Genomic DNA, 126465 nt, shown 5'->3' with positions numbered 1-126465 from the left:
CATGACATTTCCAAATCAATTTGTAACTTCCTTCATAACATTTCAAGGCTTCAAGTTCAGGCCTAAAAAAGTGCTGTATTTTCACTCTTTTCGGAAAATGTTGAAAAAGTCTTATATCTTTTGGAAAATGTTCAATGTTCAATGTGCATTTTTGCCTATAATGACATGCCCTGGGCTAGAGAGCAAAGTATGCATTGTAGATTTTTTTTCAGGAGTGATGACTGGTAATGTAACATATGGAGCAAGGGTGTATTTAACTAAGGCTAAAGGCTCTGTCATTATGCAAACATACTGTAGCAGCAAAGAAGACTGTGCAGGAAGTGAGACCCACTGTACTGCAGTGAACAAAACAGTGTTTTCAGTTTCACGACCCACCACTATTCTTTATAGTGATGCCAATGGCACAATTTAGCAATGCAGGAGCAGTCCTTTGAAGACATTGAAAGGAAGATACACAGTGCATTATCATAAATGTTTTTGTCTGTTCCTCAAACATAGTTCGTCTTCTGTCTAAGGAAGCTGACTTATTTCAGATCGACAAGACTGATGGATTTTGTTTTATAGAGCTTGTCTGTAAACAAATCTTCCATTATCTGTTGGTACGGTAATCTTGGTATTATAGAGAGAAAAATGTCCAGCCACACAGTTTTGTTTTTGGCTATAACCTTGGGGATTGGGGTGGGGGGATCGCACAGCTAAAGTTCTGTTTTTATTTTTCAATTCATACTTACTCTGTTTTTGTTTCTGCTTTTATTACCATTAGATTTTTTGACTGTGACGTTCAATCCCTTCTGCCTGAAGAAACTCCCCCTGGGGAATATTCAAAAAATCTAATGAAAACATTTTGAAAAGAAAGAGAGAAAAATGTCCTTGACAGGAAGGGGAAGCAAGATTGTGGTTGTACAATTTAGTAGTTTGAACCACATATTTAACAAGCAGGTGCTTAAAAAAGCTGCAAAACGTGAAGCGCTCTGTTATAGCCTTGGTTTTTGAGACATTCAGGGAGAGATGGTTGTCCAGGGTGGTCACCTCCTCCCTGTATAGGCCGACTCATCCCCACCAGAGATCAGTCCCATGTTACATGTTTTATGTTTTTGTGTTTTAAAACTTGCTGTACACAATAAGCCCATCTTGGGACAAATAAACTTGACATTGACCTTGTGATAAACAAACAACAATAACCAAATAGATGGAAGGGGTGGCATTCTCCTGTTTGTTTGTTGGCTGACTGAAAGGTCTAAAACGGACCAAACATGCTTCTGTGCACAAGAAATGTGTTCATGATAGGTGTGTAGGAATAAAGCCTTTGTGTCAATGTAAAAGAAAACGAAATTAACTTGTACAGTAGGCTATATTTCGTCAAGCAAGAAATCTTGCTACACGACGGTACAAGTGAAGACAGGTTGTACAGGTTGAATAAGAACACACGCACTCACTCACGCACGCACGCACGCACGCACGCACGCACGCACGCACGCACGCACGCACGCACGCACGCACACACACACACACACACACACACACACACACACACACACATTAAGTTGTAATCTATTTCCTGCCTAATTAAGTCCTCCTGCTCTGAGGAATCTCATTACATTTCATACCAAATATGCTGCATTGCCATAAACATTGGCCATATCAGTTGTTTGATAACAAATACCTGTTGTTTACCTTCCAAGATAATTGTGTGGAGATAATGACATGAAATGAAGTTGTGTAGTTGTAATGACCCTAGTGCACTGCAAATACATGCTGAAATGTACAGTATGTAACAAGAGCAGCTTCAATGAGCTCCATTCATTACACCAAACAAGCCTGACATAAGAAGGTAATATTTCAACAAGATGTAATAAAGCGTGAATCTGTATATGGGGTGGCTGTAGTGTGGTTGTTGTATAGGTTATTATCAAACTTTCTAAGTGTACCCCAATACCTTTTCAGCTGAGTTCCCCCTTCTCCAGCACAAGTGTATTTCTAGATTTAACAGATGTTCTGAAAGCGTGATAAATTGTTCATAACCAATGAAACAATAATAAAATACTTTGAAACTTTCTGAGTACTTCTTGGAGTACTCCAAAAATACCCCTAGGGGTACGAAATTTGCGAAACACTGTTGTGGGAAGGTTACATGTTCAGTTCCCCAGAGTTGGGAACTGTCATCAAAGTGCCCTTGAGCAAGGCACGCAACCTAATTGAGCAGTGGTTACTGGCTCTGAATAATGTTAAATTAATTTAATATAAATGCAAATGTTATGTTAGCTTATAGCAGTGATTCTCAAAGTGGGGTATATGGGGACCACCAGGGGTCCTTGGGATGGTTACAGGGGGTTACCAGCAAAATGAACAGTTACATTTTGCTATTATTTTACCAGCTAGATCTTATCCCAATGAGAGAATGGAGAATGACTATGCAGATGATAGGTTTCACTCTCTCCACTGTTGTCTCCCTACCTACGGTTGTAGAATTCTGTACTAGTATCTATATAGCTTTCTCTTATGGAGGTCTCGGGCACAACATATTCTAAAATGGGGGTCCACGGCCTATTATGTATCAATTTTGGGGGCCTTTAACATGAAAATGTTTGAGAACCACTGGTTATATAGACCTTGGGGTATGGTATGGGAGAGAGAGAGGAGAGGAGCTATCACATGATGAAACCTCATGACTCTGTGTGTGCCCAGCATGGCATGTTGTTAACATGGATTATAAAAAAGATAAAATAAAATATGTTAAATGAAATTTGCTCTTTAGGGCTTCTCATGAATTAGTAAGATATGATACTTAACACCTTTTTGACCAAACAAATTAAATGTGAGTCTGTGGAATAAGTTTGGAAGATGTCGTTTTGGGGCAATTTTTTTATTTCTGTCCTTCTTCATCCTTACTCATCATCAATTGTAAACGTGGTTTCACAACAAGGAGAAGTAAAATTTCCATCAGGCGACAGAGGCAGAAATGTGCAAAGTCATGCTCTATCATTGTGGTGGACAAACTAGTCTGGGATTGTCTGAGGAGGGGGGGTCGACGACTCAAGCCAAGCTTGTAGTTGATATTCCTTAGTACAACGGTGTCGCTGGCTAAAAAAGAACTGATCTACAAGCCAACAACGCGTCGCCGCGTGACGCGTTGTTGGCTTGTAGATCAGTTCTTTTTGGCGAGGGCTGTGGCTAACGTCACGGTCATCTGTCATTCATGACCGTCATTGCTGAACTTCAACATAATGTTTGCAGTTTATCCCTTTTTTAGCACGAAGTCACGAACGTCTATATAAACATTCAAATTTCAAATAAAATGTGCTTGGCCACGGATGTTGCAATTATGTACGGGTTCTCAGAAGTACCTGTATGTTCTGTATTATTCAGTAAGAAGCCTTTTAATCTAATTTGTGGTCATTTTCTCATAGAGTTATAATGTATCAGAGTGCAATACACCTCCCAACCGATAGAATAACGTAGTTGAAAAGATAGAGAAAATACGAAGGAAATGGCCACCAATCGCATTAAAATACTTTATATTGAATAATACGGAATATACAGGTACTCTTGAGGACCCGTACATCATTTTAACATCCGTGGCAATAGGTTATGCACTTTATATTTGAAAATTGAACGTTTAAGTAGATGTACGGGCTAAAAAAAGAGTAAGTGCAAACACTATGTTGAAGTTCATCCATGACTGTCATATAACATATGACAGTCATGTATCAGGGCTAACGTCACTACTACCTTATCGCGAGAATTGAACTGGTGTATATAAAGTCTCAAGCGATCTTGGCACAGTTGCATTCCTCATTCAGACTGCCGAGGTGATCAGAGCTGAGGTATGTATTATGTATTCCACAAAATACATATTTATTATGTAATGTAATGCAGCCTAATGTTAGGTTTACACTAATTGGCGTTACCTGGCAACTTTATGTCTTTGTTCAGTGCTCATGTCATGTAATTCAAACGTCTTCATTGGATAGGCTATAGCCTAATTTATAGCCTACAACTTATTTATATTTAGATCCTATCTACAATAGGCTATGTGGTGTATATGTATGTAGCCATGTTTTTATGTGTATGTATGTAATAATGAATGAATGAAAGATTGTAAATCTAGATACACGGACACTTATGGATTTTCACATTGTGAAACTGAAACATTTCATTTCGAGGGTGTTTAGATTTTAACCAACACGAAAGCTTGTCTATTCACGGAACAACAAACTACCATTGTTTTTAATAGACTTTCAAACAGATTTATATTGGTATTTGATAGTTAATTTGGGTCAAATTCCAAAGTGCACTCAAGCAAGCGTAACAATTTCACCTTGACCAGTGAACTCAGGAAGATCGATCATCGAAGTAGGCTGATAAACTGGGGCTTTGAAGCCCCTACAGGGCTTTTTGTTTAGCGGGTTCATTTGTGGCTTGTAGGCAGTGGTGGAAAAAGTACTCACATGTTTTACTTAAGTAAAAGTATCAATACTGCAATGTAGAAATACTCTGTAAGTAAAATTCCAGTATTCCAAATAGCATCAAAATATACTTACAGTACCAAAAGTAAAAGAACTAATTGTGCAGAATGTCCCATTTCGTGTGTGTGTGTGTGTGTGTGTGTGTGTGTGTGTGTGTGTGTGTGTGTGTGTGTGTGTGTGTGTGTGTGTGTGTGTGTGTGTGTGTGTGTGTGTGTGTGTGTGTGTGTGTGTGTGTGTGTGTGTGTGTGTGTGTGTGTGTGTGTGTGTGTGTGTGTGTGTGTGTGTGTGTGTGTGTGTGTGTGTGTGTGTCACCACATCCAAACAAAAACTTGCATCCTTTCATCCTTTCACATAGTCCTACTGAAGATGGCTGCAGGCAAGGCACAAATTGGGAAACTGGCCCCGGACTTCACAGCCACGGCGGTGATGCCAGATGGACAGTTCAAGGACATCAAGCTGTCAGACTACAGAGGTAACGCAACATCACTGAACCGAGGAAATGCTTTGATCCTGCTTCTGAATCCATGCTTTGGGATCCTCTTGTGGAGTGCATTGGATTGAATAGGTCACATTTACACTACTTAGGATAAAATGCAACAAACAACAAACACATAATAACAAACACTAGGGCATCATCACTGACTCCCTATCTGTTGTATTGGCATCCCTATTCATCCAAGTGTTTAAAACTAGAGGTTCGGATCGCGGCCCTCACATCTAGAGCTCACACTTACGTCGCACCGCCGATCTGACCAATATGCCTATATATCTCTGTATCTGTCAGTCCCTTTTATGCCCATATATGGAGATTGCTGATGTCATCAGTACTGTATATGCCCATATATGGGCATGCCCCTTTTGTGCCCATATATGAAGCTGATGCCTGATGCCATGAAGACACATTGAGGTTAGACAACAACACACACTCACATAGTGACATGAGTGTGACAACGTGGTCTGCTGGTCGGCTGGTCAAGCCAATTCTAACATAGGATGTTAAATATCTTTAAAAAATGTGAAAACCCCCCCCAAAAAACACAAATAACAGATCCATAAGCTCACAATGCAGCACATTTTGAGCTTGTAGATCGGCTATTTTGTTGTACGAGGAAGTATATAGGGCTCAAGTGCTTAATAGTGTCTCCTTCCCTTATAGGGAAATATGTTGTCTTTTTCTTCTATCCTCTGGACTTCACCTTTGTGTGTCCGACTGAGATCATCGCTTTCAGTGATGCAGCGGAGGAGTTCAAGAAGATCGACTGTGAGGTCATCGGCGCCTCAGTTGACTCCCACTTCTCCCATTTTGCATGGTACGAATTGCTCACAGCAATAGCAAACACCCAATTTTCTAGTGTTTTACTGTACTCCTACAAAGTATTATTTCATTTCATTTGTGTATCCATGTTCTTACAGGATCAACACACCTCGCAAGCAGGGTGGTCTGGGTGCAATGAAGATTCCGCTGGTGGCTGACACACGGCGCTCCATCTCCACCGACTATGGAGTGCTGAAAGAGGACGAGGGCATCGCCTACAGGTGGGAATGACAATATCACATGGCCATCTCTTAAGCTTCACTTATACTTCATCGTACGCTGCAAATAAATGATTTTCAAGCAAAAGAAAATAGTTTTCCCCCTCGAAAATCAGTTATTTGTACATAGACAGACAGACAGACCTTTATTGATCCTAAGGGAAATTCTGTTGTCGTGGCAGCATTGCAGTAAGGATGAAACAAAGATACATGTAAGGGTAGAGAATAAGTGGTAGGGTAACTTCGCTACCTATTAAAATAGGTAGCGAAGTATGAAAGACCACTTCATATAACAAACTTCATATAAATATGAGCGCTCGGGTGGCGCAGTGGTAAAGTCCCTGCCCACCACCACGGAGGTTGTGGGTTCAAATCCACCGTGGTACTTCCGGCTTTGTCGGGCGACAATGTGAACACAATTGGCCCGTGTTCGGGGGAGGGAAGCCAGGCGAAGAGGGTGATATTGAGGTCCAGTATGTGGAGGTGATCCGTCGATAATTGGCTACTCTAAATTAAAAATAATAAAATATAAATAAACTTGAAGATCTACAATAAAGACTGACCTAGCTGTCTGCACTTGGATACACCGGGTTAGCATAGGGTATGAATCATTTGCAGCTATAAATGTAGGCATTGTGACAAATGACACCATTGTGTTGACAAAGTATGAATTAGGCTTTTGATTCCTGCAGTCCACTTCCCTAAACATTAGAAACAAGAGGGTCACTGAGCTGTCTAATCATTCCCTGTGTCTATTGTGTCAACCTGGTTATGAGGAAACAGAGGGCATGGCCACAAATTATTCAATGCACCTCCCTAGGGCGGCCAGGCGGCTCAACCAGTTATGTTGACGGATCACCTCCACATACTGAATTTATTTCAGACCTCAGGACCTGGGATGTGCATCATCCCTTCTTATCTGCCCTCACTTTGTTTTCCCATTTAACTGAATAAAGTAGAAAATGTTACTCTGAAAGTGTAAAAATGTACCCATAAAGATTTTGCTGTGTACCTGGGTTTATTTATCCCCATCGCAACACCCACCAATCACCAATCTCTAGGGGGAAAAAGTCGATTTACCATTGTGTGCTATATTTTATGTATCCATTTAATTATCTTTTGTGAATCTATGCACAGCCATGTTTAAACAAACAAAACAAAAAACTATAAAATTGTGATCCATGTGATTTCAGAGGGCTGTTTGTCATTGATGACAAGGGCATCTTGAGACAGATCACCATTAATGACCTTCCGGTAGGACGGTCTGTCGAGGAGACCCTGCGTTTGGTCCAGGCCTTTCAGTTCACTGACAAACATGGAGAAGGTATTGTGCTACTGACATTGACTGATCTCTCCACACACTGGCAATACTAAAAGAAAACATAATCATAGCCATCTTATGTTTTCTGTGGCATAAAGACAAGAATGTGTTTAAAGTGGACTCCAAGCTAAAAAAGAGACATTGTAATAATACTATAATGCCAGACTATTGTAAGCCACACAAGCAACCTGTTGCATCATCCACATGACCTCAGTGTGAGTCTACTGGTATTTTCATTCTTGTGATATGTGGCTTATTTTCATTCATACGATGCCAAAGTATCTCAAACTACAGGCTGCTCACAGAGAGTTAATGCTATCTTGATTAGATGGGTCAAAGACCATATGTGCTCGGCCAGGTTCAAAGGCTGTTGCACTTATCAGGGCTAAAATTCACCTTGCGTTTTCCCTCTAAATGAGAGAGGATTAGAGGGAGAGGAAATGTTTAGTGGTTTTGAACTATGGCTTTAAATCCAAAATTATACTGTACCTTGAAAAGGTTTCATATCTTCAAAGTTAGATATTCACGAAGGCACATGCTGTAATAGCTTGTGAGTATTTTTATTTGGCAAATCACATGAGCTTACAAATATATTAATTTATTGTTTTACCGTTATACAATGTGCTGCTGCCATTCATCAAATGTGTCCACAAAATTAATTGAAAGTTGTTAGAACATTATTTTTTTTTCAGTAGGAGCCCTTAAATCCAGACCAAGAGATTGTTTGTGTGATTTGTGTACTATACAGTACAAGCAACATCCTTTCAGAACAGGCTGATTGCTTGGCCCTTGGAAGTGCTGCTTGAAAACAAAACAAAAAAAATCATTAAATAATCAAAGATAGAAGATAATCAATAGTTACAGCCCTACTCTTGTGTTCAGCAATACACCCACCAAGTGTTAAGTTGATCGATGAATGTTTTCAATATTTCTGACAGACAGACAGACAGAAAGTACATGCAGTGATAGATATATTGCATGTGTGAGTTGTTGTTGTGAAACTCAAGTTTTGCTCATCAATAAATAATAATAATGAAATAACATAATATTTAATTATCTTTTCAGTGTGCCCAGCTGGCTGGAAACCAGGAAGTGATACCATCAAGCCTGATGTCAAGAAGAGCAAAGAATTCTTCTCCAAGCAGTAATAATGCCACGACCACAGTGTGCAGCCTACTGTAGGAGATCTATAGAGATTACAAATCCAATATTGCACAATATTGAAGTCAGTCAATCAACCACTGTGCCTGAGGAAAAAGACTATTTCAAGCCAACACACCCCATCTGTTATGAGTTTATAGTGGTATTTGTTTTTAAAGAAACTGTTAAATGTATAATTGTGTTTACACTATCATTTGTGTTTTTCTGTACTAAATATAGATCTGTTATCTTACTTCATTCCTTGCTAATGTAAGACCCAAGGTCAGTAGATGAAAGCTTTTCATAGTGAGGAGGTGACAAATATTTTCATTTTTTATACAGTGGATGACTGAAATGTCAATGGATCATTTAAATAAAGAATATAAAATATAATACACAGCATTGTGTCCCCTGCTATTACACATAAAACATGTGTCACATATTTACATGTGAATGGTGATGTAGCCTAATTTGTCATATCATAGTGGCAACTTGTTTGAGATCAGATACATTTGAAATAAATTGATATAGTTAAAATATAAGTTTCAAATGTATAAGAAAACATTGCACAACAGTATGAAGTATGATTTTCTTTACACATAAAAAATGTTAGGTCATCTTGGGAGGATGGACATCTGGTGCCTTTTTGTGTGACACAGGCTGTGTGAGTCTCCCATTTCTTAGATTGTAGCAATTTGTGTTTAGACAGGCTGTCTGGATCATTGGGATTGTTTTGTTCTCTCAGTAGTTGATTGAATTCTGCTCATAAATAATTTGGAATGCCACAAATATAAATATTAGGCTATTCAATCAATATTATTGATAAGAGGTAGCTTCAGAATGTCCCAAATCTGTGTAGCCTATGTTATGAAATCAGACTTTCTATTAAGAAAATGTATGCTTAAAGGTAGGGTAAGTGATATTTTTTGGTTAAAGCAATTCTTTTTTTGTTAAAAGGTCAAAGCACTATATTCTGATAGTAATCATTGTTATAGAGCGTTTGTTCAGTAGCAGGGATCTTCCCGTCTCTCCAGCTCTTTAATAAACAGAAAATACATTTTCAGTAAGGTGACAAAATGTCAGCCAATGAAGAGAGAATGCCCATTTATCCAGTGTTCCAGTTCCAATTTTGTCTGCTCATTTCTTTGTCATCACTTCCCATTTCACTTCACTTTAATCTGTAACCTGTCTGAGTTCTCTATCCTGATTGGATAAAATTGGTGTCCTTTTGGGGACTCCTGTTACTGAACAGACACTCTATAGCAATGAGTACTATCAGAATATAGAACTATTTAACACTTATTTTAACCAAAGAAGATCACTTAGGCCTATCTTTAAACTGGGTGCTGAAATATTATACTGCCTTTAACCACTATGCTTTGTCATTGCCTACTAGGCTATTTTCGAGAAAAAAAATACTTTTGCATCTTTTGAGAATTTGTAAAGATTCTTGCCTATAATGACTTGCCCAAAATATGGAGTTCAATGTGGTTCAATTTAATTTAATTTAATTTGAGTTCATAAGCACAACATGCATCAGCTGGGACAGTGATCGGTTTGGCCATTGCCAAATAGATTTTTGTCACACTTGACCTTCATGATTTGTTGATTTGGCAAGACTGGTGAGAAACACATGTATAGTATATCCTAAATGATATCAGATAATAACGTAATAACATATTTATGTAACATAATAATAATGATATAACAACAAAATAAAATTGTCTTCATTTGTATAACAGTTTTAACATAATATGGGGTGGGGGGCACATAACATCCACGACGTCACGTAATTTACTTAGTTATTTTTTTTACTTGAGTAAAAGTATCAATGCTGCAATGTAGAAATACTCTGTAAAAGTCCAGAATTCAAAATGTACTTTAGTAAAAGTACAAAATTATTGGTATCAAAATGTACTTAAAGTACCAAAAGTAGAAAGTCATCACTCATTATGCAGAATGTCTGTCCCATTTCACAAGTTTTCAATGTATAAAAGAATCTTTTGAAAATAGCAGATCTACAAGCTCACAATGCCTCACTTGTATAGGCCATTTTCAAATGGGCTGAAGTGGGTAATGTAGGCCTATGTTTTGTAATAATTATCAAAATCTCCAAAGTAAATAACTATTTTTTTCAGATAATTGTACTGTAGTGGAGTAAAAGTAGGCCCTATAATATTTGCCAAGATGTAGTGGAGTAGAAGTAAAAGTACAGAACATTGGAATAAAGTACTTAAGCACAGTAGCTGAGTAAATGTACTTAGTTACTTTACACCACTGAATTTAGTTTGGGCGGGAATTCCGAAAATAGCCGTTCTACAAGCTCACACCCTGTAGCTTCCTTGATGCACGGTGAGCTTGCAGATCTGCTGCTTTAGGCGCGACAACGTCGTATGGCGTAGTACGTATTAGGGCCTTTACGTCACTCACCCACACCGTCTCAGAAACTCTAGCTGGGCAAAGTAAGTTATGCTGATTCTGAACAATAAGTTCGTTAATGTCACACTTTAAACAGACCTTTTACATAAAACATATTACCTCATATTTCACACAATGTATGAGTGAGAATGTATGATGTATTTATTATGTTGTTATTATGACTAACGATAGTTGTGTTTATTCACATTTTCATGCTAGCTGGTGAATGAGAGAAGATGGCAGGTTCAAAGATGTGCAGACCAAAACAGCAAGCTGAGGTATGGAAGAAATTAATAACCCTTTGTGACTTGTGTGCAGTGGTGTAAACTAAAGTACATTTACTCCAGTACTCTACTTAAGTACAATTTTGAGGTATTTATTTTATACTTTACTAGAGTATTTTCAGTTGTCAGTACTTTTACTTCTACCCCACTACATTTCAGAGGCAAATATTGTGAGCTAATGGGACATTCTGCATAATGAGTACTTTCTACTTTTGCTTTAAGTATATTTTCATGCCAATACTTTTGTACTTTTACTCAAGTATATTTTGAATTCTGGACTTTTACTTGTAACAGCTAGAGTATATTTCTACATTGCAGTATTGATACTTTTACTTAAGTAAAAAAGTTGAATACTTTTTCCACCACTGCTTGAGTGTTTCGGTTAATTAAAACAATGGCTTTTGTCCTTCCTTCCTTGTTGCATTCATTAAAATATTGTAATACTTATAAGCATAGGCCTACGTTTTTGTTGACACTGCTTGTATGAAGGTTTTGTTTTATTGTTGTTTTTATCTCTGAACACGTCGAAGCAACTTCCAAATCAACTATAAAGTTGACTATTATAACGCTGAATGTTGAACTTGAACAGAACTGTTTAACATGTTGAGTTAGTTTTCTCTGTTTTCAGAGACCGTCAGTTGACGGGCGCCATCTTGTGGTCTTGTACAATAATCAGTGGTGGAAAAAGCACTCAAATATTCTACTTAAGTAAAAGTATCAATACTGCAATGTAGTAGAAACACTCTGTTACAAATAAAAGTACAGAATTCTAAATGTACTTGAGTAAAAGTACCAAAAGTAGAAAGTACTCATGATGCAGAATGTTATAGTGGAGTAAAAGTATAATATTTTCCTCTGAGATAGAGTAGAAGTAAAAGTACTGAAAACACAATATTAAGCTGGTGAAGGTGCATTCTTTTGTCACAATGGTCCGACTCACTGCAAATAGCAGATATACAAGCTCACAGTGCCATGCTATGAGCTTGTATATCTGCTATTTATATATGTTTTAAAGCGAACATTTTTAACTCTGATCTGTGCTTCTGGGGGTCCCTGGAACAACATATTTTGAGATGGGGGTCCGCAGCCAAATGCATATCATTTTGGGGGTCCTTTACAAGGAAAAGTTGGAGCACCACTGATATAGCAACATTCGTTTAAAAAAAAAAGCACCAAAGATTTGCAAAAAAAAATCACGATTTTTTTTTTTTTGCAGATCTACAAGCTCATAGCGCGGCACTCGGTGCCGCGCTATGAGCTTGTATATCTGCTATTTTTGAATAGCCAAAGAAATCTTACTGTGTATGAAATGTGCTATACAAATAAACTGCACTTTAATGTTTTTTTTCTTCTTTTTCTGTCATAATATAGTGGGCCAACTTATTCCAAAGTGACCTGAAAACGGAGCAAGAGTCCCTTGTCTTCGTTAAGAGGATGGTGGCCGTGGCTGTGTCCTCCCTCACCTACCTGAGAGGGATATTCCCAGAGGACGCCTACAGGTCTAGATATCTGGAAGGTAAACGGAAATGAACACTTCTTTGATAGTCATGGAATAAATGCCTTTTTATCATTTTCTGTAAATGTCCTTCCCTCTCACTTTACTTGGTCAGATCAGTGTGTCAAAATCTTGCGAGAGGGCTGCAGCACACCCGGAGCTGACAAATTTGTAAAATGGTAAAAACAAAAGAAAACTATACAATACTGTAGCACTGTATAAAAAATATTTGCAATTTTACTTTAGTTCTGTCTACTGAAAGAAATGACTATTCTCTTCCAGGATGATGGGAAGCTTTCATGCACTGGAGAGGGGATATGTAAGTAGTACCATGTTTCTGCTCCTTTAGTTGACATTTCTGTTGTTTCCTTAGGTCTGTGTGAGATAATATTGATTATCGCTTTTTAACATTGACGCTGTTTGCCTTTTTAACAGCTTGAAATGATGTCCATTGGGGTAAGTGAGGTCATTGCAAACATAAAAATACATGAATTAACTTTGTAAAGTCAGCACACTTCTGATGAGCACTTTTCTCGTTTATAGTCGTATGTACTGTAGTTAACTGACTCCTGACTGCAAAACAAATAGCCTTTGGAGGATATAGAATATTTACTGTGGTATAACAAGTGTGATTTTACATTGTAGGTTTACCGCAACGCAGGTGACCCCAATGTAAGTTCTCCTCCGAACACTGAATAAAAACAAATTACGTTTGATGATTCCAAACTAAAAGACACAATTATGGTGACAGCATTATCCCTTGCCTCTACTTAAAGCTAACAGATACATGTTCTCCTCTCTTTGCAGTGCATGATCGAAACCTACCAGTTCAAATTCAAATACACGGACAAAGGACCACAGATGGATATACTGAGGTGAGTACTGTACACAGTACACTGTATATCCAACAAGCTTTATAACACAGTATACTGCAAAAGGTAGACAGCACGGAAGGGGTAGAGCTTTCTCACTGGAAATAGAACAAGATTATGTATATTATATTTGGCTCTGGATTTTTCACATGTGAATGTAGACTGATAAAGGTTATTCTGTGGTGTTGTGCTTCCCATTTAAGTAATGAAACCTCAGGGGAATTTATGGTGGTGTTCTCTAGGCAGCACTTTGATCTCCTTGAAGCTTTATTGCCTTGACATTTCTGTGCAGAATAACACCAGTGTCAATGAATGCGATCCCATCCTAAAGCAAACCTGTACTGTTCTAAGTTCCAAACTAAACTCCTTAACTACAGGAACAAGAACGTAGAGATGCAGGTGACAATGGAGAACACCAAAAAGGCATCTGTGCTGCTGATTAGGAAGCTTTTCCTCCTTATGCAGAACCTGGGTGCTCTCCCCAACGATGTCGCCCTCACCATGAAACTGTTATATTACGATGACAGTGAGATACGTTTTTGTTCATTACAATCATCAAAGTAGTTTGGATTCCATTCATTACATACTGTATGGATTACTATATTGGATAACCTAACCATCTCCTCCCTGTTCTTTGATTAAAATACAGTCACGCCTGCCGATTATGAGCCGCCAGGCTTCAAGGAGGGCGTATGTGACAGCCTTTGGTTCGAGGGCATCGCAGTGCATTTCAGAGTGGGTGAGGTGCAGACACCCTTCCACACCATGAAGGTACGCGTGGCGGCAGAGGAGAGCCGTTCAGAGAAGCTCCGGGAAGGCACACAGGTCTCTGTGGAAGGTCTGAGCCATCTCTCCGAGCTGAGAGAAACCCCGGTGAGTGTTCCACAGGGAGGAGAGAGTAGATTCTAAAAAGACTAATAGTGTTACAGTTTGCACTCCTAAAACCCAGAAGTTTGCAATTGGTTCCCTCAGCACATTTCCAATGCATTTACCCCCCGTTTGATTTTCGAGTTATGCAGAAGATGAGAGCTGGTTTATTCTCTGAGATAAATTACACATTAATATGATTGTGACATTTTAAGCTGTTATGTGCATTTCTCATACCATATACTAGTATTGATTGTGTTTGGTTTATTTTCTTAAACCCAAGGCACAAATTCCATTCTTGGTTAGCCTACAAAAAGATGTCATCACCTCTACACACGCTTGTAATTCTAATTGTAGGACTTTTCTGAACTTCCTCTACACAGGACAGAAGTTATCAGTCTTTTTTAATATGGTTGTCTGTGTCCGTACATTTACAGGATCCTCATGCCAGTATGGTGAACAATGAAGTTCTACCTTCTGAAGAAGATGGTAAGGGGGACAGGGTACTTCTCTTATACACTAGTAATTAAAAAAACTATATATTTTTGTTTTGTAATAAAACAATATGGCCCCTGCTATTTCGGCAGGGGGAAACTGTGACTATGCCCCACGAATTTTCAACCAATTTTCAAGCGTTTTCATTTTCTACAAATGTCATACACGTGGTTATGTTATGATATAGTATATTTGGTCAAGTTAAGTTGTGGGTTTTCATACCAAAACACCTTATTTTGCATAGAAGTAATGTATAAAAGAGAAGAAAGGTGTTTTAAGGCCACTTCACACCAATGCAACTCCTTGCAACATGCAACTACTTGCAACCATTATCCCCAATGGCATTTGCAAGGAGTTGCATTAGTGTGGACTGGCTTTAAAACTGTTTTGTTGCAAGGAGTTGCGACTAGTTGCATTGGTGCGGTCTGGCCTCGGGAATATAGGACCTAACCTAAACCTAACCCTAACCATAACCTTAGTGGGGGAACATAGGTCCGGGGAACATAGGTATGACCACCTTGTATATAATACAGCTCAGGCATATTTCTTTCAGTGGAATTATGTCAAGTTCCTCCTGCCAATATGGCGGCAAGGTTGACAGTGGCTTATGCGGTGCCTACCTGTATTATGTCTATGGGTTTGCTAATATGCAAGCATAGGCAGTATTGTCAATGCACATTGGTACACCTAAAACAAACACACCCATTATTAATTTGATTAGCTGCTGCTGTGTTGTTTACATCACAGGATACTATGGTCAGCCTCATGCAGCCTGCCATGTTCTTATCCTGCTGTAATTTGTTTTACCTGAACCAGAAAACAAGCCAAGAATTCTAGGGTTTCATACCCCTTTAACGCTTGCTTTTACATTATACAGAGTCTGCAGAATTCAAGGAACCCCGGGTGCCTGCAAGAAAGGTATAATTTTGTTTACATTTATTTAATGACAACAAGCATATTTACAAACAATAAAATGCACATTTTAGTCAAAAGGATGGCTCAAGAAAGCCCAGAGGCTTATTTCCATTGCGGCCCCATAAATACAGTTAAAAACAATAAAATACATAAAATTGAGTTTAGTAAGATCAGGACCAGGTGGTATTTAGAAAACTCTTTTGGGAGGACTTAAGACTAGCAGTAGACCCAATCAATTTTGTGACTGTAGGCAACCCATTCCATGTGATAGCTGCAGAATACAAAAAAGAGGCCTTTCCAATTCTGTTAAGCACCCCGTCAGAACAACTTCCGGGTCCAAGTGTGTGTTTTGTCATTCTACCGCTTTCCTGGCAACGACAAAAAGAAGAGGAAATCGTTATTTAAAATAACGATTATTCTATGCATATGATACAGAGACTAGGGGGGAGAAAAAAAGAGGGATACTACAGTTAAAGAACACACGCACCTGTACATCTGTCCCATTGTATTTGTTATTTCCTAATGAAAATATATATATTTTAAAAGAATATTACAAGAACAACAGAAACTTTGCATAGGCTATTACACATTTCTCGAGGTTATAGGCTAATATGGACATAAAAAGTTTTTGTCAACATACTGGTTTGCTCTTTTTTTTTATTGATTAAAAAAAATCATAATTCTTTTTTATAAATGAGTCGGGAGGAGATGAGTTCTGGGGTGGAGCTAGTTTATTTTGGAAGGTCTGCAATTTCTTTTTTTTAGAATCATAGGGATACCATTATACCATGATGTGCACACTGTTAACTTATACCAGGATTTCACAATAAATTACAGTATTATTTCACAATAAAATACTGTATTCAGAAAGTTACTGTGAAATCACACCATCCTCTGTGATATAACAACAAATTACTGTACTTTTAATTGGTACAAGGATTTCACAACTCTTTCAGTATTATTTCACAATAAAATACAGTATTCAGAATGTTACTGTGAAATCACAACATCCTCTGTGATATCACAACTAATTACTTGAACCGCTATGCATTGTGGGATTTGGCGCAAAAAATTGTACAAGGATTTCACAATAAAATACTGTATTCAGAAAGTTACTGTGAAATCACACCATCCTCTGTGATATAACAACAAATTACTGTACTTTTAATTGGTACAAGGATTTCACAATAAATTACAGTATTATTTCACAATAAAATACAGTATTCAGAATGTTACTGTGAAATCACACCATCCTCTGTGATATAACAACAAATTACTGTACTTTAAATTGGTACAAGGATTTCACAACTCTTTCAGTATTATTTCACAATAAAATACAGTATTCAGACATACGGTTCTCTTAATATCTCGAATACGATAAGGACTTAGAGTCCAATGTTTGGATATGTTGTTCAACTTGCCGAGACGCACGCGTGGATATCTTGTTTGTCCCGGTACGACACTTTTTTTTTTCTGACTTTGTCGCTCTGTATGGGTCAAGGTTTTACGCCTCTATGTACCTTGGGACAGTGTAAGAAGCAAATGTTAGAAGTGTCGTAGCGGGACAAACAAGACATCCACGCGTGCGTCTTGGCGAGCTGTACAACATATCCGAAAGGCAGATTCTAAAAACGTATCGTTATGGAGATATATTGTGTTATTGCGCGAAATAAATTGAGATTAGACCCCAGCCAATTAAGGAGAACGGTAAGGCTGTGTGTGAAGAGAGTTATACGAGCACGTTCAGGGCGGCGCGCTGATTTGTAATATGGTATCCGATTTTGTTTTTACTCTTTTTGAACAGGTTTTCACTATTATCTCAACCACTAGGGGGCGAAAACACAATCGGACAATGGATTCTGTATCTGCTCCTCAGCCCGAACGTGCCAATATAACTTTCCTCACACACGGACATGTGGTTCTGAAAATTAGGGTTACGGGCCTTCTTGAATAACTTGGCCAGTAGGGGGCGCCGACACGATCGGACAATGGATTCTGTATCTGCTCCTCAGCCCGAACGCGCCAATATAACTTACCTCACACACGGACATGTGGTTCTGAAAATTAGGGTTACGGGCCTTCTTGAATAACCTGGCCAGTAGGGGGCGCCGACACGATCGGACAATGGAATCTTGATCTGCTCCTCAGCCCGAACGCGCCAATATAACTTTCCTCACACACGGACATGTGGTTCTGAAAATTAGGGTTACGGGCCTTCTTGAATAATTTGGCCACTAGGGGGCGCCGACTAGGGGGCGCCGACACAATTATTATTATTATTATTATTGTTATTATTATTATTATTATTATTATTATTACCCTTATTATTATTATTATTCCAGTGTGTTACTGCTCTATACATTATTATTATTATTATTATTATTATTATTATTATTATTATTATTATTATTATTATTATTATTATTTCAGTGTGTTACTGCTCTATACATTACATTACATTATTATTATTATTATTATTATTATTATTATTATTACAATTATTATTATTAGTATTATTATTATTATTATTATTATTATTACAGTGTGTTACTGCTCTATACATTACATTATTATTAGTATTACTATTAGTATTAGTATTATTATTAGTATTATTACAGTGTGTTACTGCTCTATACATTACATTATTATTATTATTATTAATATTATTATCATTATTATTAGTATTAATATTATTATTAGTATTATTACAGTGTGTTACTGCTCTATACATTACATTATTAGTATTATTATTATTATTATTATTATTATTATTAGAATACAATACACACGGGGTGCCTTAAATATTATAAAATGCATTACAAAAGCGATATCAGAGTTGCATCATTTCGTTTAAAGTACTGAGAATTGGAAATACTCTAGTAAAGTAAAAATACCTCAAAATTGTACTTAAGTACAGTAGGCTACTTGAGTAAATGTACTTATTTACTTTACACCAACGCCCATATAGAACCACAAACAGCAATTATTTGATCTGTTTTAACACTGAAACTATGTGTCAGATTCATCTTCACCGTTAGCCTTAGATTAAGACTATTGTAGATGTATTTTATCGATTTTAATTGATTTAATTTATTATTTATATTTATATCTACAAGAGTAGATATAACCCTCTCAGTTTGCCCTGAGATGTCACCAGTAAAGCCCGTATTTCTCCAAACATCTACAAATGCAAAATATAAGGTGCTTACCCGCTTGCCCCAAATGTTAGCTATGTGTCCGGAGTATTTGTGCAATATATAAGTCCATATTTTTCAATTAATAAGTGTTTTAATCCCGTCTGTGTCCGATTCTGTCGGAAGTTCCCATTGGGTGTTAGTGACGGGGCGCATCCGGTGAAAGCCAGAATTACACTCAATGTAAATAGAAGGTAAACGAGGGGGGAAAATGGCGTTTGGCCACAGACGGGATTAAAACACTTCTTTAATGAAAAACATAGACTAATACATTGCACAAATACTTCGGGCACCTAGTTAACATTTGGGGCAAGTTCACAAAGGCTAGGATCACCTTTTATCCCCAAATCACCAGAAAAAGTAACTAGATTTGTCGCTAAATAAGTCACTGGGGGGGGGTCTGGAAAATAAGCTAAATCTAACGACAAAGTGTTACTGTGAAATCACACCATCCTCTGTGATATCACAACTAATTACTTTAAGTACTTGAACCGCTCTGCATTGTGGGTTTTGGCGCAAAACTGCATCCATTTCGAGAGGGAAATGCTATGGGGAGAAGCGGGGAGAAGCAGCCAGAAACGTGTCTCTGAGGTAAGTCAGTCATCCTCTATTTCCCCCCTCCACTTTAATGATAACTAGTCTAGTTGTGAACTTAAGTGCATGCTGTCGTTCAGTCTTGCTCCAACAAATGATGTGCTGTTCATGTCTGTAGACTCTGTATATAAGTTTAAATGCGTTTCCCTCACACACCTTAACTTTAACGTTACGACGCACGCCAAGCCGGTGTGTGTGTGAGATTGCTGCCGTGCACAGGCACTCGTCGGTGGGGCTTTTAATGTCATGTTCGTCGGCTAGCTTGTTTGCACGTTCTCCATTGAAATCTTAACGTTTATGTAGATGTACGGGCCGTACATCTACATAAACGTTAAGATTTCAAATATAAAGTGCTGACCCCATGGCCATGGATGTTACAATTATGTATGGGTCCTCAAAAGTACCCGAATGTTCCGTATTGTTCAATAAAAATCATTTTAATCCGATCGGTGGCCATTTGCTCATAGAGTTATAATGTATCAGAGGAGTGCAATACACCTCCCGACCGATAGGGTCGCCTAGTTGAAAGCATGGCGAAAATACGGAGAAAATGTCCACCGATCGGATTAAAAAGCCTTTTATTGAACAATACGGAAGATACGGGTACTTCTGAGGGCCCGAACATAATTGTAACATCCGTGGCCATAGGTTAAGCACTTTACATTTGAAATCTGAACGTTTGAATCTGAATCTGAATGCAAACACCAGGTTGAAGTTTATCCATGACTGTCATGATATGACGGTCATGTTTCATAGCTTTAGTCCAGGGGGCTGCATGCATTGGTCCTGTTTATTTTATTAAAGTTTGGACGTTCGTTTACGCTGGTATTTTATGTAGTTAATGAGCTCACTTTGATGTTGATCTAAATTTACAATTGTGCAATGTTATTTCAGCTCATTTCACCCTGCAATGCAGCTTTTCCCTCTTTGTTTTTAATGCAATATTAGTGTAAGATGTTGACACTGTTTTCTAAATGACCACAAACCAAGTATTACTGCAGTGGTTCTCAACCTGTGGGTCGGGACCCCTAGGGGGTCGCCACATGATTTCCGGGGGGTCCGCAGATGACATTGAAAAATGGGGGGGGCGGGGGGGGGAATGTGTTGCCAAAACAAAAGGAAAAAAAGACTAGAAAGAGGCAAACATTGTGAAAATAGCAGATCTACAAGCTTTCATTATGAGCTTGTAGATCAGCTATTTTCACAATATTTATCTGGAACCATGTCAGACTAAATGTAATGCCTCAACTCCTACAATTCCAAGTGCTTGTCTGGGTGAGGGGTCCCCAGTTCAAATATCATTATATTGGGGGGGTCCCCACTTCAAATATGATTCTTTTTGGGGGTCGAGGCCTGAAATGGTTGAGAACCACTGTATTACAGTACCAGCTGATGTATTTGCAATAGGCCATCTGATACTAAAAATGAATATGTTTGTGTTGTAGGGCTAAACTAAACTAGTGGTTTTCAAAGATTTTGTGTCAAGGCACACATGTATTCATCATGTTAAATAGTCTCTATAATGTGTGCACTCTTTATATTGTTTGCATATACTAATGCCAAAAAAATTAAGAAGCCCTATTTCATACTTTCACAACATTTGAATAGTGAAAATTGTAGATTTAAAAGCTTTTGATCTTGTAAGATGACTTTTTTTAAGCTTGTAAATCAGCTAGTCTTTGTTTTGTTTGTTTTTTAGGATATAGAATGTGTCTCTAGTGGGAAATTAGTGCTGATGTAGATAATAATTATTCATAAATAGTTTTATATATTGCATAATGTGTGCTGCCTTGTCAAAATACATGATACAAGCACGCCTGGATTGTTTGTGTCACGGTTAATTTACAGTACAATTACATTTGTAACCAACAACTAAACCAAGTATTACATATGTTTTGATTCAACACTGACTGCAGTCATGTTAAATGTCATTTTCCCTGTGCTCTTTCCAGAGACCTTTGATGAAGCTAAGCGACGAGAGACCAAGTACACCTCAACAATGTGTCCAACCTCCCACATAGAATCTGAGGACGAAGGAGAGCTACGGCAGAAAAGAAGATCCAGGTATAGTCATTACTCTTTTCTTTTTCTTTTTCTTGTCTCTCTCCCCTCAGCGTGGCCCTGATAGGCCCTGCTGTCTAGGGTTAATCTGTACCTCTCTCCTTATTTCTATCACCATGCGATCACACCAATCACAGCTCAGCTTATGCTACCACATGGATTCAGCTAACCACACAGGTCAGCTGACATTGCCTCATAATAATGGCTTGCCTCATGCTAGACCAATCATAGATCAGCTCACGCTAGGGTGTTGGAGCAGCATTGGTGATGTGTAGGTATTGTTCAAGGTATGATTTATTGAATACTATAATTACAATTTGCAACTAATACAGCGGTACAATTAGGTACCGTATAACACAAAGGCCTGATGGCTTGTTTCCATTGTGGTCCTATGTATTCAGACTGTAGACTTGGCTAATAAACATAGTATGACTACATTCTGTATATTGTGTTTTCTTTAGGGCAAATCCCCAGTATGAGCACTCAGACTCTGATGACCAATCGGGTGGCGATGTTAAAAGAAGACGGTTTGCCAAACCACCTGAAGTGGGTTTCCCAGGTATTGACACAATGCAATGCATTTATTTTATTTGGCGGTCTTGGAACTCTTGGACAATATAGCCCTGTGATCACTGCAACACAGTTAATAACAAATTACACCTGTCTGACATTGTACCAACACAAAACTGACCATTTTGATTACAACACTGGGCTTGTGCATTGGTTGCAGTTAGCCTATATAGTTTTAGCCCAAAATAAATACATTGTGAATAACATTATGCCAACTATATTATGTTGTAGGAGAGACACCAAAATCCAGCAAGCCTCGAGCTGTGCGGTCCCCAGACCAGGAAATGAATGGTATGTTCTGTTGCTATCAATGCTAAAACATCAATTGGATAACTGTTTAAACACAATTTGCTTAAACTCACAATGGCTGGTTTACCTTTTTAGATTCATTGAATGGCAGCTTTGGCTATTTAAACCATTTGCTGTCTCCTAATCCAAATAACAGTAAGTGAACCCATATCATGTGTGTTATTTCTTGAGCTGGCATCATGCATGCAACAGAAGACATGTTATCTAAATTAAAATGTGTATGCATTTCAGATATAACACCAAGATCAACTCCAGCTCACTACAAAACTCTACCCTCACAACTTGCAAGGAATGGTATGTCACGATAATAGATATGTGTAGTAGAACACCATGCTTTTAGATGGAGCACTCTGTGTAAATTTTGTCACAACTTGTTTTCCATTGCCCCTTGTAGATCTGGTTACTGGCACCGATGGCAACTACCTGCAATCTCCACCTGAGCAAGCTCATAATTGTGAGCAGGGTCCCCACGGTCATGAAATTCCTGGAAATATTTTGAAATTGAAAAAAAAATAATCCAGTACTGGAAAAGTTTGGGAATTGATCAAAGGTCCTGGAATTTATCAAGGGTCCTGGAAAAATATTTGGCTATGCATTGTTTTTGGCTATTGATTTTGTTAATACAAAACATTTTCATAAACATGTATAACATTACACGAAATATGTAACATAAGTAGTTTTTCGCCGAACGGGCTGTGTGATGGCATATATTATTTAAATAAAATAAGTCATACGGATGCCATAATGAGTCTTCCAGTGAGCTATGCCCTGATTTTGCACGAAATTTTGAATGAAATTGTACTATTCTATATTCTATGCTTTATTTTTGCTACACTGCCTATCTTTGGGCATTCTACATAGGAGTAAGAGACACATTATTGCGCTGAATGATTGTTATATAGGCCTGGAAATTGGGCTAAATATTCTGGAAAAGTTTTGGAAAAGTTTTGGAAATTCATTGCTAAAAATGTGTGGGGACCCTGATTGTGAGTTATCAAACAGTCAGCAGTCACATAACATAATATTCTGGCATGTTTGAACATTCTGGCATGTTTAAACATCTGTGTTGTGTCATGTGTGTTTTATGACGTTTTTCATGAAAGTGAAAATCGGGACAGTGTATTTAGCTTTCATCCCTTTATTTTATCCCTGGGTCAGAGCAAGGGATCAGCTGAAAGGAAATCATACATTTCCTTACATGGGAGGTTACAATAGTGTCATACGCTAATAACTTAACTGCCTTGTGCATTTCCTACTGTGTGTTTCAGCTGGGATGTCAGGATTTGGTGCAGCCCATTATCACCAGCTGCAGGCCTCACAGCGGACAAGTACTGGTATGATACCGTACTCTTTCACTACACTAACGTTTTGAGAGACCGGGACACAGAACTCAAGGAATACTATTTGACATTAGTATGACTTACAATTCAGATTTTGTGTTCAGACATCCTGTGGTAGTTGACAACAATATGCTGCAACATCACGTTGTGTTGCTACTCCCAAACTGTAATGAAATATAACTAATGATTTTGGGTTAGGGTTATTACAAAATTGTATGCCATTGTATTCCTCACTAATTAACCCAATTTACTACTAAAATGTAAAGTAATATCTTTGTAGACAAATCAAATCACACTAGTCATGTTTTTTGTGTAAATGTTAAAGCATTTGTTTTCCCCTCCTCTTCTTTAGAGGAAACTGCAACCAGTTTGATCCCATGCAGTCAGTGCCTGATCATGGTTGCAATGGTAAGTGAACAAGACGGTCATCTAACATTTGTAGACATTTTATGATCTCTGTGTGTGTGAAAAGGTTAAATCTCTATATTCTGATGATGATCATTGCTCTCTTCTTTGTTCATCTGCCCTCTTTGATTGAATACTTTATCAACAGATTGAAAAAAAAGCCCTGAGGGCTGTTTTGTGGTCTTGTGTATTCAATTACGGTAATCTGTATGAGTTCTCTCTCCTGATAGGATACTGAAACTGCATTTTCTGTTTACTAAAGAGCTGTAGGGAAGGGGAGACCCCTGTTACTGAATAAACACTTGATCACAATGATTGTTATTAGAATATATTCTCACACACACACACACACACACACACACACACACACACACACACACACACACACACACACACACACACACACACACACACACACACACACAAGAGTTGCTGTTGTGCTGTTTCTAACATATGTCCCACCGAACATAGCTCAATGGCCTATTTGTTTCTCTCGTCTGATTTAGATTGCTCGCCTGGCTCTGGTAGGAGGCACCAATTCAGAGAACCTGATCAGACGAATGCTGGCAACTGCTCTGACTAACGCCTTGGCCTGTCAGTACAACTGGGCTGGAAAGAGCCCAGTTGCAGCAGCAAGAAGCCATTCAAGGAAACGGCAATACAAGACTGCATGTTTGGTGAGTTTCCTCCCCTGCAAACTACTTAATAGCTTAAGTTTATCGAGTGAGGTGTGACTGATGGTGATTCAGAACATAATTATGCTCTTTGTGAGCCATATAGAACCGAGTTTGAATCCAACTCCTATAATGTATTGCATGTTTCCTCTCTGTCCTTGTTTCATTTCTCTCTGTAATCCCCTGTTGAAGAATAAAGCATGAAATGACAAAACCTAATCTAACAGAAAAGGTTAGGTTGGAATCAGGTGATGGTGAAAGTGCAAGCTATAAGAAATAAACCAAAAAAAGACAACCTAATTGGTGAGCTTTAGAGGTGCTCGGATGCAAATGTTATTACCTGGATAGAGCCAGGCTAGCCGTTTGCTCCTCTTTCCAGTCCAGATTGTAGCTTGTGTTACTGTACAGAGTGAGACTGATTTTCTTATTATAACAAGAAGTTGTATGGGATATACACACACTCTCTCTCTCTCTTCCTCACTCTTATTTTTGTAATTTTGTCTTTCAGCTGCTGCTCGGCAGTTCGACCGCAAGCTGACCCACAAGGACTCCAGTGAAACTGTGAAGAAGTGGCTTTGTTATGCTCCAGAGCACGAGAGCATCCCAAGGAACACAAGTGAAACGAACGCAAGACAAACAAACGCAAGTCCAACTTAGGGTACCCCACCACACTCTAATGTGTTTTCCTTGTGCATACAGTACAATGGTTACCTTCTCATGGACAATACTGTTCTTTCATGGACAATAGACTGTTGTTCTTACAGTCAAAAAGGAGTCAAATGTTTACAGCTTCATGGAAGACTTGGAGCTTCAGGCTCTTCTTGTTACAGTGTTTGGAGTTGCACTAATGGTTCTTACACACCCTCTTTTTTTCTGGGGGTATCTTGTGTCACTGTATTTTGCACATACGATGTGTCCTCTGCATTTATTCCACGGCGTTTGGAGAGCAATAACGGGTTAAGAGTCTTGCTCAGGGACGCATTGCTGCCTGTTTTCTGAAATAAATTTGAATATTAAAATGTTTTCTCTCATTTTTAAGTTTGTTTTCATAGATTTTGGGAAATATGGTAATGTAAGGTAATTTTGAACAAGCTAATAACCATTGTCTGCCAACAATACATGGTGTAGTGAGTGTTTACAAGTTTGGACCACTTCATTCAGTACAGTATTGATGTTGCATTTGTTAATGGTCTGTTAAGATGTAGACCTATAAGCAGAACTCATTGGTGAAAAACATTAACCTTTTTAATGTGTTACAGTATTAAACTTTCACTTTACGCTCAAGAGTTAAAGAACTATAATGGTGTATTTGGTTTCCAACTCCATTTAGCTGGGGACCACCTGGAATCCTCAAGAGCCACTGGTGGTCCCCGGACCACTGGTTGAAAACCACTGCTTTAAAGGAACAGTTCATTTAAAATTTTAAATGTTGAAAAGTTGCACTTTAACTAATTGTTAAATAAAAAGTTTACATTAATAGTCCTTGTTTTCTTTTTTTCATTGAGCAGATCCACAAAGCATGTTTGTGTATGTATGGTAAAATCACAGTTAAAGTCAATTTTACAATACTTTACTATATGTAAATTTACAGTAAATGAAATTACTTTCACAGTAATGGTAATAATATATACAGTAAATAACTGTACTACATACTGGTAAATTACATTACTTTCACAGTAATGGTAATAATATATACAGTAAATAACTGTACTACATACTGGTAAATCACAGTAAATGACATTACTTTCACAGTAATGGTAATAATATATACAGTAAATAACCGTACTACATACTGGTAAATCACAGTAAATTACATTACTTTCACAGTAATGGTAATAATATATATACAGTAAATAACTGTACTACATACTGGTAAATCACAGTAAATTAGAGTAATTTCACAGCTGTGAAATTACAGTCATTTACTGTGAGATAATTACTGTGAAACTTACTGTGAAAGTGCGGCAACCAGTATCCAGTAATTTACTGTGAATTCGCTGTGAATTATTTAACAGTGCATGCATAGTCGAAATGACACTGAATGAGTGCCCCTGCCAAAACTTTCATTGCACCTTTGTCTATGTACAGTATGTTGATATTCTGGCAAAAGAAAATTACCCTTTGGTTAACCTTAGAGATAACTCTTAGAGCCATACCTTCTCCAGATCATTTTTTATCTAAATATTTTGTATCTAAGATATAATTATTGTTTGGTTGGCAGTTCAAATAAAGATAGTTCCTTTCAATAAACATCCAGTGTTTTGGTCTAATGAAAACTGATATCTCATTTGTCTTTCCTTCTCAGAGACAGGTTGCCAGACCTGCCACCAAGAAGAAGAGAATGTAGTCACTATGATCAACTATTGTAGGTGAATGCTTTGTCAAAGCAAATATGGAGCATCTTTAATTTTGATTTACAAAGAATGTTTATGCATGTTTAAATGTGATGTTTTGACAGATGCTTATGCCAGATATCATCTTCTAAGCTAAAATAAAGCAATTTTGATTGATTGATTGATTGATTGATTGACAACAAGCATATGTACAACCAAAATATGCACATTTTAGTCAAAAAGATGGCACAAGAAAGCCCAGAGGCTTATTTCCATTGCGGTCCCACAAATACAGTTACAATACATGATTTAGTCAAATGAAAAATTCTAAATGATATTTAGAAAACTCTTTAGGGAGGACTTAAAACTAGAAGTAGACCGAATCAATTTTGTGACTGTAGGCATACCTTCTCCAGATCATTTTTTATCTAAAATACAACCCAAGTATGTAATTTAATCTTTAGCTATAATTTCAGTGTCTCCTACCACTATTTTGAGGCCAAGGTACCTCTTTAATTTATTAAATACATTTGTGGGTGCTGCAGTGGGACAAAAGCCAGGAATGTAAACTAAGGATGCGGGAGAATCGACCCATTCCGCGGTCCAGCGTGGGAATCAGGCCGGAGATAAAGATCGATTTCCGCTGCTCTTCAAGTGATCTTCGATCAATCAAGTGGATATAATCCAACTATTATCAGCTTTCATGATTTCCGAAAGTCCTCGGGAAATATCATTAAATCCTATTTGATGAACGGATGCTGGGAGTGAAGACAACAGGCCTAAAATAGCCTAACTGAAAACGCATTTAAGTTTTAAACTAGTGAGGAGGATTATAATGTAGGCCCAGGTCTACATGAAAAAAAAGGTTATTGCATGTGGTTGCCTCAAGAGGGCATTCTTGTTTAAATGGAAATGTATACTCGAGAGCCTCAGACCCCGTTAGGAACCGCAAGTCTGCACACAATTAATGTGAAAACGTGTTGAGCTGTGTTCAATCTAGACTGGTAAACCACCCCCCTCCCCCCAGGGTTTTACCAGGCTTGTTCAATCAAACCAGTAGTTCAAAAACCTCCCTCTGTTGTGTTTAAACTTGAGATACACTTCCCACAACTTCTGTTTAGACACAACATGGACCTTTGTCTTTGTGTCTAACCTTACCTCATATACTATCTAGTTACCAGCTGGATTACGTAGATATCTTTGATATTTGCCTAACAGCCTGCTGGAATTGCACTCAAATATAGGGGATGTGAAAATATTTAAGAGTAAAAATAAATAGGGGGGCAAAGTATAAACCCCTGGGGGACTCCAGTCAATGAAGTATAGTTAGTCAGTGGTTGAAATGTATTCTGACCTTCACTGGTAGGGAGGCAAGATTAGGTGTAAAATGGATCTGCATCTACCATACACCTCCACACCACTGTACATGTACTGTATGTTGGTGGATCCTAGTAGAAATCTGGGTTGGCTTCCCTGACCTCTGGGCGTTTTCTGGAAGATCATAGTCCTGGTCTTTTCCAGATTTATCGTCAGGGCCCAGGTCTGATGTTCAACATTGTGTAGGTGATCCAGTTAAAGTTGTAGTGCTTCCTTCCAGGGAGCTTATTCGTGATGCCGGAGATTTGGGCTCCTGAAAAGCAGCGTGTGCTAGCATTTGGAAACGTTATGTTTCTCACACTTTTGGTGGGTGACCAACCAAAAGCCGTTCTTCATCATAGTAGGACCAGTCCTGCTGTGATGAAGAACGGCCGGGCCCTCCAGGAATCAACGGTTCGGGGTGTGGGGGAAATCCTGCGTGTCCAGAACTGAATATTTATAGCTGGTATTGACCTGGGGGACATGAGGTAAGAGGGGACGGGGAACTCGTTTCCCACTACGTTTGCCCCGATAGGCTTTTTCCCATGGGACAGGAATATGTGCCAATATTGTTTTCATACTTGTATTGCAGACAAAATGTAAATCTACATTAGTTGAATATTTCTTTGTTACCAAAAATGTGTTTCATATGCAACAAGCTCTCGCTGTAATGTGTTCAAGAAATAAACCTTTGTGTGTTGTACATATATTTTTTAATTTTTGCCTAAACCTTACAAAAAACTTTGTACCATAGTATAAAATACATTTGAAATGTATATCTTTGTATGAGTAATAAGTAAAATAAGTATGGCAAAGCAGGAGTAGTGCAATATTTATACATCACTATGGCTCTGACAGACACCTGGCCTCGTCTACTGTATAAAACACATACTATGGCAAAAAGTAAGACTTGTACCTGGTTTGAACCATTTGGCATATACAATATGACAATGTTTTTTTAATACTGTAGAGCTCCATGTAGAAATCCAAACAGATTCTCTGTTCCAGACGTACAGTATATGTTTAGATGTCTAAAAAACACTTCCTTCAGTTTCCATGGGTATTTAAGCAGCAGAAAAGATTGGGCCCAAATTCACAGTGTGTTAAGATGACCTGAACGGTGATCCTAGTTTGGAACTCTGAGATGTCTGGTACATGCTCCGTCGTACAACGGTGTCGTATACCGGAAATAGCAGATCTGGCTATTTTTGGCACGTGACACTGATGGAGCACAAATCCGGCTTTAAAATTAACTTCAGTCTTACTCAAGAGTTATCAGTCTTTGTGCCATTATTACAAATTGCAGCGACTCCAACGATGTGCATTTCTAAAAGAGGCTGTCCACATCTCCCATCTCTACGTAGACTGTCTTCAGTTGGGAGTAGTACTCAATTGTCACCTGGCCATTCTCTCGTCCTATACCTGGTAAGCATAAGACAAGTTAACAACTCCACATGGCATTTTAACACAAAGCTATGTTTCTGAGTTATAGGTGTTTGTGTTTCAATACGTAAGTGTTAAAATTTACAAAGAATAATTGATGGTGCAGGTGGTAGTGTAAGTGATTTGCAGCATGGTACAGAGAGCAGAGATATGACAGCTAAGGAACTTTTATTTTATGATAATGTCTTGGTGTGCAGCCTAAGTTGCTCTTCAGCACGGTTCCTGGAGTCAAGCGGGGGAGTCAAATAGTATTTGCAGGCAATCCTTTCCACTTGCTTTAACCTGCTTGGGGTTTCCCCAATTCTCACAAGGTGTGCTGGGAAGTTCAAACAATGAGCACAGTATATGGAAGTAAATTTAAGATGCTATTCTTGGATTTAAAACAAACCTGAGTCCTTTACCCCCCTCACCAATCTGGTACTTAAAGTATGTTAAACAAAGACTCCTGTAAACAGTACCTGGCAAAGTAAACAAGACTGTACCTGACATTTTAAAGCCCCCAAAAGGCACCTCCACAGGGGTGATGTTGTAGTTGTTGATAAAACAGGAGCCAGCTTTTAGGTGCTCGACCACACGATGGGCTCGCTTCACATCTCTACAGAAAGACATACAGATAATAAGAACGGGAAATAAGTCTGGCTTCTGCTGTTTTAGTAAATGCATGTCACAACAGTCATTATACATCATGTACTTTACTTTATCAGTTGAAAAAGCCCTATCTGGAACTTTTCTTAGAATGTTACCTACTGTACACTAGACTCCATTGCATTGCTCTCCAAAGCCAACATTTTAGTAAACGCATCCAGTGTAGCCTATCTCCTATCTCCTATCACATTGCCACCCACATTGGGTGGCAATGTGACTAACCTTGTGAAGACACCTGCAGCCAGACCCATGGTGGTGTCATTGGCCCTCAGTAACACTTCCTCTTCTGTATCGAAAGACAACACAGACATGACAGGGCCAAAGATCTCCTCCTTTACACAGGTCATCTCATCTCTGCAGTTTCCTAGAGGAGAGAGAGTTGCATAGAAAGACAGAGGGAGAAGGGGGGGGGGGGGTAGGATAATACCAAAAGCTATATCAAGCGATGCTTTTGAAGTCCTCCACAAATGTGTTGAAGTATGGAAGTACAAGGCTTACCCAGCACACATGGAGTCATGTAGTATCCGCCTCTGAGTTTTGGATCCGCTGGGACAAAAGGCACCCCTCCGCACATCACAGTGGCTCCCTGGAATCAAATCAACCTTTATTTAGGTGGAAAATGCCAGTTATCGTTACCTTATTTACAACATGGTCTGAGCATTCATAATTTCTGTTCAGTACTACAGTACCTCTGTCTTTGCTTGATCCACACACCCTAGGACCCTGTCTAGGTGTGACCGGTTGAACAGTGCTCCCATGCGAGTTGTCTCCAAGAGTGGGTCTCCTATCTCAATGGCCTGGGTCCTCCTCACAACCTCCTCCAGGAACTCAGGTAGAATTTGTCTCTGAACAAATACCCTCGTACCATTGCTGCAAACCTGGGAGGGATTTTAAAGTCCGCAGCATATAATAGCATTATGTGTACCATCTGATTCTGTGATTGTGCATGATATATTTTTTTTTAACTCTGTAATAGTGTGAAGTAAAGCATATAATGAAAACAATACAGTATACATGTTATGGCTCATTTATGTTCCCTTTAGATACAAAAATAAATGTGTCTGTTTTAAACGATGTAACCATCACTGCTCACATACCTGTAAGTTTGTAAAATGTGTCTTAAGCAATACATCCACTAGAGGGCAGAACATAGTCAAAAGATTTCTGACAACAATGCACATTCAATTCCAGACCAATCTCCTCCCAGTTGTTCTGTAATGAGTGTTTGTCATTGTCACTGTGCCCAGGCAAAGTGACATCATATACTGTATACGTAATGTTTAAAAGGGGCAGGAGTGGCTTAGGTAGAGCATACTTCTTGGATTCGGAGGGTTCCTGGTTCGATCCAAGGCTATCTTTAACAAGGAAAGGAAGCGTTCTATGCTTGGTGTGCGTCATTGACGCAACTGGCTGGACAAATGTAGGAACAAAGTCAAACTATATTTTTTAATGATTGTGGCCTTTGTCAGATAATTGGTTAAGGAAAATAAAAGAGGACATATCATACATTGTTTTCTGATCTCTTGTTTCTCTTGTGATAGATATATTGCATGTGTGAGTTGTTGTTGTGAAACTCAAGTTTTGCTCATCAATAAATAATAATAATGAAATAACATAATATTTATTTATCTTTTCAGTGTGCCCAGCTGGCTGGAAACCAGGAAGTGATACCATCAAGCCTGATGTCAAGAAGAGCAAAGAATTATTCTCCAAGCAGTAATAATGCCACGACCACAGTGTGCAGCCTACTGTAGGAGATCTATAGAGATTACAAATCCAATATTGCACAATATTGAAGTCAGTCAATCAACCACTGTGCCTGAGGAAAAAGACTATTTCAAGCCAACACACCCCATCTGTTATGAGTTTATAGTGGTATTTTTTTTTTAAGAAACTGTGTTAAATGTATAATTGTGTTTACACTATCATTTGTGTTTTTCTGTACTAAATATAGATCTGTTATCTTACTTCATTCCTTGCTAATGTAAGACCCAAGGTCAGTAGATGAAAGCTTTTCATAGTGAGGAGGTGACAAATATTTTCTTTTTTTATACAGTGGATGACTGAAATGTCAATGGATCATTTAAATAAAGAATATAAAATATAATACACAGCATTGTGTCCCCTGCTATTACACATAAAACATGTGTCACATATTTACATGTGAATGGTGATGTAGCCTAATTTGTCATATCATAGTGGCAACTTGTTTGAGATCAGATACATTTAAAATAAATTGATATAGTTAAAATATAAGTTTCAAATGTATAAGAAAACATCATTGCACAACAGTATGAAGTATGATTTTCTTTACACATAAAATGTTTTAGGTCATCTTGGGAGGATGGACATCTGGTGCCTTTTTGTGTGACACAGGCTGTGTGAGTCTCCCATTTCTTAGATTGTAGCAATTTGTGTTTGTAGACAGGCTGTCTGGATCATTGGGATTGTTTTGTTCTCTCAGTAGTCGATTGAATTCTGCACATAAATAAGTTGGAATGCCACAAATATAAATATTAGGCTATTCAATCAATATTATTGATAAGAGGTAGCTTCAGAATGTCCCAAATCTGTGTTGCCTATGTTATGAAATCAGACTTTCTATTAAGAAAATGAATGCTTAAAGGTAAGTGATATTTTTTGGTTAAAGCAAAAATGTTTTTGTTAAAAGGTCAAAGCACTATATTCTGATAGTAATCATTGTTATAGAGCGTTTGTTCAGTAGCAGGGATCTTTCCGTCTCTCCAGCTCTTTAATAAACAGAAAATACATTTTCAGTAAGGTGACAAAATGTCAGCCAATGAAGAGAGAATGCCCATTTATCCAGTGTTCCAGTTCCAATTTTGTCTGCTCATTTCTTTGTCATCACTTCCCATTTCACTTCACTTTAATCTGTATCCTGTCTGAGTTCTCTATCCTGATTGGATAAAATTGGTGTCCTGACCTGTTTAATAAAGAGCTGGAGAGACGTGGGGACTCCTGTTACTGAACAGACACTCTATAGCAATGAGTACTATCAGAATATAGAACTATTTAACACTTATTTTAACCAAAGAAGATCACTTAGGCCTATCTTTAAACTGGGTGCTGAAATATTATACTGCCTTTAACCACTATGCTTTGTCATAGCCTACTAGGCTATTTTCGAGGAAAAAAAATACTTTTGCATCTTTTGAGAATTTGTAAAGATTCTTGCCTATAATGACTTGCCCAAAATATGGAGTTCAATGTGGTTCAATTTAATTTAATTTAATTTGAGTTCATAAGCACAACATGCATCAGCTGGGACAGTGATCGGTTTGGCCATTGCCAAATAGATTTTTGTCACACTTGACCTTCATGATTTGTTGATTTGGCAAGACTGGTGAGAAACACATGTATAGTATCCTAAATGATATCAGATAATAACGTAATAACATATTTATGTAACATAATAATAATGATAATAACAACAACAACAAAATAAAATTGTTTAAAAACTGTTTTTTTTTTTGTCTTCATTTGTGTAACAATTTTAACATAATATGGGGTGGGGGGCACATAACATCCACGACGTCACGTAATTTACTTAGTTATTTTTTTTACTTGAGTAAAAGTATCAATGCTGCAATGTAGAAATACTCTTTAAAAGTCCAGAATTCAAAATGTACTTTAGTAAAAGTACAAAATTATTGGTATCAAAATTTACTTAAAGTACCAAAAGTAGAAAGTCATCACTCATTATGCAGAATGTCGTGTCCCATTTCACAAGTTTTCAATGTGTAAAATAATCTTTTGAAAATAGCAGATCTACAAGCTCACAATGGGTGCATACAGCACTGAGCACTGGCCAATACAAACTAATAGGCGAGTGTGCTCCGGTGCGTCATTTTCGAACGCGCCCAATGCCTCACTTGTATATAGGCTATTTTCAAATGGGCTGAAGTGGGTAATGTAGGCCTATGTTTTGTAGTAATTATCAAAATCTCCAAAGTAAATAACTATTTTTTTCCAGATAATTTTAGTGGAGTAAAAGTAGGCCCTATAATATTTGCCAATATGTAGTGGAGTAGAAGTTAAAGTACAGAAAATTGGAATAAAGTACTTAAGTACAGTAGCTGAGTAAATGTACTTAGTTACTTTACACCACTGAATTTAGTTTGTGCGGGAATTCCGAAAATAGCCGTTCTACAAGCTCACACCCTGTAGCTTCCTTGATGCACGGTGAGCTTGCAGATCTGCTGCTTTAGGCGCGACAACGTCGTATGGCGTAGTACGTATTAGGGCCTTTACGTCACTCACCCACACCGTCTCAGAAACTCTAGCTGGGCAAAGTAAGTTATGCTGATTCTGAACAATAAGTTCGTTAATGTCACACTTTAAACAGACCTTTTACATAAAACATATTAACTCATATTTCACACAATGTATGAGTGAGATATGTATGATGTATTTATTATGTTGTTATTATGACTAACGATAGTTGTGTTTATTCACATTTTCATGCTAGCTGGTGAATGAGAGAAGATGGCAGGTTCAAAGATGTGCAGACCAAAACAGCAAGCTGAGGTATGGAAGACAATGAATAACCCTTTGTGACTTGTGTGCAGTGGTGTAAACTAAAGTACATTTACTCAAGTACTCTACTTAAGTACAATTTTGAGGTATTTTTTTTAATACTTTACTAGAGTATTTTCAGTTGTCAGTACTTTTACTTCTACCCCACTACATTTCAGAGGCAAATATTGTGAGCTAATGGGACATTCTGCATAATGAGTACTTTCTACTTTTGGTTTAAGTATACTTTCATGCCAATACTTTTGTACTTTTACTCAAGTATAATTCTGGCCTTTTACTTGTAACAGCTAGAGTATATTTCTACATTGCAGTATTGATACTTTTACTTAAGTAAAAAAGTTGAATACTTTTTCCACCACTGCTTGTGTGTTTCGGTTAATTAAAACAATGGCTTTTGTCCTTCCTTCCTTGTTGCATTCATTAAAATATTGTAATGCTTATAAGCATAGGCCTACGTTTTTGTTGACACTGCTTGTATGGAAGTTTTGTTTTATTGTTGTTTTAATCTCTGAACACGTCGAAGCAACTTCCAAATCAACTATAAAATTGACTATTGTAACGCTGAATGTTGAACTTGAACAGAACTGTTTAACATGATGAGTTAGTTTTCTCTATGTTTTCAGAGACCGTCAGTTGACGGGCGCCATCTTGTGGTCTTGTACAACAATCAGTGGTGGAAAAAGCACTCAAATATTCTACTTAAGTAAAAGTATCAATACTGCAATGTAGAAACACTCTGTTACAAGTAAAAGTACAGAATTCTAAATGTACTTGAGTAAAAGTACAAAAGTATTGGCATCAAAATGTACTTAAAGTACCAAAAGTAGAAAGTACTCATGATGCAGAATGTTATAGTGGAGTAAAAGTATAATATTTGCCTCTGAGATAGAAGTAAAAGTACTGAAAACACAATATTAAGCTGGTGAAGGTGCATTCTTTTGTCACAATGGTCCGACTCACTGCAAATAGCAGATATACAAGCTCACAGTGCCATGCTATGAGCTTGTATATCTGCTATTTATATATGTTTTAAAGCGAACATTTTAACTCTGATCTGTGCTTCTGGGGGTCCCTGGAACAACATATTTTGAGATGGGGGTCCGCAGCCAAATGCATATCATTTTGGGGGTCCTTTACAAGGAACAGTTGGAGCACCAATGATATAGCAACATTCGTTTAAAAAAAAAAGCACCAAAGATTTTGCAGATCTACAAGCTCGAGTGCCGCGCTATGAGCTTGTATATCTGCTATTTTTGAATAGCCAAAGAAATCTAAAGTGACACAGATGCGTTCCCGGATTGAATGGGTTAAGAAGACCTTCCTATTTTCTCAAGACATAGTATTTTATAATTGAGAATACTGAGTTTACTGTGTATGAAATGTGCTATACAAATAAACTGCACTTTAATGTTTTTTTTTTCTTTTTCTGTCATAATGTAGTGGGCCAACTTATTCCAAAGTGACCTGAAAACGGAGCAAGAGTCCCTTGTCTTCGTTAAGAGGATGGTGGCCGTGGCTGTGTCCTCCCTCACCTACCTGAGAGGGATATTCCCAGAGGACGCCTACAGGTCTAGATATCTGGAAGGTAAACGGAAATGAACACTTCTTTGATAGTCATGGAATAAATGCCTTTCATCATTTTCTGTAAATGTCCTTCCCTCTCACTTTACTTGGTCAGATCAGTGTGTCAAAATCTTGCGAGAGGACTGCAGCACACCCGGAGCTGACAAATTTGTAAAATGGTAAAAACAAAAGAAAACTATACAATACTGTATGTAGCACTGTATAATAAAATATTTGCAATTTTACTTTAGTTCTGTCTACTGAAAGAAATGACTATTCTCTTCCAGGTTGATCGGAAGCTTTCATGCACTGGAGAGGGGATATGTAAGTAGTACCATGTTTCTGCTCCTTTAGTTGACATTTCTGTTGTTTCCTTAGGTCTGTGTGAGATAATATTGATTATCGCTTTTTAACATTGACGCTGTTTGCCTTTTTAACAGCTTGAAATGATGTCCATTGGGGTAAGTGAGGTCATTGCAAACAACTATTACATACATGTAACACGACAAGAAAAACAAAAAATACATGAATTAACTTTGTAAAGTCAGCACACTTCTGATGAGCACTTTTCTCGTTTATAATCGTATGTACTGTAGTTAACTGACTCCTGACTGCAAAACAAATAGCCTTTGGAGGATATAGAATATTTACTTTGGTATAACAAGTGTGATTTTACATTGTAGGTTTACAACAACGCAGGTGACCCCAATGTAAGTTTTCCTCCGAACACTGAATAAAATCAAATTACGTTTGATGATTCCAAACTAAAAGACACAATTATGATGACAGCATTATCCCTTGCCTCTACTTAAAGATAACAGATACATGTTCTCCTCTCTTTGCAGTGCTTGATCGAATCCTACCAGTTCAAGTTCAAATACACGGACAAAGGACCACAGATGGATATACTGAGGTGAGTACTGTACACAGTACACTGTATATCCAACAAGCTTTATAACACAGTATACTGCAAAAGGTAGACAGCACGGAAGGGGTAGAGCTTTCTCACTGGAAATAGAACAAGATTATGTTATTTGGCTCTGGATTTTTCACATGTGAATGTAGACTGATAAAGGTTATTCTGTGGTGTTGTGCTTCCCATTTAAGTAATGAAACCTCAGGGGAATTTATGGTGGTTTTCTCTAGGCAGCACTTTGATCTCCTTGAAGCTTTATTGCCTTGACATTTCTGTGCAGAATAACACCAGTGTCAATGAATGCGATCCCATCCTAAAGCAAACCTGTACTGTTCTAAGTTCCAAACTAAACTCCTTAACTACAGGAACAAGAACGTAGAGATGCAGGTGACAATGGAGAACACCAAAAAGGCATCTGTGCTGCTGATTAGGAAGCTTTTCCTCCTTATGCAGAACCTGGGTGCTCTCCCCAACGATGTCGCCCTCACCATGAAACTGTTATATTACGATGACAGTGAGATACGTTTTTGTTCATTACAATCATCAAAGTAGTTTGGATTCCATTCATTACATACTGTATGGATTATTAGTATATTGGATAACCTAACCATCTCCTCCCTGTTCTTTGATTAAAATACAGTCACGCCTGCCGATTATGAGCCGCCAGGCTTCAAGGAGGGCGTATGTGACAGCCTTTGGTTCGAGGGCATCGCAGTGCATTTCAGAGTGGGTGAGGTGCAGACACCCTTCCACACCATGAAGGTACGCGTGGCGGCAGAGGAGAGCCGTTCAGAGAAGCTCCGGGAAGGCACACAGGTCTCTGTGGAAGGTCTGAGCCATCTCTCCGAGCTGAGAGAAACCCCGGTGAGTGTTCCACAGGGAGGAGAGAGTAGATTCTAAAAAGACTAATAGTGTTACAGTTTGCACTCCTAAAACCCAGAAGTTTGAAATTGGTTCCCTCAGCACATTTCCAATGCATTTACCCCCGTTTGGTTTTCGAGTTATGCAGAAGATGAGAGCTGGTTTATTCTCTGAGATAAATTACACATTAATATGATTGTGACATTTTAAGCTGTTATGTGCATTTCTCATACCATATACTAGTATTAATTGTGTTTGGTTTATTTTCTTAAACCCAAGGCACAAATTCCATTCTTGGTTAGCCTACAAAAAGATGTCATCACCTCTACACACACTTTTCTGAACTTCCTCTACACAGGACAGAAGTTATCAGTCTTTTTAAATATGGTTGTCTGTGTCCGTACATTTACAGGATCCTCATGCCAGTATGGTGAACAATGAAGTTCTACCTTCTGAAGAAGATGGTAAGGGGGACAGGGTACTTCTCTTATACACTAGTATTATTGATTAATTAATTAAAAAATAAAAAAAAACTATATATTTTTGTTTTGTAATAAAACAATATGGCCCCTGCTATTTCGGCAGGGGCAAACTGTGACTATGCCCCACGAATTTTCAACCAATTTTCCAGCGTTTTCATTTACTACAAATGTCATACACGTGGTTATGTTATGATATAGTATATTTGGTCAAGTTAAGTTGTGGGTTTTCATACCAAAACACCTTATTTTGCATAGAAGTAATGTATAAAAGAGAAGAAAGGTGTTTTAAGGCCACTCCGCACCAATGCAACTCCTTGCAACATGCAACTACTTGCAACCAATATCCCCAATGGCATTTGCAAGGAGTTGCATTAATGTGGACTGGCTTTAAAACTGTTTTGTTGCAAGGAGTTGCGACTAGTTGCATTGGTGCGGTCTGGCCTCTAGTCTCAGGTACTTGTATATAATACAGCTCAGGCATATTTCTTTCAGTGGAATTATGTCAAGTTCCTCCTGCCAATATGGCGGCAAGGTTGACAGTGGCTTATGCGGTGCCTACCTGTATTATGTCTATGGGTTTGCTAATATGCAAGCATAGGCAGTATTGTCAATGCACATTGGTACACCTAAAACAAACACACCCATTATTAATTTGAGTAGCTGCTGCTGTGTTGTTTACATCACAGGATACTATGGTCAGCCTCATGCAGCCTGCCATGTTCTTATCCTGCTGTAATTTTTTTTTACCTGAACCAGAAAACAAGCCAAAAATTCTAGGGTTTCATACCCTTTTAACGCTTGCTTCTACATTATACAGAGTCTGCAGAATTCAAGGAACCCCGGGTGCCTGCAAGAAAGGTATAATTTTGTTTACATTTATTTAATGACAACAAGCATATTTACAAACAATAAAATGCACATTTTAGTCAAAAGGATGGCTCAAGAAAGCCCAGAGGCTTATTTCCATTGCGGCCCCATAAATACAGTTAAAAACAATAAAATACATAAAATTGAGTTTAGTAAGATCAGGACCAGGTGGTATTTAGAAAACTCTTTTGGGAGGACTTAAGACTAACAGTAGACCCTATCAATTTTGTGACTGTTGGCAACCCATTCCATGTGATAGCTGCAGAATACAAAAAAGAGGCCTTTCCAATTCTGTTAAGGTCCAAGTGTGTGTTTTGTCATTCTACCGCTTTCCTGGCAACGACAAAAAGAAGAGGAAATCGTTATTTAAAATAACGATTATTCTATGCATATGATACAGAGACTAGGGGGGGAGAAAAAAAGAGGGATACTACAGTTGAAGAACACACGCACCTGTACATCTGTCCCATTGTATTTGTTATTCCCTAATAAAAAAATATATATTTTAAAAGAATATTACAAGAACAACAGAAACTTTGCATAGGCTATTACACATTTCTCGAGGTTATAGGCTAATATGGACATATAAAGTTTTTGTCAACATACTGGTTTGCTTTTTTTTTTATTGATTTAAAAAAATCATAATTCTTTTTTATAAATGAGTCGGGAGGAGATGAGTTCTGGGGTGGAGCTAGTTTATTTTGGAAGGTCTGCAATTTCTTTTTTTAGAATCATAGGGATACCATTATACCATGATGTGCAATGTGCATGCATAGTCGAAATGACACTGAATGAGTGCCCCTGCCAAAACTTTCATTGCACCTTTGTCTATGTACAGTATGTTGATATTCTGGCAAAAGAAAATTACCCTTTGGTTAACCTTAGAGATAACTCTTAGAGCCATACCTTCTCCAGATAATTTTGTATCTAAATATTTTGTATCTAAGATATAATTATTGTTTGGTTGGCAGTTCAAATAAAGATAGTTCCTTTCAATAAACATCCAGTGTTTTGGTCTAATGAAAACTGATATCTCATTTGTCTTTCCTTCTCAGAGACAGGTTGCCAGACCTGCCACCAAGAAGAAGAGAATGTAGTCACTATGATCAACTATTGCACTGTAGGTGAATGCTTTGTCAAAGCAAATATGGAGCATCTTTAATTTTGATTTACAAAGAATGTTTATGCATGTTTAAATGTGATGTTTTGACAGATGCTTATGCCAGATATCATCTTCTAAGTTAAAATAAAGCGATTTTGATTGATTGATTCATTGATTTATTGACAACAAGCATATGTACAACCAAAAAATGCACATTTTAGTCAAAAAGATGGCACAAGAAAGCCCAGAGGCTTATTTCCATTGCGGTCCCACAAATACAGTTACAATACATGATTTAGTCAAATAAAAAATTCTAAATGGTATTTAGAAAACTCTTTAGGGAGGACTTAAAACTAGAAGTAGACCGAATCAATTTTGTGACTGTAGGCATACCTTCTCCAGATCATTTTTTATCTAAAATACAACCCAAGTATGTAATTTCATCTTTAGCTATAATTTCAGTGTCTCCTACCACTATTTTGAGGCCAAGGTACCTCTTTAATTTATTAAATACATTTGTGGGTGCTGCAGTGGGACAAAAGCCAGGAATGTAAACTAAGGATGCGGGAGAATCGACCCATTCCGCGGTCCAGCGTGGGAATCAGGCCGGAGATAAAGATCGATTTCCGCTGCTCTTCAAGTGATCTTCGATCAATCAAGTGGATATAATCCAACTATTATCAGCTTTCATGATTTCCGAAAGTCCTCGGGAAATATCATTAAATCCTATTTGATGAACGGATGCTGGGAGTGAAGACAACAGGCCTAAAGTAGTTTAACTGAAAACGCATTTAAGTTTTAAACTAGTGAGGAGGATTATAATGTAGGCCCAGGTCTACATGAAAAAAAGGTTATTGCATATGGTTGCCTCAAGAGGGCATTCTTGTTTAAATGGAAATGTATACTCGAGAGCCTCAGACCCCGTTAGGAACCGCAAGTCTGCGTTCAATCTAGCCTGGTAAACCACCCCCCTCCCCCCCAGGGTTTTACCAGGCTTGTTCAATCAAACCAGTAGTTCAAAAACCTTTCCTTCTGTTGTGTTTAAACTTGAGATACACTTCTGTTTAGACACAACATGGACCTTTGTCTTTGTGTCTAACCTTACCATATACTATCTAGTTACCAGCTGGATTACGTAGATATCTTTGATTTTTGCCTAACATCCTGCTGGAATTGCACTCAAATATAGGGGATGTGAAAATATTTAAGAGTAAAAAAAAATAGGGGGGCAAAGTATAAACCCCTGGGGGACTCCAGTCAATGAAGTATAGAGTTAGTCAGTGGTTGAAATGTATTCTGACCTTCACTGGTAGGGAGGCAAGATTAGGTGTAAAATGGATCTGCATCTACCATACACCTCCACACCATACATGTACTGTATGTTGGTCGATCTTAATAGAAATCTGGGTTGGTTTCCCTGACCTCTGGGCGTTTTCTGGAAGATCATAGTCCTGGTCTTTTCCAGATTTATCGTCAGGGCCCAGGTCTGATGTTCAACATTGTGTAGGTGAACCAGTTAAAGTTGTAGTGCTTCCTTCCAGGGAGCTTATTTGTGATGCCGGAGATTTGGGCTCCTGAAAAGCAGCGTGTGATAGCATTTGGAAACGTTATGTTTCTCACACTTTTGGTGGGTGACCCACCAAAAGCCGTTCTTCATCATAGTAGGACCAGTCCTGCTGTGATGAAGAACGGCCGGGCCCTCCAGGAATCAACGGTTCGGGGAGTGGGGGAAATCCTGCGTGTCCAGAACTGAATATTTATAGCTGGTATTGACCTGGGGGACATGAGGTAAGAGGGGACGGGGAACTTGTTTCCCACTACGTTTGCCCCGATAGGCTTTTTCCCATGGGACAGGAATATGTGCCAATATTGTTTTCATACTTGTATTGCAGACTAAATGTAAATCTACATTAGCTGAATATTTCTTTGTTACCAAAAATGTGTTTCATATGCAACAAGCTCTCACAATGTGTTCAAGAAATAAACCTTTGTGTGTTGTATATATATTTTTTTATTTTTGCCTAAACCTTACAAAAAACTTTGTACCATAGTATAAAATACATTTGAAATTTATATCTTTGTATGAGTAATAAGTAAAATAAGTATGGCAAAGCAGGAGTAGTGCAATATTTATACATCACTATGGCTCTGACAGACACCTGGCCTCGTCTACTGTATAAAACACATACTATGGCAAAAAGTAAGACTTGTACCTGGTTTGAACCATTTGGCATATACAATATGACAGTTTTTTTAATACTGTAGAGCTCCATGTAGAAATCCAAACAGATTCTCTGTTCCAGACGTACAGTATATGTTTAGATGTCAAAAAACACTTCCTTCAGTTTCCATGGGTATTTAAGCAGCGGAAAAGATTGGGCCCAAATTCACAGTGTGTTAAGATGACCTGAACGGTGATCCTAGTTTGGAACTCTGAGATGTCTGGTACATGCTCCGTCGTACAACGGTGTCGTGTACCGGAAATAGCAGATCTGGCTATTTTTGGCACGTGACACTGATGGAGCACAAATCCGGCTTTAGAATTAACTTCAGTCTTACTCAAGAGTTATCAGTCTTTGTGCCATTATTACAAATTGCAGCGACTCCAACGATGTGCATTTCTAAAAGAGGCTGTCCACATCTCCCATCTCTACGTAGACTGTCTTCAGTTGGGAGTAGTACTCAATTGTCACCTGGCCATTCTCTCGTCCTATACCTGGTAAGCATAAGACAAGGTTAACAACTCCACATGGCATTTTAACACAAAGCTATGTTTCTGAGTCATAGGTGTTTGTGTTTCAATACGTAAGTGTTAAAATTTACAAAGAATAATTGATGGTGCAGGTGGTAGTGTTAAGCTTAAGTGATTTGCAACATGGTACAGAGAGCAGAGATATGACAGCTAAGGAACTTTTATTTTATGATAATGTCTTGGTGTGCAGCCTAAGTTGCTCTTCAGCACGGTTCCTGGAGTCAAACGGGGGAGTCAAATAGTATTTGCAGGCAATCCTTCACACTTGCTTTAACCTGCTTGGGGTTTCCCCAATTCTCACAAGGTGTGCTGGGAAGTTCAAACAATGAGCACAGTATATGGAAGTAAATTTAAGATGCTATTCTTGGATTTAAAACAAACCCGAGTCCTTTACCCCCCTAACCAATCTGGTACTTAAAGTATGTTAAACAAAGACTCCTGTAAACAGTACCTGGCAAAGTAAACAAGACTGTACCTGACATTTTAAAGCCCCCAAAAGGCACCTCCACAGGGGTGATGTTATAGTTGTTGATAAAACAGGAGCCAGCTTTTAGGTGCTCGACCACACGATGGGCTCGCTTCACATCTCTACAGAAAGACATACAGATAATAAGAACGGGAAATAAGTCTGGCTTCTGCTGTTTTAGTAAATGTATGTCACAACAGTCATTATACATCATGTACTTTACTTTATCAGTTGAAAAAGCCCTATCTGGAACTTTTCTTAGAATGTTACCTGCACTAGACTCCATTGCATTGCTCTCCAAAGCCAACATTTTAGTAAACGCATCCAGTGTAGCCTATCTCCTGAAATAACTAATATCTAGCAATAATTGATCAGAAAATGAAATCTATAATTAACAGCATTTGGGCCCCTCATAAACTGACTTCCTGTTCACCCCTGTTGGGTGGCAATGTGACTAACCTTGTGAAGACACCTGCAGCCAGACCCATGGTGGTGTCATTGGCCCTCAGTAACACTTCCTCTTCTGTATCGAAAGACAACACAGACATGACAGGGCCAAAGATCTCCTCCTTTACACAGGTCATCTCATCTCTGCAGTTTCCTAGAGGAGAGAGAGTTGCATAGAAAGACAGAGGGAGAAGGGGGGGGGGTAGGATAATACCAAAAGCTATATCAAGTGATGCTTTTGAAGTCCTCCACAAATGTGTTGAAGTATGGAAGTACAAGGCATACCCAGCACACATGGAGTCATGTAGTATCCGCCTCTGAGTTTTGGATCCGCTGGGACAAAAGGCACCCCTCCGCACATCACAGTGGCTCCCTGGAATCAAATCAACCTTTATTTAGGTGGAAAATGCCAGTTATCGTTACCTTATTTACAACATGGTCTGAGCATTCATAATTTCTGTTCAGTACTACCTCTGTCTTTGCCTGATCCACACACCCTAGGACCCTGTCTAGGTGTGACCGGTTGACCAGTGCTCCCATGCGAGTTGTCTCCAAGAGTGGGTCTCCTATTTCAATGGCCTGGGTCCTCCTCACAACCTCCTCCAGGAACTCAGGTAGAATTTGTCTCTGAACAAATACCCTCGTACCATTGCTGCAAACCTGGGAGGGATTTTAAAGTCCGCAGCATATAATAGCATGTGTACCATCTGATTCTGTGATTGTGCATGATCTATTTTTAACTCTGTAATAGTATGAAGTAACGCATATAATGAAACAATACAGTATACATGTTATGGCTCATTTATGTTCCCTTTAGATACAAAAATAAATGTGTCTGTTTTAAACGATGTAACCGTCACTGCTCACATACCTGTAAGTTTCCTTTACATTTGCATGTGTCTTAAGCAATACATCCACTAGAGGGCAGAACATAGTCAAAAGATTTATGACAACAATGCACATTCAATTCTAGACCAATCTCCTCCCAGTTGTTCTGTAATGAGTGTTTGTCATTGTCACTGTGCCCAGGCAAAGTGACATCATATACTGTATACGTAATGTTTAAAAGGGGCAGGAGTGGCTTAGGTAGAGCATACTTCTTGGATTCGGAGGGTTCCTGGTTCGATCCAAGGCTATCTTTAACAAGGAAAGGAAGCGTTCTACGCTTGGTGTGCGTCATTGACGCAACTGGCTGGACAAATGTAGGAACAAACTATATTTTTTAATGATTGTGGCCTTTGTCAGATAATTGGTTAAGGAAAATAAAAGAGGACATATCATACATTGTTTTCTGATCTCTTGTTTTTCAATGTGCACTCTATATAATTTTATTCAGGTATCTAAAGAGCACAAGCGAAGGTTTCTGGCTGGGCAGTATGGGCTTTAATAGTGGGAATTAGTTAACATGTTGTCAATAATTGACAGTCTCGCAATAACAGCACATACTTTCTGTACAATGTGTACAGTCATAAACGTACTCTGTGCTCTTTAGATACCTCCATAAAATGTAATAATCAAAAAACAAGGCAGCAGAAAACTTTTATTTTCCTGAACTGGTCATTTTACAAAGGTAGCAACCATTCAGAAATGGTGTTTCTTCTACGCTTGTCCATCCAGATCTCATTGACTTATATTATATATTTCATCGAACGTTCAGCTCCAGATTGCTTCTCAGTGTGACAAATCTGCGAGCTGGAATTGCCGAAACCAGAAAGGCCTGGTTCGATCCCTGGCTCATTATGGCTGCATGTTGAAGTATTCTTGACGCACTAACACACTTAACCCATACCTGATCCAGATGAGCAGGCTAACATTGATCATAAATAGCGTAGTGATAACCATGTGATTATCAGATGCAAAAAAACATACATACCTGATGCTATCATGCTACATACTGTACCAGATGTTACAAACCAGATGCTACAAAAATATATATCCATAGCTTACCTGGCCTTGAGACAGGAAGTTGGCCATGAGAGCTCCCTTCACAGCGTTCTCTAGGTCACTGTCCTCAAAGATGAGTAGAGGAGATTTCCCCCCAAGTTCCAAAGTCACAGGCTTCACCCCCTTGGATGCCATTTCCATAATCTGTGGACCAGGAAAAACAGAGTAACAGTGACATGGATATCTCTATCAATAACTCTGATACAACAGAATGTACAGTGGTTCTCAAAGTGGGGTCCAGGGACACTGATGAGATTTTTTTTTTGCCAGAGACAAAATGACATGGGAAGAGAGAGAGAGAGGGACGGACGGACGGACGGACGGACGACAGACAGACAGACAGACAGACAGACAGACAGAGACAGAGAGAACCATTCGCATTTTCCAACAGAAAACCAGTACAGCCTATGATTTGCATGTGAATTGTCACACCCAACGAGGGCCCCTAGGCCAGCCCTAAGTGGCCAGGGCAGGGCAGGTACAGGGCCAGAGTAGGCTTGCTTGCAGGGATGTGTACCTCTGACACAGGTTGCCATGCAAAATGGCAGAAATCCCCCAATAAAAGAGTCCTCAAGGATATTATGAGGTAAAAATCAAGGAAACTCCTGCGGAATCAAGGAGAGTTGGCAGCCCTATGGGCGCTATCACTGTATATTTCATTATTACATTCCACCTGATTTCACCTATGGGCGCTATCACTGTATATTTCATTATTACATTCCACCTGATTTATCTTCTTTTGTTTGAGCCCGAGGCTGGGGCAGCATTCACTCTTTTTGTTAGGACAAAGGTGTTGGTTCTTTTGTTAAGGAGATAAAAGATTTTGACACTTTTGTGTGAATTCCAGGCTTTATGGCAACACCTCCTTCCTGTATAAATGGGTGAACTTTGACCCCGTTTTCACATAACATTGAGGGGATCTTTTGAAGAATGGGCTGATGGGAGACAAGCTCGGCTGTGGTCTTGCTAGGAGAAGATGCGGTCTGCTTGTTTGATGCTCTTCTAAAAAACGTCTAAGATAATGCATTCACATTTTCATGGACAGTATGATTATTTCCACTACAGGCGCTCTCACCTTCTTGCCTGTGGGCACACTCCCTGTGAAAGAGACCTTAGCCACGTCAGGGTGGTGACAAAGCAAGCTACCTGTCTCCTGCCCACCCTGCACCACGTTAAAAAGGCCCTCTGGAACACCGGCCTTGGCATAGATTTCAGCTAGCAGCACGGCGGTTACAGGAGTCACTGGTGACGGCTTAAACACCATGGAGTTTCCTGATTTTAGAAGAGAGATTGTGAATTCAACTGCAGACGAGGACATATCATGCTCTTTTGAACGAATCATCTAATAAATGATTCAAACATCAAGTTTAACTTTTAATTGAATGATTCCATGGTTTAGTTTATATTTGCTTTTAATCATGTGCATTCGCAACAGCAAATAGCTTTGAATAGCTATGAAATTTCTTCTGGGTAAAAACTAAATAAACAAAACAAAATGCAACCTTGCTGATATCATTTTATTTAAAAGCCCCTATATACTTTGCCGTGTCGCGAATAGCAAAAATAACCAATCTTCAAGCTCACCATGTCGGATGCGTTGTGAGATATTCTTTTTTACGTTTTGAAGATCCCAAAATAGGGATACCAGGGTTAAAGTGGTGGAATGATATTTATGGTTAAATACTGGTAAGTGTTAAATAGCTCTATATTCCTATAGTAATCATTGCTATAGTGTTTGTTCAGCAACAGGAGGCTCCCAGATTTTTGGTAACAAGAAAATAAATGTTCCGGTCAAGACACCAATTTTATCCAACCAGGAGAGATCATAAAGGATTTTTTTTTTAAATGGAATGAAACAAAAATGACGAAACACAAATGTTTCCCTTCTGATTGGATTAAATTGGTATCCCAACCTGAAAATGTGTTTTCTATTTACTCAAGAGCTGGAAAGAGAAGACCCCTGTTACTGAACAAACACTTCATGCAGTGATTACTGAATGTAGAGCTGAAACAAAAAAAAAGTAAAACAACTATTTTATTTAACCAAAACATATCACTTTCACATATCGTGTATTAATGTGTTTAAATAAATTGTTAGAGAGTTGGAAGAGTTGTATACCACAGGCCAGGGCAGGTGCTGACTTCCAGGCAGCTATCTGGAATGGGTAATTCCATGCACCAATCCCCGCACACACTCCCAGAGGCTCTCTCCGTGTGTAGGCAAACGAACCCCCAGGTAGCTGGACATGCTGGCCTTGACAGGGTGAGAAATTGAAATTAATTTAGTGCAGTAAGTAAGTTTTAAAAGCTCAACTTGTGCTTTGGTTTTATTTTTGTTATTTCATTTTATGTTGTTAGTAAAATGTTGTAAGATGAAAAATGCTGGGTACATAATTTTCTTAATCTTTGGCATTGTTACAGTTGTGCATAACAGAGACCTCATATAATAGGCCAATATGGGCTAGTCTACTGGCAATGTGTGATTCATTCAAACACAATTAGCTTTCCCTCCCCCTAAAATCATATGATTTATTATTTTTTGTAGGAGTTTTCATAATTTTCTTTATACAGGGAAGTGTAGAGAGACAGGAAGCTGAGGTCAGAGAGGGGGGATGAAGTGAGTGTAACATATGAACCTAGAATTCACAGAAAGAAATCCTGAGTGTTAAATTAACACTCAACAATGAACATTTTCCTGAGTGTACCAACCTGCCAAAGTGCAGGCCACGCCTGCATAGTACTCTATGCATAGTCTAGCAGAGTCCACATCAAAACGAGCCTCTGTGATGGATTTTCCATTGTTGACCACTTCCAACTCTGCTATCTCCTCTCTCTTGTTCTTATCATAACCAAGGAACAGATGAACAGAGAATGTCAAGGAGATACTCAAATCAGACAGTGAAAACTGACAGAGCTCATTATAGTTTACGTATAATGACATTACATACATTGTATGTATAATGGAGATAACTCATCATTGCTATTACCTCAAGGAACCATGGTACAAGTCTGTACACTACTGCATGTACAAATTATCATTAGACATTTTCAAAAATAGCTAAAACAGACAATCTGCAAGCTCGCAACGAGTCGACCCGTTGTGAGCATTTTTGCTATTTTTGCTTATTTAAAAAAAAAGGGCATGAGTGGTAAAAAAAAAAAAAAGGTACTTTGTTACAAAGTAAGCTAAAGGTGATAACCTTTGTGCATGTGCTTTCTGGGTGACTATTGATGCTTAAATTGATCCGCCAGATCAATCAGATATAGGGTACAGACAATACCTCGATGATGTGAGCGGCCTCTATCATGACCCTTGCCCGCTCCATCCCAGACATCTTGCTCCAGTAGCTGAAGGCTGACTGGGCACTCTTTACGGCCTCATCCACCTCCACTGTACCACATGGTTCCAAATGACACAGGATGCGCCCTGTACAGTAAAAAAACGCAAATGAAATGCATTACATAAGAGTATGTAGAATAATAAACAAAAAGTGTAGGTTACACAATGCATTTGACAAAGCCTTCTCTTATTACAGCATGTAATAGCTGAGTGTGCATGTTGTAGTTGTGATTTTTTTAACTGGTGGGACACAATTTTAATGACGTCACGCGCACGTCGCACGTCTACACCTACAGCACTTAGCAGGTCACACACAATGGACCATTGACATACATCCAGCCAGGGTCATTCCTATGTTAATTCACACTGTTGACACTCAGCAGCTTTTGTAAGCTTTGGTAGAGGTGTGTGTACCCACGTGCACATCTGTGCATGTGCGTGCTCCTACTCAAAAGACTGGCAGCCACACTGTGGTACTGCGTGCAATGAGCACTGCACCACTGGCTGTGTGTGTGTGTGTTCACCTGACCCTACTGCCTATTAGTCACTTCAGTAGCCTACTCTCTAGCTGTGTCCCAATTCAGTGTCCCAATTCAGGCCCTGTCATACAGCCTACGAAGGCTACGCACAGTACGCAGGCCCCTTCAAACGATGTGAGCCCCTGAATGGCGACACAGCTTATGCCTCTTATGGTGCTGTGTACCATAACAGAGCTTATAAATTGCTGGGTTATTTTAGTTCACACCCTTCAACAACACACATTACTCCCTCACTCATACATTGTGTACACAGTGGTTCTCAAACCAAGGGCCCCCACATGTATATGTATTTGGTCACAGTCCCCCATTTGAAAGAGATGTGTGCCAGGGACCCCCAGGAAAATATTTGTCAAGATTTGATAAACATTTTCCGAAAATAGTCGATCTACAAGCTCAAAACGTGCCGCTGTGTGCCAAGTTGTGAGCTTGTAGATCAGTTTTTTTTATAGCCAAGAAATGAAATAGGGCTGTAGTGTTTAAACTATTACATTTTTATTTGGCTGGGGATCCCCTGGAACCCCCGAAGGACCCCTGGGGGTCCCCGGACCCCAACTTTTAGAACCACTGACTCTACTAACTCCTTTGACAATTTACATGACTTTGAACTGATTATATTCAGTTTTTGTCTGACTAGGCGCTTGTGAACTTGTGACAGTGCAGGTCAAAGTCAAAGTCCACTATTGGTCAAAGTCCAACATTGTTGTCAGATAAATAGTAAAATGTGCAGCATAAGACTCAATGATTAAGTACCTGTAGCAGGTTCATACACCGGTTCACTGCTAGATGTCTCGTTGATCCTTCTCCTCTCTGCCCCCCAGAAGTTCAGCGGGACTTTGACATCCAGGGTCCCCGAAGAGGCGCATCGTATAACGGCCAGAGACAGAGAGGTGGGTCGCAGCAGCACCAGGCGCCGCGACAGAGCAAGCCTCTGGATCATAACAACTCTACAGATACCTGGGGGAGAAAATGCACTATTGAGACTGCTGCGATTAACTTCATATAAACACACCAACAAACATGTCAACAACTTCGCAAAGAAAACGCCATTCTTTGTGGCGAGACACCCCAGTTTCGAATGTGTCACACTCACAGTGTGTGTGTGTCGGTGAGTCTCGTAGTACTTACAAAAACAGCAGCCTTAATAACACCCTAAACGTCTCTTATAATAATGATGATAAATACAAATATAAATCTACGGGTGCATTGGGTGTTAGATCTGTTGCATTGCAGCTGCGTATTGGACTGTGAGTGGGTAGTGTTGCCAGATTTTGCGAGAGAAATGAGCAACCAAGTCTATGAAAACAAGCCCAAAAGAAGCCACATAGGCACTAAAAACCTATTTGAAAATAGCCACACTGCCAATCTGCTACATTAAAATATATTCTTGGGGGAAAAGTGACAAATGTGGAATATTTTAACAACACAAATCTGGTATGGGTATAAGCAACTCTGGTATAAGCAACTACACTTTAGAAACAACCAATATTTTCAAGCAATTTACAGAAAAACAAGACCAGGAGTCGCTTGTAATAAGCGGACATGGCAACCCTGTGGGTGGGACAAAGGTAACCAAAAGTCTCGCCCCAAAACACACTCACCCCCAGCGGTTCTTGTATTCTTGTGTTTAAAGTTAGGCATAGTTTTTACCTAGGTTAAGTTTAGGAATAAAGTTAGGTTTGGGCACCGTTTTACTGAGGTTACGTTACGTTTAGGAATAAGGTTATAGGTTTAGGCATAGTTTACAGAGGTCACGTTTAGGACCCCACGTTTTGGGGACCCCATTTGAAACAAGCCATTATAGGCTTTCATGGGCTTTTCAATCCTATTTAGTTGACCTTGTATTTAAACTGTACTTTCTTGTGCTTTTTCCCCCCTGCAAATCTCTAAATAAAGTATTCAATCAATCAAAGGCATAACAGGTGGTGACCGTTCCGAGGTCGACGAATTTGCCCCGGGGCGACTGTGTTTTGGTATTCAGGGCAAACACACACGACAACTACAATACCTCATTGGTTCTCAAAGTGGGGTCCGGGGACCCCTAGGGGTCCTTGAGGGAGTTCCCAGGGGTCCCCAGCTAAATGATAGATTAGGCACCAAATGGACCCTTATGGGTCTGTAACTCTGAGAGTGTACTTTGTACACAATTTGTACACTCTCAGAGTAAATTAACATAGATTTTACAATATAAATTGGGGTCCAAGAGATAAAAATGCCATTAAATGGGGGTCCGTAGCCTAATGCATGTCAAACTGAGGGTCCTTGAAATTTAAATGGTTGAGAATCACTGCTAGAGCCGTAAAAAAAATCTTCTCTTATGGGGGTCCCTGGCATATCTTTTCAAATGGGGGTCCGCGGGCTAATAAGTCTCAATTTGGGGGTCCTTGACATGAAAAGGTTTGAGAACCACTGCAATACCTCATATATTTCCCACTCCGGTACAGTAGGTGGCGGAATGCACGTCAAAAACAACGGTTGCACCCCCCCACCATATAACCAGAGAAGAAGCTGCATGAGGCGCTGGCTGACTGTAAGCTACGCTCAGAGCTCGGAACGGCACACTGCAAGCATGGCCGGCGACACTGAAACACATCTGAGGGACCGCGGCGACAACGACAACGTTATTCGACAACCGTTCCTCATCGGTGTGTCCGGAGGCACCGCCAGCGGCAAGGTCAGTGTCGTATGTAGTTGTTTTGACGTTTCGTACGCGGTGTCATTTGTACGTTTTTGTGTAAAAATTGATGCGGAGAGAGAGTGTCTCGTTTAGTTGGCCGCGTGGCTGACTGTGTGAACCATAATGGAGGCTCAACAGCGACCCCTCTGTTTGTTTATTCACCTTAATTAAACCCATCATTTGTAACACCGCTTACTTGAGATAAAACATGTTTTCGTGTTGTTGGGTGGCATTTCTGTACGTTTTGTTTATTTGCTGTCCTTATATTTTTTTTTAAAGAAGGAAAAAAATAACGTAAGTTTGCCAGTTCTGTAATCCTAACCGTCGGTTCAGATTCCATCAGACAAAGCCCGTTAACCCTGACTGGTAGGTTAGCTTAACCATGCTAGTAGGGTAGGACACAATGTTTGGTAAACAAGCACATTAACCCTCGTTTTCTATCCCCGTGATAAGACGTCCCAACGGGCCACTGTTTGTGTGAGATTCCATGTTTTATTTTCGTGGTAGAGATGTTGTGTCTAATAAACTGTAACCGGGGCGCTAGCGGGAAAGCACCGCTGGAATCAAAAGGGATGTGATTTGTCTTGTTCTATTGTTCTAATAATAATCATGGTGGTGGTGGTGGTAACTACAACTCAGAATATTAATGTGTGTGTATGTTCTGGTCACTGGGTCGTTTTCCTTTAATACACGTGGCGTATTTTTTTTGCCTTGGGTTTTTATTAAAAACAAACGGGTTAGATAAGATTTGATTGTAACGTTAACCTACATCCATGTTGCCAGATTTTGCGAGAGCAATAAGCAACCAGGTCTAGGAAAACAAGCCCAAAAGAAGCAACTAGGCCACGGCACCTACACACTGTGTGTGACACACACACACACACACAAACAAACAAACAAACAAACAAACACAAACCACACAAACAACACACACAGGCTATTTGAAAATAGCCGATCTACAAGCTCACAACGCGTCTCTCATTTGGAAGATTTTTTTGGAAACATTTCAACACAAATCTGGTACGGGGCCACACAACATTTTCAGATGGGGGTTATAGGGACAAATACATAATTAATTTAGGGGCCGATGACATGAAAATATGTGAGAACCACTGGTTTAATTTTTAAAGCAAGCCAAAATAAGCAACTACGCTTTAGAAACGAGTCCAAAAACCCGCAACCCGCAAATACCCACATTTACACGTCCCAAGTAGCTTATGATAAGCGGACATGGCAACCCTGTCCCCGGTTACGTGTGAGAGGCTAACGGGAAGTAGGGTTGCCAGGTCTTGACCTACTTTCCACTTGGAGTTGTTTAAAACTCACACAATGTAAACATGTAAAGGCAATCCCTACTTTATACGTCAGCTATTCTTAAAATGGCAGATCTACAAGTTTGTATCAGCTATTTTTGGAAAATTGTGACGATGTGTATTCTTTCACATTACCGCCTACAATGACTAATAATGAGTCATTAGTAATGACATGCCCACATGTTGACGTGTTAGCGCCGGTCGCGTGTTTTATTTATAGACCCTATGACTCTGATTTCAAAATGTAGTGCAGCCCACCAGCCTGGCAACCTGCAGGAAGCCAGGCTCACTTAAACCTTCATTTACCAGCTCTAGCATCAATAAAGTGACTTGAATACAGTGACGTAGATAAACGAATGGGGACTTTCTGAGGCCACGTGGATGTTGTACTCCACCCAGGCCAGCACCCACCACCACCATCAAGGAGTTAATTCAACTTAACAAGTTTACAGGTTGAGAAGAGTTGGTGAAATTATTTTCCTTAATAGCTTCCAGCGACTTGAAGTTGCATAAATATTACATAAGTGTGATAGAGTATTACTTAAACACTACAAATCGACTCGAAAATCGAAATTATAACTCTAAAAAGCCTGGACCCAGCTGAACTTCGCTATTCTCCTTGCCCCTTCTCTTCTTTGCTTGGCCAATATATTGCCATTTGGGTAATTTGTCAATAAGCTAATGTGTTTGCTCCTTCATAGTCCCTTACCATACAAGGGGACTTAAAGGGATGACTACTCTTGTGTTTTTCTTACGTCAAGCGATAGTGGAGGAGTTGCCAGGAAGTTTGCTTCCTCATCGTTTAGGGGTTGGGTCTCCCAGTGTTCATAGAAGGACGGATACACTATATTTAGCCTCCATGACGAAGTTGTAGCTCCACGCCTGTGCAGCAGGGATTATTACATACATGACATTTGTGTTCTTTTCACGTGCCTTAACAGCTTTGAACCTGGCGGCCCTATTCCAGGAATGTCAATGGCAAATTTAAGTGTCCAAAATAGCAGAGTTCTGCAATTGCAGCCTGTTGTGGGCTTGCAGATCGGCCAATTTTCCACCATTCGCCGTGCAACAAAGTATATAGGTTTAGTGGTTAGTACTACTAAGGTATTTATTGCAGGAGAGAGTAGATGTGAGCTTTGTTCAGCGATTGTGAATAGTACTGGCAACCACGGGGGTGGGTGGCTGTATGATGTGATCCCAAGTACATATCCTCTTGGCTCTGAGCTTAGCATTTGGGTGTGTGCTGCTGACATCCTCCTAGCTCCTGAGTGTGGGCGCTCCGATTTCATTGTGACACATTGCATGGACACAAAAGAGCCTTAGTCTGGAACTGCTGGAGAATGTCCAGTCAGCACTGGCAGGAGATCCATTTAGTGTGGTGGGGGTCAATGAGGACAAAGATGGTGGGCCCGGCTGCAGGGGTTGTCACCTGAGTAGGGCTCAATCTAGTACATCTGGGTGGTGAATTGCCATCAGGCAATGCTGATAAATATTGGCTGTGGCAGTAACATTTTCCCACCCATGTAGACAGGAAGCCATCATCATTGTTAATGAATACATGTATGCTGCTGACAGTAGTTTAAACGTTTTATATACCACATGAACAGATATTTAGCCTACCTATTTTTTCAGTTACTCAGTGAGTTAATGCCATTTTTGACTTGACTGCGCAGTGGGTATTCATAACCGGTTTATCTAGCTTTTCAACATCTCTTTTTTTCCTGTGAATTATGTGCTATTTCAGCTCCCTGACACAGTCATGGACAAAAAATGTATTCGGTTTTCCTTGTCTGTGCCTTCGTATAATAACCGTTTGATTTTCTGGCCTGCCTCCTCTTGTGTTTTTCTATGTACAGTCTTCTGTGTGCGGGAAGATCATGGAGCTGCTGGGACAGAACAAGATCGACCACCACCAGCGACAGGTGGCCATCCTCAGCCAGGACAGCTTCTATAGGGAGCTCACCCCGGAGCAGAAAGCCAAGGCACTCAAGGGGCAGTTCAACTTTGATCACCCAGGTGAGCACTCAAAACATTTGAAAAGTCAGTGGTACGGCCTACATGCCTCATGCACCAGGAGTTTGGTTTATCATCTGCAGTTAGACACATGGCCTTTGGTGCCCTCGGCTGACACATCAAGCTATGCTCAGGCTACCTCAGCAAACCTTGGTACCAACTTGCTTATTTTCTTTTATCTACTGAATGATGTGTGCACTTGTGTAAGCCTTCAACCACTTAAACCCTATATACTTAGTTGACCTATATAGCCACAGGGCTCTGTACATGGCTCCCTCCTGTTTTCGATGTGCACTAAATATCTTTGCCGAAAATAGCCAATCTCAAGTTTGTGAGCTTGTAGATCGGCTATTTTTGCTGAACGGGGTCCTAGGGTTCAAGTGGTTAAGAAATGTTCTCGGCGATGAGAAACTGGGAGGCTGTGTTTGTAGAGTTTTGAAAAGTTGCTCATGATTGTGCAGAAGTAGTATATCAGACTAGATTCAGGCTGATATTTCATGATTTAGTCTGCCCCCTCAAAAGCTGACCTATTGTCATAAAATGATTTGCAAAATATTGATTCATAGGACCGTCAGTCATTCTTGAGGCCTGCTGGTCTTTGAATCTTGGATTATTAATGTCTTCTAGATTACACCTTCTACCAAATGCATTAAGCTTAATTTATACTTCCATCATACACTACTACATGGTATGAATTATGTTTTAGATGCTCTGGAGCACCATGTGTCGTCGCTGCCATCTTGCATTTTCCTGAGCACATTTTGGCAGACATGTACCTGATCCATTTTTGGACGGACGTTAGCTCCCTCTCACTCCTGACTTCCTTGCTCAGTTGAGACGACGAATCGTCCCTAGTCAGCAGGCCTTTCTCAGAGGCAGCTGTTCGAGGGTTGGGAAACTGAACCCGGCAGCTGTTTAAAAGGCAGGAATTCCTATTACGAAGTGCGGTAGGTGGTGTGCTTCACATTATGTGAGCCAGCATCGTCTCCACATGTGCACTTGAGCATGGGGTACACAGGTCGGGGTATTTTTTCAAAGAAGACCAGTGGAGTTTGCTAACGCAGCATCACGTGGCAATCCAAGCAAAACATTTGTCTGTGTCTGGCCCACAGATGCGTTTGACAACGAGCTGATCACAAAGACGCTCAGACAGATAATGCAGGGGGAGACTGTCCAGATCCCTGTCTACGATTTTGTCAGCCATTCCAGGTGAGTACCAGCCTCTTGCCACAAGCCCTTGCTTTTATTAATTATTTGAGCACTTAACCACTTATACAGTGAAAATAGCAGATACATAAGCTCACAGATTTTGAGCTTGGAGATCTGCTATTTTTGAAAATGTTTGCCTATGACATGCTCAAAATAGGGATGGCAGGTTGAAAGTGCTTAAGACATGTGATTGTAATAACAGTTAATAAAAAAATGCTTGTGTTTTTGTGTTCCAGGAAGGAGGAATTTGTGACTGTGTACCCGGCTGACGTGGTGTTGTTCGAAGGAATCTTGATGTTTTACTGTCAGGAAATCCGGGACCTCTTCCAGATGAAGTTGTTTGTAGACACGGACGCAGACACGCGGCTCTCACGCAGAGGTGTGTATTTTTCTAACATGTGGGGAGTGGGGGTTAGATTTGGGGGGGTTGCTTTTTTGGATTCCCTGTATACTTACATGCAACATGCATTACATATAGTTTCTTTTCTTTGCACCAATCCAGTACTAAGGGACATCAGTGAGCGAGGCAGAGACCTGGAGCAGGTGCTGTCACAATACATAACCTTTGTTAAACCAGCCTTCGAGGAGTTCTGTTTACCCGTAAGTTTGTCTTAGGCTTTCCTCGCCATAATCTGTAATTGCATGGCTCTGCCTGTCTAGTCTTTGTGCAAATAGACTTTTTTATTGTCATTTTGCTTTTTATTTGAGTAATGATATGCTTCATTTATATAGCACCTTTCGCAATTACAGCATGCTGTGTGGTTAAGCAAAAAATAACCAAAAACAAACAATGTAATGTAACTGAGTTTCTTTGTCTCCTCCAGACAAAGAAGTATGCAGACGTGATCATTCCACGAGGAGCAGATAACCTGGGTAAGGCAGCTGAATTGATAGTCATGTCCCATTATTATACTCTGCTTTGGGTCCGCTTGTACATAAGTACTTTATATGAATACAGGCATGCAAACTGGTCACCTTCCAGCGAAGTCTCAGTTTTTTTTATTTGGTTTGAGAAATTGATCACCTACGTCAGGGATCGCCAAGTAAGTTTGGCCTCGGGCCAATTTTAGATGGTGGGCCGGAACACAACCAATGGCTTTGAATTGATTGATTGCAATTTCAGATGTGGAACATGCAGCAAACCTTGCAAAGTGCATTCTCTGCCCCAAAGAAAACCTATACATTAATAACTATATTGCTATGAAAGTTTATAACGATGTTATAACTATTGATATAAATGTGTGCGGAATCAAATGTGCAGGCCCCATCCTTAAATGTTGCACTAGAGGATATTTAGTTCATCAAAAAAGTTTTAAAAGAACATTATCTACTCCTTTTCAAACAATAGCTATTTTGTTGTTCAAGGTCTCTTCTTAGACAGATATTCTGGCCCACGGGCTGCCTGTTGCCTACAACTGACCTTCGTGTTTCGTGCAGATCTGATGAGGCAACTTGTGGGGGTGCTACTCAAAGCAAAAGAGTGATGTGTGCCTACTCAAAATGATGCATTATGCCTACCCAGTGCAGCTGTAGCTAGTCGTGGCTGAAATTGAGGTTAAAGGACAAGAGCATACATTTCCTCTGCATTAAGAATGCAGAGATTCTTTAAGTAATGCATTAAGAAAAAGGTCATGCAAAGTGCATTCTCTGCCACAAAGAAATAAACTATGCGAACAACGGCAGCCATGCTTAGTTGGCACATGCACAGCAAGAAAGTCTATATAATCTTCTACCTAGAGAAGACCAGACCCCCCCCCCCCCCCCCAGCGCATCCGTCTTTCCTCTGCTACTATCCTTCTCCTTTGTCACCCACAACCATTTTGCATGCCTGTACATGAGTATTATGAGGGGAGGGTCAACTGTTATCTGTTGTGATCGTACTGCATTTCTGTCTAGTAGAGCCATTTCCTTGGCCTAGTGTCCTCTCGATCTTTGCAACACTTTGTAACTTAATTTCTTCCCCCTCCCCACCCCTCTTGTCCTCCAGTGGCCATCAACTTGATAGTACAACACATCCAAGACATTCTAAACGGCGGCCTCAGCAAGCGCCACAACGGCTGCACGAATGGCCACAGTACTCCAGTCCGCCAGCGGCGGGTATCGGAATCCAGCAGCCGCCCACATTGACCACACCGCACTCTCTTCTCAGAAGAGAGAGGGAGTAGATGGGTTAGCGCTGTAAATAATGCCCTTTGGCATCACTGTATTTATGAAAAGAGAGAGAGACGGGGGGGCTGGGAAGGGGGAGCAGAACAAGAGATGCAGAAGGAATTGCAATGCCTTGATTCTATTTTGACTGCTCTTGTTACAGTTACTTTTTATTGTAATTAAGGGACTTGATTTAGATTTATGTCGGGTGGGTCAAAGATAGCCTCCTGCTTTTTTCTGCGATGAGACCATGGGGTTAACACTTTACCCCTTTTTACAGTTCTTTTCTCCCTTTTTTTTGTTTGAACATTTTGTTTGTGAATACCCCCGCTGCTTTCTGGAAATTCTTGCAGACACTGAATAAAAGAGGGGTAACTTTTCTTTTTCTTCCAAAATGTCTGATGAAACTTGAACCCCTGCTCACAGGGTAATGTGATCACGTATGGATGAGCCTGACATGATCTTGATTGCAAGTTGAGACGTAACATCCAGGATTGCACTCTTTTGGAGTTTGTCTGTGACAGCCTTGAACAAGAGTTTCCTCCCTATTCTGTTTGTTTTTGGCATCCTTTTAATGTGTTGTAATGTACAGTGCCAGAGGTCTGTGTGTATGCTTTGCTACACTCAAAACTCGCTTAACCACATGAACCCTGGCATCCCTATTTTGGGCATGTCATTATAGGCGAAATGTTTCGCGATTTCCCCAATATCGAAAATAGCAGATCTTGTAGATTTTCGAACATCTGAAGTATGAACTGGGGTTTAAGTGCTTAACCTGTATAATGGCCTCACCAGCACATCTCAACACTACACAACATTTCCGTTCTGATTGCCACATTAAAAATGTTATGTGTGCTGATGTGATTTACAATAGCCAAAGTACATGCTATGATGTATTCATTCACTTGACAGTGTTATGGTCGCTGTTACGTCGTGTTTTTTTTTTTTCCTGGTGGGATTATGATTTTACAGCTTGGTGATATATTCGGTTCCCAATTCTGCTTTGTGATGGACTTCACATTAAAGCTCCCTGTCCCAGTGTTGAAATTATTTAAATATTTGCATACAATGCATATACTTGTGTTCCTAACTTATACTAGATTTGAGTGACCATCTGCAACCATAAAGAATGAACAATGGTCCCCCAGCTAAATGGCATTAAGGGGTCTCCTTTATTCTCAGGTTCATGCACCGCCATTTTAAATACAGATGTACTGTAAGCTAGTGTGTGAAGGATGGATACAGCAATACCAACCATGCCAGGCATGTGGTCATGAACCACTAACAAACTGCCACTACTGCTAAATTGCCTCAGGTTCAAATGTAAGTATTCACATTATAAACTTTATTCCATTACCAAATTAATATGTCAATCTGTCAAATAGCTTTTTGTTTTTATATATGCAATGTACTGTATTTGTGTATAATGCAATTGAGTAAATGATTTGTACTGTAAAATTTGTAGAGAATGACTGGGATTGGCTAGAGGAAGTCGGTTTATGTATATATATATATATAAAAAAGAGCACAGTTCTTGGTTGCTTGATGGCCAATAAATTGTTGGAAATGAGTCATGGTGTGTCGTGTCATGTCTTTACAGCAAATTAAACTGCTATTTAGTAACTGTCCACTAGAGTGCGATACAGAGGCTACTGCAGGTTTGCCTTAACAGCCATTGGTTGCGCGTTGGCTACATCACTTAAGTCGGTGCATTTGATTTCATGGCTTGGAGCAGGAGTCTTCAACGTTTTTCAGGCCAAGGACCCCCTAGCTGAGAGAGAGCTGAAGCAAGGACCCCCTCAATATTGTATAAAATTGTGTTGCAGATTAAACTCACCATGTTTAAAACCACACTCAAAACCCACCTTTTCAGACTCACATTCCCTACATAAAACCCCAACCCCCATCCCTCCCTTTTGTTTTGTTTACCTTTCTTTTATAGTTATACCCTTTAACTAGTTCTTTCTAATAAAGTTGTTTTTATATTTGCTCTGTAAAGCGACTTTGTGTAGGCTATAGAAAATCGCTATATAAATCGCATGAATTATTATATTATTGTTAACAAATTGTTGGTCTGCTCTTCTTTCCCTCTACACCAAACCTTTGCCAAAAAATAGCCGATCTACAAGAGGCGTTTTGAGCTTTTAGATCTGCTATTTTTGGCTAAAGTTCTCCTCTGAAACGGGATGCTAGTCGTAAAAATATATATCACCCAAAAAATTGCGGCCCCCCTGTAGTAACTCTGAGGACCCATAGGGTCCCGGATCCCCTGTTGAAGACCCCTGCCTTAGAGTTTCAATTATCTTTTTTCATTATAGAGAAATTAAGATTCTGTTGGTAAAAGATGGGTTAGTCTAGAGACAATTTGGAAACCCAGAACCAAATGAGAAGGAAAAACAGCGCCCTCTGCTGTTTGTACTATCCAACGCAGAGCAGAATCTGTTCTTGAGAGATTAGTCTAGAGATGGACTTCATTATGACATCCTGCCCAAATGTAGTTCTAAATTCTGGGATACTCCCCCAAATCCGACTTCATGTATTTTTTACAGTCATATCTAAGGGCACTTATAAGTTATCCAATGTTTCTGGTGGTGACCCGATGTAAACCAAGTAGGCTAGCCTACATTTCAAAAGGTCATCATAGATAACCTATGCCATAGGCTATGTATGATGACCTTTTGAAATGTAGGCTAAATGTAGGCCCTATGTGGGGAGAGGAGATTGAACATGTTTAAATATCTCTAGAGAGTGCCATTTCAGTAGGCCTAGAGTAAAGTATTTGTTGACATTAAGTAGGCTTAATGTCAACAAATCCGATCTGCTAACCCCACTTCCTTCTTCTTTCGGGGCAGATGGAGATTCGAAATCCACTTCCGGTAGTAACAATAGTAACTGGATGCTTAAAGCCTACCCCTGTGTCCCTCTTGCCAGTCCTCGCGGGAATAGCACCGGCCGGCCTCCGACGGGAGGCTGCCACCCTCGCCCTGGCCAGGAAGGCGCAAAAGTATGATTGGCACATCCTGCACACAACACCACAATAACACCAGCACCTCCAAGCAGACTCAAGTCCCGCCTCCCCTACAACAAGGCAGCACAAGAGATGCTCAACTCCACTTCTGAGGACATCTCCAGAGATGCATGGTTGGCAGCAGCTTGGAAGGTGGAGTGGGAGTCAGCCGGGCCCTCCCGAATCCACCTTTACATCTGGGACCCAGGAGATGGCGCCATTGGAGGAGACGACCTACCACGCCGGCAATGGACCACACTGAACCGTCTACGAACTGGGGTCGGTCGCTTTAAAACATCAATGAAGACGTGGGGCTTGGCGGACAGTGCGGCATGCGAGTGCGGTGACCCTGAGCAGACCGCCGACCATATAATCTCCATCTGCCCCGAAAGAAGAAGAAGGAAGTGGGGTTAGCAGATCGGAAATGTATGGAGGAGCTAGAGTATGGCTTTTAAAACTAAAAGTAAAATACAATGCAAGCTATTTCTGCCTTTCTTATGGTGTATGGCCATCTATTTGACAATTTACTACTGACGGAGTCATGATTTAAAATGAGGTGCATGTATGCCCTCTCCTCCACAGCTCTGTACCACCAGCTTTACAATAGACATTGAAAGTTGAAAGAAAACCGACTCTCTCCCTCTTCGCCCTCCCTCCCTCCCTCTCTCTGTCTCTCTCGCTGATCGAGCTCGGTCTGGTCTGATGTCACACCCTTTCACTCCCCCCTCCCTTCCCCCTATCCCAATCTCCTAGCCTGGCATGGCCAGACTAATATCACTGTGTAGATATTAGTCTGGGATCTCTGTGTGGAACCTGCATTTCCGACTAGGGGCAAATTTAAAAAAATGCATACTGGGCTCTGATTGGTCCCTCACAACTTTGAAGGGAGAGAAATAAAATCTCTATTGAGAGGGGCCAGACCTAATCTGCCGAGGGCAATTTTTTTTTGCAAAGGCAGATTCGTCTGGAACCAGGCTACCAATCTCCCTTTCTCGCTCATCGAGCTCTGCAATTACATCACCAAGAACATGAAGAAATGTTCTACGTTTGTTAGTTCATGTGACACCACTGACAGACAGTATAGTTCCATTTGAATTCTTGTTGATAGACAGAGGTGGTTACGAGTATACTGTATGTGTCGTGTAGTTGTAAGCTGTGTGAATTTGTGTATGTCATACAGCTGAAACGTGAGTGTGTTATATAGCTTTTATGGGTGTCTGTGTGCGAGTACATGCGTATGGTCCCCAGTTCATCTAACCTCCATGTAGAGTAGAAATGAACACAATTTTATCTTGGTCCTGAAGCTGGTACTCCAACTCCCCCACAAGCTCCCAGTCTGCTTCATTGACGAGCACCAGAATGCCAGGCCTCACAGTGTCTCCTTGGACAAAGAGCTCTGAACGTTCTTTCAGCAGGTTCTGTCGAATCCAAACTAGCAGCTGCTTCATGTCCCAAGGCTCTGATTGGCTTGGAAGAGTCACATCATGTTCTTTCACACCATCAAAGAGTAGCTCAGCCCCTCCTCCAAACTCCAAGTGAAGTGCTACGGGCACCGCCATATTTCGCATCCAGAAAATGGTTCAAATGGAACAGGGATCAGTCACAAGTAACTGAAAATCTAAAGAGTCCCTCTTTCACGGTTCCATTACAGTGCCCCACTCAGCAATTGTCTGCTATCTTATAGATTACTGAGCAGTGCAGCTCAGCGATTCACTGCGATCTCAATAGGCCCAAGTATGCCCATGTATGGACTGGATATGCTAGACGTCAGTGCAAATCGGCAAATATGCCCATATATGGATTGGACATGCCCAACATCAATGACCAAATATGGACATGTCCAAGCCCGACATCAGCGCAAATCAGCATTGTTAAGCAATGGCTGATGTCAGCGCAAATAGCTGTGCCCATATATGGAGTTACCCATGGGTGTGTGTTAAATGGTTACTGGTTTGCTGTTAAACCAATGGTCTGCTGTCTCTCTTGAGCCATTCCAGATGACCCAGAGGACATCACCACGTTTGAGGAGTGGAAATGTGACAGAACGGACAGATAACCAACCATCCCTCAAGGAATTTGTTTGGTTTAAAAATGCATATTTGATTTGTCAAGTGGATTCAGAAAAGTACCCATTAAGAGTAAGACTGTCACGTTGAAGGATGTCACTTTGAGAGAGAGCAACAATGGCGTCCATAAGGGTGTGCACTAGGTTACATATGGGAGGAAAGAGTGGCTTGGCAAAGTTTTTTCAAAAGCTTGATGCAGGGATTCAAAGACAACTGGGAACAAACGTTGTTGCGGCACGAGAGGAACCTTTGAAGAAAGATCAAACAGAACAAAAGGATGAAGACAAGTCGTTCGATGCTGTCCAGACAGAGAGACAAGAACAAGCTGAGAGGTCTGTGCTCATGCAGGCGCACAAGGACGGCGTGCTGCAGCAGCTGCTGCTGAGTGGAGGAGACAGGAGTGCCTACGATTACGACCTCATCGTCATCGGCGGAGGCTCCGGCGGCATGGCCTGCTCGAAAGAAGCCGCCGCGCTGGGGAAGAAGGTGATGGTTTTGGACTACGTGGTCCCGACGCCGAAAGGGACCACCTGGGGTCTGGGCGGGACGTGCGTGAACGTGGGCTGCATCCCCAAGAAGCTCATGCACCAGGCGGCCGTGCTCGGCACGGCCGTGCGGGACGCCCGCACGTTTGGCTGGGAGATCGGCGAGACGGCGACGCACAACTGGGCGAGCATGAGGGAGGCCGTCAACGACCACATCAAACAGCTCAACTTCAACTACAGGGTGGCGCTGACGGACAAAAAAGTCGATTACGTCAACGCCTACGCAGAGTTCACCGAGCCGCACAAGATCAAGGCAGTGAAAATAAGCAAGCAAGGTAAGGTGAGCAAGGAAACCTTCCACACGGCAGCCACGTTTGTCCTGGCCACGGGCCAGAGGCCTCGCTACCTGGGCATCCCGGGAGACAAGGAACACTGCATCACCAGCGACGACCTGTTCTGGCTGCCCTACTGTCCCGGGAAGACGCTGGTGATCGGGGCCTCCTACGTGGCCCTGGAGTGCGCCGGCTTCCTGGCCGGCATCGGCCTGGACGTGACCGTCATGGTGAGGTCCGTCCTCCTCAGAGGCTTTGACCAAGACGTGGCCGAACGGGCCGGCCGGCACATGGAGGAGCACGGTGTCAGGTTCCTCCGCAGACACGTTCTGGTGAAGGTGGAGGAGTTGGAGGCGGGTGCGCCCGGCAGGCTGAGAGTAACGTCCCGCTCCGCAGAGAGCGATGCGCTCGTCGAGGGTGAATACAACACTGTGTTGATAGCGGTCGGCCGGGACGCCTGCACAGACAAGATGGGCCTGGAGGCGGCGGGAGTCGAGGTCAATCCCGAGAATGGGAAGATCCCGGTGAGCGACGAGGAGCAGACCAACGTGCCCCACATCTACGCCGTCGGGGATATCCTGGAGGGCAAGTGGGAGCTGACGCCGGTGGCCATCCAGGCCGGCAAGCTGCTGGCGCGGCGCCTGTACGCCGGCTCGGCGCTCAAGTGCGACTACGTCAACGTGCCCACCACGGTATTCACCCCACTGGAGTACGGCTCCTGCGGCCTCTCCGAGGAGAGGGCCGCAGAACTGTACGGCCAGGATAACATCGAGGTGTTCCACAAGCTGTTCTCGCCCCTGGAGTTTGCGGTGCCCAACAGGGACAAGAACAAGTGCTACTCCAAGGTCATCTGCAAGCTGGACGACGATCGCGTGATCGGGTTCCACTACTTGGGTCCGAATGCCGGCGAGGTGACGCAGGGCTTCGGTGCGGCCATGAAGTGTGGCCTGACCAAAGCTCAGCTGGACGGCACCATCGGTATCCACCCCACCTGCGCCGAGGAATTCACCACCCTGGAGACCACCAAGAGCTCTGGTGGAGACATCACCCAGTCGGGCTGCTGAGGGTAAACCCTGCTCGTTTGGCTGGGCTGTTCTCACCTTCACATTTCCACATCATTTACGGCCTCAGTTTTTTCCCCAGCTAGTTGCTCATTTACACCAATGTTTGTCAACATCAGGCCTGGGGACCAACAAGGGTTGAAATAGACACTTGGGACCAAATGTACTCTTACAGGCCTGTAATTCTTAAGAGTGTACGAATGGAACCGAATGTACCCTTACAGGTCTGTAACTCTAAATTAGCATTGTCCGGGGGTCCTTGCAACTAAACATGATTGAGAATCATTGAGCCAGGAGGAGACTGGAGACAGGAAGTGGTTTATATTTAGTGAGTGAGGACGGCCTGCTAAACGGCGGGGTTACTCTGCCAGACGGTCTGGACAGCTCCTGTGTGTGTGTGTTCTACTGGGAGCAGAGTGTTTGTACACACTGCTTCATGACGTCCCCGTCCCTAAACCCCAAATACTGAGGGGAGGGCGAGGACTGATGTACCCTTGTAGAAGCACGGGAGGTTGTCCTTTTTTTTAGAAAACAACTGTTTTTTTATTGGACACTTTAATACAGAAACAAAGCAGATACAATGAATGAATGAACAAATGAATGAATGACTGAACGAATAAACAAACAAACAAACAGAAAAAAATCCACAAATTAAAAACCATTTCAGACATATCTGTTTCAAAAGAATTTCACGAATATACAAAAAATCTGAGAAAAAAAAAAAAACTTTAAGAAGTAGTGAAATTAGCAGATATACAAGCTCTCCCGTGTCACACCACAATTTGTTGTGTGTGAGCTTGTAGATCATCTTTAATTCACTAGTTTGGGTCCTGGGAAGACATCAAATTTCTCTTTTGGGTCTCAAGCTAAAATGTTTGAACCACTGGGATAAACAGTGGCCATCACTACTGCCAGAGCCTAAAATATACAAATAAAAATACATGTTCCAATGTAAAAGGAAAACAAAACATCAAAACGCTATATAAGTAAATGCAATAGGGAGGAATAATGCATAACAAAAGCATATTGTTGCTGTTGGGCAGAAACCTTTTATCAGCTGTCCAAACAAAACAAATGAGAAAAAGGTCCTCAAATATTTATCAAGACACAGAGATATCAACAGTGTTTTTTTTCTGAAAGCTATGGCACATATGCGGTGGTGGAGTATGCAAATAAGGAAAGCATTGCCTCATCACATGAAGATACTGTAGTCCCCAGTGTCAATGGAGTCCATGGTGCCTTTTAAATCCAGGCTGCTGTCCCTGAGGAGTTTAGGCCCTGTAGACCCAGAAAACAGTGAGGCAGGCCTACAGTTTCAGCCACAGACCACCATCCCAATCAACCAGCTCGTACAGAAACTGTCTGGAGGGGAGAGTATAGGCCAACAGATTGGCGCTGTGCCAGGAGAGCTCCTGGGTGCTCCAGCAGGCAGAGACCAAGGCGCCTCAAGCGGCGGGTTCCGCTAAGGTCACCCCGTGGGTACTGGCCACCCTTCTTCTTCCCTCCCAGATAGGGATCAAAGGTCGCAAGACAAGGAAGAGGGGGCCGGGTAGCGAAATAATCAAGAGCCTTCTGGACTCCCTGACGAAACAAAAATGAACCAAAGAAGACTTAGGGTAGGCGGAGGTATTTTCAGTCCTTTCTGGAGATGCGGAAAAACCTCTGTGTCCTGCTGTTTTTCTTTTGTTCGTCGCAGTTCGTTAAATATGGAACAATATAATTATAACTAGAACCAGGAGACCTGGTACTGCCAGACCCCTAGTGGTTGAAATCTGAATGGCCGGGCTTCGCATGACGTGTGTCCCTTCTATGTCCCTTCTATGACGAAAGAGGGACAGACTTTTTTGGCTGGGGCCGGGGGACAAAGTGACATACCATGTATGGAGAAAAGAGATGCAAAGCCTCATGTAAGCCCCGACCCCTTGGGTCTGGCAAAAACTAGAAAATGTGCTCCTCAGAGCACAGGTCTCCGCCAGGCGAGTACTGTTCCTGATTAATCCTGTCTTACCTATTTATATTACATATTGTGATGTCACGTGAAGCTTGACCAATGTTAGCTTGGCTGAGACGGACACACACACAAGACGTAAAACATACTCGGCCTGGCGGAGACAATAATAATTTGTATTGTGAAAGTTACTTGTATTGTGAAGTAACTTTTCTAGTTTAATAATAGAAGACAATGGTTGTTGGATCGGGGTGAACCCTTGCCCAAATATGGAGTCATAAGTCATAGACAGGTCACAGGCTGTGCCGCTCAGCAATTGGCTGCAGTCTTAATACGTATACTTAAGTCCAATAAAGGGTCAAAGTCCTTCTAACTGTATTTTCAACCAATTAGACCTATATTCTATTCTATTTATATTTCACAGGATCATTGTGGCTCCCATTTGGAGCTTGTCTTATTTAGCCACACTGTTAAGGGACTATTGAGATTGCAGCCAATCACTGAGCAGCACTCTTCAGTATGTAAGATTGCAGCCAATCGCTAAACGCACTTTAAAGTATTAATTGTATAGTTTATTAAATAATTACATACAGTACATTCATGATGTTTGATTACTTGTGCAGGCCTATTTTTACATTTAAGGACTGAACATAAAAATAAATGTAAAAAGCCTATAAACATTCCCTGTTCTCTTAATACAATTTGAGGAAGTTTTGACTACTTTTAATTTCCTTATTTTTCTCTCGCAGGTTCATCGTTGAGCTATGTGAGTTTAAGAAAACAGTTGTTACATCACCCTTATAGCTATCGGAACAAACATCGAGCAGAGAGCTCTGACAGTAGAAGGTGCAGCCATGGAGGAAGTGAGAGTATTTCCACTGACCTGTGCTGTTCAGAACTATGCATGGGGGAAGGTTGGGCTCGACAGTCAAGTAGCCAAACTGGTTGTTGGTGGGGACCCTCTGGCTGTCATAGAAGATGGCAAACCCTATGCAGAGCTCTGGATGGGTGCTCACCCTAACGGTGATGCCCAGATCAAAGACAGCAGAATATCCCAGAGGACCCTTGGAGAGTGGATTACCCAGAACCCTGCCTGTCTGGGGTCAAAGGTCAAAGACATCTTTCAGGGCAAGCTTCCTTTCCTTTTCAAGGTTCTGTCCATCAACACAGCCCTGTCCATACAGGCACATCCCAATAGGGAGATGGCTGCTCGGCTCCATGCTCAATTTCCGGAACATTACCCAGACACCAACCACAAACCAGAAATGGTCATTGCTCTCACCCACTTCCAGGGGCTCTGTGGCTTCAGGCCTGTAGAGGAGATCATGGGTTTCCTGACATCTGTCCCAGAGTTTTGTGCGCTGGTTGGGAGTAAGACGGCGGAGGAGCTGCAGTGCAGCGTGGGCGATGCAGTCCGTACGGGCGGAGCCCTGAAGAAGTGCTTCACGAGGATGATGAACTGTGAGACGAAAGTGTTTGTCGACCAACTGAACATGCTGGTGAAGAGAGTCACCGAAGACTCCGCGGCGGGACGCGATACATCCAGTAGCAACGGAGAGCTTTTGCTCCGCCTCCACTCCCAGTTTCCCGGTGACATTGGATGTTTCTCCATCTACTTCCTGAATCACATAGTGCTAGAACCCGGCCAGGCCATGTTCCTCGGAGCCAATGAACCCCATGCCTACCTGTGTGGTGATTGTATAGAGTGCATGGCATGTTCAGACAACACAGTCCGAGCTGGCCTGACGCCCAAATATAGGGATGTCAACACGCTGTGTGAGATGTTGAACTACAGTCCTGCTCCAGTCAGTTCCAAGATCTTCCCCTCTGCCCAGGATCCCTCCGACCCCTGTGTGACCCTCTATGACCCCCCCATACCAGACTTCACTGTCATGAAGATACAGGTACCAGCATTGGTCAAGCAGTACACTGTGGCCCCACTGGACTGCGCCGGTATCCTCCTGGTCATCGAGGGCAACGCCACAGCAACCTTGGTCGCAGGCCACTCTGACGTCACTCTATGCCGTGGCACTGTCCTGTTTGTGTCGGCCAATGAGAGCGTCTCCCTGCACGTTACTTCCCAGTCAGGGATGACCATGTTCCGAGCCTGCTGCCTCTTGTAGAGAAACAAGTCAAGATGTTGAATCAAGTGAATTTCTCTCATATTTTACTCAAGCACTCACAGTCTGCTGATGAGGGTGACGAAGAAGGCCATGTGTCTACTAAAATGCATGTATTTATTTAATATACGTATATTAACAATCATCTCCATCATTGACAGGTTTGCATTGCTGCTACTGGTGTAATCGAATATAACAAACCTTATGCAGAGCTGTGGATGGATGCTCACCCTAAAGGTGCTGCTCAAGATCAAAGACAACAGAATATCCCAGATCTTGTTTCTGTCTGTCTACCTTGTCCCTTTTATGCCCATATATATACCTCCATATTTGTGCCAGCCGCTCGATGGCTGGCACAAACACATCATTTCCAAATGGAAATCTGGGGGCGACAATGTTGAAGACCATATTCAGGATACCCATAATATATGGAGCAGGCTGAGATACATATAAGGAGCAGGCTGAAATTCCCATATATGGATTTGGATGGGGCTAACACGTTCTGAGCTGGCATCATAGACGGTATACACCATATATGGACATAGGTACCACATGAACTCCATATATAGTTAAGTGAGGACGTGGTGACATCAGTGTTATGACGTGGCCGCAGAGAGAGATTATTTTTTGTTATTACAGTATAGTGCCTTTTTATGTATTTTAAACCACGTCTTTGCACAACTGCACAAATACTCAAGTAAAGCCACAGCCCACAGTCCCTACTGTGTGAACTGCGTCCTGCGTTTTTGCAGGTTACAAAATTATGGGAGAAAGGAGCGGCTTGGCAAAGTGTTTTCAAAAGCTTGATGTGGAAAATATGGCTGCAGTACATGTTATTAAGGCAATGATGATTTAGGTTTCAGTAACGCTCTGCATGTTCTACATGTAATACAATTCAAAGAGACCAAGGGCCGAGATGATTACAGAAACAGCACACTGTTTAAAATCAGCGGCTCCGCTTTTGTCACAAACAACAGCACTGAACGATTTAAGACTCCTCTCCCTTGGTGGGATAAGTCGGCGACTCTTCAATGTCACAGGCCAACTGTCTGCCAAGGTTCCTCCTCGACCAAAACCAAGGGAGAGAGTCGAGATTCCAGGACTAGAGAAGATAACATACGGGGAAAAGATGCATTATGTACCGGGACTCGCTAAGCCTGTTTACCCTAAATGGGAGAGAGACTATAAGGACCCACTGCGTTACAATTCACCCCCGCTTCATGATATGCCACTTTTTGAAGAAAAAACATGCTACGTCTTCAACCAGAGGTCTAGCATACTGGAAGGCGTGCGTCAGGCTTTGTGGTTGACCAAGGCCAAGCTCACCGCTGGCCTGCCCCCTCAACTCCTGTCGTTGGCCCAAACTCCAGCCAATCAGATCCCAGATCAGGATGAACGTGTGCAGGATGTCATCAGACGTGCTCGTTTCTGGGACACGACAGAGGCAAGGCCGAGGAAACACAAATATTGTTACACCCTGCTCAATAACCTGCTCCATCTGTGTGGTATACTACAATCCAGACACCCAGCCCTGGGCAAGAGGATGCCAGCAGAGAATTACACACTGAGTGCTACATGGGAAAGAGGTGAAGATTTGTTCCAGGTGAGGGGTAGGAATGGTGTGCTGCTGAACAGCATGGCCCCCATCCCAGCACTCGCTGGGAAACAGGAAGTGCAGAGCACAACCGAACATGTTCTGGAAATGTTATTCCCCATCTCTCCAGCTATTGATTTACAGAAAATATATGCGTATAAGAGAGAGAATTACACAGGTTTCAAAGATGATTACCCTTACCCCCATGCCCATACACTTTACTTTCTGGAGATGGGGGAGGTTATACCTAGGTTGCATCCACCACAGCTCAGAGCCAAGATGATCATGTTTGCCTATGGAAACGCTTTGGCACGTGCACACAAATTGTATGGGCCTCAGCCTCTGAGCATATTGGACCATCCTATAACTGTGCAAGCTGTCGGGACCAACGGTAGACAATTCGAATTTGTCGTCTTCCAACTGAACACTACTGATCTCCGTGACAACCAGGGCATTAAGAACCAGGTGTGGCTGGATGAGAACAATCTGCTCTATGACTATGCAAAGGTGCGCCCGCTCATCAGGAAGAAAGAGGTGCAGGTACCAGCTGGCCTATCAGGATACCAGCCTGAAACATTCAGCAAATTCTTAGCTCTCTACCTCCATGGAGCTGTTTGAGACTGCATCATACCTGACTGATTGTGTATGTGCGTGCTGCATGCATGGGTGTGTAGACTTACACAGCCGTATGACAGTGACTGCTTTCAACCTCCCAGGTCTTTTCCTTTGAGCTTAGAATGTGTCCATAACTATCTTCATTGCTTGCTAAACGTACAGTGATCTGTAAACTGTGGTGGGGGAGGCACCTCTGTCCCTGGGCAACATGGATTATCTGTGTTACGAAGGCTTTCACATCATCTAGTTTGTCTAACAGGTCACTATTCTTGAGTCAAAATTGTCATGGTTATTACATCCATGTCATAGACTCCATAATACAGTTATCTCCTAGACCTAGATCTCCATATATGCAGCTGACTGATGCATCTATGTCTGACATCGTAGACTCCATATTCGGACATGGCTGACTTATGGGATTTTACTACATCGACTTGAACACATAGTTGTTGGTCTATGTGGGAACATCCTAAATTGGCTGTATACGCACCTACACAGACTGATCTGTGTTTGACTAGGGAGAACGTATCCGGCAAACGTACTATCCCCTTCTGGTGTAGTAAAATCACCAGAGGGGATAGTGATGTTTCTCCCCTACATTACTCTCTCTACATGTTCTCTCCAGGAGACATCATTAACACAATGTGTTAACTTTCACTCATACGTAGATGATACAATTATACATAACCGTAGAACCACACAACACAAATGCAACAAGCTCCATCACCTCCTGCATCAAAATAACAGATTAGATGAATGCAAACCCACTAAGAGCGGCTTCACACTATGGTCCCGGGTGCGCACCCCGGACCACATGGCAGATGTTGTGGTAGTGTGAACGTAGAGAACCGTTCCCCGTAACGCATCATCGTACCGTACCCGAAACCACCTTGGGAGGTAGTCTCGGGTCCGATTGCTGCGGAGTCGGGAACGGAACGTTGCAGTGTGAATCCATCCGTACCAAGAGAAGGAAGTGGACTGCTAATCATATATCATTTATATATTTTTATACATATTATATAGACGCATTATTTTAGCTGGGTTATACCTTCTCATAGTTATACTTGAATGTTGACAAGAAATAATAATCCCGCTAGTGTTTGAGTAGCGCGAGCCGTGAAAAATAATAAACAAAAAACACATGTGTGGCGAACGTATTTATAAGGATAAATACACCAAGGATTAGTCCGTGACATCACTGCTAAAATACCAAGGATGCGTCCGTGACGCCAATATCATATTAACAGACGACGTTACATTTCGAGGTTTCAAAGACCAGTGCACACACTGCTTTGGTTGTGTATTGTTGATCTGTTGTTATTATAACTCAAGACAACGTCAGGAACACAGTCAAACTATATTATTCACTCTAGAGTGACTTTTCTTCTGTGAATGACATTCTCTCTCCCAAAGCCCCATAGTCCACAGCGCCCCCATGAGGCACATATTTACCATTACTGTTAAATGAAATGGTCTCGAGTCTTGGCCAGTGTGAATGCTGGCCAGCCAAGCGTACTCGGGAACGGTTTGATTCAAACGGACCCAGTCTGAAGCACGTGTAACTCATACTCAACTCAGATCTCCATTTTACATCTCAAATCAATAAAATAACAAAATCTAACTCAAAAACAGAAAAGGTACGAACGACCCTTCCTGTCACAACCAAATGCAAAAAAAATAATCCATGCCTTCATCACTATTCACTAGTCGCTTAGACAGCTGTAATGGCCAGACTACATACAACTCTGTTGCTAGACTATTAACCCCCCTTTGTCCATTTCAGCGACACACCAGTCCTGTCCACTCTCCCCTACTCCCGGTCTACCATAAAATATATGTCTGCTCATGGTTTGCAAAGCATTCATGGCTAGGCCCTGCATTACAGACTTTCAATTGCCATACACTCCATAGAGCGCTCGGATCCTCCACATCAGGCCACAAAAGAAAATAGGAGAGGCAGCATTTTCAAACTATGCATCAAAACTGTGGAATTTACTTCCTGGGGAAGTCAGAGAGGCTAACTTCACCGAAAGTTTTAAACACAAATTTTTTTTTTTGGGCTAGAACTTGGCTTTCTAACTGTTAACATTAAAGGCCTATGACATTAAAGAATCAATGTTTACGTTTTTTAATCTCTTAATTCACTGTAGATACATGCAGTATCTGCCCTCAATGACAAAAACGTTTTTTTTGTTAGCTGGCATTGAAATCAACAAAATCAGGCTAGATTAGCTAATATTTTGATGACGTAAACTTGGGGATTTGGGTGTAGGCCAATGAAATTATATATATTTGTATTTTTTATTATATATTTATTTACTCTAATATCAAGCAGAGCATCAGCCCCTCCCTTCTCGATGGTATGATATTCTTACTTGTTTGTCTGTGTATATAACACATACTGTACTGTATATCCCCTATCGAATCTCTTAGTTACTGTACACCAACATCATTCATGTGAAGCAGTTTGTTTACGCTTGTTTATTGCTATTGTAATTTTGCACTGTGGGTCTCTGAGGATGAAAGCAAGCCCCTCTGACCAGGCACATACTGTAGCTCGGTCCCTGCGAGGAGGAACACTCGGACACAGCGAGGCGGAATACTCGCCCCGCTTGTTTCCATCCCCTGAGAACAGTCGGCACTCGGCCATACATATTAGTGAGGCAGAGAATGGCACTGTTGGAAGGCATTTTGCCTTGTCCCTTTTATGCCAATATATGGAGATCCCTGGTCATCAGTATATGCCCATATGTGAGCATGCCCCCTTTGTGCCCAAGTCTACCTGTCTCACCCATATATGGAGATCTCTGTATCTGTCAGTCCTTGTCCCCTTTATGGAGATCGCTGATGTTATCAGTATAATGTTACAGGGAAATTGGAGAACCAGGGAAATTGGAGAAGGAGCACTCGTTTTCACCGCCCCCCAAGTAATTCTGTAGAAACAACACTAGAGGGAGCCACGAGCCAGGCTTCCCAACTAAAGTGCACACACATATTTGGCCGCGACCACACACACACACATGCGCGCACGCACACGCGCGCACGCTTTCAATTTGGTTTATTGAAAGCAGGACTGTTAAGATACTTTTATTGTGTTCTGACTTTTGTTTTAGTTTCTCCCTGACACACACACACACACACACACACACACACACACACACACACACACACACACACACACACACACACACACACACACACACACACACACACACAGTGATCCATGAAAAGAACTATTCTGTCCCTATCGGTTCACAACTCGGACGGCGCTGATTCGACTAGCATCGGCCGGTCAGCGCGGGCACTCGCGCCTGGAGGCACGCCTCCTCGGCCTCAAGCTCTGCTGAGTCGGCGCGCCTCCGTCATGGACAATAACTATTATCATGTGTGCGTGTGAACGCGTGTTCAGCGTTCCCCTAGCGTAGCTTCCTGGTTGCTACGTGGGGGGGAACAACAAAAGACAGGTCCGCGTCGCATCAAAGCCCCGCCTCGCCCCGAAGCCCTGTGCCTAAAAACGGGCGCTCTGTCTTCAATCTCCCTGGTTCTCCAATCTCCCTGTGAAATATACACACGTCGCGCCGACAATCCGACTGATATGACCATATATGGATATCTCTGTATCTTGATTGAAACCTTTATTTAAAAAAAAATTATTTAAAAAATCAACAATACAGGCACATACAGGTATAAAACACAGAAACAACAAAATATAACATAATTATAACATAACATAACAGAACATTTGTAAGTTAACAAGACCAGGAGACCTGGTTCTGCCAGACCCCTAGTGGCTGAAATCTGAATGGCTGGGTAGGAAAAGAGGGACAGACCGACCGACAAAGCCTCCTGTAGGCCGACCCCCTGGGTCTGGCAAAAAACAATTACATGTTGAGGTAGGGAGATTTAAGAGCAGGTGATTAAATTGTCCATAGGATATTGGGGCATTAATTTTTAGCGTGAGTGTTCTATGAAATAGGAGCATCAAAGCAGAAAGAAGATTTCCCCAGTTCAGACTGAACAGGTGGAACCTCATCTGTCTGTCCGTGTCCATTTTATGCCCATATATGGGGATACCCCCTTTTGTGCCCATATAGGAGCTAATTGATTAGTTTGTGCCTGATGCCATGACGACACATTGAAGTTAGATAACACACTTCATATTTGGGCGTTGCTTCATTGGGAACTCCTTATATGGTTATGGATGAGGCATTGTGAGGTGGTGGTGGTCTCAAGACAATTTTAATATAGGATACACAGATTTACAAATAAAAGACACAATTATGTTGAGGGTACTTCCTCATTTTCCTTATCTGTTTGATGCAAGAGGCTAACTCAGAGCGGAGCTCATACTGTCACTGATAACTTTGTCCCATTGGCTACTGCAAATGCCAATCAATCTGTGATATGGCCCACCCTGATAGGGACCATATGACAGTATCAAATAAGATTTTTTTCTGGTCATGTCATAGTTCTGTTCTGTTAAAGGAGAATTCCGGACAAATTAAGTGTTATCTTTCATGTCTCGTTACTCACCTTTTAAACCCCCTCCGTTGTCATAATGGGAGCGCGTGGGTTAGTGAAGTTCGTCTATTATAACCGATGCAATGTTATTTTTTTCTCTACTACGATTCATTGTAGAGTCTCATGATAGTCAAACATGCGCTGAAAATTCCTGCGAGCCTGCCGTTAATGGCGAACGATTTAACACTGGTTGCTTGTTTCCAGAATCTGGCAACACGAGTTGCCAGGTTCTGGAAAGAAACAAGCATCCAGTGTTAAATCGTTTAAAGGGGGTTTAAAAAATGACGACAGGGGAATATATGGAAAAAAATAACGCCACTTTTTACGTCGCTAGGTGAGTAACGAGACATGAAAGATAACACTTAATTTGTCCGGAATTCTCCTTTAAGTTAAAAGTGACTGAAAAGCATTGCTTGTGTATTCTTCTGTCTGATCTAACATATTTGATACTGCCATAAGTTCCGCTGTCTGCCAGGAATTAGTTTGTGGCCAATGTTGCATCACTTTAGTTTTTAGTAAACAGCCACTTACCCCTGAAAAATGTTCAGTAAATAAAACTCAAATAAAACAGTTTTCTTTATTTCAGATATTGGTGAATTGTCCCCCAGAGTAGACTTTCATGTCCTATATCAGGTAATATTGACACATCAACATTACAGCGTCCCAGAATTTCATGCCATGTTTTGACATCACATTTTAAATAAACTTTGTCTTTCCTGCCCCGTCTTTATCACCACGACCAAGGACATTATGTTTTTTGCCCCCAGTCCATATATTTTATCCGCAGCTTCCTCATGTCCTGACGGCTGCACCCGACTACTGACACAGACCTAGTTGGGTAGAAACCCTGGGCTTGGCTTGAACACTCCCCTCAACTATTCCCGCCACACTGCTGTCTGACCACTCGCCCATGCCTTGCAAATGTTTTTAATTGTGTTTTAAAAGTTTTTAATTACTTTAGTTTTAATCAATGTAGCGTCTACATGATCAGCACTATGCCCGTGGGACAGTTTGTCCGCTGACAGCCAGTCGGCTGCCTGCGTTTCAAAATGACAAGGAATCTTCTTCCTGTCAGAATGGCGTTATCTATTCAAGAAGGCATTGAGTGTTTTCAGAGCACAGGGAGTCATTGGTGCCTCAGCGCTGCCTTGCATCTCTGATCCTGCAGGACACGGCTGTGATGAGCGCTGCTCCCTTCCCACTGCCATCCTCTGAGTGCAGCAGGGTGACTTCGCACTGTGGTGCCAAATTTCCAACTGTCTCCTGCATGATGCTGGAGAAATGTGGATGTAGTTTGTAGAGGGTTCCGTCCACTCCCACAGTGATGTGGAGACGCTCCAGGTGACGGTTCTGTCGGATCTTGTCCACGACAGCAGCGAGGCCTGCGCCGCACAGCTGGGCTGCACGCCGTGACACCACACTGCACACCTCCTTCACCAGAATGCTGTCATCACAGGTGGAGTTGGTGAGGCCCAAGTGTTGCAGGATAGAGCGTACCTGCCGCAGTGCCAGTCGGTCACTTTCAATCTGTGACAGGAACTTGGTCTCAAAGATGCCTGGAGTATTGAGGCGCTCAGACAGCCTGCCTCTAAATAGCAGACCTTTGGCAGTGAACTCCAGCAGCACGTTCCTGACGATCTCCCCCAGGTACAACCCGCTGATCATCTTCTCATACCTCTGTATCCCCGGGTGGGTCGAGGTGTCGTCCACGGCGTGGTCGAACTTGGTACGGAATTCATCAAGTTCCCCATGGTCTCCAAATGCGCCCCACTCCATGTTGACACACATTTTCCCCTCCTCACCTTCCACCAACTCTACATTCTCCATCTCTTCCATGTAGCAGGTGTTGGTGCCTGTTCCTATAATGAGTCCCACTTCACACAGAGGATCCTCAAAGGCGCAAGTCATCATTGTCCCCACCGTGTCATTCACCAATGCCACCACATCTAATTTAAGCTCATCTGTGCGGTGGATGGCATCCTTTAACAGTGTCACTACATCCTTCCCCTCACAGCCACTAGCTTTGAAACCCTTTGTCCATCTCAGCAAAATGCCCTGATCCAGTTCCTTTTGTTGACAGGGGAAGGAGAATACAAAGCCAAGAGGTAAGGACGCGCCTTTCATTCCCATATATGCCAGAAAGTCAGCAATGCAATGTACAATGTGGTCGAAAAGCTCCTCCCCTGTGCCCTGCATGATGTCTTGGGGGATGTCGTAGATCTTTTTGTGCATCTGTACATTACGCCTCTTGCCACTTCGCACGCGCACCAGGAGCACACGGAAGTTGGTGCCACCAAGGTCCAGAGCCAAGAAGTCACCGCTTTCTGTTCCATCTGGTGTGGCCCGGACATAGGTGGGCAGCATCTTGACACTGGCTACCTGGTGGGTTTCCTTGGCCAGACCCTGCAACATCTCTTCACCCATCCTCCGCTTCACATCCAGCAGCTGCTCATGGCTAAGTCGCAACTCGTCCAGGATGCACTGACGCTCTGCATGCTGCTTGGCCAGGCGATAGGCCACTGCTGTCACCATGGCTGCTCCCTTTCCACTGCCATCCTCTGAACGTAGGAAGCGCACACCACAGTCTGGCATCAGCTGCCGCACCATCTTGTGGAGCCTTTTCGCAAACTGTGGATGTTTTTTGTAGACAGACCCGTCCACCCCGATGGTGCTGCCGAGCGTCTCTTCTGCCTTGTTGTCCCTGATCTGCTGTAGCACGGCTACCAGTGTGGCAGCGCAGAGGTGGGCGGCCCTTGTCGAGACAATCTGACACACCCTCTGGGTGGCTAGGCAATCCTCAGCTGATGGCTCCAGACCCAGGCCGCGGAGCACCGTCTCAGCACTCACCAGACCCTCCTTGTCCTTGTCGTTTTCAATGGCTGAGACATTGCTGGTGTGGAATTGTCCAGTGGTGAGAAGGTCTGGTGTTATCTGTCCCTGGAATAGCAGCTTTTCCTTAGCCATCTTCACCAGGATCAGTCGCACAAGCTCCCCCATGTATAGACCACTGATCATCTTCTCAAACAGCTGCTTGCCAGGGTTTAGGGAGCCGGCATCTATCTCCCGGTCAAAGTCAGTGCGCAGGTCCTCTAAGGTACCATCATCTCCAAAAGCTCCCCATTCCATGTTGACGCACATCCGGCCCTCATCACCCTCCACCATCTCCAGGTTGCGCATTTCCTCCATGTAGCAGGCATTGGTGCCTGTTCCTACAATCAGGCCAATCTCACACTGATGGTCCTCATAGCCACAAGTCATCATTGTGCCCACTGTGTCGTTAATCACAGCCACTATGTCAACGAAGAAGTCCCCTCGTTTCTTGATGGCTTTCCTCAGGAGACTGACCACATCCTTCCCTTCTACACCACTCGCCTTGAAGCCTTTGGTCCATGATACCAGAATACTCTCATCCAACTTGTTCTGCTGGCAAGGGAAAGAGAACGTGAAACCCAGTGGAAGAATTTTCTCTCTCATGCCCATCTTATCCAGGAACTCATACAGGCAATCAGCTATGTGGTCGAACAACTCTGAGCCGCATCCTCTCATAAGGTGTTCTGGAATATCGTAGATCTGATCTTTCATTTTCACCACCTGCTTGCCATTTGACCACACGTTGACCAGCAGCACACGGAAGTTAGACCCACCGAGGTCCAGGGCCAAGAAATCACCGTTCTCCGTTCCATCAGGAATTGAACGCACATACGTGGGCATCATCTTGACAGCTGCGATAGAGTTTGTGTCACTGCACAGGCCCTTCTCCATCTCTCGTCGGAACCTCGACGACATGTCCATCAGGGTCTCATCAGACAGCCGCAAGTGGTACAGATATTTGTCCACTTTTTGTACTTGGTCTTGATTAAGTTGCGTGAAGGCGTACGCCAACAGATGCGAGGCTATCATTTTCTTCTGTGATGAGTTACGTCCCTCTCCTTGAGTGACTGAGATATATAACTGAAAAACAGCTTTGGGATATAACCCTGCTTTACTAGTTGAGACAAGACCCGCTGCAGTGATGTTCGTTTAGAACGTAACCAAGATGTCGTTGCTGGTGAATCTAGAGACAGTCTCTCGTTGGTGCTAGCGTAAGCACGAAGCAGTCAACTGATAAAGCTGAAGAGATGTTACAGTTCCGTATGTCTTCTATATGAACAGTGACAGAGCAATCCAAAATGAAAACTGTGACTGTGCCTGTCCTTTTTATACGGTGCCTAGCGAGATGTCTGTGTCATCCTGATGATGTCATGATGACTCAGCCATAAACCACATATAGAGTTCTCACTACAGCTACGCCCAAATATGGTGTATGTCATCTAATCTAACTGTCAGTATGATGTCAGCCTCAAATGACTCAGCTGGCTCCATATATGGAGCTCCAAGTCAACCATGTCCATATATGGAGTTACGGGTCGACCACCAGTTCTAAGTCAAGTCGATGGCAGAGTTCACACCAACTATTTACTATAAGAACAGGTTCGGAACATCTCCTACGTTGCACCGCCAATCTGACTGATATGCCCATATATGGAGATCTCTGTATCTGTCAGTCCTTGTCCCTTTTATGCCCATTATATGGAGATCTCTGTATCTGTCAGTCCATGTCCCTTTTATGCCCATATATGGAGATCCCTGATGTCATCATATATGCCCATATATGGGCATACTGATATGCTCATATATGGAGATGCAAAGTTTTCTGTTTTTGATATGGGTGCATACTCACTCTGAACTTCATGAGTGCTGAAGGTAGCCTGTAAGACCATTCTCATTAACAGAGCAGATTAGCCTACTACAGTGGTCCCCAGATGACAGTGAAATGTCAATTTAAAGGAGAATTCCGGACATTTTAAGTGTTATCTTTGATGTGTCGTTACTCACCTACCGACGTAAACAGTGGCATTGTTTATTTCCAGATATTCCCCTGTCGTCATATTTTCAACCTCCTCCGTTGTCATAATGGGAGCGCGTGTCATAGGGAAATTCGTCTATTATAACCGATGCAAAGTTATTTTTTTCTCTACTACTACTCATTGTGGAGTCTGATGATAGTCAAACATGCAGTGAAAGTTCCTGAGAGGCTACCGCTAATGACGAACGAGCTAACGCTAGTTGCTTGTTTCTCAACATGGCAACACCAAGTTGCCAGGTTCTGGGAGAGAAACAAGCAACTAGCGTTAGCTCGTTCGTCATTAGCGGTAGCCTCTCAGGAACTTTCACTGCATGTTTGACTATCATCAGACTCCACAATGAGTAGTAGTAGAGAAAAAAATAACTTTGCATCGGTTATAATAGACGAATTTCCCTATGACACGCGCTCCCATTATGACAACGGAGGAGGTTGAAAATATGACGACAGGGGAATATCTGGAAATAAACAATGCCACTGTTTACGTCGGTAGGTGAGTAACGACACATCAAAGATAACACTTAAAATGTCCGGAATTCTCCTTTAAGGACTTTTAAGACTTTTTAATACCTCAAAAAAGAAAGAACAAAAAGAAAAAAGACCATTACAGCATCAAAAGTAATCAACAAACTATACTATAAAAACTGGTCAAACATTGGCCAAATGGTCAAATAAGAAAGAGGCAAAAATTGTGAAAATAGCTGATCTACAAGTTCACAACTTCCTACAACTCCTACAGTTCCAAGTGCTTGTCAGGGTGGGGGGGTCCCCAGTTCAAATATGGTTATTTTGGGGGGTCACAACCTGAAAAGGTTGAGAACCACTACCCTACTGTATCTCTTTACTCATGCTGCACTGCTTGGTCTATGGTCTTTGACCTGCGTTCCACGTTCTGGTTGTCTGCATGGCTGTGGGTGAGACAGCCTGTTCCCTCAAATGATCAGGTTGAACCCCCTCCCCTGTGTTGTTTCAACCTCCAGGCTGCACAGGGTGAACTCTGGTGTGGACTGGGACAATGCGACAGTTTTTTAATTGATTGATTGATTGATTGATTGATTGATTGATTGATTGAATACTTTATTAGTCAGAAATGTAAACAGCACGTGGTAGCCTACAGTCAGACATTCTAGGCTAAAAGGATAACACAAAAAAGTCCTGAGGACTTTCCATTGTGGTTATATCCTATTATGTGTTCAATTCATCAACATAGAATTAAAACCCCACAATAATACATGTCATCAACAAATACAAAACACATAATTATGTAAAGGAGGAAAAGGGAAAACGGCGGCAGTGAATGACACCTCCTTTCGATGGTAGGCCTATTTACATTTTCCTCTGTGGTCTCCGAGTCCCGAGACGGCCGAGAGATGTTTTTTCAGGCCAATTTAGAAAGAAACCAGTGATTCACAGCTTTTAATGGATGGTGACAGTAGGTCTGTTAGGGTGAAAAGATTGATTCATGATTTTATTTCTTGGTGTATTACTATAGAAAAGTGTCTAGAAATTTAGAGAATCTTCTGGTGGTTAGTTAGTTTGCAAAAACGGTAGCCTTATAAGCAATGATTATTGCACTTTTGTTGTTTAATTTTTAAGGAATCAATAATTGAATACATTTGTGCAATTATAATATATTATAGTGTTCCAGTCAGCTGTTTGCTGCCACCATGTGGTCATTTTGGGACATTGTATGGTCTGGGTTTCCTGTAACCTTGGTAACCATGTACACACTGAAGAACGCTCTGCAGTATGGATGGAGTCCGTGTGACAAAAGTTGAACAAATGACAGTTAATTACATCGGAGCTCCACAACGGTGAACAAGGTTTGTTTCTCATGCATCGGTAGGCATAGGCATAGGCAGTGGTTTTCGATGAATTGAGTGCAAAGGACCCCAATGGAAACAAGCCATAGTGCGTTCTTGGGTTTAAAATCCTCTTAACAGACCTTGTATTGAACTGTACTTCCCTGTGCTTGTCTTTTCAAACTGCTAATAAAGTATTCAATTAAATTCAAAGTGGTGTAAAGTAACTAAGTGCATGTACTCAAGTACTGTACTTAAGTACAATTTTGAGGTATTTGTTTTTACTTTAGGAGTATTTCCAATTTGCAATACTTTTACTTCTACTGCACTACATCTCTGAGGAAATATATTGAGTACTTTTACTTTTGGTACTTAAGTAAATTTTGATGCCAACACCTTTGTCCTTTTACTCAAGTACATTTTAAATACCAGACTTTACTTGTAACTGAGTATTTCTACATTGCGGTATTGATACTTTTACTTAAGTAAAAAAAAAAATGCAGTACTTTTTCCACCACTGCAGATAGTTGTGCCCAGTCTGCTGCTGCCTCTGTCAGATGAATGATGGCTACAGTGCTCGCCCAGTCCAACTACATCTTCGGCTTACGGGCAGGTGTGACCAATAACCTGTGTTTCCTCGACGAGCAAACGGTGGTCTTCCCCTGTGGGAACAACTGTGTGCGCTACAACATCGACCAGAGATGGCAGACATTTATTCCAGGTATAGACACTTGTTTTCTATAACATCTGTACCTCAACTCTATGCTATTGCTATAGCAACCATGACAAGCGTTTTTGAAAGATAATGATTACCGTGACATTTTAGAGCAAGTGCAATATTAAGTGCAATGTTTAGAGTGCCGTAGAGAAGTGCAATAGTTTTTGAAGTAAGTGGGGTTGTTAAGTTGATTGAATGCTTAACAGTACCTGTTGTGTGTTTCCAGCATAATTGGGCTGGACCATAGTTAGGATGGCAGGGGGGGGGGGGGGTGTGATGCGGTTTTGGTAATTGCTAATGATATTTAGGTTGTACTGAGAAGGAATTATTACATGTGTAGTTAATTAAGCTTTTAATATAACGTGTGGGTTTATGTATTTATTGTATGTTTATTTATGTATATGTTCTAATCTAGATAGAAAACACCCCTTGACATGGTGCAGTACAGAGCTGCCAGTTAACATAAGATAAGAGATGTGAGTGGAGAGCCAATCATCACCTTACCAAGGATGCTGTAGAGTAGGTCCATTTGTGTCATTATTGTCTTTGGTGATGAATAAATACACCTCTGGGTTAAACCCTACTCAAGGCCTCTGTACTGCTTCCAGCCGCAAGTCAGGCATTACAATGAAAAACAATTATTTTTAGTCCCCCCACCGGCACCTACTGTAGTTTAAAGCTGTATTCACTGTAAAACACTTCTGGGGTATCATCTAATCAGCCTTTTGGGTGCACAAGAGGCAGTTTTTAATTAGCTTGATTCAATATGTAGCTACTTAATATTCATTTAATCAGACATGCGCCCCTCCTATTCAACTTCAAACTCCACTTTAACCACGTTAGACTAATTGAAAATGCATATCCCATGGTTCTGGTGACTAATGATGTATTTTTAATGTATGGGGAGTCATTTTTTTTATTATGTTAATATCTTCTGTGTAATGTTGCATCAAGTCCATGAAATCCACAAAATTCATGCATAACTAATTGGAAAATGTGTGTGTGTGTGTGTGTGTGTGTGTGTGTGTGTGTGTGTGTGTGTGTGTGTGTGTGTGTGTGTGTGTGTGTGGGGGGGGGGGGCATGTAATGAAATGAATATGATATCTACATGTTGAGTCAACCATCACACATCCATAGCCTCAATTTGCAAACCTCAATCCCTCAAGATTTAAAAGATCTCTTATGTGTGCTGAATAATGTTTTCCTTTGCTATCCGTTTGAGGCTTTTGTTTTTCATGGTGTTCTTTCCAGGCACAGAGAAGAGCCAGGGCATGGAGGCCCTCGCCATCAGCGCCAACCGGCGTTACCTGGCTGTGTCCGAGCGTGGCGAGAGAGCCACCATCACTGTGTACGACCTGCAGCACGAACAGGGCAGAAAGAGGAAGGTGCTGAGCGGAGGAGACCTTCCCGTGGAAGAGTTTGTGTGCATGGCTTTCTCCCCCGACTCCAAGTACCTGATCGGGCAGGCGGGGGGCCCGGATTGGACGCTCATCCTCTGGCTGTGGGAGAAACAGAGAGTCGTGGCGACAGTCAAGACCACCAGCTCCATCTGTCCTGTGACACAGGTATGGATGGCAGGTGTAATTGTTCCAAACATACGGGAATACACTCTCACACTGTAGATCAGGGGTCTTCAACAGGGGGTCCGGGACCCCTAGGGGGTCCTCAGAGCTACTATAGGGGGTCCGCCAAATCTTTGAGTGATAGGATTTAGTTTTTTTTACATTAACCACTTGAACCCTAGAATTCCTTTTCTGAGGGGAACATTAGCCGAAAATAGCAGATCTACCTCGCAGCGCGAGGCGTTGAGAGCTTGTAGATCTGCTATTTTTGGCAAAGAGGCTATAGGTGTAGAGGGAAAAAAGAGCAGACTAAGTAAAAAAATCACACCCTGTGTGAAGTGGGCGGTGTCTTGCTAGCTAATCACAATACTGAATGGAGTCAACCAATCATGTACAAAAAATAAATACATTTATTGAAACACTCTTTATGATGGAAGAAACCATAACTTAAAAAAAACAAACTTATGTTTTTTTTAAAGTTATGGTTTCTTATATAGGGCTATGCACATGTGTCATGTGACACTGGCCAATCACAGTCCTGAATAGACTGTGATTGGCCAATCACGGTGCAGGGTTAGGCGGGGTACATTTTTGGCCAATCACAGCGCAGGATTTGTTGTACAAATATCCAAACCTCACTTATAGGGGCGGTTTCACCGCCCAAAAAAACTTTAATCTGAGACACAATTTTATACAATATAGAGTAGGGGGTCCCTGCTTCATCTCTCTCTCAGCTAGGGGGTCCTTGGCCTGAAAACGTTGAAGACCCCTGCTGTAGATGCATATGGACACGCACACGCATGCACTCGCACTCGCACACACTCACACGCACACTGGCATTTCTATGCTTGTGAGGACAGTGATGGTTGAGGATGGCTTTTTTTGCTCTCGGTTGGTGCAGTGGTAAAGTACCTGCCCACCACCGTATAGAGTCTAGGGGTTCAAATCCACCGCGGTGCATCCGGCTTTGTCGAGCGTCTATATGAACACAATTGGCCCCTATTCAGGTGAGGGAAGCCGAGCGGGGAGGGTGACATTTGTCACTGCTCGTATTGGGCTGGGGCTTGGGGAGTGTTGGACGGGAGAAGGAGTAGGACGCAGGTGCTACGTCCTCCCGTTGGGGGCTCCTCACTGGCAGTTGAGTCAGTAGAGTACAACAGCAGCGACAGCAAATGTGGGTGAGGAGGGATTCATTGGCAGAACGACTAAATTGGGGAGATTAAGGGGTAAATAAATTGAAGAAAACCGTTTTACCTTTTTTCTTGCCAATCAAGAATCATACAGGTTTTATTGGTCACTTCCTCATACAAGTACAACCAGCGAAATAGGTAGGGTGAACATGTCAGGGTGAATAGAGCAATATCTCTCCCTATTACGACCAACACGGGGGCTCCGCACGGGAGCGTGATTTCACCGGAATTGTTCACTCTGTACTGTACACAAGCGACTGTAGGAGTGACTCAGATAACACCTGTATTGTTGAATTTGCTGACAACACAGCTATTGTTGGTCTGATTGAGGATGATGAGATAAGCTACCGAAGAACAGTGGATGAGTTTACTAGTTGGTGCAAGTAACTTCCTTCAGTTGAGTATAAAAAAAACTAAGGAGGTTATATTTGATTTTAGGACTAGTACTCATGCACACCAGCAAATAGTCATTGATGGGGATGAGGTAGTGACTGTAGAGGAATACAAGTACTTGGGTACAACGACTGATTCCAAGCTGACATGGAATTCCACTGATGGCATCAATAATAAAGGTCAGCAGAGGCTGCATTTTATGCGCAGACTGAGACAGTATAACGTGGAAAAAAGTCTAATGGTGCTCTTTCATCGATCCTTAGTGGAGGGTGCACTAACTTTTTGTTTTGTTTCCTGGTGTGGCTCATTATCATTGGTTAATAAGAACAAACTCCATAAAATCATCAATGTATCCAGCAAGATAGCTGGTCTACGACTTGAGAGTATGACAGCAATGTATGAGACCCAGGTACTTAAGAGGGGGAAGCTATTGCTAGGGATAGAACTTAGGACGACGGTACACAGTACCAACATTGCAGGCTAGGGCTTCAAGATCATTTGTCCCCACTAGTATAGGACTTCTGAACAGGCCCCATCTCAGTTCTGTGCATAAAATGTAATGTGATGCCTCTTGAACCATGACCGGTAGCCTTTTCTATTTTCCTTTTGCACACCTACGAAGGCGACAGATGCGTAGAAGACGAGGGCCCCGACGTACTGAAAGAAAATAAGTCCCGCACACTGTCAAATGCAATTCAAAAAGTTGTAATGGGGATAACAACGTTTCGGTCTGTTAGACCTTCATCAGGTTCTTCATCTTTAAAAGATTTAAAAGATAACCTGTTTTGTTCTGTTTTGTTCATCAGGTTATCTAAGGTCTAACAGACTGAAACACTGTTATTCCCATTACAACTTCTTAAATTGCATTTGAAGACAATGTGCGGGACTTATTTTCTTTCAACGCTATTGACATACAAAATACATAATTGACATCAATATGGAAATAATACTGCAAGTATTAATACACCACTTAAATCATATCTATGTCAGGTCAGCTTCAATCCGTATGACAACACTCAGTTCTGTGTGAGCGGCGGTGGCGTGTTCAAGTTGTTCCGCCACGCAGAGGGCGCTCTGAAGCAGGGGAACTTCCCCAAGGTGGACGCCATCAACTTCCTGTGCCACGCCTGGATGACGGAGGAGCAGGTGATCGCCGGCACCGACACGGGCAGGCTGCTGGTGTTTGAGTCCGGTGACCCGCGCTGGGAGATTGACGTCACTGGCAAGCCACAGGATTCTGACAGGTCAGGGACTCAGGTCATGTCACGATCATGTATCCAGTGGTGTAAAGTAACTAAGTACATTTACTGAAGCACTGTACTTAAGTACAGTTTTGAGGTATTTTTGCCAGACCCAGGGGGTCGGCCTACAGGAGGCTTTGTCGGTCGTTTTTTTTCTAGTTTACTTTACTAACAGTTTTCAGTACTTTTACTTCTACTCCACTACATCTCAGAGGCAAATATTGTACTTGTACTCCACTACAATCATTTGAAAAGTTTAGTTACTAGTTACTTTGTAGATTTTGATTATTATTTTAAAACACACATTAACCACTTCAGCCCTATACATTTCGGCCATTTAAGATAGCCGATCTACAAGCTCACAATGCGTCGCGATGCGACACATTGTGAGCTTGTAGATCTGCATGATCTTTTCAAAACATTTTGATGCATTTTATACATTTGAAAACTTGTGAAACGGGGCATTCTGCACAATGAATACTTTCTACGTTTGGTACTATAAGTACATTTTCATGCCAATACTTTTGAACTTTTACTCAAGTAAATTTTGAATTCAGGACTTTTACTTGTAACAGTAGAGTGTTTCTACATTGCAGTATTGATACTTTTACTTAAGTAAAACATGTGAGTACTAATTCCACCACTGCATGTATCAATCTTGTGAAAGGTTATACAGGAATGCATCTCTCACCTCACTACACAGGCAAAGAGAGAGGAAGAAGATAACAGAAACCAAGGTGGAGGGCAGTGCCGCCGCACCCCGGGTCACTGCCATCCTGTCCTACTCCAAGGGCTTTGCCTGCTCTGCTGGTCCCGGCACTGTCTGTCTGTTTGAGAAGACTGAAGATAAGGACAACTACAGAAAGACCAGAGTGATCAGGGTAAATATATCAGTCTGTTTTCTAATGAGGAACCAAGGACTGACTTAAACAGTGGTATGAAGATACTCATGGTTCAAATATTACTCAACTACGGGTGACAGTTGCTGAGTCAATTTATTTCTACTTGAGTTAAAGTAGCCGCTGGAGTACCGGTACATGCTTTTATAAAAGTATTAAAAAGTACAAATTACATTTTCTTTTTAATATCAATGCATTGAAATATAGAACATTTCTAAAGTAAAAAAATTGTCAGAAATGTTATTTTTGTTATATGTTATGTATCAAAAATAGTGAAAATAGCTGATCGGCAAGCTCACAACATGTCGCAATGTGACGCGTTCAAAACTTTTGAAATATAGCTTAGGTGGTTCATTCATAATGTTTTTTTATTAGGCTATTGTTATTTTGGGTCCCAGCCGGGTCCCTTCCTAGGAAAATAGTGGAATCAAAAGTAAAATATTTGTCTTTGAAACGTAGTGGAGTGAAAGTCATAAGCTTCCAAAAAAAGAATACTCAAGTTAAGTACAGATACGGAGAGGTACAAGTACTCAAGTACGTGTACTTTGTTACTATACCCACCACTGTGTGTCAGATCCCAGAGGACCCTTGCAGCAGTGAGCCGTGGCGGGCGGTGGACCAGATGGTCGCCACCATGTGCATCAGCCCGTCAGAGGAGACCCTGGCCATCAGCACAGAGCGAGGTCAGCTCTACGGCGTCACGCTGTCCTCCGCCGAGATAAGCAAGGTAGAGGAGACCTGCAACTGTCTGCCACCACAACCATAATGACCACCACCACCAGCAGCACACATTTTCTGCTGCCTCTCCTCCACCACAGCAAAAATGTCTCCAGATGATGTCACTAGTCTTAACGGGAACGCATCTGTGTCATTTGAAGATTTCTTTGGCTATTAAAAAAGAGCAAATATTTTGTTCCAGGGTCCCCCAGAAAGAAAGATTTGAGTTACAAATGTTTGCTTTAAAAAGTATATATTCAAAGTTTTCCACAATTTTTTACAAATTTTTAATTTTCATCTACAAGCTCATAGCGTGTCGCTCTATGAGCTTGTATATCTGCTATTTTTTGAATAGCCAAAGAAATCTAAAAAGGACACAGATGCATTCCCGGTCTTAACGGTCTAAACTAGACCCCCCTTTCAGTCATTCAGTTGGCTTCCTTCTCTACTATTTCCACACCTTTGTACCATCCTTTTGTACTATGCATCCATCATTAATTCCCTCCATCTTTGCTTCCTTAATTCTTCGTTGTGTCCTTCCTTCGTCAGGTGTGTGTGCAAAACTGAGGCTTCTGGTTGAGCTCAGTGTTTTTGTTAGAGCTGACTCCTTATCAAAGTGTCTCTTTAGCCAAGATTCAGCAAAGTCTGAGTTAATTTCCTTTTGCCCTGACATGCACCTTTGAACATTGTCCACTAGGGGGAGCAAGCACATTTTGAGTTCCTGTCCCACTCCTTCCACTCCAAGCCCATCACTGGCTTGTCCATCTGTATCCGCAAACCCCTCATCGCCACCTGCTCACTGGACCGCTCTGTGCGAATATGGAATTTTGAGACCAAGTAAGAACCGGCACAAACTCCTTTTTGGTTTATTGGTACATTGAACAGTGTTTCCTAAACAGTGGGTCGGGACCAGTGATGTAAAGTAACTAAGTGCATTTACTCAAGTACTGTACATAAGTAAAAAAATGCAGTTATTTTTTTAGTTTGAGTTATTTACTTTACTTGAGTATTTCCAATTCTCAGTATTTTTACTTCTACTCAACTACATCTCAGAGGCAAATATTGTACTTTTACTCCACTACCATTATTTGAAAACTTTAGTTACTTTATAGATTTTGATTATTATTACAAAAACATACATTAACCACTTCAGCCCTATATACATTTCGGCCATTTGAAAATAGCCGATCTACAAGCTCACAATGCATCGCAATGTAAATCTGCTATTACATACATTTGAAAACTTGTGACATGGGACATTCTGCATAATTAGTACTTTCTACTTTTGGTACTTTAAGTACATTTTGATACCAATACTTAAAAATAATAATAATAATAATTCCGGACTTTTACTTGTAACAGAAAATGTCTACATTGCAGTATTGACACTTTTACCTAGTAAAAATGTGAGAACTTTTCCCACCACTGGTAGGGACCCATTTGTGGGTCACGGACCCATTTTTATGGGTCACGACGAGTAAATATCCAGGGGTCCACCAGGGGCATCATTTGGGGTCTCGGGGGATGGCAATTGCCACGCCCTATTTATGTTCACATTTAACCTCAAATTCAGTTCTTTTATGCACATTTTTCTCCAACTCTGAACATCTTTTGCAGATTAATCTCATTTCAGATCAACACTGAGTGCATCTCAATCCATTGCCCGTCCATCTACGTGTCGTGTGATGTGACACATGTTATAGACATGCGTTTTCTTGTCCATACCATACAGTACATTTATTATCCACTTTCTACCTGACATCCCTATTTTGGGCAGGTCATTATAGGCGAAAATGTTCAAACATTTTCTTTTTTCACCCTCCAAAGAAACAGTGAAAATAGTTGATCTACAAGCTCACAACTGTGTTGCGAGTCGACGCTTTGTGAGCTTGTAGAGCCACTATTTTTTGCCATTTTGGAAATGGTGTTCCTCAAATGACGCTGAGGTCTACTGTGTGTTGTGTTTGTGATCAGTGTGTTGGAGCTGTATAAATAGTTCCAGGAAGAGGCCTACAGTGTGTTTGCGTTTGTGATCAGTGTGTTGGAGCTGTATAAATAGTTCCAGGAAGAGGCCTACAGTGTGTTGCGTTTGTGATCAGTGTGTTGGAGCTGTATAAATAGTTCCGGGAAGATGCCTACAGTGTGTTTGCGTTTGTGATCAGTGTGTTGGAGCTGTATAAAGAGTTCCAGGAAGAGGCGTACAGCGTGGCCATGCACCCCAGCGGCCTCCACATCCTGGTGGGTTTCTCCGACAAGCTCAGGCTGATGAACCTCCTCATTGATGACATCCACCCCTTCAAGGAGTTCACTGTGCGCGGCTGTCGAGAGGTAAGAGCGCCAGAGGTGTGTGTGTGTAACGCTGTAATCTCACTCACCGCAGCTGTATAGCAGAGGGCTAGTGTTTGTGTGTAGCCTGCCCGCTGCACGCTGCCCAAGGGAGAGAGAGAGATCGCCAGTAGTGAAGTATGTTTGTTACTACGTTGCTTATTTCGTTGCTAAATGTTTTCAGATGAATATTTTAGTGTGCTGATTAAGTTTAAGATGAGTAATACACCGCCTGGACGTCATCTTGAATGAGATTCAAAACGGAGTAGCCCTTTAATTCAAATCAGGTGTGTTCTGGAGGAATGTGCAGATTATGGGAAGGTAAAGTTTAAACTATATATCTCCATATATGAGCATAAAAGGGAAAAGGACTGACAGATACATAGATCTATATGGGCCGTGTAGCGCTCTCAAAGTGTGAAAAGGGTATTTTTAATTTCCTTCCCCCTCTCCCACCTTCCCTCTCTTTCTCACCCTTTGTCTGTCTCCATCTCCATCTCTCTCTCTCTCTCTCTCTCTCTCTCTCTCTCTCTCTCTCTCTCTCTCTCTCTCTCTCTCTCTGTCTCCCACTCCACTCACTCACACTCCCACACACACACACACACACACACACACACACACACACACACACACACACACACACACACACACACACACACACACACACACACACACACACACACACACACACACACACACACACACACACACACACCCTCACCCTCACCCTCACCCTCACACGCTCACACGCATGCACTCTCTGTCTCCCACTCAGTCACTCACTCACTGACTCACTCACTTTGGGGGCTTTATTGGCATGAGAAAACATAGTATACCTTTTCAACACCCTCTGTGGTTTTTCCATCTCTCCTCCAGTGTGCTTTTAGTCATGGTGGTCACATGTTTGCCGCTGTCAATGGAAATGTCATCCACATCTACTCTGTTACCACCTTCATGAACATCCTCAATCTGAAGGGCCATAATGGGAAGGTGAGCATTCACATGTGTGCACATACTGTAGAATCTGACAAGGCCATATAATTCGTTGTACTATAGCGATAACTCAATGCGATACCTATAATGACATGCCCAAAATGAGGATGCAAGTCGTAAAAATATAGCAAAAGAACCCAGCTGAAAGACATAATAATTACACTGCAAGAGTTCATGAAACACAGATAATGAAAATAATAGTTCACTCCACACTTGGTTGCTCAGGCAGACAGCTGCACCAGCGTGGCTCTGAAAAGCTCAATACCCAAGTTGATTATAATCTAAAGCTTAAACGGAACTAAAATGGCTGTGAAGAATGCGTTCAGCCAAGACTGATGATTGAAAGCAAGGGAAATCATCTTGATTCTGCCTTATATAATATAACTGAACTAGAATGTAAAATATATGCAGCAATACCCCAAAGGGGGTTTTATTGCTGCATAAACTAGGGTGGTTGCTTCAGCAGTTGTTCAGCTTTTACCAGATTAAAAAGTTCTTGAAAAAACGTCTTGTAACCTTATGACCATTACAACCTGCTTTGTGTGTAGACCAGTGATTCTCATGTCAAACATCTTCATGTCAAGGACTCCCAAATTCATATGTATTTGTCCACGGACCCACATCTGAAAATTCTTCTTTGCCAGGGACCTCCATATAAGAGAAGATTTGTGTTGTTAAAAAAATTGTTAAAAACTATTCCACATTTTTAACAACTTTTCAATATTCTTTTCTTCCAAAAACAGTTGCTCTACATGCTGTTCTAATTTATAAACTTAATTTCAAAATGTTTCAAACATAAGCTTGATTGGCTATTTTCTAATAGCTGAAGTATTAAATGGGGTTAAAAGTGGTTAAATTGTACCTCATTTCTCTGGAACCCTCGAGACCCCGAGACCCAAGCTTGAGAACCACTATTGCAGACTATCAGACAGTGCCACTGAACCCATTGTTGCTTGTGCCGTTGGCCGGCAGGTGCGGTCTGTGGTGTGGAGCCTGGACGACAGCCGCCTGGTGTCGTGCGGCATGGACGGCGCCGTGTACGAGTGGAACACCCTGAGCGGCAAGCGTGAGTCGGAGAGCGTCCTCAAGACCTGCAGCTACACGGGCGTGGCCGTGTCTTCGGACGCCAAGAGCATATTCGCCGTGGGGACGGACCTCACCCTGAAGGAGATCCACGACTGTCAGGTGGGACCGAGGATGTGTCCCTTATCTGTCCCCTGTTTAGCGTTATTGAAGACGCTAAAGGCTTTACCTCTCCCAGTCATTCAGAATGCTCCCTGATTAGTGTTCATTAACCACTTAAGCCCCCATATACTTTGTCCTATCGCAAACAGCGAAAATAGCTGATCTACAAGCTCACAACGTGTCGCAATGTGACACGTTGTGAGCTCATACAGTACATTTTGAAAATGTTCTAATCGTTTGAGAATTTATTTGAGAACTTCTGGATTTTACAGTGCACTGTAAACCTACGTTCAACTCAAGCTGAAGTTCATGTCATTGGCCATACATTAACAACACACTGACACAACTGACTTCAGCACAGTAGTGAAAGTCAACAAACATACCGGGCACGTAATGCATGTACTGCACGTGTAGTACACGTGCCGCATGCGTAGTAGCCTATATACACATATCGTACTGCACATACTGTATGTATAATGCACATAACGTACTTATAATACAGGTTGAAAATGACACAGTCCCACTATTCTCCATTCACAGATAGTGAGGGAGGTTCCTGGGGACGAGGTTGCCCACACCACCATCACCATGTCCCGCTCCGGCAGGGCCATCTTCACAGGGACCTCCAGCGGCACCGTCAGGGCCATCAATAACCCCATACCTCTCCAGAAGAGCTGGGTGGAGTACCAGGCCCACTGTGGTCCCATTACCAAGGTGGGACTCTTAATAGCGTCTGCATAGTAAAATCCTCAGTGTTCATTTAAAGTCCTGCTCCCCACATAAAATGTGTCTGTATACATATACTCTATGGCCAACACGCTTGTCAACAGCTGCATGAGCCATGGTGTGGTTCACTTCATGCCGGGTGTATTGAATTTTTGTGCCCCCAGATGGCGATCACATTTGACGACCAGTTCCTTCTCACGGCGTCTGAAGACGGCTGCCTGCTGGTGTGGAAGATCATGGACAAGGAGGCTCGCAGCCTGCGGAGAGACAAGGAGCTTGTCTACACCGAGGAGATCCTCATCACCAAGTCTGACCTGGAGGAGAAGGTCTGTCTGTCCGTCTGTCTGTCTGTCCGTCTCAGGATTTCCGCAGATCATTAAAACAATGTAAAAATAAGGCCGTAAAAGACTTGTTTTGAGGTTGGAGATCGGCAATTTTTAATGGCCCCCCTAGAATAGGCATCCTGGGATTCAAGTGGTTAACTGTTTGCTGCTGGATTCATCTTGTTGAAACTATCTCCTCTGTCTGTCTGTCTGTCTGTCTGTCTGTCTGTCTGTCTGTCTGTCTGTCTGTCTGTCTGTCTGTCTGTCTGTCTGTCTGTCTGTCTGTCTGTCTGTCTGTCTGTCTGTCTGTCTGTCTGTCTGTCTGTCTGTCTGTCACTCTGCCAGAACCAAAACATGCTGGAGTTGAAGACGCGTGTGGAGGAGCTGAGGATGGAGAATGAATACCAGCTACGCCTGAAGGACATGAACCACAAGGAGAAGATCAAGGAACTTTCCGAGAAGTTCATCCAGGAGATGGAGTCGCTCAAGGCCAAGAATCAGGTGCACTGAGCTTGTAGATTGGTGTTTTTGGCAAAGATATTTGATGTAGAACATTTGGTGGCCTAGTATAGATCCATCGGGGAGTCCGGTCAACGAAGTATATAGGGTTTAAGTCGTTAGAAATATAGACAACACTTTCACTATTTTTTGCGTGACACTGTTGTACAACGACGTATAAAGTGGTGCAATTTACAAAGTACTGCTGAAGTGGTTAATCAGACTAATCAATTTAGTCAAATATAAAAATATCCAAAAAAGAACTACACACTAGAATTGATAGTTACAACCCTACAGATAATGAACATGTCCACCCCCGCTATGCCGTTTTGCAGTTCAGTCATGTTTCAAGCTCCCAAAGCACTCAGGTACAGTAACTGTGGGGGAAGATTTCAATAGGCTGGTTTTCAATTTCACTAACTGCAAAAGCATTCATTACTATTCTGATGAATAGAGGTCATTAAAAGCATTCATTTGCGGTAACCCAATAGCTGAGTTGTTGCCTAACAGTGAGATCCTGGTTCAATTCCTGAGCCGGCCAGGTCACTCCCCTTCTCTCTTCCTGTTTCCTGTGTCTCTCTATTGCACAATTGGATGAAGGCCCTAAAAATATATATAAAAGCATTCTTTTGTATGCTTTTTTTGTGTTGCATCACTCTAGTCCCTGAAAACGGAGAAAGAAAGGCGGGAGATAACTCACCATGGAGCCCTCGAAGACCTAATGGAGAAACACTCAAGAGAGATGCGGGATTTAGGCAAGAGAAACCTTTTTGCACTCAATAATTTGTGCAGCTTGAAAAGAAAAAAACGACCTCTATTGCAAAAAAAAGTTTATTTCACATACAGTATAGCATGTTTCAAGCAAAACAAAAAAATGCCCAAAGAAATGAGTGAAAATGCACATTTTCCAATGCATTTTCATGTATATATCTTATTTTTATTTAAAATAGCAGGCATACAAGCTGAAGCTCACAGTTTGTAGGCCTGCTATTTTCCGTGTGTGAGGTTTTATTCTCAAACACTCTCTCTCTCACTCTATGTCATTGAATCATTTTGATTTTTTAATACAAATCTTCTCTTCAGGGAAACATTTTCAAACATTTTCAGATGGAGGTCCGTGGCCAAATATATATCAATTTGGGCGGTCGTTGACATGAAAAAGTTTGAGAACCCCTGCTCTATGTATCTATCTCTTGATGCGTGTCTTAGAGTCATCTAATGACCAGAAGCTCTTAGAGGAGTATGAGAAGACCCAGGAGCTGCGGCAGAAGAGTCAGAACATGCAGGACGACTACCAGAGGCAGCTGGCAGCCATGGCAGAGAGCCGGGAGCACACCCTGGAGGAGCTGACACTGTTCTACCAAGCCAAGCTGCAGGACAAAGAGCTGCTCCTGGGACAGGTCGGTCTGCCAGGGAGGTGGAATGCCTTATTTATGCTTGCTTGTTTTGTTTTGTAATAATAATAAATCTGAATCTACCAAGTAACATGCAACTAAATCTTTCAAATAACTGTAGTGGAGTTAAAAAGTTCAATATTCGCCTCTGAGATGTAGTGGAATAGAAGCATAAATCATTGAAAAAGGCAAGTACAGCATAAATGTGCCCTCAAATTTGTACTTAAGTGTTAGTACTTGAGTAAAGGTGCTTAGTTACTTTCCACCACTGATCTGCTACACCTCTTTGGACTGAGCAGGGCCAAGACGAGGCGAGGCAGCAAACACGCGAGTTTGAGGAGATCAAGAAGCAGACGGAGGAGGACGCCGACCGGGAGATTCACGACATGCGTGTGGCGTACGAGAAGAGGCTCCACACCGAGGAGGAGACCAACCTGAACCTCCGTGGAGAGAAGGGCATCATTACCAAAAAGGTGATGATGCCTGAGAGATCTCCGCTCCATTCACAGTTAACCACTTAGCATCCATATTCTGGGGGAAACATTAGCCAAAAATAGCAGATCTACAAGCTCACGACACGTCACCTTGCGCCACGTTGTGAGCTGTATGTATTTTTGGCAAATAGGTTTGGGGTGGGCGGAAAAAAAGCCAAGTGTTCTCGGGTCTAGTTTAGTAAGTCTAGACTAGAGGGTTTAACTGATTACTTTTATACTTCATCGTTCGATGATGTCACACGATGAAAATACCAGATCTACAAGCTCACAATGTGTCACATTTGCAACAGCTTGTGCATCTGCTGTTTTCACTTAGTGAAAGTGGTTGAATATTGGTTTTGGCAGCTGTATGTTGTTGTTACGCTATTTTTTTTCACAAGAAATAAACAGAAATCCAAAATAGCACTACACTCGGGTGGCCTTTTTTGACAATTTGAACTCAACTAGAAAATAATGTTCCTGAAGAAACAGTGTGGGCTCGCTGTGTTGGTAGTAGTTAAGAATCAGTCATGGGCATGGAAAATATTGTAAACCCTATGACCTATAACCTACTGACCTTTCTCTCTCTGTGTCTCTCCCTGAATGGCCCACCCTATTGCCCCTTTAATCTTCCGGGTTTGTGGGTGTGTTGGGACGTACGGGCGGACGGACCACTCGTGACAACAGCTGGCCAGCTTGCAGAAGGAGATAGACGACAGGTGCTCTGACATTGTCAAGCTGAAACACGAGCAGAAGAAGCTCCACGACCTGATCCACTCCCTGGAGAGGGACATCCAGGGCCTCAAGAAGGAGATCTCTGAGAGAGATGAGGCTATTCAGGACAAGGTGGGCTCACCGCATCATGGCTCTGTGATCGTCTGTCTGTCTGTCTGTCTGTCTGTCTGTCTGTCTGTCTGTCTGTCTGTCTGTCTGTCTGTCTGTCTGTCTGTCTGTCTGTCTGTCTGTCTGTCTGTCTGTCTGTCTGTCTGTCTGTCTGTCTGTCTGTCTGTCTGTCTGTCTGTCTGTCTGTCTGTCTGATTTGATTGATTGATTGAATACTTAACAGTTTGCAAAGACAAGCACAGGGAAGTACAGTTCAATACAATGTCTGTTAAGAGCCCATTGGGGTCCTTTGTACTCAATTCATCAAAACATTTAATGACAGATAAATATATACTACTATGCAAGAACATCATATAAACGGGTAGAAATCGAAAATAAAAATATGTACACTCAGGTGTTGTGATTGTGGACATCATTGACGTTTTTGAAGTATTTTGACAGGTACATGGGTGACTTTGTGGTGTAGTGTATCTTGTAGACCAGGCCCATTTGCAAGTTGCTGTACTTTGTCCTCTACCCTGAGCCATCCCACCCTAGCAAAGAGAGCTGGGGTTAAATGAGTTGTAGATGTAAGGCCAAGCAGTAGCCTGACCAGTTTATTTTGGGATGACTGGAGCCCTGTTCTTAAGGCCTTTGTGGTGCTATGGTACCATGAAGTGCATGCGTAGTTGAAGTGAAATTGGATGAGTGCTCCTGCTAAGAGTCCTCAATCTATTCTTACTGACCAGAGAGGAGATGCTGTACAAAAATCGTGTTCTTTGGTTGAGTTTTTTTATTACTTTTGTTGTCAGAGTTAAGGGCTTTTTCAACCTCCAATTTGTCCTTGTCTGAGACCAGCAGAGCCGAGTCATCCGCGAACAAGTACAAATTGCAGTCACAAACTGATGTCATGTCGTTTACATATAAACGTGTATTCTGCAGCGCTGTAGCAACTGTTGCATTCAGCGTTTTGAATGCTCCTTTTCATACAATTAGCAGGTTAACTGTGGAGCAAAGTGAAGTGTGTCATTATACCGCCAGTTTGAAGGAGCTATTCACAAACCATAGTATGATGTTTGCTCCCCAGTCAGCTTTTCATCCGAATCGTGCATGTAGTGTCTCTCTCTCTCTCTCTCTCTCTCTCTTTCTCTCTCTCTCTCTCTCTCTCTCCTCAAATAAAATGTACTATAAATTTGGATCTTTGCGATAACTAAGAAGAGCTAATCAACATTTGCAGCCTCTGGGGCTTACTGCAACACATTTCTAGAGAGAAACAGAGGTGTAGGGCCAAGTGATTATGGCACATACCACATGGGCGCAATGCCCTGATCCAGAGACGTGCACAGATAGACTCTAGGTGGTGCTAGAGCACCTGCCCTTTGCCCTCTTGACCAGAAGTGCCCTTTTGAAAAAAAAAAAAAGAAAAAAGAAAGTTTAATTTTTTTTTAATTTTTTTTTTACAGTATGTAGCCCATGGTGACATCGATCAATTCTGGATTAAAAACTTCTAATATATTAACAATTCCCCAAAATGTGCATTGCAATTTTCTTCTCACACTACTAGGGCAGCTGGTGGTTCCGCGCGCCGCGCAAGGTGCCCTTTTTTTTTTACTTGAGCACCTGCCCCTCAAAATGTCTGTGCACGCCACTGCCCTGATCAGTGAGTCCCAGGTTCGATACCCGGCCGGCATGACCATTTGCTGCATGTCATTCCCTCACTCCTCCTCCGAATTTCCTGTGTCTCTCTCCGCTGTCAAATAAAAGCTTAAAAATAACACCAGAAAAGAGAAGCAGATGTAACTAGACGCGTCGCAATTCAGGGCAATTGCAGAGTGTGGTTGCGCCGACGCGAGTTGCGGTTCAAGAGTTAGAGGCCAAAACGTAAAGGGGGCTGTTATAGCGCCACCATGAGGCCGACTGGTTTAATTATTTTTATAATAATTTTGGACTAAATCATGAACCACCCCTCCAAGTCTTGAAACTCTAGCCCTTACGGTTTCTGAGAAAAAAATACTTGAATGGGAGTTTTTTCATTTTTCCATTAAAGTGAATGGGGACATTTAATGCACTAATAAATCAATATCAATTAAACTATGTAACCAATCTCTTAGCAAAATACAAGCACACGATTCCCGGTGAAGCCGGTCATTTTGACATATGGCACTAAATTGGGAAAAATAAACTGTGGGAGGAGATGCGGTTCAAAATAAAGTTTATCTAGAATAATAATAAAGTGTGAAGATTACTATAGTCTGGTTGCCCTGTTAGGGCAACCACACTAATAAAAATGTTAACGATGATTTAGTCCTTATTTCCATGCCTTCCATCGGCCCAATTACTACAGGAGCAGAGAATCTACGAGCTGAAGAAGAGGAACCAGGAGCTGGAGAAATTCAAATTTGTCCTCGACTACAAGATCAGCGAGCTCAAGAAGAAGATAGAACCTCGTGAACAGGAAATCAAAGAGCGCAAGGAGCAGATCCACGAGGTGTGTGTGCAGTAGTTTGAAACCAAGTCGACCCGTATAGGTTAAATCTATGCTTTTGAATGCATTTTGAGAGCATTCTCTATTCTCTATTCTCACACCGTTCCCATGTGGATCCATGATTTGATTTTGAACACAATACAATGTTTTTCCCTTTTACATTGCTAGTATGACCTAGAAATTACGTAGAAATGTGTCAGTGTGGTAATGTGACAATATAAAACCGCACTGACATGAAAGTAGCATTTGATTCACAATATCATGAGTTAGCCTATAGTATTCATTATTAATAATGGTCCATTATAGATACCATGCAAGAAAGAAAGAAAGAAAGAAAGAAAGAAAGAAGCCATAATACATGTAAATAGATGACAATGTCACAAATGAGTGTAGAAAATATGGAGCAGGCGTTTATATTGTTTTTAACAATGCCTTCTCCTTAGTCCTATGCTCATCCACTTCTCTTTCTTTGTATCAAAACCAATACGTGTCAAAGAGCAGTGTGCGGCATGCTTTCATAACACATTCAATCATATTCTTCTTGGGAAATGATAGAGCTATTGTTGCCGGTGGCCTTGTGTGACGTCGTCCTTCATACATTTGGTCAAAAAGCTACCGTGAGAGCTTAGCTCACTCACAGAGAACTTCTGTGTCGACTCGGTTGAAAATGGATCAAGTCGTCAATTGGATCAAGTCAATCAATCAATCAATCAATCTGTGGTTAACCGTCTTAAATAATAAAATGTTTAATTCCTCCAAATTTGAACTCCTCCTTGCAGTAGTGTGAAGTTACAGGAATGCAATAGTGAAATACACCGTTAAGTCATACTAATACTAATGCAGCACATTTGTCTTTTTACATATAGTTTTGTATGTTTTGGAAATGATGGAGTACGTAAGTCGATGGAACTGTGACGTGCAAAAACCACGTTCGAGACGAAAGATGCTTCTGCTGTGGATCAAATGATTTGAGTTCAAACGCAGGACATGAGATATGGGTTTGTTTTGTGTGTCAGATGGAGGCGGAGCTGGAAGACTTCCATAAGAAGAACACGCAGCTGGAACTGACCGTGTCTGAGCTGCGACTCAAACTCAGCACCACCGACAAGGAGATGCGCAAGGAGATGAAGAGGGTGAGAAGAATCTCTTGTTCTCCACACACACCACCACGGTTTCTGTTAGAGTCTCGGAACACCTCAGTGACCTGAGGTCTGGTTTAGGCACCAGAATAGTTTCTGACGGCCAACAGGCAGCAGGCAGTGTTCTGTAGACCAGTGGTTCTCAAACGTTTTTGTGTCAAGGACCCCCAAATTGATATGTTTTTGGCCGTGGACCCCCCATCAGAATTTTTTTCGTGCCAGGGACCCCCAGAAGAGAAGATTGCTGTTAAAAAATGCTGTTGCAAACATCTCTCTGATCAAATCAATATCAAATCAGAAAATCCCTTTCAAAATAAAAGCAATAACACTGACACACAAATCCAATAACAAAATAAAAGCGCCTCACATGAAACATAAAATAAGCATCAATATAATATACCTTACATGTACTGTATGCACACAAAATACAAAATACAAAAATGAATTGCAGTGCTCTGGGGTCATTACATGCTGTATTAACAAATTTAGACCCCACTTTGAGAACCACTGCAGTAGACAGTAATGAGAAACAATGAGGAACGGTCAATAGAAAATGTGTAATCCCATAAAGGTCTTAACTTATTTATTTTATACTTCATCGTAGGCTAGTGTCATGCAAAAGTAGCAAGAATAGCCGATCTATTTGACAAACTTGGGTCCATGCTTTATCTAGATAGTCTTCCATCAATAAACTCATCAAAATCTTCTACATTCTTTTTAAACAAATCCTTTCTCAATATAAAAAATAAAATAAACTGTTTAATTTAATCCACATAATGACTTAGTCTAAACAACATAGCCTTTTCCTCTTGGGCAGAATATATTTCATATCATTTTCAATTGGGCTTTTAAACCAGCTACATTTTAAATAAATCAAAAATCATAAATTATGTTATTTATGTCTTTATTTACCACGGACAGTGCACGTTAATCAACATTTCAGTTTTCACATCCATGTAAATGAGCCAGAGTTAGCCAAAAGCTAATCTTTATGTGTAGTCCCTGAGCAGGCTGTTAAAAGTGGTGATATAACTATCAATACAAAACAGACATATCAATTCAATACGACACAAGCAAACATAGCACAGGAGACAGAATCATTACAGTGAAATATGAAAAACTTGAAAAAGTGCTCCTTGGAGCACAGGTCTCCGCCAGGTCAGGTAGGTTATTGTGGGTCAGCAATGTTTGGAATTCGCCAATCAGGATGGAATATGAAAAATCGGACGGAACCGTCTTGATCACTTGACTATAGAGATAATGTGTACCGATTGGCATGATGTTTGGACAGGATTTGTAGGAGTAATATATATATATTCTTTTGCAAAAATTGGCCTCCTGATGGCGCTATAATAGGGCAATGCTAAAAGGGTGGCATTTGTTACTCAATGTAGTGCGAATGTGAGTGTAAAGTTCCACCGCAATCGGACGCTGCATTCATGATTGGCATTTTGTTGAAAACGGGCCACTCCTGTAAACTTTAGATGTCAATCTTCAATGGATCACATGAGATCATGTGTACCGATTTGCATGAAATTTTGATACAATCTGAAGGCTTAATATAAAAAATTTAGTTTTACACAAGTCGGCCTCCTGGTGGTGCTATAAAAGGCAGATGTGAAAAATGCAGGGCAAGGGTTTTTTCTTGGCCTCCAGGGAGTGCGCATAAAAAGTTTTACACAAAAAGTTTTACACAGATCAGTGCAGTTATAGGTAAAAACACTAATCAGCCTGTTATAGACAATGGTGGAGACAATTGGCCCGGATTCATAAAGGGATTTACGACCATATTTTGTACGTACCGGCGTTTAGGACAAATCCTACACCTGCAGTCGGATTCATAAAAGTTTTTTGGTCTGTGTTTTGTGCGTCAGGTGCGCACGTTCTCAGGTCAGCCCCGAGGCTGTCTTACCAGGGCTGAAATGTGCGTATGTCTTTAGAATGCTTTATTCTTCATGCCAAAATCAATTACAACAGTGGCAAACCTCAAATAAAATATATATGTGCCCAACATTTGTCAACACATATATATAAAAAATAAAAAATAAATGTCAAACGATGTATTGCTTGTAGCCTATGCATAATATAGACATGATGTAGATTCCACCGCTTTTTATTTATTTTCTAGGCTATCAGTTCCATTTAGAGCTGAATTATAGGTCCCTCAGTGAGAGGGCCATCTCAGCCAAAGTGTCACGTAATAATGAAAATAGGCTATCATGCCTTAATGAAACTGCGGAGGGACTGACGCACCAGTGTCCGTGCCGCGGTATTAATTGGTAGGCTAATAGCCTACTGTAGGCTACTCTACTGTATATTGATCACATGAAGGCCACACACAGCCTAATAAATGTTACCATCTGATGAGGAAACTATAGTGATGAAAGCTGTGTCCAGAAGATCCATTCCCCATTCAGACGTAGGACAGTGATATATTAATCCAAAATTAACTAATTTAATCAATAAGTAATCAATAAGCTCTGGTCCATAATCGGATAGCAGCGTTCCACTTGTATGCCCTGGATTTATTTCAACATCATCTTTTTACCTGGTAAACGTGAGCAATGTTATATCCTTTCCAGGTTATTAGTCTATTATTTGCTGGCGGGGTTAAACCTTGTAAACATTACACATTACGTTCAGCTGATCCATCGTGCAATAGTGGGACTCGCTTCCAGACAGATCAGAATGATGTTCAAGTTCTCTGTCAGTGTCAAGGCAATGCGGCCGACAGCTGTAACCGGTGTTGCCAGATTTTGTGAGAGAAATAAGCAACCAGGTCTATGAAAATAAGCCCAGAAGAAGCAACTGGCATTATAAGCACTTTAATTAAACCGTTGTGAGCTTGTAGATCTGCTATATTTAGCAAAATCTTGTAATAAAATGTGGAATGTTTGGAAGATTTTTCAAACATTCTAACAACACCAATCTTCCTCCAGCTGGCACAAAACATTTTCAGATGGGGCTTATAGGGATAAATTAGCCTACATATTAACTTGGGGGTCCATGACATAAAAATATTTGAGAACCACCGGTTAAAACAATTGAACAATTGTGAAGCAAGCCCAAATAACCAACTACACCTTAGAAATAAGCCCAAAAAACCGCACCCCACTGTTACCAATATTTACAAGCAACTTTACAGAAAAATAAGCGCAAATTCGCTTATAATAAGCGGACATGGCAACACTGTGCCGTAAAGTGACGTTAAAGTTGGATGCTGTTGGATGCAGACTTCGAGATTAATCAGCTCCTACACCTGGTCATACGCACGTCTCTGGGATATACGAACCCCTTTGGGAATTGCACGTCCGTTTGTGACTACCAAAATACGACGGCCTTTACGAACTTTATTTACCCCATATTTACGACCCTCGTTATGAATCGGGGCCATTGACACCAGTGACAAATAGAGCTGATAATTACCCATGATTACAAGTTTGTTTTGCTTTAAGCCATCAATGAGTTCTGGCTTACTCCATAACATGATAGCTCTTTTTTCTTAACTGCTGAAAAGCAGCAGTAGTGAATATGCACCGTCTAATGTCCCTATGTAATATGTATGCGGATCCACATGAATAGCTTCTTACATGCTGTTCTGTATTCACATGGAGGCCTACAATACTCATACAATATGTTTTATTACTATTCATGTGTGTGTCCCTTTCTCTGCTCAGGTGAAGGACACAGAGGCCTATGTTGGCCGGTTCAAGGCAGAGCTCCACAACTGTATAGCCTTCATACAGGAACCAAAGAAACTCAAGAGCAGTATATGGGAGCTCCATGAACGGCACGTACAGCAGAGTGATGGGGTGCGTGTTAACACAAAGACGTGCCTAATACACTGTGAACCCTGTGTCACGAGCTACATAATGTGTGATAACGCTATGTTGTTCATGACATGAATAGAGCCAGGGCTTAAGGTTATGAGGTGTTGATGCCCTCACAAGTAGTAGTAGTGGTAATAAGTGTGTGTGTGTGTGTGTGTGTGTGTGTGTGTGTGTGTGTGTGTGTGTGTGTGTGTGTGTGTGTGTGTGTGTGTGTGTGTGTGTGTGTGTGTGTGTGTGTGTGTGTGTGTGGTGTGTGTGCGCGTGCGTGCCTCTTTCCCAGGTTGAGATAGTGGGCGTGGACACGGATGTCCAGATGGAGGGATCTCGTCAGCGGGAGCACCTGGAAAGGAACTTGGCTTCTCTGAAGGCGAAGCTAGCCAAAGACTCTGAGGTCCACCGCAAAGACAAAGTTAAACTCACGAAGGTACGGCACAGTCAAATGTCACGTCCATTTACACCACTGTAGAAGATACGGAAGCGTGTGCACTGTTTTGGAATGGGTGGAACAGAATATTTCTTACGCTCCCGTTGTATGAAGTCATCATGTTTAAGCACCTCACCATGTCAGGGTAAAACTATTTTAAGCCTGACTTATTCCTGGGGGAAAAGGTTTAACATTATAGCCACATGACCCGAAACCAGTTTTTGGCTTGTTAGCACTTAGCATTCATTAATTCGCTCCAAAAGCTAGTATTGCTCAATATCACTGAATGACAATAAGAGAAATCCCGGTCTTTTCTAACATCTGGTCTTAGACACAATGCATTGTGGAACATGCGGTTCCCCTTTGTTAGGTAATACAATAGAAAAGTCTCAATTCAGTGTCAATCAATGTTTCTCAAATAAATCAATAGACTGTATTAAATTAAATCAATTATTTTAACTATTTTTAACTGTAAATATTACTGTATTACTAGAACATTTTAGTCAATCATGCAAATGAATTAACACCACAAAACCAGGGTCTACATTTCTAAGTGGAAGAGTAGGGAGACCACCTCCAACCACTGCAGATGTAGAAGTTATATTGTATTAACGTGTATCGACCTTACCACCTCAGTGGCCTTGTGGTTAGAGTGTCTGCCCTGAGACTGGGAGGTCAGGGTTTTAATCCTCAGCCGAGTCATAACGAAGACTATAAAAATGGTACCCATTGTCTCCCTGCTTGGCACTCAGCATCAAGGGTTGGATTGGGGGTCCCTGCGATCATACTGGCATCATTATCCAGAGGGTGTACTTGAACATCAGTCCGCCTCACGCTATAGGAAACAGGAGATAGACTCTTGACCTACTTGCTACCATACATATTGGTTAAGATTAACATTATGTTCATTAATATAAGTCCCACTCTAACATAATAATTGTCGCCCCCTCTCTGCACAGGAGAATGTGTCTCTGATTCAGGAAATCAACGAACTGCGCAAGGAGCTGCGTATGGCACGGACCCAAGTCCACGAATATGAGAGCCAAACAAAAGTGGCCAAGAAGCCCAAAAGACTGAACTCCACTGAAGTCATAGGTGAGCAGATCAAATGCTTTGATTTACACAGATGACACATGTCTGTTGCAATCATAGGCTGTATAAAATGAATGGACAACGTGACGCCATTGGTTTCTACAGACCGTAAATGGAGCCGATTGTTCAGCAATTTCAAATCCGCCATCTTTCAATATCGCGTCATATCGCGTCATATCCTGCAGAATGCCACCAGACCAGTATTGGTTGGGTAGCTTGTCAATCAAGAGCGGGGGCGGGGAATGAATGCTATTGGTTGTGTAGCTTGTCAATCAAATCATCCCGCCCCTCCTAGAGCATAACCTACTTTATCGTCAATTTTTAAATAAATGGGACCATAGTTTACCAAAACGCATATCATGATGATTGAAAGGAGACTTTAAACTAGCGACTGGAAGCATATAGTATTTATGACAATTTTGATTAAGGTAAGAAAATCTAAGGGGGCACGGTGGCACAGTCGGTAGTGCTGTCGCCTCACAGCTAGAAGGTCCTGGGTTCGATTCCCGCAGGGGACGCTGTGGGCGCTGGGGGTGTGTTCTCTCCTCTGCGTCATCAGTGCCCATACCCTAGGTGGGGTTGGCGAAAGGGCCTTTCTGTGTGGAGTTTGCATGTTCTCCCCGTGTCTCCTAGGGTAGGGGGATGAGCCGTACCGTAGTGCATTCTGTGAGGCCAGCGATTGGCTGAGGTTTCTCCAGTCAATGTGGGAGGGATCAGATTAGCATTAGGGTGTGTCCCTGTTTGGACCATTTGCATGTCATTTACACATGACATGGTCAAAAGGTCCTGGGTTCGATCCCGGGCTTGTGCAAGGCCTACTTTGCTTTAAACATTACACCAAGCAGTACATGTTGTAATTACAAACATCTTAATAGTTTGTTGTACTGTAGACCGACATGGTCTACAGTACATGGTCTGTAGACCATGTACTGTACGACATGGTCCGATCTACAATCTACACTGTATGACATAATGCTCATACCCCATTCATTAACACAGAGATGTTATTAGACACAAAGCTATCCATGTCAACACGTCTTAATGTTCTAGGAGTCTCAACAGTTATAAGTGACTGCCGTTTAATCTAGCTGAAGAGGCAATTCATTGACCACAGTTTTGCACAACCTTAACATCCCAGATCGATAGAAATATTAATCCACTGTGCTGACTAATACACCATAACATAGGAGTACAAAAACTTTGCATAGTGAATAAGAACTTAATCACATTGTGGTTGCACTGTAATGCAACCATGTGCTATAAAGATGTAATCACAGGGCTATCTGCTTGATGTACTATAATTAAAAGTGCATTCAGGTATTATGAATCTATGAATTGAGTGCTAACTTTGTATGTAAACATACAACAGGACAAAGGTGAAACAGTAAGCACAGCGCTGCAGGGACTCGAACCCTGTTCCCAGCAGAAACCAGGAGTACCTACTACCAGTGCTTTTTTGCCATGTTCACACCATGCCCTTACTTGCATGAAAATGTATGAAAAGATATGATTAACCTGGCTTTACCAACACAGCTTTCCTTTAGTGTTTACTGATTGACCTGTAATCACACTATACAATAGCACAGTGATTCTCAGATTTGATATAGTATAAAAATCAGCTAGCCACTATAAACCCTATATACATCATCTATTTGAAAATAGCCGATCTACAAGCTCACAACCCCTCACAGGTGGTTAAATGTCTGAAAATACCCATGAACATGAATGCAATATATCAATAGAAAAAAATCATGTGTAAACAAAAAAACATGAATTAAGGAAACACTGATGATAGTGAAAAAGTTCAATCTGAAAGACCCGTTTTGTTTAATGACTATAGAGATACTGGCCCTCATTTATCAACGTGGCGCAGACCAAATAATGGGCGTACGGCGAGATCACCGCAACTTTCGGCATGTATCAATATAACCTGACGATGGCTTCATCCTACCGTACGCTGAGATCTCACGTCTGGTCGATAGCAGTTGTTGCCGTTGGCTGCGCCCGTTTATTCCATTCTAGACCTGCGGAGAAGCATTGTCTGACTGTCTGACAGGCATCTGGACACATAATCCACTCCTAAATGTATATCTACACTAACAAATAATCCCTGTGAAAATATAACATTTTATAAAGTAATTTAAACAAAATGCTTTAACAGTCATTCGGTTAAGCTTGCAGATCTGGCTGCATTGGCTATTTGAAAATAGCAGATCTACAAGCTCACAACAGGTCCCATCCCGATGCGTTGTGAGCTTGTAGATCTGCTATTTTCAAAATATACTATAAAATAATTCTGCTGCGAGAACATTTTCGGGAGCCCCGACCATCTTTTCATGGACAGTGAGGTCTACAAACTTACTGTAGCTTGTCCTATGTTATGGAGTTATGTCATAGAGAGTTATGTAGTCTACACAACCTGGTTGGGTTATGGATATCAACCCGACGATCGAATCTCTTATTAACGTGGCAGCACGGGATCACTGCCGCCCGTCCGAGTCTCACGGGGAATATCCTACATGACTGCTTGTGCACTGCTCGGTATGGGTTAAATAAATGAATATACAAACCCCATTCATGGCGATGTGATTGGTATCATTATGTAATTCATGTAGGCTACAAGCCTACGTGACAAAGATAGTACCGTTACGGATTGCATGAAAGACACAGTTGGGCGTGTGTGTGTATGTGTGAGACAGAGAGAGGCGTGTGCGTGTGCGTGTGTGACTTGACAGGCAGCGAGGCGAGGCGGCGAAACTCTTTTGGCTTCCCATGCTTTATTTGGTCGTATTCTGGTTCTCCATGTCGTAAAATCAGGGCGTTTCGAGAATATTTAAGGGCGTGTTATTTAAATGGCGCTCGGTTTCAGCCGTGACATTTATCAAGGCTCCGACCCAATGTACGCTAGGATTGGCTGTGTAGGATTCGTTGATAAATGTGACTTCGACGTTGGTGTACGGCCGAATATATGGAAAAATATAAGCCGGTTTATACGCTCCGTTGATAAATGAGGGCCACTGTGTACCGATTTACGTGACGTTTGGACAGAATCTGTAGGAGTACTGTCAAAAATGGGTTTTGCAAAAAGCGGTCTCCTGGTGGCGCTATAACAGGCCCATGTGAAAGATTTGGGGCAGAGGTTCTGAATTGGCATCCAGGGAGTGTGTGTGCATAGTTTCGCTGCGATCATGCCAACAGTCCTGGAGATTAGCTGGTCAGACAGGGTGCAAAACATACTCTCTCGCCATGCCTTTCGGCCTGGCGGAGACAATAATGAACGCATACTATCCCCTATCACAGTGGTTCTCAAACCTTTTCATTTCAAGGACCCCTATTTGAGCATTTTCTACCTCTGGGACAGCAATCTATACTTTAAAATAATTTTAAATTGTATACATTTACTCTAAGAGTGTATAAATGGAACCAAATGGACCTGTGAGGGTCCATTTGGTTCCATTTGTACACCCTCTGTTTGAGAACCACTGCCCTATCATGTACACTAAACAAGAGCATAGGAGCCTAGACATAAATAAATATCTCAGATACAGTAATTTGGTTAGAATCAACATATCTGCAATGCATATTGTCTAAAACAGTCAATCACTCATTTGATTTCTCACCATTTCCTCTGCTGTAGCATTTGGCCTATAATCCATGTTACACATTTTAGCCACTTTAAACCTTTCATCACCTGGTTGAAAATAGCCGATCTACAAGCTTGTAGATTGGCTATTTTCAAAAAATCTTAAAATGGCCAAAAATATATTCATTTTGAGTCCTTGACATGAAAAGGTTTGAGAACCACTGCAACAGCACACAGGATGAACATGTATTGAACAGCTTTCTGCCTGTCTCTGTCAGTCCAAAGCCAATAGGCCTGCACATCATTTAATATCTAAAATAATATGAACACACACCAGGGGATATCACATGTTCTCTAAGAGCTGGATTTCGACTGCAGCTTTAGCACCACACTGTCATGTTAAATAACTGTACTGATGAACTGTACTGGGGTCCCCAGAAAAATGTGTTAATATCTATAGCATCAAAATCAGCAAGCTACTATATACCCTATATACATCAGCTATTTGAAAATAGCCAATCTACAAGCTTGTAGATTGGCTATTTAAAAACATTAATGAAGTGAAAAGTGAATGTGGAATATTTGCATAAATAACTGTCTCAAATATGAACACACAGTATCCCCTGTCACAGTGGTTCTCAAACCTTTTAATTTCAAGGACCCCCAGTTTGATATGCATTAGACCACGGACCCCCATTTGATTTTTATCTCTGGGACCACAATCTATACTATAAAATCCTAACTCTGAGAGTGTACAAATGGAACCAAATGTGTTAACTGGACAGCGTGACAACTAATTGAGTGATAACATTTCATGTAAACATACAGGACAAAGGTGAGACAGTCGGCAGGGTACAGCACTGCAGGGACTTGCACCCTGAAACCAACATAAGCTAGAAGTACTAACTACCAGTGCTTGTTTGCTTTGTGACACCACCATGTCCCTACTTGCATGTGATACAGAAAATATTAAAAAGACCTGTGGTCAGGGGACCCCCAGGGGTTCTTAACTCATTCCCTGCCTAGAACGACTAAAACGACTTCTGTCCTTTAAAGGACAACTTTGTTTTTTTACAACCAAGGTTTATGTTTTAGCTTGTAATTAAAGTAAATAAAAGATGAGTGTTAAACTTATTTTTTTACTGCTTTCTATAGTTTTAGCAATTTTCGCGATCTTTTTTACAGTGGGCGGGGGCATTCTGTCCGGTGGCTAAATATGTATTTTTTTACACAATAACCCGGTGTTTTCTTTATTATTATTTACAGTAGCTCTTCTAGCCCCCAATAACTCACATCTGGCCATCCAAGACCACAGGACCTTTTTTATTGTGTAAAAAAGGCATATTTAGCCACCGGACAGAATGCCCCCGCCCACTGTAAAAAATATCGCGAAAATTGCTAAAACTATAGAAAGCAGTAAATGAAAAGGAAAACACTCATCTTTTTTTTACTTTAATTACAAGCTAAAATATAAACCGTGGTTGTAAAAAAACAAAGTTGTCCTTTAAGCCCTGTCTGCCAAGAACGACTAAAACGACTTTTAATATAAAAAAAATATATATATATATATATATATATATTTTTTTTTTTTTTTAATTAATTTTTTAACCCAAAGACCAAGGAGATATGATTTTTTGAAGATCTAGACTCCCATCCACTTCCTTGTTAACTTAAAACTTAAACATTTTGTATCTCGGCTCCTGAGTACTTTTTTTTTTCTCAATGAAAAATCTCTGGCAGTGGGCAAACGCAAAAAAAAAAAAAGTTCTGGCAGTGAATGAGTTAAGGGGGTTCCAGGGGGTCTCCAGGAAAATGTGTTAATATAACATCAAAATCATCAATAAACCCTATAGTCAAATGCATATTCATTTGGGGGTCCTTCACATGAAAACGTTTGAGAACTACTGTAATAGCACACACATATTGGATGAACATTTTATTCACATAAACAGCTTTGAGTCTCTCTCTGTCCAAAGCCTCAACTCTATTACACTAGTTGGGAGCATAATGAACACACAACATCCACAATCATGTAGACTATACATAAAGGCCTACACATAATTAAATATCTCAAATAATATGAACGCATAGTATGCGCTATCACAGAGACCCCTATCTACCTCTGGGACCGCAATCTATACTATAAAATCCTAACTCTTAAGAGTGTATAAATGGAACCATATGGACCCTCATGGGTCCATTTGGTTCCATTTGTACACCCTCTCTTTGAGAACCACTGCCCTATCATATTATTAAAATAACTGTAGGCCTACTGATGAACTGTACTGGGGTCCCCAGAAAAAAATTGACATAAATAAACAGATCAGATACAGTGATTAGAATCAACATCTACAATACATTACATTGTCTGAAACAGTCAATCACTAATTTGATTTCTCCTCATTTAGCATGTGGGTTGTATAATATCATGCATGTTACACTGAGCAGTTTACAAAACCCACACACCCCAGATGGAGGTAAACATGTCTTGACCAACACACCTTGACCCATGACCACAAAACATTAAACTGTCATGTTAAATAACAGTACAAAAACGGAGCTAGAGCTCTTTCCCTCAAACTGCTATATAATAAACAAAGCTAAAAATATTTTAAATAATATGAAATATAAAATTGAGGCTTTAATGTTGATCAGTGATGTTCTATGAATAATGATATGTGTCTAGCATGGACTGCTTGTTAGCTTTAAGCAGCTCTCAGCCCACATTTAAAATCATATTCAATATAAAATCGGGTCTTCCTTAGGGACTAAGGGGTATAATGATCAATGATTATGTTCCATTAGCACAATTAGAGCCATTAAACATCTGTTTACAAGGCACCTTACCTGTCTTCTGATGCTGCTGCTGTCTGACATATGCTCTCACCAATGTTTGCAGCCAGGTCTGCTTTATTATGTCCCCCAAGATTTATCTTGGCTCACAATCCGTCACGATGTGACACGTTGTGAGCTTGTAGATCTGCTATTTTCAAATTGACTATGTATACAGTAGGTTTAAAAGGGCTCACACCCAGTCACTCGTTTCTCTCACAGAACCTGGCAACGCTGGCTGTGACAGGAGTCTGTGACATAGATGTAAAAATCCACGCCTGGATGTCATCAAAAGCATATAAAACATCAAATATAAACGTCATTGGGTTCCAACCAGCACAAAGAGACCATCCGTGGGGGCTCCTGTGGCCCATACAGTCACTTCTTTTGGGCTTTGTTTTCATAGACCGGGTTGCTCGATTCTCTCGCAGAGTCTGGCAACTGTGCTGCTGCAGGCTGGGAGAGAGAAGTCCAAATCCAGGCCTTAACGTCATCAAAAACATATAAAACATAAAATCGAAATGTTATTGGGTCCCAACCAGCACCAAGAGACCATCATTGTTTGGTTGTGGGGGTCTATAATGAATTAAAAAGCATAGAGTGTTCCTGTCCATCTAAATGCAAACAAAGATGGCTGCCGTTGAGAAACTCAGAGAGCAGTGAAGGGGGCGGGGACAGGCAAACGAGAGAGATTTTCAGGAAGGTGGGGGCCTCTGGAGACTGGAGAGTGAATGGAGGTCTATGAGGGGGGCGACTGGAGACAAGGGGGCCCCCCCCGACGCCTGGAGACCGACTGGAGACATGGCTGGAGACTGTCTCCAGTCACTTGCACCTCTGTAGACTCAAGCCCTGCGGGTAGGTACCCTCACAAAAACATGCAGTAATCCTGGTCACTATACTACCTCCCCCTGGCCAGCCGGGGCGCCTGATGGAGGGGAAGGGAACTGGTTGGAATAACGTGTTCCTTCCACGCGCTACGTCCAACCAGGGAAACTCTCCCCTGTCAGGTGACAAGAAGGTCAGTTGGCTCTCATGCATTGAAGGAGGCATGAGCTCGGCCCTGGCCTCCCTAGGTTGGCAGAGGGAAGGTAGTGCCCAGGATTACATAGACAATTGGCACTGGGTGTAAAAAATAGGGTTACAAAATCGTGGGATAAAAATTTAAAATAAAAAAAAAAGGTAAGAAAATCTAGTCTAAAGTTTGTCAAAAACCCATCCGCTTGCGTTAAGATAAATTATTTCTGACACAGCGAAACTACAGGCCATTCATTATGAACTGTCTCTTCCGTATTAGCCTCAATGTAAAACTTTCAAGCTGGGCCCCTTGGTTGCAATTCACAACTCAGGCTGATCTCGATCAGAGTATTCAGTACTGTGAATTATAGAATCATTGATCCGGCTCTCTTGATGGTCCTCTTTCATTCATTTGTGTCTTAGAAAGCATCTTACTTTGAGTGCAGAAAAGTGCACACGCAAAATTACCACCAGATTCAAGATACTTGTGGGCCAGACATTTTGGTTCTTACCATTCGAGGGACAGCGAGTGCATTCTGATTCTCTCAAATTGTATTCACAGCAGCAACTGTCTGTTGCTGCTGCTGTCTGGTTTTTGATGCTGTTTTGCAGTTTGGCTAAGCACCAAAGACTTTATTTTTGTCGTAGAATTTTACAAAGATTGAACCAATGTAAAGTATTTACAAGAGCTTCAGACTAAACAATATCCATTATTGCATGCATTGGAGCACATGTTCTTTTTTTTTCTATTTCCTGAAAAATTTAACGTTTCGGACATACAAGGTTTCAGTGGTGGAAAAAGTACTCAAATGTTTTACCGAAGTAAAAGTATCAATACTGCAATGTAGAAGTAGTAGTTACAAGTAAGAATCAGAATCAGAATCAGTTTTATTGTCACATCACAGGTTTACAAGGTAAAAAAGTGGGTGAAATTCGTTTTTGTACATCGTTCCCATCGCAACGTTAGTTTCCATAGAAAGAAGAGGGGGGGGGGGAGAAGAAGAGGGGGTGGGGGGCAAGTGGGAAGGAGATCAAAACAAGAGAGCAACAGAAGGCCAGACAAGTTATCTACATATTTACAAAGTACCTGAGATAATAAAAAACTAAGGTGCCTGAGCATAGCAGCAATGTATGTATACTGTGCATGTTATACTTATACTGTGCATGATATACATATGGACGTTAAGGTGCTTAGAGGAAAAGAGCACAATAAAAAAAAAAAAAAAAAAAAAAAAAAGTCCGCAATTAAAAATGTACTGAGTAAAAGTACAGAAGTATTGGTATGAAAATGTACTTAAAGTACCAAAAGTAAAAAAGTACTAAAATGTTTGAAAATAGCAGATCTACAAGCTCACATCGCGACGCGTTGTGAGCTCGTAGATCGTCTATTTTCAAATAGCCTAGGTATAAAATAAGGCTAAAGTGGTTAATGTATGTTTTTTAATGTAATAACGCATATCTGCAACGTAACTAGTAACTAAAGCTGTCAAATAATTGTAGTGGAGTACAAGTACAATATTTGCCTCTGAGAAGTACTGTAGTGGTGTAGATTTTGTACATCGTTCCCATCGCAACGTTAGTTTCCATAGAAAGAAGAGGGGGGGGGGGGGAGAAGAAGAGGGGGTGGGGGGCAAGTGGGAAGGAGATCAAAACAAGAGAGCAACAGAAGGCCAGACAAGTTATCTACATATTTACAAAGTACCTGAGATAATAAAAAACTAAGGTGCCTGAGCATAGCAGCAATGTATGTATACTGTGCATGTTATACTTATACTGTGCATGATATACATATGGACGTTAAGGTGCTTAGAGGAAAAGAGCACAATAAAAAAAAAAAAAAAAAAAAAAGTCCGCAATTAAAAATGTACTGAGTAAAAGTACAGAAGTATTGGTATGAAAATGTACTTAAAGTACCAAAAGTAAAAAAGTACTAAAATGTTTGAAAATAGCAGATCTACAAGCTCACATCGCGACGCGTTGTGAGCTCGTAGATCGTCTATTTTCAAATAGCCTAGGTATAAAATAAGGCTAAAGTGGTTAATGTATGTTTTTTAATGTAATAACGCATATCTGCAACGTAACTAGTAACTAAAGCTGTCAAATAATTGTAGTGGAGTACAAGTACAATATTTGCCTCTGAGAAGTACGGTAGTGGTGTAGATGTAAAAGTATTGAAAATGGAAAATACTCCAGTAAGGGAAATAAATCCTCAAAAGTGTACTTAAGTACAGTACTTGAGTACATGTACTTAGTTACTTTACACCACTGCAAGGTTTCCACCCGACACTGACGATATAACATATCTGTATGGGCCACACAGGCACGGCCTCCAAGGAGCCGGAGGGAAACGTGGTGGTGCGTCTAAACTTTGAACAGGAGGCGGAGCGGATCATTAAGCTCCAGCGCTCCGAGATCCAGAGGCTGCGGCAGGACATGCACAACCACAGCCTTATCGTCAGGCCTCCCACGTCCTCCTCCTCCTCCATCACCAAGCTGCCCGCACTAACTGGGTGAGACCACCCCTAGACCAGTGGTGGAGAAAGTACAACGTTTCTTTCCTTAAGTAAAAGTATCAATGCTGTAATGTAGAATTTCACTCTGTTACGAGTGAAAGTCCCGGAATTCAAAATGTACTTGAGTAAAAGTACAAAAGTATTGGTATCAAAATGTACTTAAAATACCCAAAGTAAAAGTGCTCATTATGCAGAATGTCCAGTTTTACAAGGTATCGTATGTCTAAAATGTATTTAAATCTTTGGAAAATAGCAGATCTACAAGCTTGCGTTGTGAGCTTATAGATCGGCTATTTTCAAATGACAAAGTTTAAATAGGGCTGAAGTGGTTAATGTATGTTTTGTAATAATCAAAATCTACAAAGTAATTAGTAACTAAAGTTTTCAAATAATTGTAGTGGAGTAAAAAGTACAATATTTGACTCTAGCCTCTCTCTAGTTACTTTCCACTACTGGGTGAGACCACCCCCTACCCCACTCCACTCCACCCCCACCCCCAGTACCCACAAGGAAGACTGAGGTCACCTCCCAGAGCCGTGTTAGAGGCTGTTCTGACGCCTCAGGTTCATTTCTCTGTGTAGGAGATGAGATAGAGCCCCACCAATACAGAGTAAATAATTCAGATATCGATATATTGGCAGAGATTCTCTTATATACAGTATATATACTGTATGTATGTATGTATATATATACATATATATATATATGGTCAATGTTTTGGCTTCACGAAATTCAATGCTCAACACAATACTGTGAATATTTTGGCCATAGGCTTGAAACCTCTGTGTATTGCTATTTGAAGCATGTTCTTCTTGTATCCATGCTGACCGCGCTCATTCAGTACAGAGGGACTGACTCATCCATTCCAGGGTCACGGAAATAATTGTGATTGTTGAATGCAGCAGTGTGTAGTAAAGGAATGTGTGGGCGGTTCTGTCTTGATATTAAAGTGGTTATTACAAGTCAAGGTTTATTTGATTTTTGCAAACTTCATACACAAAGGCCATTCAAAGTGCCTTATAAAAGGTGTACAAAAACGCATCTAAAGGCATGGAAATTAATTAAAAAGATAAAATAAATAAAGAAGAATTGATTGATTGAATACTTTATTAGACAGAAATTAAACAGCACGAGGTACAGTCAGACCTTTGAGCTGAAAGAATAGACCCCTTAACAGACGACGTCACACTGATAAGAACCAGTATGCACGCAATGAAACCCATTCTGTCAGGTCTCGCTAGGACGCGCCTCACTAGCGCAGCCCAAAACAACAGGTTGGGAATTGATTGCGTGAAACAATCACCTGTGCGTCCAGTCTCAATGTTAGTAAACAAATAATTGTTAGCATTGCGGTCCTATGTATTCAATTCATCAACATACAGTAGCAGGAATAACATGATAAAAGAGGCAGAAAAAGTTGTGGTTTAACGTTTTCTCACACTAGTGGAGCTGCAATAAACAACCTTGGGGTTATTGATTTACTGATCTCCTCTTAACAAACACTCAAGTAGTATTTTCACAAACAAAGGGCCAGCAGCAAGAGAGCATCCATTGTGGTTGACCCCAGAGGCCTGCTTTAGAGTGTGCGAGTGACGCTATCCTCGGGGGGGGTCACAGAGAGACCATTCTCCGGCCGCAGTGACATCACACTGCCCTCCACGTCGGTACGGCAGCGCACCCCACCGCCACTCACACATACATTACCAGCAGCGCCAGTCATGTGCTCATCGGACACCCCATTGTCCGTTTGTGGGCATGACTCCTCACTGTTAGGCTCAGGACAATGCCCTTAGCCCAGGGCCCCCCGGGGTCCCTGACCCAACAATTCTATTCTCTCTCGGATTTTCCCCACTTCACAAGACAAGATGGTGTTCCCGTGCGATGACATGAGATGGGTGAGACTGTTTGGCCTGTCAGTTTATGACAATGTGAGGCAGGGTACAGGGTGCCGGGGAGAGAGTCGCTGATGCCAGTTTGGACAGTCACTGCGGTGATGGAGGCACAGTGTCATCAGGCTTGCTGACTGGACTTGCTGTCTTGTGGGCATTCTCCCAGCCTGTCCACACACTACCAGCTTCATTCGTCATCACAGCCACTCGTGACCATTATTACACTGCGGGACTCACGTTTTCTGTATGTTTACTTTGCAAAAAAGCAAAAGCAAACGAGAAAGAAAGTATACTCAACATCGAGGGGATACTGCTACCTGCTGTGCTGAAGAGCAATTCATCTCTAGGGTCATCCAGAGGGAGTTTATTCTTTTTTTTATTTATTTTTGACACATTTTTGTCAAAATTTGGGACATCTACACAGGATGCCTTCTCTGATGGTCTATGGTAGACTAAGATATCTTGGAACACCTTGCTAGGATGATGAGCAGACATGGCATAATGCTTTGACCATAGACGGCTGTATGATAGTCAACAGATGAATGGACCGAAACTGGCACTGAGTGAGTAACCTGCATTTAGTGAGTAACGTGCATTCAACATTGAGTGAGTAACCTGCTTTCACATAGGGAGTAATGTACTTTCAACATAGAGTAACCTGCATTTACCATGAGTAATGTGCATTCAACATAGAGTAACCGGAATTCAACATAGAGTAGCCTACATTTAACATAGTGAGTAACCTACATTCAATATAGAGTCAGTAACCTGCGTTCAACATAGAGTGAGTGGGTGTGTGAATATGAGTTAAAGGTGTATCATGCTGTCCAGCCCAAACTGTTTGCAATCTTGTCAGGTGTCATTCTAAGCTGACTGAAGAGACTGGAGAGTCCAGGCAGCCGGCACCATGCCTGAGATGGAAGTCTTCCATCCACACCGCCACATCATCCGACGGCCCCCTGGCCTGCGACTGGATCCATTGATGGAACAGGTGGAGCTCTGGTGGTTCCGAGAGCCTCGACGCTCCCTGCTGTGCTACCTCGCCTCGGTGGCTCTGATCCTCGGCCTGGGCCTGGGCGGTGTGGGTCTCCTCTCCACCGCCACCAGCCTGTCCGGGGAGTGGCGCCTCGGGGTGGGCACGGCGCTCTGCCTGCTGGCCCTGGCCGTCCTGCTCAAACAGCTCCTGAGCTCTGCTGTGCAGGACATGAACTGTGTGCACAGCCGGCACCGCATAGAACAGCTGAAGAGTGGCGGAAGTGCAGATCCTGTGCTCATGGCGGTGGTTGGACTTGCGCTGTTGCTGTGTGGGGTCGTGCTGCTCTACCTGTCCACCACCAGCACACAGCACGGCAGCCAAGACCAGGACAGGGACAGAAAGGACATGTTCCTGGCCGGCCTGGTGCTGATGGCCGTAGGGGGAGGCATGGCGATGGCCATAGCGGGCTACACAGCACTGCTCTGCCTTCAGAGGAGGAGGAGGAGGGAGGAGGAGAGGCAGAGGTGGATGAGAAGGAGGAGGCTGAGGGATGCGAGGATGATGGAGAACAGAGCGGTACGGGTGTTCAGCGTTTCGGGAGGACAGGGGGAACAGGCTCGGCGAGACGCCTCCTCCAGCAGAACCAGCCTCATCTGAAAACAGGCCGGGCAGGGAAAACAAGACAGGGAAAATGGACAGGGAAAACGACAGAGAGAGATATTTTGAGCAAAGCTCAACAAAACGAACAGTGGGGAGCTGATGTAGATTACTAAGAGAAAAGAAACGGGGAAAGAGTAGAAGAGTTTACTGTATGACGAGAGAGAGATGAGATGAATAAGATGCTGTACTATCATTACAGCTTGTATAGCAACCTGGAAATAATTTGTCTTCAGGACCGTTCAAATCAATCATTGCGGACACCATGGATATCTTCTGTAACAAACCAAGAGAAGCCTGGACAAAAAGTGTTTCTGTTTACAGTCACCCTGACTCACTAGCTCATAGTGTCACAGTGTCAGTGAACTGACCAGTGTCAATGGTGTCACAGGCTCATATTGCTCTCTCCATTGTGTATGATATCTGGTTGCACTGTTTTGTCAACTCAGAGTACAGTGTACACCACACATATCAAGAGAAGTCATCTGAAAAATCCTTTACACACTTTGTTTTTCCTTTTATGCGTGTGTGCGTTCATGCGCACGTGCGTGTGCGTGCGTGCGTGTGTGTGCTTGTGTATAAAATAATTAAACTGACAAAAGATGGTGTAAACGCTACATAACTTTATGGGGATGAAGATATTACAGAGAGTGAAAATGTACCAGCATTGTGATCAGTATTTCTTTTTATCATTTTCTGAAATACAAATACACATACTATACAGTATATGTTAAAACGTTAATATTCATAGTGCCACACAATGGATTAGCTCTGAATAAAAGCTACAAAAATTATTTCAAAAGAACTGAATGTCAAACTTCATAGTTGTCATTCATCTTCAATTAGTTACCATAATTGTCACATTGCTGAATGATTTGAAATATTTGGAAAACAGTCTGTCTCCTTTTTGGACAATAGTGGCTCATTCAGTTCACAACTTCACATTCAGTGCTCACTCTCCAAATTTTCAAACATGCCCCCCAATGCTACCATTGCAATAAGCAAATTCTTTTTTTGTGGGGGATACATGTCCCTGATATCACCCTATGGTGAACTCAAGATCATCATCGCTGTCCATGATGATGTCCTCCTCTGCCTCTATGGCTCTCTCTGCTCTCTCTCTCTCACTGGTTGGGATGTAGTTATCCTCAATAAAGCCGTCATCGTCATCCTCCATCCTAATGTGGTTCCTGCCACCTCCGACCACCACTGTCTGAGGGAAGGACCCCTCGCCCGGGCCATACTGGCTGATCCCGTCAGCTTCCATGAGCAGGGAGTGCCGATAGCTCGCCAGGAAGCGATGGAAGAGGCGACACTTAACAGCCGCAACGAGGGAAGCAGAGACGGTGAGGGCCGTGGCCAGGCCTGCGATCCAATACAGCCACGTCTGGGAGTTTGGGTTTCCTCCTGTGCCGGGATTGGGAACTGCCGTGGTTGGGACATTGGATTGAGAGTTTGGTAATTAATGAGATTCAGGAAATGAATAACAAACCTGTGTTGCCTGTAAACTAAATGTTACAAGGCTCAAAGTGGCACCTATAAACCTTACTGAAGATCATAAAATGCTGTTAAATAACTTCAGTGCTTACACCTGCACATTACTTACCCTCAATTCTGGTTCTGTTAGTTTGGTCAAGTTCCGTTTCTGCCAGGAGCTTTCTGTGAGGGCCACTGATTCCTCTCAAGGCAGATACAGGAGAAGTATGTGCTTCTGAGATGAGGGCTGCGCAAAGACAAAACACCACAACTGCAATGCAGCTCAAGTGCCCCATGTTTCTCCTGGGTATGTTTCCTGCAATAAAGCCAATAATTACACTTAATTGGGGTTAATATTCACTGAAGAGGCACTGCAGTTTAATATATCACTGATAATTAATTTCATGGCCGGCATTGGCCGCATCTCTCACTAACCAATGAACATCCCCCTCTCATGTGCCATTGGTATGTGCAATACCAGCTGAGAAATGTAAATTGTGTGTCCTATTGTGATCCTTTTTTGTCCTTCTTTTTTATCTCCATGTGATATCTTGTAAAAAAAACGTGTTCACAGTTGTGAGGAATAATCCTGTGTAGCCTATTGTAAAACTAGAAAAAGTGCTCCTCGGAGCACAGGTCTCCGCCAGGTCAGGTAGGTTATTGTGGCCTCCTGGTGGTGCTATAATAGGCCAAAGTGAAAAGGGTGCCATTTCTTCTTATTTCCTTGCACGGCAATCGGACACTGCATTCATGATTTGAAGCATTTTGTTCAAAAATGTGTTTTGCTAAATTAGACCTGCTGGTGGCGCTATAACAGGCCAATGTTAAAAGGGTGGCATTTGCTCCTCAACATAGTGTGAATGTGCGTCCAAAGTTTGACCGCAATCGGATGCTGCGTTCATGATTTGCGGCATTTTGTTCAAAACAAGGCACTACTGCAAACTTTAGATGTCAATCTTAGCCAATCAGGATGGAATATGAAAAATCAAACACATCCGTCTTGATCACATGACTGTAGAGATCATGTGTACCGATTTGCGTGACATTTCGATAAAATCGGAAGGAGTAATATTAAAAAAATTGTTTTACATAAGTCGGCCTCCTGGTGGCGCTATAAAAGGCAGATGTGAAAAATGCAGGGCAAAGGTTTTTCCTTGACCTCTAGGGAGTGCGCTTACAAAGTTTTACACAGATCGGTGCAGTTATAGGTCAAAACACAAATTGGTCTGTTATAGCGCCACCATGTGGCTGATTTGAACATTTTCAAGTGGCATTTCTTCCTCGGCCTAGTGGGAATGTGCGTGTGAAATCTCACGGAAATCGCAAGCTGCGTTCATGATTTGAGGCATTTTGTTGAAAACGGAGCAATCCTGCAAACTTTGGAAGCCAACCTTAGCCAATCAGGATGAAATATGGAAAATTGGACAGATCCTTGTTGATCACATGACTATAGAGATACTGTGTACTGATTTGCGTGATGTTTGGATAAAATCTGTAGGAGTACTGTCAAGAAATGTGTTTTGCAAAAAGCGGCCTCCTGGTGGCGCTATAAAAGGCTAATTTGAAAAATTTGGGGCAGAGGTTCTGCTCTGGCATCCAGGGAGTGTGTGTGCACAGTTTCGCTGCGATCAAGCCAACGGTGCCGGAGATTAGCTGTACACAAAATGACAGAATGACGGACGGACGGACACACGGACGGACACACACACACACACACACACGGACGGACGGACGGACAGGGGGCAAAACATACTCTCTCGCCATGCCTTTCGGCCTGGCGGAGACAAAAAAAAGAAAACACAAAAAACAACAACATCACATGATATAGTGAACTACGCTATGCTCCTCCCAAATCTTGACCAATGTTCATGTCCATAGTCCTGAATAACCTATCACTAGACATAATAATAAGCGCCTACAGTAAGTGACTTGTGCTTACACAAACATATCAAGACACATATGTTTTTTTCGTCTACAGCTATATAACACACCAGATAGCAAAACAATATACATGGCTACTACAAATGAGCTGCCGGACCATGATGAGCAACACTCAGCAGCAGTCATATGACCACAACACACTTTCTATTTGACTTAGAATACTATATACTTTGAATACAATTTGACTTTATTCATACACCTTTCCTACTTTCACATTAGCTTTATCCACTCAAAATACGCATGACTTACTTGACGGAAACAGATGGCTTAAATTGGCAGGTGTATCTTTCCCAGTTTTGTTTCTTAACAGGTGTTTTTGTCTTCTTGCTGTGCTTCTCCGCAAAACGCCAAGAGGCTTGCTGGGCAAAGGTTGTAGTATCACCTTAGGAGCACCGTTCCTCATTAACAAGTGTTAATGAGTAACTTTAGCAAGTTGTATCCTCCTCTGTCAATTGGTCTTTTTCTTTTTCAGGCTACTTAAAAAAAGAAATGAAAAAATTGAGAGATTCTGATATTCTGATTCCACATTCTGAGATTCTGATTCTGTCCTATCCGACCAAATTGCCTTAAGATCTTTAAATACTTGTACACCTTTGTACAGCAAAGTATAACATAGGGCTTTGAGGGATAGTTCACCCCCAAAATGACATTTTTTCTATCGATTAGTCACCCCATGCATGGAGACTTGAATTCATGGATATTTCTTTGTTTTTGTCGCATTCCTAAGCCAATAATTTGATGACCGGCAGTGGTTCCGGTAGGAGACACAAACAGTCTC

General features: G+C 41.6%; 14 protein-coding genes across 16 annotated transcripts; 10 read left to right on the top strand and 4 right to left on the bottom strand.

Moving 5' to 3' along the window:
• Positions 1–3773: 3773 nt before the first annotated feature.
• Positions 3774–8634, top strand: prdx1 (peroxiredoxin 1). Its single transcript, XM_080440574.1, has 6 exons — positions 3774–3824; positions 4822–4938; positions 5623–5776; positions 5880–6002; positions 7193–7323; positions 8386–8634. The coding sequence occupies exons 2-6, from the start codon at positions 4833–4835 to the stop codon at positions 8466–8468; spliced, it is 597 nt and encodes a 198-aa protein (XP_080296700.1). The 5' UTR covers positions 3774–3824; positions 4822–4832; the 3' UTR covers positions 8469–8634.
• A 2480-nt stretch (positions 8635–11114) lies between these two features.
• On the top strand, positions 11115–15688 carry LOC308093448 (HORMA domain-containing protein 1-like; the record flags this gene model as incomplete). The annotated part of the gene is made up of 9 exons (XM_080439786.1): positions 11115–11156; positions 12534–12678; positions 12773–12828; positions 13303–13329; positions 13465–13532; positions 13907–14055; positions 14179–14402; positions 14834–14885; positions 15639–15688. The coding sequence occupies 9 exons, from the start codon at positions 11115–11117 to the stop codon at positions 15686–15688; spliced, it is 813 nt and encodes a 270-aa protein (XP_080295912.1).
• A 3862-nt stretch (positions 15689–19550) lies between these two features.
• On the top strand, positions 19551–26216 carry LOC308094186 (uncharacterized protein). Its single transcript, XM_080440675.1, has 11 exons — positions 19551–19591; positions 21547–21658; positions 22117–22214; positions 22457–22516; positions 22610–22669; positions 22766–22828; positions 22929–22988; positions 23803–23868; positions 24227–24282; positions 24786–24956; positions 25462–26216. The coding sequence occupies exons 2-11, from the start codon at positions 21594–21596 to the stop codon at positions 25489–25491; spliced, it is 729 nt and encodes a 242-aa protein (XP_080296801.1). The 5' UTR covers positions 19551–19591; positions 21547–21593; the 3' UTR covers positions 25492–26216.
• Positions 26217–29356: 3140 nt separating this feature from the next.
• On the bottom strand, positions 29357–32034 carry LOC308093223 (4-trimethylaminobutyraldehyde dehydrogenase B-like). The gene is made up of 5 exons (XM_080439481.1): positions 31420–32034; positions 31229–31316; positions 30953–31094; positions 30568–30680; positions 29357–30064 (listed from the first exon to the last, which is right to left on the bottom strand). Exons 1-5 carry the CDS (start codon positions 31486–31488, stop codon positions 29970–29972), a joined length of 507 nt encoding a protein of 168 aa, XP_080295607.1. The 5' UTR covers positions 31489–32034; the 3' UTR covers positions 29357–29969.
• Positions 32035–35236: 3202 nt separating this feature from the next.
• On the top strand, positions 35237–41073 carry LOC308093447 (HORMA domain-containing protein 1-like; the record flags this gene model as incomplete). Its single annotated transcript, XM_080439785.1, has 9 exons — positions 35237–35278; positions 36728–36872; positions 36966–37021; positions 37534–37560; positions 37696–37763; positions 38132–38280; positions 38407–38630; positions 39040–39105; positions 41032–41073. The coding sequence occupies 9 exons, from the start codon at positions 35237–35239 to the stop codon at positions 41071–41073; spliced, it is 819 nt and encodes a 272-aa protein (XP_080295911.1).
• A 2053-nt stretch (positions 41074–43126) lies between these two features.
• On the bottom strand, positions 43127–53728 carry LOC308094381 (4-trimethylaminobutyraldehyde dehydrogenase B-like). 3 transcript variants are annotated; one of them, XM_080441004.1, is made up of 12 exons: positions 53622–53728; positions 51317–51520; positions 49969–50114; positions 49397–49526; positions 48807–48941; positions 47763–47959; positions 46691–46831; positions 45215–45403; positions 45029–45116; positions 44756–44897; positions 44306–44418; positions 43127–43794 (listed from the first exon to the last, which is right to left on the bottom strand). In XM_080441004.1, the coding sequence occupies exons 2-12, from the start codon at positions 51501–51503 to the stop codon at positions 43700–43702; spliced, it is 1563 nt and encodes a 520-aa protein (XP_080297130.1). In that variant the 5' UTR covers positions 51504–51520; positions 53622–53728; the 3' UTR covers positions 43127–43699. The 3 variants fall into 3 exon arrangements, with proteins under 3 accessions (XP_080297130.1, XP_080297128.1, XP_080297129.1); XM_080441002.1 differs by lacking the exon at positions 53622–53728 and adding an exon at positions 51692–51819; XM_080441003.1 differs by lacking the exon at positions 53622–53728 and adding an exon at positions 51657–51807.
• Positions 53110–61433, top strand: LOC308094382 (uridine-cytidine kinase 2-B). The gene is made up of 7 exons (XM_080441005.1): positions 53110–53237; positions 56410–56569; positions 57679–57775; positions 58012–58154; positions 58278–58375; positions 58600–58648; positions 59763–61433. Exons 1-7 carry the CDS (start codon positions 53133–53135, stop codon positions 59900–59902), a joined length of 792 nt encoding a protein of 263 aa, XP_080297131.1. The 5' UTR covers positions 53110–53132; the 3' UTR covers positions 59903–61433.
• A 2743-nt stretch (positions 61434–64176) lies between these two features.
• Positions 64177–64489, bottom strand: LOC308093172 (ubiquitin-related modifier 1-like; the record flags this gene model as incomplete). The annotated part of the gene is made up of 1 exon (XM_080439409.1): positions 64177–64489. One exon carries the CDS (start codon positions 64487–64489, stop codon positions 64184–64186), a length of 306 nt encoding a protein of 101 aa, XP_080295535.1. The 3' UTR covers positions 64177–64183.
• An 849-nt stretch (positions 64490–65338) lies between these two features.
• Positions 65339–66877, top strand: LOC308094087 (thioredoxin reductase 1, cytoplasmic-like; the record flags this gene model as incomplete). Its single annotated transcript, XM_080440544.1, has 1 exon — positions 65339–66877. One exon carries the CDS (start codon positions 65339–65341, stop codon positions 66875–66877), a length of 1539 nt encoding a protein of 512 aa, XP_080296670.1.
• A 2799-nt stretch (positions 66878–69676) lies between these two features.
• On the top strand, positions 69677–70945 carry LOC308093930 (mannose-6-phosphate isomerase-like; the record flags this gene model as incomplete). The annotated part of the gene is made up of 1 exon (XM_080440336.1): positions 69677–70945. The coding sequence occupies one exon, from the start codon at positions 69677–69679 to the stop codon at positions 70943–70945; it is 1269 nt and encodes a 422-aa protein (XP_080296462.1).
• A 913-nt stretch (positions 70946–71858) lies between these two features.
• Positions 71859–73154, top strand: LOC308093446 (large ribosomal subunit protein mL37-like; the record flags this gene model as incomplete). Its single annotated transcript, XM_080439784.1, has 1 exon — positions 71859–73154. One exon carries the CDS (start codon positions 71859–71861, stop codon positions 73152–73154), a length of 1296 nt encoding a protein of 431 aa, XP_080295910.1.
• A 5655-nt stretch (positions 73155–78809) lies between these two features.
• Positions 78810–81572, bottom strand: LOC308094040 (hexokinase-2-like; the record flags this gene model as incomplete). Its single annotated transcript, XM_080440483.1, has 1 exon — positions 78810–81572. The coding sequence occupies one exon, from the start codon at positions 81570–81572 to the stop codon at positions 78810–78812; it is 2763 nt and encodes a 920-aa protein (XP_080296609.1).
• Positions 81573–84938: 3366 nt separating this feature from the next.
• On the top strand, positions 84939–118749 carry cfap57 (cilia and flagella associated protein 57; the record flags this gene model as incomplete). The annotated part of the gene is made up of 22 exons (XM_080439783.1): positions 84939–85098; positions 86347–86660; positions 89231–89484; positions 90185–90362; positions 90955–91107; positions 91795–91934; positions 93260–93425; positions 94299–94412; positions 95388–95600; positions 96141–96314; positions 96491–96652; positions 96995–97150; positions 97809–97902; positions 98357–98547; positions 98841–99014; positions 99702–99860; positions 102181–102324; positions 103338–103454; positions 107138–107272; positions 107571–107714; positions 108674–108809; positions 118556–118749. The coding sequence occupies 22 exons, from the start codon at positions 84939–84941 to the stop codon at positions 118747–118749; spliced, it is 3672 nt and encodes a 1223-aa protein (XP_080295909.1).
• A 2795-nt stretch (positions 118750–121544) lies between these two features.
• LOC308093444 (transmembrane protein 125-like) lies at positions 121545–122270 on the top strand (the record flags this gene model as incomplete). The annotated part of the gene is made up of 1 exon (XM_080439782.1): positions 121545–122270. The coding sequence occupies one exon, from the start codon at positions 121545–121547 to the stop codon at positions 122268–122270; it is 726 nt and encodes a 241-aa protein (XP_080295908.1).
• Between the last annotated feature and the right edge of the window lie 4195 nt (positions 122271–126465).

This window comes from Gymnoscopelus braueri (assembly GCF_963280865.1).
Source record: "Gymnoscopelus braueri genome assembly, chromosome: 10".
NCBI lineage: Eukaryota > Metazoa > Chordata > Actinopteri > Myctophiformes > Myctophidae > Gymnoscopelus > Gymnoscopelus braueri.
The sequence above is the reverse complement of the archived record's forward strand: the minus strand, read 5'-3'. Positions and strand labels throughout refer to the sequence as shown.

Excerpts from the sequence above, each read along its gene's own strand:
- LOC308094382 (XM_080441005.1), top strand. The coding sequence starts at position 53,133 with ATGGCCGGCGACACTGAAACACATCTGAGGGACCGCGGCGACAACGAC. Across the intron at positions 58,155-58,277 it reads CACGCGGCTCTCACGCAGAG|TACTAAGGGACATCAGTGAG; the intron begins GTGTGTATTTTT and ends GCACCAATCCAG. Across the intron at positions 58,376-58,599 it reads TCGAGGAGTTCTGTTTACCC|ACAAAGAAGTATGCAGACGT; the intron begins GTAAGTTTGTCT and ends TGTCTCCTCCAG.
- LOC308094186 (XM_080440675.1), top strand. The coding sequence starts at position 21,594 with ATGTGTCCAACCTCCCACATAGAATCTGAGGACGAAGGAGAGCTACGG. Across the intron at positions 21,659-22,116 it reads CGGCAGAAAAGAAGATCCAG|GGCAAATCCCCAGTATGAGC; the intron begins GTATAGTCATTA and ends TGTTTTCTTTAG. Across the intron at positions 22,215-22,456 it reads ACCTGAAGTGGGTTTCCCAG|GAGAGACACCAAAATCCAGC; the intron begins GTATTGACACAA and ends ATTATGTTGTAG.
- prdx1 (XM_080440574.1), top strand. The coding sequence starts at position 4,833 with ATGGCTGCAGGCAAGGCACAAATTGGGAAACTGGCCCCGGACTTCACA. Across the intron at positions 4,939-5,622 it reads CAAGCTGTCAGACTACAGAG|GGAAATATGTTGTCTTTTTC; the intron begins GTAACGCAACAT and ends CTTCCCTTATAG. Across the intron at positions 6,003-7,192 it reads GACGAGGGCATCGCCTACAG|AGGGCTGTTTGTCATTGATG; the intron begins GTGGGAATGACA and ends ATGTGATTTCAG.
- LOC308094381 (XM_080441004.1), bottom strand. The coding sequence starts at position 51,503 with ATGATCCAGAGGCTTGCTCTGTCGCGGCGCCTGGTGCTGCTGCGACCC. Across the intron at positions 50,115-51,316 it reads GGTGTATGAACCTGCTACAG|GGCGCATCCTGTGTCATTTG; the intron begins GTACTTAATCAT and ends TTTACTGTACAG. Across the intron at positions 46,832-47,762 it reads GTGTGCCCACAGGCAAGAAG|ATTATGGAAATGGCATCCAA; the intron begins GTGAGAGCGCCT and ends CCTGGTCCACAG.
- LOC308093223 (XM_080439481.1), bottom strand. The coding sequence starts at position 31,488 with ATGGGAGCACTGTTCAACCGGTCACACCTAGACAGGGTCCTAGGGTGT. Across the intron at positions 31,317-31,419 it reads TGGATCAAGCAAAGACAGAG|GGAGCCACTGTGATGTGCGG; the intron begins GTACTGTAGTAC and ends ATTTGATTCCAG. Across the intron at positions 30,681-30,952 it reads GCTGCAGGTGTCTTCACAAG|AGATGTGAAGCGAGCCCATC; the intron begins GTTAGTCACATT and ends GTCTTTCTGTAG.